Raw genomic sequence first — 114,491 nt, 5'->3', positions numbered from 1 at the left:
TCAAGATGGTAGAGAACATTGTAACCATAGTGAAAAAAGGAATGAAAGATATAAAGAAAAAAAATGAAAGCTAGTATTTCTGAGATTTAAAAAAAAAATACTGTAATACTGTATGGGATTGAAAGCAGAATAGACACTACAAAAAAAAAAAAAAAAAAAGACAATGCTCCAGGAACCCCTAAGTGGCTCAGCAGTTGAGTATCTGCTTTTGGCTCACGGCGTGATCCCAGGGTCCGGGATCGAGTCCCACAATGGGCTTCTTGTGGGGAGCCCACCTCTCCTTCTGCCTGTGTCTCTGCCTCTCGCCTCTCTCTCTCTCTCTCTGTGTCTCTCATGAATAAATAAAATCTTAAAAAAAAAAAAGGGAAATGATACCAGATGGAAAAATGTTGAGTCAATGATCTAAGCTTCCATCGTAAAAAAAAAAAAAACTAGAAAAAGAAGAGGAACTATACCACAAAAACAAATAAATAAATTAATAACAAAGCAAATAAAACCCAGAAGGATGGATTAGTAAAGATCAGGGATCAATGAAATAAAACACACTTATGCACATGCACACATGCGTACATGCACACAACGTAGAGCAAATCGATGAAATAATATGCTGGTTCTATGAGAAAAATCACTAAAACTGATCAACCATAAGCTTGACTAAGGAGAAAAAAAAGGGAAGACACAAATTACCAAGATCACGAATGAAAGTGGAGGTATCCATACAGATACTATAGATATTGAAAGGATAATGGAAGATTATGAACTAACACCAGAGCTCATTCAAGAATAATCAACAGGGGCTCCTAGATGGCTCAGTGGTTGGGCATCTGCCTTCAGCTCAGGTCCTGATCCTGCGATCCTCAGGATCAAGTCCCGCATCAGGCTTCTTGCAGGGAGCCTGATTCTCCCTCTGCTGGTGTCTCCTCTCCCTCTCTCTCTCTCTGTCTCTCAAGAATAAATAAATAAAATCTTAAAAAAAAAAAAAAAAAAAGAATCAACAAAATGAAAAGGCAACCTATTGAATGGAAAAAATATTTGCAAGTCATGTATCTGATGAAAGAATAATACCCAAAACATAGAAATCCTACAGCTTAAAAACAAAACAAAAGGGACACCTGGATGGCTCAGCGGTTTAGCGCCTGCCTTCGGCCCAGGATCAAGTCCCACATCAGGCTGCCTGCATGGAGCCGGTTTCTCCCTCTGCCTATGTCTCTGCCTCTCTCTCTCTCTCTCTCATGAATAAATAAATAAAATCTTTAAAAAACAAAACCCATAAATAATCAAATTTAAAGAGTAGACCAGAATAGTCATTTTTCCCAAAGAAGCTACAGATAACAAGTATATGAAAATGTGCTCAATATCACCAATCATCAGGGAAATGCAAATCAAAACCTCAATGAGACATCACCTTACACCTGATAAAATAGCTATTATCAACAAGACAAGAGGTAACAAGTGTTGGCAAGAATGTGAAGAAAAGGGAACCCTTTTACAGTCTGTGGGAATGTAAATTGGTGCAGCCACTGTGGAAAACAGTATGGACATTCCTCAAAAAATTAAAAACAGAACTACCATAAAATTCAGCAATTATACCTCTGGGTATTTATTTGAAGAAAATGAAAGCATTAACACAAAAAGTTATATACATCCCCAGTCATTACAGCATTTAGAACCAAGATGTGGCAACAACTTAAGTGTCCATCAATGAATGAATGGATAAATAAAATGTGTATATATAATGGAATGTTACTGTCTTAAGAAAGGAATGAAATTTTTCCAGTTGAGACATGGATGGGCCCTAAGGGCATTATGCTAAGTGAAATCAGTCAGAGAAAGACAAATACTGTGTGATTTTACTTGTATATGGAATCCAAAACACAAATAAATCAACCTCACAGATACAGAAAACACACTGGTGGTTGCCAGAGGTGGGGGATGGAAATGGGTGAGGGAGTCAAAAGGTATAAACTTCCATTTTTAAACTTATAAAAATAAGTCAGAAAAAAAAATAAGTCAGCAGGACAGAATGTACAGCTTGGCAATGACAATTAATACCACCATACTGCATATCTGAGAGTTGCTAAGAGAGTAGATCTTCAAAGTTCTCATCAGAAGAAAAAAAATTGTTACTAGATTTATTGTGACCATTTTACAATATATACAAGTACCAAATCATATTCTGTACATCTAAAATATAATGTTGTGTTAATTTTACCTCAATTAAAAAAGATTTAGTATGTTCTTTCCAGTTAATAAGGTCTTACAGTAATTTTACACTACACTAAAATAAAATTTACTGTTACCAAAAATGTTACTATTTCATATAAACTGTCTTTGATGTAATAGTTTGTTATTTTCTACTGATAGTTAGTGTATGAGGAGTATCAATCAGGGTCCCAAATGGAAACAGCACATCAAATTAAGATGAATCAAGGATATTTACAAAAGGCAGGCAGGATAGGGTAATCACAGGATTAATTTAGTCACCAAATTAGCACTCTACCCCTAAGACAGAAAAGATAAGGGATGGGAGCTGTTATCACTTCCCAAAAAGAGAGAAAATATATATTGAAAGGAACTTATGGTTGAAGGACATAGGCAACACAACCTCAAAAGGAGGAAATTAGGAAATAAATACCTTGACCTTTTAGATTTCCTCTCATCTTTTGCTAGAGCTCCTCACTGGCTTACCCCCACCAAGAATCCAAAGTGAGAGAGTCCAGTGACAAGTACAGCAGAGTGGATGTGGAGGGGCAAATAGATAATGCCAGGCATGTGTTGCTTATTTTAATAAGTATTCCTTTCTGTATTGACATTTTTGACAATTTGAACATCAATTAGGACTGCGGTTGCTGGTGACAGAAACTCAACTTGATGTCATTTACTTATTTTTATTTCTTTTCTTTTTTTTTTAAATTTATTCGTGACAGACAGAGACGGGGGGGTGGGTGGGTGGGCAGAGAGACAGGCAGAGGGAGAAGCAGACTCCACGCAGGGAGCACGATGTGGGACTTGATCCCAGGACTTCAGAATCACGCCCTGGGCCGAAGGCAGGTGCTAAACTGCTGGGCCACCTGGGGATCCCCTATTTCTCATTTTTTTAAAGATTTTATTTATTTATTCATAAGAGACAGAGAGGGGCAGAGACATAGGCAGAGGAAGAAGCAGGCTCCCTGTGGGGAGCCCTGATGCAGGACTTGAAGCCACCCCCCAACAGGGAACCACTGAGCCACTCAGGCGTCCATCAACTTGATGTCATTTAAACAAATAAAAGGAAAAATGGGAAGAAGGGCTAGAGAAGTGCTGAATGGAAACAAATGCCATTGGGGTACAATCTTCCTCAACCCCACAAGTTGGTTTCTTTTATAACAAAGTGGGGACCTGGTCTCCAGCAGCATTGGGGTGGCATCCTTAGAGAAGTATAAGGAGATGAGAGGAGACTCAGCTTCCAATTCCATAGAGAAAGGTCTTAGAGAAGGATTTTACAAAAATATGTCATAAACAGGCTAGGAAGACTGATTTGAAAGATGTTAATTCTTAGCAAATTATAAGCACAACCTAATCCTAACCAAAATGTCACTTGAATTTTTCGGGAATATGAAAAATAAACTCTAAACTTCATCAAGAATTTGCCAGAATACCAATTTAAAAAAAGAAGAAGAAGAAGAAAAGGAATAGCATAGAGAACTTGTTCAATTATTAAAATGCATTATCAAGTGATTAACAATTACAAGTGTTGAGGGAAGAATGGCAAGTTAATTGAAAACAGATGTGTGTAAATATGTGCATAGTAAGATCTCAAAGTAATGGGATAGGAATGAATTAACCAATAAATGGTGCAGGAAAAATTAACTATATAGGACAAAATCATGCTAGACCCTTAAAGGTCACATTTATACCCAGATAATTTAAGAGAAACATAAAAATTTAAAAGCATAAAATATTAATAGATAAGATGAATATTTAATCTTGGGATGCAAAAGACTTTTTAAGTAATAATAAAGGGGATTTTACAACATACAAATGTACAACTTAAATGTGAAAAAATTACATGCAAACTTAAAAGGCAAACAGCAAACTAGAAAAACATTCTTAAACCGAGGAACTATACTACACCATATAAAAACATTTAATATACGTTTACTAAATGATGTGTTTGTTCATTAAATGTACTATTCTGAAATCATTAGGGAAAAACAAAGCTAATTATTTTAGATAATTGTAAAAGACAATAATATTACCTTATTGAAAATAAATGCTTTAGATTGGCCATTCATAATTTAGTATAACTTTATTTTCATTATACCTATAATAGAAGAGTGAAACACACACAGAAGTAAGGCTCACATATTTTTCATTTTTAGAAAATTAAGTCCCTTGTGGCCAAAAGTGGTCTTTTATATTATATCCTTCACTGTGAATAGCTTCACTCAAATAACCTAGGTTTTGCTGTATGATTTATACATTAACTGTAGTTGCTGGTATAATTAAAAAAAAAAAAGAACTTGTAAAAATGTCACTCACCTGACATGGATTATTAAACACATAAAATCAGATCATTACTGAACTCATTCTAATAAAGAATTGAAAAAAAAAAAAAAGAACTGATTTAACTCTGCTCGAGTTATAACTGAACACTTTTTTCCTAATGGAAGAACAAATTCAGAATAATATGCTATAAATACCAATTTAAAAAAACTGATGAGAAAATATGAATAGTGGCTGAAAAGATAAATGGGTACATTCAATGAGAATCTTTATTTCAATTATCCACAAAACAATATTATAATACCTTATAAAAATATTAAGTTTTAGGCTACCATTATCCATTAAAAAAAAGTTTGTTTGTGCTAAAAGGTTGTTTTTGCCAACTTTCTTTTCTGGTGAGGGTTAAGTTCCACATTAAGACACTGAAGACGAAAAGCTGCTGGGAAAAAAAATCTTCAAATGTAGAAAGTTGTTTATTTTTCTTGGCAATTTAAAAATACATAACCATTTTAACTGAATACACATTAAGTTAGTGTTTTATTTCCTTACTATACAATTGATATAAGGAACTGCTCCATTTAGTTAAAACCTAATGAATACCATCAACTTTTCCTGACTTATTTTTCTGAACATAATTAGTACATAATTTTGCTATCCTTTTCAAATGCTTAAAAAATTATAGTATCATAGTTCACATAAAGCCCTTTAAAAATCAGACGGCCCAGGTTGTAGATGTCAGCATGTCATTTTTTTACATTTAAAAATGATGACGCAGTCTTCTTTGGAAGACCCTCTTGGAAGAGAGAGAGATTCAATACTAAACAGGTTACGTAAACATTAGAAATCTCCACAACTTTTAGTACCAGAACAATTACCAACTTGCATGAAGCTCATTTGTCACATTTTAAAATTGCCTGAATTTCAACACAGTTACCATGGCACAGAATTTTAAACTTAATGAGGAAAATGGATAAGTGATGGTAGTTAAAAAATTATAATTCTAGGGGTTGTTGGTTTTCAAGATCACAGTGGAACTACAGTAGGGTTAGGGGTTGTGAACAGGGCAAGTACATGATAAAGCTCACTGATCTTATAAGATTCAACCATTTTTCTTGAATAAATGTTGATGGGGTTTTTCATCATGAATCATAATTCTAAAATATGGGAACGTGACACATTGCTTTAAAAGTGTGACTATAAAGAATATTTTAAGACATAAATACTAAACTTTTGTCAGATTCACCTTTGCTACACTTAAACTAGTAATGATGCCATTCACATTCATATTTTGGAATTTCTTTTTGAGTCAGTCATAAAACTTTTGGAGTTTTACTTCTATGCTCTGAATGGGCAAAGCCTGTCCCTCCTTCCCACCACTATTGTTATTCTCAATAAGTATTCCTCCTCAAATCAACTAAATTCTGAAAAGGGAAAAAATGATCAGCATTAAGTACATTTAAAAAGTTAATGCAGATTTAAACACAGATTTGAAAACTGGAGTTCTAAAACTTTTGCATAAAAGCTGTATCACTGGAATTAGTGGGAAGCCCTAACTTAGCTATTTGAGGCAGTAACACTCATTTAGTGTTTATGTTAAGTAAGATTAGTTTTAGTCATACCTGTAACTCTTAAAATCTCACAAAACAGGAGCTTTGAGTGCCAGCAAAGCCATTTTGTCACTCCTTAACACTAACATTAAGCATAGCATTCCATTCCTCTACTTGTAGAATTTTCACATTTTCTTTCCTCATATTTCTTTTAAATATTTTCCTCTTTGCCAGTCTATATTCAGGAAGAGCAAAAGTGCATTCAAGTCCCTGATGTAGTGATACTTTATATTTGTGGCACCCATCACCATAAGTACATACTAGAAATATCTCACAGTACCAGTCTGTTTTTTAAAAAGGACTGTTTAAATGCCAGGTCTTATTTTTTCATGCTATCTATAGATAAGAAGATTTCCCCTTGGACTGGACAGTACAACTTCAATTATATACTGCCTTAAAAAAAAATCAATGCAATCTTATAAAAGATTAACTCACTTCCTAGTTACCTTCATTATTCTAAACTGAGCTAATCAGAAAATGATTAAAGTGAAAAATTTCTTCTACTTTCCAGTTCCATGAGTGTATTACCATAGTGCATTATACTTTCAAATGTCACTACTGGAGTCTAACATTTAATCAAGTTTTAGATGCTGTTTATATTCCTTTTTGCTTCTAAAAACCTGGTGCATTTCCATGCAAAAGAAGGCAAATATTAATAAGATTGCATATTAACTGTTCAACTTAGAAAAAACTTGTGAGAACAATGAATGGAAGAATCTTTCAAAACTGGAATGGACTTGTTTGGTCCCATGAAGTTCCTTAACTTTAGATTTTATTATCGTATAAGTATTTTTATTTCCCAAGTTTTGTCTATAATGATACACAATTTTCTCTTATAAACTCTGAGTTTGGGGAATAAAAGAAAGGAAGTAATTCATAAAGAAGTAGCCTTGGTGCTCTTCACTGTCATGCTATCACTCACTGTCATCAATATCATAACTATACTTTCTTTGGACCCTGAAATAAGTTGGAAAATTCATCATTGGTATTTTAGAGTTTAATACTTGGAAAAAAAAAAAGTGGTTTGTGCAACCATATCTGGAATTCCAGTTTACCATTAAAAACATGCAGAGTGAAGAAGACTTTCTTCTTTTGATTCCCGTATGTAAAGTAAGGAAGTCTACACAAGTTCTTTGCATTTTGGCAGATTTGTGCATATAAAAGGCTACTTGTATTATAAATTTTCTCCTGGCTGGTACTGTGGCTCTGTAGCAGTGAAGTAGTCTTCCAAGAAGGACTGAATATATTCAAATGTTGGTCTTTCATCAGGGTCCTTCTTCCAACAAAGATTCATCAATTCATGTAGGGATTCTGGACAGCCCTGAGGGCAAGGCATCCTGTATCCTCGTTCCACCTGTTCTAGCACTTCACGGTTTACCATACCTAACACACAAGATTCAAACATTAAGAAGAGTGATCCCAAACACCACTAGCAAAACAGAACAAATCCCCTAGCCACTAACTGATTCAAAGTATAGTAAGTTTATTTAAAGAAAGGATTCTTTCAACAAAAAAATAAATTTTAAATGTCAAGTATATCAAGAGCTTAGAAAATGCTAATCTGTTTTTCAACATGTTTATTTTTTTTCATTCCACCTACAAAAAAGCCAACCCAATTTGGTTAATGAGAATTTAGAGTACTACTTTGAAGTACTGATACTTTGATATTAACTGTTTACAAGGACCAAATTTGGGTGAGGGATAGTGGCAAGACAATGTCTGAAAGAATTCCAAACAAATTCAGAAGAAAGTTCTGGTCCTGTTTTGCTTAATGTATGAATTATGTAACTATATGGATGCACTTCCCTGAAACAGTTTCCTTATCTAATATCACCTGTTTGCCTTTCTTGAAGTTATTATACACAATTCCTTTCTTGTATTCCTTTATAATCCTGCCCCCATCAGTAGCTCACCCTGTGTTATGATAGGCTAAGTATACCCCCCAATTATTGGGGGGTGGGAGGTACTGGGGAGATGACTCAAAATATTATTTAAGACATACTCATTATCTGAGAGAAGAGTAGAGATAAAAAGTCCTTTTGGAAATGGTACTGAGAAAGCTGAGGTTAATGTGGGGCACACCTCCTGTGTTTGCCCTATTCAAGGATTGTGATTCTCAAAGGCTGCTGTCCATCCAATGCCAAAATAATGAGAGAGAGGGAGGAAAGAGAAGAAATAAAGGCCTTTCTACCCCTTACATTTTTTGCTCTTAATAAACTCCAGTTAAGGCTCTTTGGATAACCAAGAGCTAAAATGAAATGCAAGCTTACCTGGGTATGGTACTCTGCCCTTTGTTACCAGTTCTGTCTGTAGAATTCCAAATGACCATACATCAGACTTGATCGTAAATCGACCATATAGTGCAGCCTCAGGAGCTGTCCATTTGATTGGAAACTTTGCACCTAAAACAATGACCATCTTGCTTAAGTAAATTGCTTTTAGGAATCTATTTTTGTAAATATGGCATAAACGGACTAATCTTCTATTAATATCTTAATTGTATGTGTCATCAACAACAAATTCTTCAAAGGTACAAGATACACGGGAAAAATTCTTTAAAATGTGTATTAAAATAAATTATTTCTCCCTGATAAATCAAAGACATTAAAAAAAAACAAATAAATATTGTGAGGACAGGAAAATGTTCAAAAAATAGAGGAACAGAGGGGTGCCTGGGTGACTCAGGTGATTGAGCATCCAACTCTTGCTCTGCTCAGATTTTGATCTCGGGATCATGATTTCAGGCCCTGTACTGGGCTCCACGCTGGGCGTGAAGCCTCTTTAAGAAAAAGGAAAAAACAGACGTATAAACTCTAATAAGCAACTAAAAACATGATTATAGGATCTATAACTTTTAATGAAGTCTAGCATCTAGTAGCTATAGCAAACTATAGCAAACTATTGGTTGATGAGGGCAGTCTGTTGGATTCTAACTTTAAAAGCCTATTTTTACTCAAATATGTAGTGTATGCTTTTTATACAGCAGACTTTTGCCAATCATTATGGGAGACATAAAAACACAGCCTTTGTGAAGCTCAGACATTTAGAGTGAAAATAACATTATAGGCGCCTTACATTCTTATTATATATGTGTTGTGAAATAGTTCTTTAGATGTTCAGAAAAACAGATCAATTTTCACTTACAGTTACAGTTTCATTTAAAAAGCAGCAGCTAGGGGCACCTGGTAGCTTCAGTCTGTTCAGTCAGTTAAGCATCTGACTCTTGATTTCAGCTCAGATCAATTCTCAGGGTTGTGAGATTGAGCCTCAAGTCAGGCTCCATTCCTAGTAGGAGGCCTGCTTAAGATTCTCACTCTGCCTCTCCCTCTGTTCCTCCTCCTGTCTCTCTCCCTCATAAATAAACAAATAAAATCAAAAGTAGCAGTTAACTTAAACTTTAAAGAATGGTTAGAATTTTTAGTTAAGGATTACAGAAGAATAGGAAGATATTTTAACTGGAAGGAATTGTACACAGGTACAGAGGCTGAAAAGAAAGCCTTGTGTGGAAGGCAGGGCTTCTTAACCTGGCACGACTGGCATTTGGGGATGGATAATTCTTTGTTTGGTGGGGGCTGGTTTGTACACCATAGGATGTTTAGCAGTATACCTGGCTTCTACCCACTAGATTTCAGCAGCGGTCTCTCAGCTATAACAACCAAAACTGTCTCAAGACCCTGCCAAATGTCCCCTGGGGGAACAATGTCACCCCTGGTTGAGAACATAGTTTAAGGCAACAGTTCCCAGTGGCCTGTGAACTAATGTGGTCACTGAAAAAAAAAGTCACAGTCACATATCAATTCACATAGCTAAAATTTTTAATTTATAGATAGGTCCTTTATCCTGATTATGTCCTTCCTACTTGGGATAGTATTAAAATGCTCTTTCTTTTATGAAAAGGTGATAACAGTTGATAGCTGAGAAAAAATTTTTGGTGTGTCTACTAAATAAATCTTTATTAATCTTTTTTTTTTTTTTTTTTTATGATAGTCACAGAGAGAGAGAGAGAGAGGCAGAGACACAGGCGGAAGAAGAAGCAGGCTCCATGCACCGGGAGCCCGATGTGGGATTCGATCCCGGGTCTCCAGGATCGCGCCCTGGGCCAAAGGCAGGCGCCAAACCGCTGCGCCACCCAGGGATCCCTATTAATCTTTATGTTGGGCTTACTAGGATCGTATTGAAATAGTTTGTTTATAATTCAGTCTTAGACATTAGTCAGTGAGTTCGTCAATAGCAGAAACCATACTCTCCTATGGCCACGCCCTCATGCCTAGCACAAACATTTGTTAAAGGTAAGCCAGCACTGGGGCACCTGCATGGCTCAGTGGTTGAGCATCTGCCCTTGGCTCAGGTAATGATCCTGGGGTCCTGGGATGGAGTCCCGCATCGGGCTCACTGCAGGGAGCCTGCTTCTCCCTCTGCCTGTGTCTCTGCCTCTCTTTCTGTGTCTCTCATGAATAAAGACAGAAAATCTTTAAAAAAAAAAAAAAAAAAAAAAAAAAGGTAAGCCAGCATGGAGACGTGGCATGCCAAGGCATCTCTCTCTTTTTTTGTTTTGGTAAGTTCTCTTTCTTTGTAGGTGTGGAGGGTGACTGAAGGTTTTCAAGCAAGATCGACAACCTTTGTAGTGATTTGTTTTTGGACCTTACTCCATCTCTTCCTGTCAAAGTTACTCTCTTTTAGGGTTACCCGGGTGACTGTCAGTTAAGACCTGACTCTTGATTTTGGCTTGAGTCATGATCTCAGGGCCCTGAGATTAAGATCTGTATCAGGCTCTGCACTCAGCAGAGGGTCTGCCTGGGATTCTCTCTTCCCCTCTTCCCTTGTCCCTCTCCCCATGCTCTCTCTCAGATAAATCTTGAAAAAAAAGTTTATTTTGTCAAAGCCCTGCTTTCGAGCCATCACTCACATCTCTGAAGTCCTTCCTGTTCTTTCCTCTTTCCCACAGTAATTTTCATATACTCTTTTGACATCGATTACACAGTAACTTTATAGTTACACACACACACACATCACCTATTAAATAAACAAATAAATACACACACACACACACACACACACACACTTCGCCTATTAAAATATAAGCTCTAATATTTACTGAGCATCTACTGTGTTAGGTAATGTCAGGCACAATACTTTATTTCACTAAAGTTCCACAACAATCTTTTTTTTTTAAATAATAAATTTATTTTTTATTGGTGTTCAATTTGCCAGCATACAGAATAACACCCAGTGCTCATCCCATCAAGCGCCACCCCCCAGTGCCCATCACCCATTCACCCCCAGTTCGCTTCCCAGAGTTAGGAGTCTTTATGTTCTGTCTCCCCCACAACAATCTTGAAGAGTAGATATTACCATCTAGTCTTTGTAAGTATGGAGACAGAGAACAGTCAAAAAAATGAGTTGGTTTCAACCAATTCAAATTGGTTGAAATTTCTGGGGTAATAAGAAATGGAACTGGTATTCAAAAACCCATACTCTTTCCAAGGGCATATATTGTATGTATGTTCAGGAAATATGTACTGAATGAAAGTTTGGAGAAACAGACAACAAAGAGAAGAATGACCTTATATTAATTTTCACAATTCCCTTCCCTCTGTACAGAGTCAATCTTCCAAACGTCTTTATTACAATTTTATATATAATATAAAGAATAACTGTAAATTTGATGTAAAGATGGTTTCCAAGGCCTTTATAAAATTGTATGCTATTTCTCAATTTATTAACTTTAAAAATACCTTTTCTGATACTTTGTGTAGTAAAATCTAGATGGTTCTGAAGTTCGTTACAAAAGGAATTTAAAAACGTTTATTTGTTGGCATGACAAAAGTAGTGAAAAGAGGAATGTACTACTTGTTAAATTTATAATGCAAAAAACAGCAAGTCAAGTTCCTCTTTGAGGGAAATAACTATCAGAAAGTCATGGTAACATATATTATATATAATTTTATGAATTAAATCAATGTTTCTATGACTCTTCTAAATAGACCTAGAGATATTATTGTGTAAAACCTAAATATTCAAAAGAATGGTAAGAAAATTCATTGAACATCAGGTTATAAGCATTTATTAAAAAGTAATTTTACCTTGTCTTGCTGTATATTCATTGTCTTCAATTAACCTTGCTAAACCAAAATCTGCTATTTTGCAGACAAGATTTTCTCCTACAAGAATGTTAGCAGCCCGAAGATCTCGGTGAATATAATTCATTCTTTCAATATATGCCATACCATCAGCAATCTTGAAAAGGAAAAAAAGAAAAAAAGATGTATGATACAAAGGGAAGGAGGAAGAGGGGGTGTCAGAAAAGGGAGAGCAGAAGAAACAAGAAATACCTATGGCCCACAAAGCCTAAAACATTCATATGGCCCTTTACAAAAAGGCTTTGCTGAACCCTACTGTGTTTAAAAGCTCTGAACACAGGGACACCTGGATGACTCAGTGGTTGAGCGTCTGCCTCCAGCTCAGGTCATGATCCTGGGACCCCGGGATACAGTCCTGCATCAGGATTCCTGCGGGGAGCCTGCTTCTCCTTCTGCCTATGTCTCTGCCTCTCACTCTATGTCTCCCATGAATAAATAAAATCCTTAAGAAAAAAAAAAACAACAACCCTTGAACACAGGACCATGGACTAGGTTTGGCATATGCTAGAGCCTCACATGGACAGTTTCTTGGTGTAAAGTTTCTCTAAACTGTCAGATTCCATGGACATCTGGATGCTCACCAAGAAAGAGGTCTTAGGACCAATATGTTGACTAAAGCCAATCAAAGGTCCCTTGAACATCTACCATATTTTTTAATAGAAACTTTTAATAGTTTTCACTCATATTTAAAAACAAAGATTTAGGGGAATAAAAGGCACAGCAAAGGGAATGTAGTCAGTGATACTGTAATAGCATCATATGGAAACAGATGGTAGCTATACTTATAAACACAATATAGACTTATTAAATCACTATGCCATATACCTAAAACTAATATAACATTGTGGTGACTATACTTAAATTAAAAAAAAATTTTTTTAATATATAAAATTGCTAGAATATGATAATAACAATTTAAAAATAAATTTAAAAAATTCAGGAGATTAAAAATACCCCATTTTTGGGATTCTTGGGTGGCTCAGTGGTTTAGCCCCTGCCTTTGGCCCAGGGCGCAATCCTGGAGTCCCGGGATCGAGTCCCATGTCAGGCTCCCGGCATGGAGCCTGCTCCTCCCTCCTCCTGTGTCTCTGCCTCTCTCTCTCTCTCTGATAAATAAATAAATCTTTAAAAAAAAAAAAAATCCCATTTTTAAGTATAATTGCCATCTTCATTCTTGTTTTGGACTACATTAAATAAAAAGTTCAGCATACACTTTAGATTTCTAATATTTTCTTTAGCAATCCCTCATCTTAAATTTATCTGCTGATATATAAATACATATCGATTTCATATTTGTTAGTTCATAGGTTTCTGAAAGCCCATATTATACAGGACAGCACTATACTGGGAATTACATACTTCGTTCTAATATGAGTAAGTTATATGAATTAGATACCACAGGTCTTCAGATACTACATTATCTGTAACATAAGGAAATCAGACTCGATTATCTCTAACGTTCCTTCCAACTCTAAAATTCCATGATTTCACTATATAAACAACAGTCTTCCACTGATTATTTTACATTTTTATGTATACTTTCAAAGCAAATTGATGTATGTACAGATACACAAATACCTGAGCAGCCATATCAACCAGTTGTGGGAGCTTCAAATACTTTCCATCTCCTTCCTTCAGGAAATCCAATAAACTACCTGTGAGAGAGAGAAAAATGTTCATGGAACATAAGCAAATCTTAAATTAGGACTGAAATAAACATGCCAACTCCAAACAAGTCACCACATTACAATACAAAACTTAAACCTGTCATTCTTCAATATTTATTGCAGCTTTGGAATTTCTGAATAATTATCTTTAATATTCTAGAAGAGGTCCCTGAACTGAAATTTTAAGAACTTTTCTGATAACAAATGGAAAACTCAATAATCTCACTAGATTATAGACATTCTTTCCTTGCTTTGATCAAGATCAGTAATCCCAATTTTGATCTAAAAGCAGATACCTGTATATTTCTGTATATATATATTTTTATGTTTCTGTATATTTTTAAATCAATCTGAATCAAGAATGTAGACAACTGGGAATATTTTAGGGTTCTTAAAAAAAATTTGTTTTTTAAATTTTTATTTATTTATGATAGTCACACAGAGAGAGAGAAAGGCAGAGACATAGGCAGAGGGAGAAGCAGGCTCCATGCACCGGGAGCGTGACGTGGGATTCAATCCCGGGTCTCCAGGATTACGCCCTGGGCCAAAGGCAGGCGCCAAACCGCTGCGCCACCCAGGGATCCCTAGGGTTCTTAAAAATTGAGCTAGGTAGCGGAGTTGACATTGAAGTGTTAGTCTAAATGAACTTCTCTCAATTTTAGCAGAAGATACCAGGAAACAGCAAAGTACTATGAATAACAGTTGCAAAGTACTATGCATAACAGATAACAGAAAGGTTAGAAAAGTCTAGTTGCTATTCTTGTATTGTTAGTTAAAAGCTTACCATGCGGATGAAGTTTATCAAGAAAAAATAGATAAACGAAATTAAGATACATTTTTAAAAAGATTTTATTCATTTATTCATGAGAGATACACAGAGAGGCAGAGACATAGGAAGAAGGAGAAGAAGCATACTCCCTGCAGAGAGCCTGATGTAGAACTCACTCCCAGGACTCCAGCATAATGACGTGAGCCAAAGGCAGATGCTCAACCACTGAGCCACTCGGGCATCCCTAAGGTACATTTTTAAAACAACTATACAGATCTTGTCAAAAATAACAATGTCATGAAAGCCAAAAAAAGAAGCTAAGAGAGGGACTGCTCCAGATTAAAGGACATCAAAGAAAAATGGTAACTAAAAGAAATCCAGGACCATGGACTGGATTCTGGATTGGGGAGGGGGAAGGGTGCTGTTAATTAAGGACATCACCAGGACAACTGATAAATGTGAAATATAGACTGATATCAGATAATGGAATTGTATCCATGTTACAGTCCTCCAATTTGATCACTGTAGTGTAGTTAGGTAAGACAATGATTCTGTCATTAGAAGACAAAACACTGAAGTATTTAGAGATAAAAGGAACATAATATTTACAATGTGCTCCCAGTTCAGGGAAAAATCCTTTTATGTATTAAGAGATACATACATAGTTGTTGGCAAATCTGGCTGAGGTATGTATGAGGATTTCTGTGTCTTATTTTTGTAACTTTTAAAAAAATATTTTATTTATTTATTCATGAGTGACAGAGAGAGAGAGAGAAAGAGAGAGAGAGACAGGTAAAGGGAGAAGCAGGCTCCTCACAGGGAGCCTGATGCAGGACTTGATCCCCAGATCCCGGGATTACGCCTTGAGCCGAAGGCAGATGCTCAACTGCTGAGCCACCAGGTGTCCCAACTTTAGTCTTTTTATATGAAGTTTTATGCTGAGAAGCAATACAATCAGATTTATATTTAAAAAGCAATCATTCCAATAGTAATATGGAAAATGAAATGGGGGCAAAACTGCATAAAAGGATTAAGTTTAAATGTTCCTGCAAGGGACACCTGGGTGGCTTAGTGGTTGAGCGTCTGCCTTCGGCTCAGGGCGTGATCCCAGGATTGAGTCCCGCATCGGGCTCCCCATGGGGAGCCTGCTTCTCCTCTGCTTGTGTGTCTCTGCCACTCTGTCTCTCATGAATAAATAAAATCTTTAAAAAAATTTAAAAGTTCCTGCAATAGTCTAAGAAAGAGAGACTATTATGCTAAAATCTAGCAATGACAATGGGAATGGAGAGGAGATATTTTCCAGAGAGATGTGATAAATGGAATCAACCTCACTGAATGGACCATTAATACACAAGGTGGTGGGTAAGTGAAGACTGCTGGGCCCTATTGCCAGAGTTTGCATCTTGAAGTTTCAAGGTGATACTAATGTTGTTGCTATCCAGTGCACTAGAGATTCTGGTATATAGGCCAGAAGAGGGAAGCACAAGGACATTCACTGCAGCACTATCTGTTACAGTGACAAACTAGAAGCAATATAAATGCTCACTGGGAAAGAAATGAATAAACAATGGTATACTCATACAGAATCTCATTCAACAATTAACAAATATACAAATTATATCTTCCTTGTCCATATGAAAAAAATCTCAAGAACATAATGTTGCATGAAAATAAAGCTAGATTTACCTAAATTAAAAACATACACATACTGTTAATAGGTAAATATATATCAATAGAAGTATGTTAATAGGAAGACAGATGGAAAAGTAAGCACCAGCTTCAAAATTAAGGTTACCTCTGGAAGGGAAATGGGCCTGAAAGAGCCTGAAGGGAGGGCTCAAATGAGAATGGGCTCAAGGAGGGGTAAAAACAAAGATGGAATTAGATCTGTAATGTTTTGTTTTCTTAGTAGAGAGATCAGACAGAAGCAAATACGGCAAAGTGTAAACATTAGTTAAATTTGGATGGCAGGGACATGGTTGTTATGGTATTCTATGTTTGAAATATTCCACAATAAAAAAAAAATCTATGAAAAGTGTTGACATTAAATAAACTTAAATAGTTTTTAAAAAGAGTAAATGGCTGGTTAGGAAGTGAAGACAAGAGTATTTCTTAAAAAAATCTTGGGTGTGAAGGGAAACAACACAGAGCAGTAGGTGAAAAGCAGATGTTGATACCAAGGAAGGGTTTTCTTTTTAGATGTAAGGAAGGATCAAAAACACAGGTAAAGAAATTGTTCTTAAACAGGGGAAGGGACATTTTCTTTTCTTCACTTCCTTTTCTGTAAGATAAACAGACACCACATAAATACTTCTACATGATAACACAGAGTATATAGAAATAAACAGAAGATACAGTTCTTTGTTTCAGGATAACGAATCTAAATAAGGTACTATGATCTATACATTAAGTAGAACATTATTCAGTGTGACAACAGATAATTGCTAAAATAGTGCAAAACTGCAACATACAGAAATCTAATAATGGAATTGGTGTCATCTTGACAATTCCTTTTCTCTGTCTGATCTTTAATCAAAGACAACAAATCCTATTCCCACTCAAATGTGGCTTATATCCATTTATCATCGAACATTTGGAATCTTAAACAGTGGTCCTTAACCCTTTTTTGTTCATGAGTTACTTTGAAACTCTGACAAAAACTATAGAATCTCTTTGCAGGAAAACATATAAGTATGTAAAAGCTTGACACAGAACTTCAGGGGGGAGTTCATGGACCCTTTGAAGCTCATTCATAACCCTGGCAGAGGGTAGGTACTCAATAAGTAATAGTGAAATGAATTCCCAAAAGCCTTAAATTTGTCTCACATACCTTTTTTTTTTTTTTTTTTAAGATTTTATTTATTTATTCATGAAAGACAGAGAGAGAGAGAGACACAGGCAGAGGGAGAAGCAGGCTCCACACAGGGAGCCCGACGTGGGGACTCCATCCTGGGTCTCCAGGATCACGCCCTGGGCTGAAGGCAGCACCAAACCGCTGAGCCACCCAGGTTGCCCCCTCACATACCTTTCTAGCCTATTTCCAACTAGTTGCCTTCTGTACTTTCCACTTCCCATGGTTCTGTTCCTCATTTCCTCATATCCTCTTAGCTCTGCAGAAATACCCATACCTTTCTCTTTACCCATTCATAGCATTTATAACTTTAAAGGTCAGTTTAAGACTTGACTTTTCTACTAATTTTTCTCAATTTATTCTAGCCTACGTGACCTCTTCCTCATTTCTATTCTTATTGAATTGGTGAACACCTGGAAATTCATTATGCTTTGATCTGTAGCTTATTTGTTTACTCAGAGTGAGCTATTATTTACTCTTATACTGAAAATTAACTCATTAGAAGGTTGAGTCTTTTCTCCGCAAATTCAACGTAGATTATTTGGGTGGCTTTATTTCTTTGATACCTCATAATGACTAGCAGAGTCTCCTATAAATTAGAGGTATTCAATACATTTTGGTTGTTAATTTATAGGATAGTCTGATTAAAAACATTTCAAAAAATATAATGATCACGACCAATATGGATATTAATAGTAGGGCTTCAAACACTTGACTTAAGTACAATCTGAAGGAAGTATGGTTGATGGACTGGTTAAGTGATAGGGAAACCAAATTTCAGATGAAGGTTTTGAAAAGAATCATGGAAACCAGAAGTAGTAAGAAGACTTGTCTAGTCGGGAAATTGGGTTTATTTGGGAGCACACGAAGCAATGAGTTTGAATGGATTGTTGAGGGTAAACTATTGTGTACCTGAAATAAGATGGGAAATTACGGAGTTTTAAAACCAGAAGGGTCATTTGTGATCTTGCATTCTAAATCTCCCATCTAGAAATAATCCTAACCCAGCAATCTGACAACAGAGATGTCTATCATGCTCCCCCATTTAAATAATTCTTGAAATCAATATACAAAACTAAATGGACCATTAGCTTTACCTCCAATATATTCTTGTGCTATCAATACCTTGATTTAAACTTCCTCCTTGTCCCTTTTCTCTCCTCCTCACAGAGTTCATCCAATGCACTCTGAAAGGGGTTATTTGGCAGTTGTCTGCAGAAGAGATTCCTTCATGAAAGTGCCATGTGCCTTGGGGCTTTACGTATGTTTTGGCTATCAATTAGGGAGGCCACCTCAATTCTTCACTTTTGGTTTTTTTACTCCTTTGGGAGGAAGGGGGTAGATTTCCTACAGTAAATATGTAGCTTGCAGTTGGTCCTGTCACCACTAGATGGAACTACATTGTTGGCTAAAATGGACTACTGGAGGGGGATGACACAATCAGAAACTTTAATTATGAGTGATTAAGATTTAGGGGGGAGGGGAGAGTTAAAATTCAAGAGGGCAAAAACAGGACTGTCAACATACTTAGAGCTTAGGTTCCTCTTCTAAAGCATCATCTGTCCCTTCTCTTTATCCTGGTTCTTTTTTTTTTTTTTTTCTTTATCCTGGTTCTAACAACCAATTCTGTTACTAAAGATGGCACCTTGGGGTCTAGAGTTTGGAATAATGGAGAAATTTTAACAAATGATAGTGCAAAAAAAGTTTCTTGAACTCTGACTATGGAGACTATGATTACACTAAAATAAAATAAAGATTAATTTCCTTTACTTGATGTCTTTGCTTTAGGAATAAAGATACAAATATCTTTCTAATTGCATTATTTTAATTTATAGAAATACTTTTCCCATTTTCCTTAGCTATTCCATTTTCTTTAGTCAAATGGAATAAAAAACTACTTACTTTTTTTTTTAATTTAAAGATTTTATTTATTTATTCATGAGAGACACAAAGAGAGAGGCAGAGACACAGAGGGAGAAGCAGGCTCCATGCAGAGAGCCCGACGTGGGACTCGATCCCAGGTCTCCAGGATCACACCCTGGGCTGAATGCGGCGCTAAACCACTGAGCCACCCAGGCTGCCCAAAACTACTTACTTTCAACATAAATTGAACTGCCCTAATTTTCCTTTTAAACTTTGTACCATCCTCTGGAATAACTGGAACTAATTGCTATTCCATTACATGAAATGTCAGATTTTCTCTTTTCAATGTCTACATAAAAATCTTAAATTAGAGAACACTACACAATAAAAATTTGTAGGCATAAAAACAGAAATGCAGACTTATTTTTTTTTAAATTTGTCAACATGGCTCAGTGGTTTAGCGCCATCTTTGGCCCAGGGCCTGATCCTGGAGACCTGGGATCAAGTCCCACGTCAGGCTCCCTGCATGGAGCCTGCTTCTCCCTCTGCCTGTGTCTCTGCCTCTCTCTGTGTCTCTCATGAATAAATAAAATCTTAAAAAAAAAAAAAATTTGTCAACATGAATACACTAAAAGAAATATACACATACCTTTTGACATAAATTCAGTGACAATGTAAATTGGCTCTTCAGAAACAACAGCATATAGTGGAACAAGTTTATCATGTCTTAACTTTTTCATTATCTGAGCCTCTTGAAGAAAAGCTTCTGGCATCATTGTACCTGGCTTTAGTGTTTTGATTGCTACTTTTGTGGTTCCATTCCATGTTCCTAGAGAAACAACACAGACTACTATTTTAATCTAAATATTAAGAGATTTTAAGTCTAACCTTAATGACCAGCGGTCATTAAAGTGGTCAATGACCACCTTAAATACTTCAATATATCTTATCATAAATTATGCTGTTTTAATCTATAGTAAAGAAATGACAAAGAAACAAAAGCAAAAGTTCAGGCTTCTTACCCATCCATACTTCACCAAAACATCCTTGTCCTAATTTAACCTCTAGTCGCAAAGATTCTCGAGGGATTTCCCAAGCATCTTTTGCTAGACCTTGAGTCTGGGGTTTCACAGTTGGACACACGGTTGTTAACTTATGGCATAAACCATCAGCATGTTCTAGATAAATGAATAAACTATACTGTAAAATGAATTACTTATAAAAATTCAGGTACTCTATAGTACATTACTGTTTTTGAATGTTTAAATTGAAGAAAACAAAAACAATGTTTTCTCAGCTTTACTCAAAAAAAAAAAAAAAGGGAACTGTATGTATATAAGAAGCAAAACATACAAGAGGTGAAACATTAAAAAAAAAAGAGGTGAAACATTTTTTGTTAAATACATTTCTGAGGTTATAATTTATTGAATACTTACTATGTCTCAGCTATTGTGCTAATTCAGTACCTTAAAAATATCTCATATAAATAAATCTCAAAAAACTTAAGTGACTTTCTTAATGTCACCCAGTAAGGGATGGAAAAGGAATTCAAACCATAGTTCTGGTTGCCCTCAAAGTTCTATTTTTGACCACTGTGTTTTATTTCTTCCCAAAGAGATGCTACCATTAATTGCTATTTCTAATAACTAACCACTAATGTAAGAAGCACACCAAAAATTAAGGAAAAAATCTCATTTAAGATACTGATTTTCAAATAAGGGAGACACAAAAACAGGGACTCCCAAATTCACAATGGCTTGACTTGTGAATCCTGCTTATACAATCTTTCTTGTTATAAATAAGATACATCCTGTCACGTGTCCAAGTAACCACACAAATCCACATTCTAGAAAGTGCAATTATAACTGATATCACTGCTTGGCAATATGTGTGATCAATGTCAAGACTGATGGTTGCCTTGACAGACTGTAGCTAGCTGTCACTGAAGAAGAGACTGCCATGCAAACTTCCCCTCCCCTTGTATCAATAATTTTAAAACTTTCAGATGCATTCACATATCAAACTGGCAATGCAAAATTTTGAGACAAAAGAATATAATACTGAATACCTTCCAAAGGTCCTTGAAAGACTAGAAGAATGTCTACAGTTGCTATAAGTTAATTTTCCAGGAAAAAAAAAAATGCATCTTCAGATTAAATTTCATTAGATTTATACTTTAAGAAGTTTTATGTGGTCCAGCTCATGCAGAGGAAGGCAACCCAAAGGACATCTGATAGAGCTTTTTACATTAAGTATTCAGTTTTACTTACTTAACAAACGTCCTTAAAAAATATTTGCTTTTATGTTTTTTATTTATTGTCATAATCTATCTTGGCATTTAATTACCATGAAATGAAATTCCAATGTAAACACTATGCCAGTAAGATACAGGGACTCAAATAATGGTAGTAAGATTTTCGCCCATTTAAGAACCTAATTCAGGTAATAATACTACCTGTTCCTCATTTTAAAACTAGAATACAATAGACATCTATAAAGCACACTCTTGGTATAAAGCACCAAACTAAACCATTAGAGACATGAAGACAGAGATTCTATCCTCATAAAACAGAACATCAAGAAATAATTTTCACCTGTGAAATATTCACATACCTGTGTAGTGTTTTACCAACTTTTGCAGAGTATCAAATTGTGCTCTGGTTGTGATATAGTATCCACCATTGTCCAGTTTCCTAATTTTGTAGTGTTTCACATTGTCACCTCTTACCTCATCCCAATCACGAATAGAGAGAGAATAAGCACCTAGTTGGGGAAACAAATACTTTTTCTGTATCTTTCTCAAAATACTGTTCAAGAAAATTTTATACTTGGATTACATTATAATTACCTTTAGTAGTTTCACTCTCTCTTACTAAGAAAATACCTCGTTGATTCCCAGGATTCAGAAGTAATCTTTCAGCATCTTTTCTCCCCATTTTGCCAAAATACCATCTGGAAAAAATAGTGCTCTGAGTTAGAAATATGGAAGGGTCAGAAAGATTATAAATAAGGATTAGTAAGAAGGGAGCAAGAGGATGACAATAAAGAACTACACAGCTTAAAAACACAGCAAAACACAACGAAGTATCTTTATTAAATAGAATTATTACAGATACTACTGTCAGAATATACTGTCCTAGTATTTCCATGTATTAGCTACTCAACCAGTAGTTAATACACAGAAACTCCATGTATTAATTCAACTCCATCTGCAAGTCACAGGACTGGTAAATGGAGAAGGAAAGGCAATAACAGAGAACCCCTCAATCACTGATAGATGGAAATGTTAAGACTGTAGCAGGAAGAACAGACATGGTCCTCTGGTAAGAGTGTGATCATCTATTTTCATAAGGTGCAAGTGAACTATATTCAAATTATTAGCAACTCTAAATTAGCACAGCTTTGATTTAATATAGCTTTTGTGAATAAAAGGGAGTATCTCCTTTGGAGAAAATCACAGAATAAAACAGGAAGTTAACAAGTGTGAAGCAGAACAGAGTTATGGAGACAAATTACATATGGTAAAAGCAAATAAATATTGATAGAGCACCTACTATGTGCAAGGCACTGTGTTAACTATTGTGATATGAAAACAAGTATTTGTGAATCCCAGATATTCTTGATTTGAGCTAAAAAAATGTCACTGAAGATGAAATTTTTTAAAAGTTGTGAGAATAGCACATAGAACTTTCATATACCCTCCACCCAAATTTCTCAACTGTTATAATTTTACTTTGTCATATTCTTTCTTTCTCTGTGTGCATTTTTTTTTTCTGAGCTGATTGAGAGTAAGTTGCAAATATTCTGAATCATGACCCCTAAATACTTCAGTGTGCTTCCTCAAGACAAGGATACTCTCCTACATAACCACAGACCAAGCACCTAAGTCAAGAAATTAACTCTGATAAAATACTATCAACTGGGGGTAAATTTTTGAAGTGAAAGATCTGTAGAATATAAAAAGGGTTAATATAATTTTTTAAGTGAAAATATAAAGGATACAGACTAGGCATAATAGTATTATTAATGCAGATTCATTTATGATCCTACTATAAGCAAACAGTATGGCATTAATTATTAATTTTCAAGTAACATCTCTTATTAATGTGATGTATTAGCTGTATTAAGACTGGTATGTAATTGTGTGTGTGTAAAATTGTGGCTAAGTAGAATGTGCATTAAAACATTTTTAAAAATCAAAGTAATTAATAAAATATGAAGTAGTATCATACTCTTCTGCCTGAATGGAATCTGCAGGGGCTACATAATTGCTAGGGATATAGCCATTCTTTCCTGTAGCAATTGATCTTGCTTCCCACCAGTCTCCTTCCCTGTAACATATAAAACAACAATTACCACAAGGTAGATGACTGCTCAAAACACAATTTATTGCAGTGTTGCCTGGTATCTATGTAGAGAAGAGGTTTCACTTTAATTTTTTATGCACTTATTTGATAAAAAAATAAACTCAAAAGAATAATATTTAAATATGTGTTACATGAATTAAAGGAATAAGGCTAAGCAAAAGCACAAATGCATACATATTTCAGCTCCAAACAAAAAAAGTAAAAAGTTAGTTTAATTTTAGTTATTAATCCTTTTTTACGTAACTCCTTCAACCTAAAACAATAAACTATATTGAACAAAACAATTTCAGAGATAAACCTTTTAAATTACTCAGTTTCAACTGAATGTTTTCTTTTTCAAAAGCTTTACTGATAAATAATTTGCATACCACAAGTTTCCCCCTTTAAGATATATAATTTAATGGATTTTAATATATTCACACAGTTGTGCCACCATTACCACAATCAATTTTAGAACATTTCATCACTCCCCCACCCCCGGGCAAAGAAACCCTGTACCCATTAAAAGTCACTCTCTACTCCTCTACTCACTTCCCCCCATATTGCCAAACACTAAATCTGCTTTCTGTTCCTATGGATATGACTATTGTGGGTATTTCATATAAATAGAATCATATAATATGTGGTATGGTCTTTTGGACTGGTTTCTTTCACTTAGCATAATTTTTTCACAGTTCACCTATGTTGTAGCATGTTATTAGTTCATTCTTTATTGTCAAATGCTTTTAATCATACATAAAATCATAATGTTCTTTTTTAGTCATTTTAGTATCAGGATGTCCTAAAACTCCTGTAGACAAAATATTTGCAACAGGCAAGGATAATAAAAAATTTAATTCCTACAATAAAGTTTACAAAAATGTTATCATAAATATTTAAGTAAGACTAAAATCAATTCAGAACATGAGAACTATATATAGTTTGCAATATCTAAGCCTTGACTTTTCCAAAATTAATGTGAAAAAGAGCAAAAATTATCAGTCTCTAATGAGGAAGACATACAAAATGTGGGTTCTGCCACTAAAAATTAAATGCACATTATGGCCCTTTCACGAAGATGGCACCAAAGGCGAAGAAGGAAGCCCCTGCCCCTCCCAAAGCTGAAGCCAAAGCAAAGGCTTTGAAAGCTAAGAAAGCGGTGCTGAAAGATGTGCACAGTCACAAAAAAAAAGAAGATCCGTATGTCACCTACATTCCGACGACCCAAGACCCTGCGTCTCCCCGAAGGCAGTCCAAATATCCTCGAAAGAGTGCCCCCAGGAGAAACAAGCTTGATCACTATGCCATCAAGTTCCCCCTAACTACTGAGTCAGCCATGAAGAAAATAGAAGAGAACAACACACTTGTGTTCATTGTGGATGTCAAGGCCAATAAGCACCAGATCAAACAGGCTGTGAAGGAGCTCTATGACATTGATGTGGCCAAGGTCAACACCTTGATCAGGCCTGGTGGAGAGAAGAAAGCATATGTTCGACTGGCTCCTGACTATGATGCTTTGGATGTTGCCAACAAAATTGGGATCATCTAAACTGAGTCCAGCAGGCTATAAATCTAAATTTTTTCACCATAAAAAAAATGCACATTATGCTTTGCCAGAGAAAAGTACTGAAAATATTTTACCTAAATTGAAATTTTATAAATGATTGAGGGGAATCTGTTCTCCAGAAAAACGATGAAAAATCCTTTGGCAATTTAAATATTGACAAACACACACTTGGTTTGTAGGTTCCTGGTATGTATTAAGCACTTTCAGATATACAAACTGAAAACTCTGCATTTGTGCTAACTATTCGTGACTCATTCAAGCATTTATTGAATACCATTTAAGTGATAAAGAGAGGGTATGCTAGAACAGAGGTAAAAAGTCTGTACCTTCAAGAAACTCCGCCTAGAGCAGAATTTCTCAACCTTAGCACTACTGACTCTTTGAGCTGGATGATTCTTTGTTGTTGGGGGCTGTCCTGTGCACTGGAGGATGTTCAGCAATATGCCTAACCTTCACTGACTAGAAAACAGTGGAGACACCCTAACTGTAACAACCAAAAATGTCTCCAGACATTGCCAAATGTCTTCTGGGCAATTTTTCCCTGGATTCAGAGCCACTGGTCTGAAAGAATGAAAAGCACATGATCAACTATAATTCAAAGTAGTGACGGTAGCTACTACTGACGTTTGCACAGGGTGCGACAAGAACATGCAAGATAGATACCTAATCCAGTCGGAGATGAGGTGTGGCCCAGGTGGGAGAGAAAGAATGTCAAGAAAGGCTTCCTTGAGAAATCACATAGGAATATACATTTTGAAGGATAAATGGGGGTGGCCAGATAAAAGAAAAAAAAAAGGAGAGACAGGAAGTCACATTCCAGAAAAAAGAAACTGTATGTGTGAAGGCATGGGAAGGTGAGAAACCCCAGTGTATTCATGAAATTACAAGCAATTTAGTACAGCTAGGCAGTTTAATGAGGAATGGGAAGCAACTGGTGACTGATGTCCACCATTGTTATTGCTTTTCTTTTATCTCGATAGCAAGGCAAATGGTAGCTACTGAAAAACGACTTTAAAGCAGAGAGACATGACCATATTTTATGTTCTGGAATAATGGATAGCAAATGGAACAAGAATGTTAGGAAATATGACAGGAAGTAAAGAGACCATAATATATATTTTGAGAAGTTACGAAGTGGTTGCTATGCCTCCTAATGAAATTATGAGATCTATTTTTCATAACAAGCACTGAATTTTCAATTCAAACATTGATTTTTTTAGTAGGCCACTAAATAACGAAAGCCATTTAGTGGCCCACTAAAAGTCTAGAAGTCATCCCAGACTAAAAGTCTTACACAAAAAGTCTGAGTCACCTAAGGAAAAAGCAACTTAATGTGGTCAGGTTGGGACTGCAGGGATTCCCTACCTGGCCTTTTTCCTTTTTTTTTTTTTTTTTTTTTTAAGAGAAAGAAATAAGATCCTTAAATCATCTTATGCTTGAATAGGAACAAATAATTCTCTTTATAAAGATTTTTTTTTAAAGTAATGTACTTACTTGCATATATTCCCTCTAAATTCACTCTTATATGTCTACTGTTTATGGCAGAACCACACACTGCAGCACAATTTGTAGAAGTCATAATTTCTGGCTACAGAAGTAGTTATTATGCTATGTGTCTAAAGAAACCAAATACATCATCCAAACCAGTGGGCAGAGACCTATGCCTCACCACTCTCAGCAATGAATCAACCAGCTAAGTGGCTTCAGCATGAAGAGTAGGTTTCTGTCAGTACTTTTCCCTCACAAAACATTCCCAACTTACGTGTTGTTAATAATTTGAAACCGTTCACCCTTCTTGAATGAAAGGTCTTCTGTAGTTCTAGCTTCATAATCATATAAGGCCACAAATATAGTAACACCACCTATTGGAGCAAAAAAAAAAAAGACCAATGTAAATTACATAATTAATAAAAGAAAAATGTCAGCAAAAAAGCTTAAGCATAATTTTCTTCCTAGTCTCCAGAATCTATTTTTAAATGAAGACTTGGGCAGCTAGAGTTTAAGCTAATGAGATGCTCTACAGAAGGCCTTCCATGAAACTACTGGATGCTACAAATTCTAAAATTCTATATACCTACAGAAACAAATTAATTTTGATTCATAGTTAACAATATCTGTGACTTGGAAATACAGTAGAGATTCAAATCAATTCTTTGGCAGAAAAAGTATTAACAAGTACTATAAACTACTGGCACAAGAATAACTGTCATACACAGAATTGTACAGAGCTGTTTAAGAGATTACAACACTAAACTATTACCTGCAAGCTGAAGAATAGAATGGATTATTTATTTACCATTCTCCACTGAGTTCCAGTCATGTATTAACCGCCTATTTGACATCTCTACTTGAATGTCTAAGCAAATGGTACTACCATCTAATCAGGTACTCGAGTTAAGTCCCTTTATTAGCACAGGTAGTTCTACCTCTAAAATACTTTGTATCTATTTTCTTTTCCACTTCCATTGCTGCCACCCTAATCTAAATCCTTGTTATCTCTCACTGAGTCTGCTGAGACTGTTGAGGAGGACTAGTCTCCTAACCCACTTGTGTACCTGCTTTCCTCAATTCTCCACAAGGCTAGTTGCCAGAGTGAGGTTTTAAAAAAGGAAATTCAATTATGCAAATCCTTTATTTAAAACTCTTCAATTGCTTCTTCTTGGTCTTGAATAAAATCCAAACTTCTTACCAGAGTTTACAAGGTCCTGAGTAATCCTGACTCTACAGTCTCATATACAATTCTACCTCTGGTGTCCTCATAACCACCAGGTTTGTCTGTATCTCCTAAATTCTGCATTTGTTCTTCTCTCTTCCCAGAAAAGCTCTCTTCCCAGTTCTGCACATATAAATATCATTCTCATCAATCAAACCTCAGCTCAAATGATTGTTCCTCAAGATGACTTTCCCTGATCATCTAAAGGGCTTTTACCAATCACTCTGGTCAGTTCTTCATAGCATCTTATACCATTACTAATCCTGTTTAGTTGTTTATTCACTAATTATTGCCCAACTTTCATTATAATATAAACAAAAGAAACCTTGTTTCTCTTGCTTTCTTTTTTTTTTTAATTTTTATTTATTTATGATAGTCATCAGAGAGAGAGAGAGAGAGAGAGGCAGAGACAGAGGGAGAAGCAGGCTCCATGCACCGGGAGCCCGACGTGGGATTCGATCCCGGGTCTCCAGGATCGCGCCCTGGGCCAAAGGCAGGCGCTAAACTGCTGCGCCACCCAGGGATCCCTGCTTTCAATTCTCTATTGGTGGCACACAGACACTCCATATGTGCTAACAGATGTATATCCACGGATAGACTTTTCACATAAGTAAAGTATTTAGGTAAGTAAGTATATCTTTAAGTACCAACATTTACTTGAATTGTTTTGGATTACTGTCTTTCCCAAACATATAATCCTGAAAATTTGGCCGATGACTGAGAACACTATCATGGCTATTTTTACTGAGGTATTTAGAGTTAGGCAGTTAGAATTCAGACTATAATTGACCCTTTGATGTCCATAACTTCTCAAATGAGCAGTCTCATAGAATTTACTTATGGCATTTCTTTAGCACTTTTATTGTTCAGGAGGTTAAGCCAACTGAAAGGACAAATTTGTAGTCCAAGCCTGTAGAATAGATTCCTTTTTTGACCCTTCTGGTTGTTAGTAAGGATACATGTTGCTCAATTTGATGCTGGCAGCTGTTTTGCCAAGCCTAAGGTTAAAGCTGATTTACTCTAGGGGCTACCAGAAAGAGATCAAGGACTTGGGTCCTTGATGACATCAAGAAACTTCTACTGTATCAAGGAATCCTAGAGCTCACCCTACCTTTTTTTTTTTTTTTAAAGATTTATTTATTTATTCATTCAGAGAGAGAGAGAGGCAGAGACACAGGCAGAGGGAGAAGCAGGCTCCATGTAGGGAGCCCGATGTGGGATTCGATCCCGGGTTTCCAGGATCACACCCTTGGCTGCAGGCAGTGCTAAACCGCTGTACCACCGGGGCTGCCCTCACCATACCTTTTTTTTTTTTTTTTTTTTTCACCCTACCTTTTTTAAGGCAGTTATATTTTGTTACTCAAGGGACAAAGTACCCTGATTTGGAAACCCCACAAAAGACCTCTTCTTTTCAAAGTTTGACTACTTTTTAAAATGCATTTCTGACTCCATGAAAGTGTCCGTTGTCACTTCTCACTTGTTCTCAGAAAGGATATCATAATGTAAGAAAGGGATATCTGGCACAGGACATTAAATCTGGGCTCTCCTGCTTATTATCTGTGACTCTGAAAAAAAAAAAACCATTTAACTCTAAGCCTCAGGACTTTTTTTTTTTTTTTAAAGATTTTTATTTATTTATTCATGAGAGACACAGAGAAAGAGAGAGGCAGAGACACAGGCAGAGGGAGAAGCAGGCTCCATGCAGGGAGCCTGATGTGGGACTCGACCCCGGGTCTCCAGGATCACACCCCAAGCTGAAGGTGGCGTTAAACCGCTGAGCCACAAGGGCTGCCCAAGGACTTTCATTTTTTAAATCAATATCTGATAGTAAAACTGTATTATCATCGTAGTATTGCCATTTAATTAATATTATGGAACTACTAGAATACTTTAATATCGGATAGTACTTTATAAACCTGAAAAATCATAACATTCTTGAGGGAGGGGGGCATGTTTTTATTTTTATTTTTTTAAATTTTTTTTTTAAATTTTTATTTATTTATGATAGTCACAGAGAGATAGAGAGAGAGGCAGAGACACAGGCAGAGGGAGAAGCAGGCTCCATGCACCGGGAGCCCGACGTGGGATTCGATCCCGGGTCTCCAGGATCGCGCCCTGGGCCAAAGGCAGGCGCCAAACCGCTGCGCCACCCAGGGATCCCTGTTTTTAATCTTTATATCCCCAGTGCCTGCCACATAGTAGGCACTTAATAATTACTTGAAAAATGAATTAATGAAATAACGGTATAACCGGTAGATAATCATCAATTTATTCCCAAATTTTCCAGAACAATATCCATGTATAACATATAGCTTTAATTTTTAGGTTAGAAGCTTTAATTCATATAAACTTATATAAATCCCCAGTAAGTTATTTTTCTTACGTCAGGCCAAAACTTTGTGTACTGCCTGCCTAAGGTCACATTCTCAAACTGACAACAGAATTGTCCATTTAAATCTCACCTGTTAAACCAGCAGGATATGAACTTGGCACCACTGAGAATGAAGAAGATGCTCCTCCAAAAGGTGTCACTCCTGAGGATCCTCCAAATGGCGTCATGGAAAGACTGCTAAAATTAACAGATGCTCCCTTTGTCGAAGATGATGGTGCCACTGCAGTGTGTTCTGTTCCATAATGGCTGACACTTGTACTTACAGGTTCTGCAGTATTTTCAGTTCTATATTTAATGGTTGGACTTTTGTTTTCTTTACTTTTAATGCAGCCCATTATCAAATCTATAAGGTGACAGGCAAATATTTTGAGAAGTGGTTAATATAAAGTATACTTCAAAAAAATACAATTCAAAACTTCACCTTAAACAAGGAATTTTTCTCCTGCAAAAAAAGTAACATTAATAAAATAAAGCAAACAAAAGACTAGACAGCTAAAAATGAAGTTCCTTCTCCTCACTTATCTTTATTACCATTCTGCTGAAGCATCATTCCAACCATGTCATTCTCCAGCTCAACCATCTTAAATGGTCCAATGACAACATTAAATAATGTGCTAGGAAAGCCCCTGGATCTGAAGCCAAGAGGCCCAGTGGGAATCCTGGCTTCCTACTCAGTAGTGGAGTGATTTCAGGTATGTTGCTCGACCTCTCTGTACCCCAGTTACTTGAAAAAGAATAATAATAATAATAATAATAATAATAATAATAATAATAACACCTACTTCATAAGGCTTTCTATGAGGTTTAACTTAAACTTATTACAAGTTCTAGGCAATATGTAGCATGAAGTAAGCACTAGCAAATACTGGTTGTATTCCTTCTATCTGTACCAGCCCTCTGTGACAGAAATATAATCTGAGCCACATATATAATTCTCAATCTTCTAGCAGCCACATTTTTTTAAAAAAGGAATAGGTAAAATGGATTTTAACAATATATTTTATTTAATCTAGTACATCTAAAATATAATTTCAACATGTCATCAATATAAAAAAATTTTAATGAGTTTTTTTGTACTAAGTCTCAGAAATCCATTATGTATTTTAAACTTACAGTATATCTCAATTTTGGACCAAGTATACTTCAAGTGTTCAATATGTATTTGTAGCTAGCAGTAACCATTTATAGGACCAGGTAGCTCTGTAGCTTTTCCTTATCTACAGTCATACTCCCAATGCTTACCAAATTTGATCCCAATCTACCTTTCCAACTTTATCTCCTATTATTTCCTCATGCTTATCTATATACACACACTTTCCTGTTTCCCCAATACATATGCCCTACGCTTTCCCAAGTGTGTAGGGATTTTACATCTAAAACTTCTCTACCTGCTAATGTTCTATCCAATCACTGAAGATCATCACAAATGCTATTTTCCATTCAAGTTTTCCCCCTCATTATCCTTAAAACCTCCAATGTACTTTGGGGAGTTTTTTTTTTTTATGGGACTCTCTCATCTTATTCCATTTGGTATCTTGTTTTTTGCTTCCTGGACTAATTCCCACCTTATCCTCAAATTACTGGCAATACATTTCTTAAATATCAAGAGTTACTCATCTTTTACAAACTGTCTGGCTTACCAAGGTTACCAATATTGCAAAATCTGAATTATTATATTCACTTCCTGTGGGAGCACTGAATGGAACTTTCATTAATTTACTTACTTTTAAAGGTCATTCTTGTTTTACAGCTTTTCCTTTCTTATGTGGCATTCAAAAAGAAGTAGATCAGTGATAAGATGACTGACTCTTAAATTCTCAAAGAAGGAGTGAACATTTATAACCCTGGCTATAAAACATTTAAGAGGTAGCTATACTGCAGTAATCAGACAAGAATTAAGGGCATCCAAATTGGTAAGGAAGAAGCGAAAATGTCACTACTTGCAGATGACATGATACAATATATAGAAACTCTAAGGGCTCCAACAAAAAACTATTAGAACTAATAAATGAACTCGGTTAAGCTGCAGGATACAAAACTAAGTTACAGAAATCTGTTGCACTTCTACACAGTAATAATTAAATAGCAGAAAGAGAATGAAGAAAATAATCCCATTTGTAATTGTACCAAAAAGAATAAAACACCTCAGAATAAATTTAACCAGAGGTGAAAGACTGATATACTGGAAGTTATAAGTCATTAATGAAAGAAACTGAAGACAGTGCAAACAAATGTCAAGGTATACCATGTTCATGGATTGTAAGAATTAATATTGGTAAAATGTCTATAACACCCAAAGCAATCTATGGATTCAATGAAATCCCAATCAAAATACCAATAGAATTTTCCACAGAATTAGAATAATTCTAATATTTGTTGGATGGAACTACGAAAGACCTGAATAGCCAAAGCAAACTTGAGAAAGAACAACAATGCTGAGGATGTCATACTCACAGACTTCAAAGTATACTACAGAGTTATAGTAATCAAAACAGTATGGTACTGGCACAAAACCAGGTCAATAGAATGAATAGAACAGGGAGCTCAATATAATCCCATGCTTATATGGTCAATTCATCTATGACAAAAGAGGAAAGAATATACAATGGGGAAAAGACAGTCTTTTCAATAAATGGTGCTAGGAAAACTGGACAGCTACACACAAAAGAATGGAACTGGGCCACTTATACTATACACAACAATAAATTCAAAATGGATTAAAAACCTAAATGTGAGACCTGAAGCCATAAAATTCCTAATATAAAAACAACATAAGGGCAGCCTCGGTGGCACAGCGGTTTAGCGCCGCCTGCAGCCCAGGGCATGATCCTGGAGACCCTGGATCAAGTCCCACGTCAGGCTCTCTGCATGGAACCTGCTTCTCCCTCTGCCTATGTCTCTGCCTCTCTCTCTCTCTCTCTCTCTCTGTCTCTCTCTGTGTCTCTATGAATAAATAAAATCTTAAAAAAAAAACATAAGCAGTAATCTCTTTGACATCAGCCTTAGCAACATATTTTTGGATATATCCCCTCAGGTAAGGGAAACAAAAGCAAACATAAACTATATCAAAATAAAAAGCTTTTGCACAGCAAAGGAAACCATCAACAAAACAAAAAGGTAACTCAGTGAATGAAAGATATGTGCAAGTTATATTCCTGATAAGGGATTAGTATGCAAAATATATAAAGAACTCATACAACCTAACAGCAAAATAACAAATAATGTCGTTGACAAATGGGCAGAAGAACCAAACATTTTTCCAAAGAAGACACACATGTGAAAAGACATAAGACACATGAAAAGATGCTCAACATCACCAGTCATCAGGGAAAGTCAAATCAAAACCAAAATGAGAAATCACCTCCTCGCAGTCAGAATGATTAATATAAAAAAGAAATAAGAAGTGTTGATGAAGATGTAGAGGAAAGGAACCCTCCTGCGCCATTAGTGTAACGTAAATTGGTGTAGCCACTGTGGAAAACAGTATGGAGGTTTCTCTAAAACTTAAAAATAGTACTATGTGATCTACTATGTACACTAATGGGTATTTACCCAAAGAAAACAAAAACACTAATTTAGAAAGCTATATGCCATTATTTACAATAGCAAAGATCCAGAAGCAACCTAAGTGTCCATTAATAGATAAATGGATAGGGGTGCCTGTGTGGCTGTCAGTTAAGCACCCAACTCCTGATCTCAGCTCATGTCGGGATCTCAAGGTCATGAACTTCAGCCCCATGTTGGGCTCCACGCTGGATGTGAGGCCTACTTAAAGAATTTTTTAAATAGATAAATGGGGCACCTGGGTGGTTCAATCAGTTAAGTATCTACCTTTGGCTCAGGTCACGATCCCAGGGTTCTGGGACCCGGTCCTGCTCAGCAGGGAGTGTGCTTCTCCCCCACTCTACCCCTCCCCACTGCTCGTGTTCTCTCTCTCAAATAAATAACACCTTTTAAAAAAACAAAATAAAATAGATAAATGGATAAAGATATGATATGTACATACACACATACACACACGCGCACACACACACACACACACACACAGAGGAATATAACTCAGCAACAAAAAAGAATGAGATCTTGACATCTGCAACAACATGGATGGACCTAGTAGGTATTATGCTAAGTGACATAAATGACCAATTCTCGATTTTTCTTGTTACACTTCAGTAAGTTAAAGCTTTTGAGATTTGTCTAATTATCCAAATTATTAAATTTATATTAGCATAAAGTTGTTTGTAATGTTTCTTTATAATTACACAATCTTTGGGGGTTTCTATTAAGAGTTCTGAATGATCAACAAAGATTTTTTTCCTCTAGCTAGAAAAAATTCAAATGCCCGCCGCCCCTGCCCCATGACCTCAAAGGGCTATTAGCTCATATCAACCTGGTCAACTTTTTGCCTGGCTTTACTCGTTTCACTCTACATACATACATTCCAGAATTCAGAGAAAAATAAAATATTAGACTCCTATAGAAGCTTTTAGAATTATTTTTCTACACAGTGTCCTTTTGGAATTTTGCACTGCAACTTTCAGCTGCCTCAGCCTCCATGAATTCTGATCTCTGTCTTCTCAACTTGTTGAGACCACTGTCCTTTGCTCAAGAGTCCTCTTGCTGCTCTGTAATTCAGACTATGCCTATAGGCAGGAAGTTGGAGTGATTAGGTGATCATACAGCTCACTTGTTTATTACCCTCATTTCAGGGATCACAGTCCTGCACTGCTGTTGTCTTAACATCTGAAAACAGTTGTTTTATATATTTCATCCAGATTTTCAGTTTTTAGGGTTTTTTTCTGGGGGGGGGGGGGGAGCAGGGACGGTAAATCCATCATGGCTACTTAAAATGTTCTTAAAAATTAATCCCTAGAAAAAACATTTCATTCTCTGGTTTTAATGTCATTAAAGTACAAAGGGTATTAATTTCCAAATAAATTTGTACTTCAGTTTATATAACAGATTTATTCTTTAATAATGATCACTTTCAAACAAATGAACATTTTAAGTGTTTTACTATAATTGCTTAAAGTACTCTGTGGGATTTTCCTTTTAATTTAAAGAAAATAAAATAATTTTTAAAGTATCATTTCCATATGTGCCCACACAGTAAGTCTAAAATTTATACTTAGGGGGCAGCCCCGGTGGCGCAGCGGTTTAGCGCCGCCTGCAGCCCAGGGCGTGATCCTGGAGACCCTGGATCGAGTCCCACATCAGGCCCTCTGTATGATGCCTGCTTCTCCCTCTGCCTGTGTCTCTGCCTCTCTCTCTGTCACAATGAATAAATAAATAAAATCTTTTAAAAATGAAATTTAAAAAAAAAAAAATGAAATTTATACTTAGCTTAATGCACGGAAAACTGTTCTGAACTCAAGAAAGGGTTTTAATCTAAAGATAAAAATGGTAATGGGCAGAAGGTAAAAAATCTCATAAGTCAGAAACTACAGAACAATGTGATCATACAGATTAATCACCAAAGGCTGGTGTTTCAGTTTGAATGCGTATCTTGACAGTACGTTATCACTGCTTTATTGCTAGGAGCTTATTACTTCCTGGATTCAGCATCTCTATTTCAGTGCTCCTGATGCTTTAACCAGCTCTTTTGCTCTACTGGGATAGCTGTTCCCTACCTCATAACTTCTACTTACTTATAATTTTGATTCATTTGTGGTCTATCCAGGTTCCCGCAATTTCCCACAGCCACTGCTTGATTTGTCCAAGTTTGCAATGATATGAAGGAGAATAAAAGCAAAAGCCCTAACTTGCTGACCAATTATGGTTTAGCCATCAGGTGCTTACTCCATGGTTCTCCTTTAATGACTGTGAGTCTAGAAGGTACCATCATGACTATTCTGTTTAGCATAAATTCTTGCTCTTAGCTATACAGATGCACATTTTAGCAAAATGTAGAGTGAAAACCTTTCAAATTGAAATAAATTTTTGTGCTAAAATCAGGTTAATACAAGTTGACTCCAACCACACAGGTTTGATTGCACAGGTCTACTTATACACAGGTTTTTTAGAGTACTGTAAATATTTTCTCTTCCTTATGATATTAACATTTTCTCTTTATTGTAAAAATACAGCATTTAATACATGTAGCATACAAAACATGTGTTAACTATTTGTGTTATTGTTAAGGTTCCTGGTTAATTGTAGACTATCAGTCGTTAAGTTTTAGGGGATTCAAAAGTTATACATGAATTTGACTGTGTGGGGGCTCAGCACTCCAAACCCCTAAATTGTTCAAGGGTCAAATGTATATGCAAAGTTTTACCTTGATTCCTCAACACACCTGAACTACTTTCTCATTTTCCCTGGATAATGGGCAAGAAAAAGTGTGGAACTAAAAATATTAACAGTTTTGCTGAAGAGGCAAGTTTTCAGGAACAGAGAAGTAAAATGGGTCCTTACTATTTCTCATATGACTGTCCACCACTTAGCTGTGTGAGCTTTGGCAAGCTACTCAACCTTTCTGTGTCTCAGTTTCCTCAACTATAAAATGAGGATAATAAAAGTAAGCCTCCTGGAATTGAGGAGTTATCTGTAATGCACCTAAAACAGTACCTGGCATATATAACTCATTAATGTTTGCTATCATGGTGATGATTTTGATAATGAGAGAGCTCCCCTCTCCAGAATATAAGAATGGGAAAATTGAAAAAAAGTATTAAGTATAACACATACAAATGTACACCTCAATGAATTAGCAGAAACAGAATACCAATGTAACTCATCACTCAGATCAGGAAACATACTGACAGCAACCATTGTACTGGAAATATGCCTTGCAGTAGATAGATTACTGGGTCACAGGGTATACACTGCTGGACAGTTTTCCAGGGTGGCTGTACCAGCTTATACTCCCAACAGCAGAGTGTGAGAGTTACCATTTTCACATCTTCACAAGTACTTAGCATTTTCAATCTGTCTGATGGATGTATGGTGGTCTCTTGTGATTTTAACTTTACATTCACAATTACTAATGATATGAGAGCCTTTACATGTTTACTGGCCATTCTCCTTTATGAGAGGTCTGTTCAAGACTTGTTCATTTTTCTTTTTTTTTTTTTTTTTTTTTTTAAATTTATTTATGATAGTCACAGAGAGAGAGAGAGAGGCAGAGACACAGGCAGAGGGAGAAGCAGGCTCCATGCACCGGGAGCCTGATGTGGGATTCGATCCCGGGTCTCCAGGATCGCGCCCTGGGCCAAAGGCAGGCGCCAAACCGCTGCGCCACCCAGGGATCCCTTGTTCATTTTTCTATAGGGTTTTCTTTTTCTTATGATCTATCGGCATTCTTTGTATTTTCTAAATATTAGAGGAGTGGAATTTTTATCACCTTCACTCCTCTATTCCCTTAGAATAAAGCTAAGAACATAATAAGCATCAATAAATTTTTCAATAAATGCTTATTTTGTCTGTCTTCAGATCACCTCCATTTCTACAATTCTGCTTCACATTTTGGCAATTTATGGTGATACTCAACCTCTAATTCTACCAAAAGCGTTTCTAACATGTTGACTACCTAATAATCTTAAAAGTAAAGATTTATAAAGACTTTTATAAATATTTATAGAGGTATTCCAGATTAATTTCCCCAATTTACTTTCCTAACCTGCTTTCCCCAACACTGTTCAAATTCCAAAATACAGACTTAGGGCTAGGGAAGACAAAAAAGCCAATTAGAAGTTAACTACACAAATCAAAAACTGTGTTTTAGGTGGAAATAGCAGCATGTTCAAAAGCACACAGACAAGAGAAAACAAAGTGGATTTTGAAACCACAGAGTTCGGTGCTGAAGTACAATATAAAAGAAGAAGAAGAAGAAAGAAGAGGCCAGAATAAATAGCAACAGGGAACAGAGCATATGTCACAAGGTTTTCTTTTTTTAAAAAGACTTTATTGGGATCCCTGGATGGCGCAGCGGTTTAGCGCCTGCCTTTGGCCCAGAGCATGATCCTGGAATCCTGGGATCGAATGCCACATCAGGCTACCTGCATGGAGCCTGCTTCTCTCTCTGCTTGTGTCTCTGCCTCTCTGTATCTCTCATGAATAAATAAAATAAAATCTTTAAAAAAGACTTTATTTATTGAAAGTGCCCGTGAATGCAGGAGGGGTAGAGGGAGAGGGAGGAAGAGAACCTCAAATAGACTCCATACTGAGTGTGTAGCCTGACAAGGAGCTTTCTCTCACGACTCCAACAATAACCAGAGCCAAAATCAAGAGTTAAGCGCTTAACCGACTGAGCTACCAAGGAGTCTTGCAAGTATCTTATATTTCCTTCTAATTAAACTACTTTAGATATATGAACATTAATTTCATTTTTGTTGAAAGAATAAATTACTGAATTGAAATGTGGCCCTGAATAATCTATCCAACAACCCAACAAGTTGTTTCCCTCCAAAGGGCCAACCATAGCAAAAATTCTATAAATACTTGCAGGTTTTCCAACCATTTCCTTTTTTTTTTTTTTTTTTTTTTAATGATAGTCACACAGAGAGAGAGAGAGAGAGAGAGAGAGAGAGAGAGGCAGAGACACAGGCAGAGGGAGAAGCAGGCTCCATGCACTGGGAGCCCGACGTGGGACTCGATCCCGGGTCTCCAGGATCGCGCCCTGGGCCAAAGGCAGGCGCTAAACCACTGCGCCACCCAGGGATCCCTTTCCAACCATTTCCTAACATCAATTCCAAAGGTCAGAAAAAAATGTTTTTCAACTTTATACATATATGTACGTGGTCATATAGCAGAACTGCCTATATTGAACCTGCTTTGTTACAGTGTGACTAGTAGAGCTGGAGCAAATTTGATATATTTTTTAATGCATCTGGCTCAATCATTACCAGGTAACACACTGTGCAGTGTGTTGAGGTATTTCGTTTTAAAAATATTTTATATATGGGACACCTGGGTGGCTCAGCGGTTGAGTGTCTGCCTTTGACTCGGAGTGTGATCCCAGAGTCCCCAGATCAAGTCCCACATTGGGCTCCTTGCAGGGAGCCTGCTTCTCCTCCCTCTGCCTATGTCTCTGCCTCTCTAGGTCTCTCAAGAATAAATAAATAAAATCTTTTTAAAAAAATGTATACTTTGACGATGCTTTGTTTCCAAAGTACTTTATTACTTAATTTGATCCCACAATAATCCTAGTATGTTACCAGCAAAAGAATAAGGATAATCTCTACATCATATAAGGAACGTGAGGCCTGGGGAGATTGACTTACTCTAGGAGTTGAGGCTGTCTTCTGAGTTACCTTCTCTCCTCTACCCATACAGAGCCTCTAGGAAAGCTTTCTGTGTTCTTTGATTAAGTTACTAAACATTAGCCTTTAGAAAATGTTACAAACATGATACACTATTGGCAGTCAGCTTCACTGCCCCACCTACAATACAAGTCTAACTAAAAACAGTACCCCACCCCTCTGCACCATGACCATGTTGCCTTATTAACAGTGATTAATATTTCTCAGATAACTTAACATACCTTTGAACTGTTAAAAAAAAAACACATCTACATTGTATCTGTAAACTACCTCTAGCAAGCTGAGCAATTATTATATGCTGTATCCAGGGGAAGAGGGAGCCCTAGTATGTCATTTTGCCCAAATAGCTCCAGTTTACAACTAAGTTTTAAATCTGTAAGAAATCCCAAAGAAATAAATTTATAGAATTAATCATAAGATTTGAAATGATCAGTTCTCCACAGGTCATAATGCTCTACAGACCATAAACATAAAGGAGGATTTTTCTTCAACTTTCATTTTTAAATCTCTTCCCTTTAGCATAAAGCACAAAGGGCAAGCAGGACTAGGAAAGAATAGAAAACATAGATGGAAAGGAGGAAACAGCAGACTACTAAAGGGCGTGCACTTTGTCTTATAAAAGCAAACAAAGAACTTAATTTTCCAAGAGTCAAAGGAGAACAGAACAGAAAATGTGAGCAATGGAAAACTGAGCTTGCAGGGCTCACTGATAGCAATTTTCTACTTTTTTTTTTTTTTTTTCATTTTAGATATACCAACAATTCACCTTAAAGAAAAAGTAAGCCCAATCGTTCTAAATTCCTCATGGTTCCTTATGGTTTCTTTAACGAAATCTGGCATCAGATCAGCCATAAGACCTAATGTAAGATATATATAAAGAATACCTAAAATGTATTATATTAGGAATTGTAATAAAAAAAATCACTTATGAATTAATGTAAAGTCCCAAGATTTTTAAAAACCAATTATATTAAACATGGAATAGATCTGAGTTATGAAGCCTCCAGGTAAAAGTTAGCTACTTCTGGCCACTTTAGGCAATCATTAAAAACAGTTTGTTAAAAAAAAAAAAAAAAAAAAACAGTTTGTTAGTAGAACACTTGTAAATACTTACCAGGCATCATTCCCTCTACAAATTCAGTCAACTTTTGAAAAAAGCCAATTTTATACGTATCTTAAAAATTTTATCCTCTGATTTTCACACTTTATCTACTACTTCTTTACCAAGACTTTATACCTGCTATTAGAGTAAATAATTAGATACTATTTTCAAGTCGTAAAGTCAATTAAATGCTCCTCAGGCACTGTTTGGATTCTTCTTTAGTTGAGAATTTTAAAACTTAACATATCATGCAACTATTTAAAAATGTATATACCCCTCCCGTTTTATCTCCTTAAGACTAAAGAGCAAAAGAAACTGGATACACACTCATTTTTAGAAAGGTTATTAAATTGACCTGAAAGTCTTTAATTTTCCTCAAAATTGCGTATTTACTTTATTCCCATCATGCTTTTGCTGTAATAATACCTTGACTTTCAATGTATGCTTTAGCTAATAGACTTAAAACTTAAACATTTAATTGGTATATAAATGGAATATACAACTGTACACATGAAATTAACACAGAAGATTTGGGGAGAAGGAGCTTTCAGCAATAGAAGTAAAAAGCAAGGAGTAGTCAGATGTGCTTCAAAAACCAAAGTAAGTTACATCAATCAAGTGAAGGGGAGCATAGCTGGACATGAGCTGGGAAATAAGGCAAGAAGTAATCAGTTTAATCTGTTACAGTTCTCAGAAACTAGGAATCTTTCTGATCTTTGATACCTTTGATACCTTTTTGGTCTTGTACTCTGTTCAACCACTAGCCTTTTCTCAGGAATTAGCAGAAGGTATGACCTTGCCTCTCATACTCAAGCTACTATTTCTAGTAATAGGAGTAAAAAAAATTTTTTTAAGTTTTAACTGATATCCAAGAATGTAATCTGTTCATATTATCTAAAAACACTTTTTTCCAGTTATAAAAAAACTTTATTTTGAAATTTTAGATGTACAGAAGTTATAAACACATTTTGAGTATATGTGCTGCCAAAGCCAGCACAACAAATGTTTCTTTTTTTAAAGATTTTATTCATTCATTCATTCATTCATTCATTCATGAGAGAGAGAGAGGCAGAGACACAGGCAGAGGGAGAAGCAGGGTCCATGCAGGGAGCTCGATGTGGGACTCGATCCTGGAACCCCAGGATCATGCGCTGAGCCAAAGGCAGACGCTTAACCGCTGAGCCACCCAGGCGTCCCATGTTCCTTTAAAATATTGTACTTTTTAGCTTATTTTCCTACCTAATACCCTTTTCACAAGCAAGATGATATATATACTTTTTTAAGATTGTAATTATTTATTCATGAGACACACACACACATAGGCAGAGGGAGAAGCAGGCTCCATGCAGGGAGCCCGATGTGGAACTCGATCCGGAATGCCGGGATCATGCCCCAAGCCAAAGGCAGATGCTCAACCTGCTGAGCCACCCAGGCATCCCAAGATGATATATTATTATATGTAGTTTATTTTGCTAGAATTTGATACAAATTAAATATCTGCTTCAAAATTTTAATTGCCAAATGTTAAAAGGTTTTTTAATTTTTTTAACTTTAAGAAAATTCTATCCTGTCATCAATAAATAAAAAAGTATGGTTTTGGTGTACACTAGGTATTTAAATGTTTGTTGTTCAATTTTAGCCTGTTTCAGTCAAAATCAATGCCAATATAACTGTCTGGATATCTACTAGGTAAATGGGTATGTTAAATACTGATTTTGCCTTTAAATAGGCCTCTTTCTGGGCACCTGGTTAAGCGTCTGCCTTTGACTCAGGTCATGATCCCAGGGTCTTGAGATCGAGTCCCACATTGGGCTCCCTGCTCAGTGGGAAGCCTGCTTCCACTTCTCCCTTTGCCCCTCCCCTCTGCTGATGCTCTTTCTCTCACTCTCCATCTCAAATAAATAGTATCTTTAAAAAATAAATTTAAAAAAATAGGCCTCTTTTTTCCTCTACAGTCTACAGAATAGTAGTAATTGTAAAGTAGAAGGGCAAAGGCAAGCAATGACTTTCTAGCAATTTGTTGGAAGAGAACATGGTTTTACTTTTTTAAATTAACAGAAGAAGTCTCAGATCTTCTAAAATATCAAAACTTATTATATATATACCTACAGGCATTCTCTCCCAGAAACATAGAAGATGAAAAATTAGTTCTAGTTTTGCCAAAATACCCACTCACTATGAGTCTCTTTTAACTGGCTTTTAGCTGGGCAGCCACTGTTAACACCTTCCAAGAATCTCAAATTTACTGTCTCCAAAATGGGATCTGTCATCTTTCCCATCAACACCCACTCTTCTTTCTCTATTACCCATGTTTCAATTAATGGTAAGTAGACACTACCTTAGACTCCTGAGAGTCATTTTTAACTCATACTCCATATATCTAATCAGTCACCAGGAGCTGACCACACTACCCTGTAATCTCCAAAATTCTTCTACTTCTCCAATTAAATTACTACCTCACTTGGCTACTAATCATTTGTATTAATGCAAAAGCTTCCTTAACTGACCTCCATACCTCTTATGTTACAGTCTTTCCGTCTTTATTTTATTTTTTTATTTATCCATGAGAGACACAGAGAGATGCAAAGAGAGAGGCAGAGACACAGGCAGAGGGAGAAGCAGGCTTTATGCAGGGAGCCCGAAGTGGGACTCAATCCAAGGTCTCCAGGATCACACCCTGGGCTGAAGGCAACGCTAAACCGCTGAGCCACCCAGGATGCCCTCTTTCCATCTTTTCTGGTTGTAGTGTGAAGATGTGTCTTCTACAAAGAAAATCTGATTAGGAATGTGAAAATGAATAAAGGAAACCTCATTTCAAATGGAATTGGGAGGCCAGAAGGGGGAGTTCTCATGCCCTACAGCTTTTCCCCCATTGTGGGCCCCAATAGGAAAAGACAGACCTCTCACTTCCAACAGGAAGCCTACTTCTCCAACGGGAGGAAAGAAGAATTTCTCCTTGCTCAGCAACAAGCTCAGCCAATAAGAAAATACAACTCAGCCAATGAGAAATCTCACCACTCTGAAGTCTCAATTTTCCCTAAAGGACTTTTGTTCAACTTCCAACTTTCTCCTTTTCTCTACAAAGTAATACTCTTCTCTTTTGATCTCGACTTGCCCATGGTGTCTCAAATTGCAATGCTCTGCTATACCCGAATAAATCCATTTTCCTGGTCAAAATAACTGACAGTTATAAAGGTTAACAGGAGCCTTCAATGGCCCTAATTCCCTCTTGCTCCTAAAACACCTTAACATGAAATAGAAGGCTCTGCATGATTTTTTTTTAACCTCTTCTGATATCTCTTTCCATTCATCTCCTGCATTCTATGTTTCTCATATTAAACACACCATGGTTCTTTTCATACATACTTGGCAAAACCTACTTTTTCAAAAAAAAAAAAAAAAACAAAAAACTACCTTTTCTTATGCTTGACTTAAGACTACCCAACCTTCAGGTCTTAGCTTAAAGATTCAAGGAATCTTCCCTGAATTCTCAAGTACTCTTACAGCATATTTTATTCCCTCCCCCAACCATTTACTACCCTGAATTGTCATTGCTTGTTTGTCTCTATCTTCCTCTGAACTGTAAACTCTGGGACAGCAAATTTTTTGTCTCTATTGTAGCTTGGCCTACTATCTACCCCACAGCTAACATCCAGTATTTTTAGAGTGAATGAGTTAAGAACTAGCTTTGGAGTAAGACCTGAATTTCAATCCTGGTTCTGTCATTTATTAGCTAACTGTGCTCCTTTATCAAATTACTTAAATTGCTCTGAAACCCAAAGCTCCTTTTTTTCCCCCAGGATTAATAATATGTATCTTGCAAGGTTGTGACAATTAACTGACATTATATGGAGAGTAGCTAACACATACTCGAACAAAGCCATGTATCTGCATTGGTTAAGACTCTTCTAGCTACAAGGACAGAATTTTTTTTTTTTAAGATTTTATTTATTCATGAGAGACACACAGAGAGGCAGAGACATAGGCAGAGGGAGAAGCCAGCTCCCTGCAGGGAGCCTGATGTGGGACTCAATTCCAGGACTCCAGGATCACAACCTGAGCCAAAGGCAGCCCTCAACCACTGAGCCACCCAGGTGCCCCACAAGGACAGAATTTGACTAATGGTAGCTGAAGCAAAAAGAAAAATTTTTATAAAGCATACAGGAATTTCTCATTGAATTTAGTCATAGGGAAAGACTAGAACCAAGAACTTAAATAACAGAAAGCATATTTATTTGTTTTTCCTGGTCCTTCTGTCTGTCCCACTTCCAGACCTGTCTTCCCCATCTCCTCCTCCCCTTCCTACTTACTGATCTCTCTCTCCTCCTTCCCCTTTGTCTGTTTGTTTCACTCTCTCTCCAACCTTTCACCTCTGCTACCCTGTTCATCTGCGTCCTTTTTCTCTCCAATGGCAAAATGGCTTTTTCGACTCTTTACATGGCTGCCAATAGTTCCAGAGTTACAGATCTTCATTTTAGAGTGATTCTAAGTATGAACTCCACAAATTCCTACAGGACTTCTAGCCTGGACCCCTCCAGCCAGTGGCATCACCATCAAAACATGGCAGATGGGGAAGATCTTAGAAAATAAGAGAGTCTAGGCAATCAAAACACTAGGGGCTTACTACTTCACCCATTAAGTAAATGCTACTAATGTTTCACAAGAATTATTTTACTTAAGTGAATTAGCCATGGTAAGACTATATTAGTAATTCATCAAGTTTTAAGTTAAACTTCTCTGATTTTTATATATGAATGGAAAATGTGACATCAACACACATGTAAAAAGGATTATCCTCTTTAACTCCCCGAACTTGTGATCTGAACAGCTAATGATGTAAGACAGACTACAAAGTTATACTTTTTTATATACATTAATTAAAAAAAGACTTAAGGACATTCTAAGAAAGTTTCAAATTATACAGCACACCTTTAGCTAGAAACCCAAAGAGAGGTGGGAAAATATCTCAAAAACATCTTTTAAAATTTGGATTAGCACTCTCTAAATGCCTTCCTCATATCTTGTTCCAAACTGAACAGAAAACTTTATATAAAGTAGAAAAACCACGGCAGCCCTGGTGGCTCAGCGGTTTAGCGCCGCCTTCAGCCCAGGGCGTGATCCTGGGGACTGGGGATCGAGTCCCACGTCAGGCTCCCTGCATGGAGCCTGTTCCTCCCTCTGCCTGTGTCTCTGCCTCTTTCTTTCTCTCTCTCTCTCTGTCTCATGAGTAAATAAAATATTAAAAAAAAAAATAATAAAGTAGAAAAAACATCTGGGAAAAAATCATCATATAACCTTTTACAGATCTCTATACAATAAGTATAAATCCAATGTTATAATAAAACTAAATCTGAGAGCTCAACTTAGTTGAATTGGAAAAAACAGCATAAAACAGTAAGAAGTGAGTTAATTTATCTACTTCTCTGCCTCTATACAAATGTATCTAAGTTTCTACACATACCACTTACTGGTTAATTTTTCACCTGACATTAATATTTGTAATATACAATTAAAAAGTTTTTTAGCGGCATCCCTGGGTGGTTCAGCGGTTTAGCGCCTGCCTCCAGCCCGTGATCCTGAAGTCCTGGGATCAAGTCCCACATTGGGCTCCCTACATGGAGTCTGCTTCTCCCTCTGCCTGTGTCTCTGCCTCTCTCTCTCTCTCTCTCTCTCTCTCTGTCATGAACAAATAAAACCTTTAAAAAAAATGTTTTTTAGCTGTTTCCTTTAATAATAAACATAAATTATTTCATTAAAGAAAGCAGGAATGCTAAATTATTAACTGAGTCTTCCCAAATTTCTTATTGGCAAAGAATGCCAATTTTTTGACAATTTTGAGACACATTTTGTCATATATGTGTCATATATATGGCCAAAACTTTTCTTACAATTTTAAGTGTCCAGAGGACATTAAACACAATTTTCTTTTCTTTTCTTTTCTTTTATTTATGATAGTCACACACACAGAGAGAGAGAGAGAGAGAGAGAGAGAGAGAGAGGCAGAGACACAGGCATGCACCGGGAGCCCAATGTGGGATTCGATCCCAGGTCTCCAGGATTGCGCCCTGGGCCAAAGGCAGGCACTAAACCGCTGCGCCACCCAGGGATCCCCTAAACAGAATTTTCTAACTTCTTCTTGTATTAAGAGAAAGTTTTTAATTTCCTCCATGCTCACTATATTAAAATTTAAATAACAGATGTGGGGCACCTGGGTGGCTCAGTCAGTAGCATCCAACTACTGATCTCAGTTCAGGTATTGACCTCAAGCCCCATACTGGGCCCCACGTTGGGTTCCACACTGGGTGTGGAGCCTATCTTAAAAATAAATAAATAAATAAAATAAAACAAAATTTAGATAACAGATATAAAGTAAAAAGGTGTTGGATTGGGACGCCTGGGTGGCTCAGCAGTTGAGCGTCTGCCTTTGCCTCAGGACATGATCCTGGAGTCCCGGATCAAGTCCCATACTGGGCTTCCTACATAGAGCCTGCTTCTCCCTCTATGTCTCTGTCTCTTACGAATAAATAAAATCTTTAAAAAAAAAAAAAGGTGTTGGATGCACTAATTCAGACAGCAACTACTGAACATACATGCATTACTCCTGTTTTATAAATAAGGAAATTAAAACCTGAGATTAAGTAACTTGGTTCTATGTCACAAAGCTAGTAACAGACAGAGCCAGAGGTAGAATGAACTCAGATTTTTGTCTGGATTTTTTTTTTTTTTTTGTCTGTTTTCTACTTCAACTTCAGCCAAAACAAATTACCTATTTCTATTGCTACCATAACAAACTGTCACAAACTTGGTAGATTTAGGGATGCCTGGGTAGCTCAGTGGTTGATTGTCTGCCTTGGGCTCAGGTCATAATCCCGGGGTCCTGGGTTCAAGTTCCACATCAGTCTCCCTGTAGAGACCCTGCTTCTCCCTCTGCCTGTGTCTCTGCCTCTATTTCTCATGAATAAATAAAATCTTAAAAAAACAACAACAACAACAACACTTGGGCAGCCCAGGTGGCTCAGTGGTTTAGTGCCACCTTCAGCCCAGGGCATGATCTTGGAGACCTAGGATCGAGTCCTAGGTCGGGCTCCCTGCATGGAGCCTGTTTCTCCCTCTGCCTGTGATCTGCCCCTCTCTCTCTCTCTCTCTCTCTCTCTCGCTCTCTCTCTCTCTCTCTGTCTCTCATGAATAAATAAAATCTTAAAAAAAAAAAAAAACAACTTAGTAGATTTAAACAACACAAATTTATTACCTTACCATTCAGAAGCCTGACATTGGTATCACTAGGCTAAAATCAAGGTGTCAGCAGGATGGCATTCTCTCCTAGAGAATTCGTTTTCTTGCCTTTTCCAACTTCTGAGAGCTGCCTGCATTCCTTGGCTCATGGAATAGTCTTTTCATCTTCAAAGCCAGCAATGCTGCATGGCTAAGCTTCTGCCTGTTACATTTCTTTGACTCTTCTGCTTTCCTTTTCCACTCTTAAAAACCCTTGTTACTAAACTGGACCCACCTAGATAATACAGGCTAATTCTCCGTACTTTAAAATCAGTTACTTAGCCACCTTAATTCCATCAGCAACTGTAATTCCCCTCAGCTATGTAACCTAATACATTCACAGGTCCTGTGAATTAGATGTGGATTTTTTTGGGAAGCCATAATTCTGCCTATCACAGTGCCTATATTTGTAATAAATAGGCTACCAAAATTATAATGTTATGGTTTAGACAGTGAGCATGTTTTGGCTCAAAATGTATCATATGTTAGTTAATTAGGTACTAAGGAACATAATTTTTCTAAATTAGGAGAATGGTTTAATTTATTTAGCTCTCAAAGTAAAACAAAGTGGTTGAGTCAACTGAATGAACTCACTCATCTAACTAGGTCTTAGAGGGAAATAAGCCAATAAGAGATACCATCTTCCTCTTCCCTTATCAAGCCTCTGAAGCACTAGCCTTGGGGGGCAGAAAGAAAAGAGTAAAGCTGGCCTTGTTCTAAGTATCTGGAAGGAGACAAAGCTTTGTAAAAGGCCTGAATTCTGGTAACAGGACTGTGGTTGGCATAAACCTGTTTGGAAGGCACTGGACCCAACTGTTCTTCAAAGACACCCTAATGAGAATTTGACAGGTCTCAGGAGCAGTTACCAAAATTATCAGGGATTTAAAGATGGGAGACTTTGGGTGAGTACATGGGTGACTTCCTTCTTTGTTACACCACCAAACATGGAGGGATTTTCTTTTTTTCCTTCCCTGGAGAAAGGTGCTGAATTGCTATGAATACTTAATTTGAGTGAATTATTTGTGAGTTAGCCTACTCTATTAAGATTTATAAACACCCAAATCAAGGCTCATGTCGTTTTATGTGGTCATTTGCACATATGCGCAGAGCTGTGAAAATTTAAGTTGACAGATCCACATGTCCCCAGCTCATGTCAAATGAGGCTCTCATACCATAAACAGGTGTCCTTTCAGCAGTCTATCTAGTGTCACTTTGTGTTTTATTGGTGATGTTACTGTTTAAAATGGCTCCCAGGTGTCAATTCCCAAGTGCTGTCTAGGGTACCGTAAACCAAGAAGGCTATGGTGTGCCTCACAGAAAATACATTATATAAGCTTCACTTGGACATCAGTTATAGTGCTGTGAGTTCAATATTAATGAATCAACAGTATACATTAAATATTACATATGGAACAGAAGCACAAATGGGACAAGATAAATTGATCAGTTGACAAAAATGTTGTAACCAGAGGCTCACTGGAACCTAACCTTGTAACTCCTCTACGAGCAAGGAGTCAGTATTCACTAATTCAGTGTTCACAGTGACTTTCTAAAACATAACTCTTGCAAAAAATGACAACTGACTGTATATAAACACTTCGATAGGGAAGATTTCTAGGCATCAAAAGTTGATGCTTTTCTAAAGTTTTGATACAGAGGCACCTGGGTAGCTCAGTGGTTGAGCATCTGCCTTTGGCTCAGGGCGTGATCCCAGGGTCTGGTCCCGCTTTTCCCTCTGCCTGTGTCTCTGCCTCTCTCTGTGTGTCTCTCATGAATAATTAAAATCTTTTTTTTTTAAGATTTTATTTATTTATTCATGAGACACACACATAGAGAGAGAGAGAGAGGCAGAGACACAGGCAGAGGGAGAAGCAGGCTCCATGCAGGGATCCCGGGACTCCAGGATCACGCCCTGGGCTGAAGGCAGGCGCTAAACCGCTGAGCCACCCAGGGATCCCAAATAAATAAAATCTTCAAAAAAAAAAAGTTGTGATATGTACTGTCAAATTTCCCTCTAAAAAAAATTTCCCTCCAATAACAAATTTTTAAAAGAAAAATCTAAGATGCTGTACCTTTAAAAGTATATCTTATTTGTTCTATTTTTAGTTTTTTAAAGATTTTATTTATTAGAGAGCAAGCGAGAGCACAGGCAGAGTGAGGGACAGAGGGAGAAGCAAACTCCCCACTGAAAAGGAAGCCCATTGTGGGGTTTGATTCCCAAACTCCAGGATCATGACCTGAAGGCAGACACCTAACCAACTGAGCCACCCAGGGTACCTATTCTATTGTTAAATTATATCTTTAAATGACTTGAAACCCCCAACAATATTCATACCACTTTTGCATTTTTAAGTGAATTAACATTCATTCAAATGAATTGTTCTATTGCTTTGCCTCAAGCAGGAAAAGTACTGAATTTGCTAACCATGTATTTCATTACCGAATACTAAAATAAAAACCAATGTGAGCAAATTGAGAACAAGTACGACATTCATATTTTATATGTATATTTAATAATGTACGCATTCACTACATTTCAAAGCGTTTTGATGAATAAACAGGTAAAGGACGGAAGTAAACAGAAGGTAGTATACCAAGTAGTCTAATTAAGCAAGTAGGGTAGAATAAACTAATGAACTGACTTATAATCTAGTAAAAAATATATATATTTTTCTTAGATGACAATAGCTACAAAACAGATGACTTTTACTGAGCAATTTCTACATTATAGCCACTGTGCTTAATACTTAAAATGGCTTATCCCATTTAAGTCTCAAAATATCCTAAAAATAATTACTGTTACTCTTCATATTTACAGATGCAGAACCGGATACACGGAGTTACTTGTCCAAGGTCACATAGCAAATGAGGCAGTAAGATTCCAGAACTCCAGTAGTTTACTAGTGTCAAAAAGAACACGTTTAAAGCTTCAAGTTGTACAAATGTGTCCCTACAATAATCTCAGGTACTTATTTAACAAATGGATTCTTGGCTCTCAGTCTTGGTTTACTGAATTCGAATTTCTAGAGGTAGAATATAGGAGTCTACATTTCAACAGACATCCCAGGTGATGAGTAGCAACAGTGAAATTTGAAAGCCACCACTTTTAAGTATGTGACTGATCCCTAGTCCTATGCTAGACACACATATATTCCTGTGCTAGAAGCACACTATAACCAAAAAGAATCTTGCCAAAAAAAAAAAAAAAAAGAATCTTGCCTTTGCCATCTTCTTTGTGTCTTTGTTCATATTATTGTTCCTCTGCAATGTACATTTTATTTATCCTTCAAAACATACTCAAATCCCACCTCTGCCACGCTTTCCCTGAATGTTTGTTTCTCTTTTCTTGAAATGCCATTGAACTTTAAGCCTCCAATACAAAATTCCTTACAGGTCTGTAGTAGCATATTTAGCTAATAAAAAGAGTAGAGTTTCCTTTTTATCTCCTAAAAAGTTCAATTAATTAACACGGTGCCTTGTTTTTTCTTTTGAAGTTTGTTGAAATGAATTACAAATCCTTTCCTAATCAATGTTTACAACTTAACCCAAAAGATAAATATTTGCCAAAAAATTAATGTTTGAATCTGGCTCCTTTAACTGAAGGGAGTATAGATAAAAATACTGTACTTAAGATTTAAAAAATTAATTCAAAAAAAATTAATTCAACCCACAGTAAATTAACATATCAGATTAATTTAATAATTACCTACATCCCCTTTAAGCTCTAAGACTTGACAATGCTATGACTTCAAAAACTGCTCTAACCTCAAATGTCAGTATAAAATGGGTGAGAAGAAAACAGCAGCTATATTAGAAAGGCAAAATGCACAGTGACCATTTCCAGATACCTCTGACATCATCTTATCAATTCAAGGTGGCAAAAGCAATTGATAATATTAGTTTTTGCATTGCTTATTACTTAGCAACATCTATTATTTCCATGTAGAAATATTATAGATTAAAAAAAAGAAATATTATAGATACTTGAATGAATTAAATTTTATGGGGAAAAAAAGAATTTGATACATATCAAATTTTTAAATAATTGAGCTCCATGGACTGTATCTGTATCACAAAAACAAATATATCTGCTTGACATATGTTCTGAAGAACTTCATTCCATCTATAATTTGAATCTCCAAAGAATATGAAGTTGCCTACTTTTACTTTCTGAAGTAAAAAATTACTGTGGAAATAGTATGAAGTAAAAAATTACTGTGGAAATTGTGTGAATGTTCTAGTCTGATAAAGCTGTTGCATTAAAAGATCAAGTTCTCAATTAAAGAAAACCTGATGTTTTCATTCCTTCTACCTTCATATTGTATGATAAGCCTTTTACCCTGAGCTAAGAATGATCACTTATTTGAGTTCCTTAGCATAACTTTAAGAATTAAAGCCAAAATCTTGGTACAATATTTCTGAACTATTCCTTACCTCTGTACTATTGAATCCTGATAGCATTTTTTAAAGACATGTAAAACTATGTGAATATAAAACATTTTCTAAAGTCTTATTAAAAAAAACATGTTTGGGACGCCTGGGTGGCTCAACAGTTGAGCATCTGCATTTGGCTCAGGTTGTGATCCCGGGGTCCGGGGATCTAGTCCTGCATCCGGCTCTCTGCAAAGTGCCTGCTTCTCCCTCTGTCTATGTCTATGTCTCTGCCTCTCTCTGTGTGTCTCTCATGAATAAACAAAATCTTAACAAAAATAAATAAAAATAAAAAATAAAACATGTTTGATTTTCAAGGTTTCTCAGAGGAGTGGAAGTTTCCAACTAAGAATTTTTTTTTACTCTCCAATAACTACCTTATGCTATTACCAGAATCTTAACATATTAGCAGTATTTGCTTGCTCAGAGCAAGTATGTAAAAAAGTTTGCTTAACTTAATAATTATATCAACATTTGTCATATAATTATGGCCCACATTTTATAGAATTTCTGGTTTGGAGAATAGATATTGAAATCTATTTAAATCATCCATATATACATGAATACATTACTTCTGACTGGAACAATTTTTTGATGTTTTTATCATTTATTGCGTATTGACAACAGAATACATGCTATAAAACCTAAGGAAATGATAACACAAGAATGTTCTGTTTGGGGCACCTGACTGGTTCAGTTGATAGAGCATGCAATTCTTGGTCTTAGGGTCATGAGTTCCAGCTCCACATTAGGTGTAAAGATTTAAAAAAAAAAAAATGTCCCCAAGTTTTCCTAAATGAGTATATAAGCTTTTTCATGATCCAACACTTGTGTCAAAGAAGAAACAGACTAAGTTATAAAATAAAAAGAATAACAACTTTCTACCTCATAAGTGAGCTGCAGTAAAGGCTATATTCAGAGCAAAATTCATAGCCTTACACATTTACTACCAAAAAGGAATTAAAAAATAAAAGCCAGAAAAAAACCCAAAAAGGAGTATTTGTAAATCATAATGAAATTTCCTTTTCTGTTGTTTCTAATTCATTAACTTTTCTTTTTTCTGTTCTTTCACTATTATAATAAAAAATTCAAATAAATATGGTTTACAAATAAAAATCAGTGAAATACATTGCTAGATTTAATCTTATCAAAAAACAAAACAAAAAACATAGTATTAGGTCTAAGAAGAGTGCTAAAGCCTTTGAGGATTTGAAAAGACCACAAAAGGGAACTTTGTATAACACCCTAATAAAATTTTAACTAGATGAAAAGGATGAGTATCTAGACATATAGAAATTAATAAAATTAGCTCAAAGAACCTAAAGAAATCAACAAGTATGAAAATACTTCAAACCTTTTCCAAAAAACATTAAAACAGTATGTATTTCATGGGTAAATTAAATTTTCTGACACATGAATAAATTAATCCTATGCTCTTTAATCTCTTCCAAAGCATTCAAGAAAAAGCTTCCTTATCTTTTTAGTGATAGCCAAATACTGATAGAGCCAAAAAATTGGGGGAACAAGGGCAAGATCTAGTGAAGACGTTCTCAGTAAGGTAAATCTCTTTCTTCCTATGCTCAGGAATCCTTTCTTGCATAGCTAGCAAATATAAGTACTACTTAGTCACTAGCTAATTAGTCTTCCCGAGAAGTAACTGCACTGAAAATCCCTTGTATTCTATAACCACCAAGGACCAGCAGCAGCATTCTCTCCTCTCCCACCATATTTGATCACTGATGTTTTGGTCAACAATGTTTTGTTTTTCAGATTTAGAGTCTAGGACAGCCCTGAAAACGCAGCACAAAGAATAAAATAATGTAGCTTTTCTACTCTCTCATCTTAAAACATATCTAACTGGTCCTTCAATTTTTCTAACCTTTTGATATAAAGATTTAACCTAACAGATAGGTAGAGGCCATTTGTCTTTTAGTGAATGCAATTTTCTTGGTTGTAGTACTGTTTCAACAGATATTCTGGGTTATCAAAATACCTGCTTCCCAACCACTCATAACCCAGAAGAATAGGTACCAGAAGAATGCTAGAGCCAATGAGCTGACATAGAACTCCTAAAAACCCTTGGGATTCCCTAAGTGGTAAAAGGAACACCTTTTGATCCTCATAATAAGTCTCTTTCAACCACATCTGAGTTTATGTTAATATGGTGATTTCTGGAAAGCCCCTAAGGGTAGGGGGCTGGTCACCAGAGGACCAACCATGCATGATTAGGTGGTTAGGACTTTCAGCCCACTGTACACTCTCATTTCATGGAAGGGAAAAGAAGCTGGAGGTTAAGCTAATAACCAACAGTCAGTGATTTAACCAGCTATTTCTATGTAAAGAAGAGTCCATAAAAATCCTAACTGATTTTTTCACGAAGATGGCGCCGAAGGCGAAGAAGGAAGCCCCTGCCCCTCCCAAAGCTGAAGCCAAAGCAAAGGCTTTGAAAGCTAAGAAAGCGGTGCTGAAAGGCGTGCACAGTCACAAAAAAAAAAAGAAGATCCGCACGTCACCTACATTCCGAAGACCCAAGACCCTGAGTCTCCGAAGGCAGCCCAAATATCCTCGAAAGAGAGCCCCCAGGAGAAACAAGCTTGATCACTATGCCATCATCAAGTTCCCCTTAACTACTGAGTCAGCCATGAAGAAAACAGAAGACAACACACTTGTGTTCATTGTGGATGTCAAGGCCAATAAGCACCAGATCAAACAGGCTGTGAAGAAGCTCTATGACACTGATGTGGCCAAGGTCAACACCTTGATCAGGCCTGATGGAGAGAAGAAAGCATATGTTCGAGTGGCTCCTGACTATGATGCTTTGGATGTTGCCAACAAAATTGGGATCATCTAAACTGAGTCCAGCCGGCTATAAATCTAAATATAAATTTTTTCACCATAAAAAAAAAAAAAATCCTAACTGAAAGGGCTCAAAGACCTTCCAGGTTGGTGAACATTGGGAGGTGCTAGAAGGGTGGCTTTCCTGGAAATTCATGCCCTTTCCCACATGCTTTGCCTTATGCATCTCTTCCACCTGGTGGTTCCTGAGTTGTATTCTTTTGTAATAAACCATTAATCTCGTAAATCAACTGTTTTCCAGAGATCTGTTAGCCATTCTAGCAAATTATCAAACCTGAGGAGGGAGTTGCTGGAACTCCCAATTCATAACCTTGCTGGATAGAAGCTGTGGGCAATCTGAGAATCCATTATTTGCAACTGGCACTTGAGATTGAGGGTAAGGGAGCAGTCTTGAAAAACTGAGCTTTTAATCTGTAGGATCTAATGCTAACTCCAGGTAAATAGTGTCAGAATTGAACTAAAGAACACCCAGCTGGTGTTGGTTAAATTAGCTGGTATGGGAAAAAACCCGTATGTCTGTTAACCAGAGTATTCTGTGGGTACTGTACAGAGGAAACAGAGTTCTCCTTCAGCTTGTTTTTTTTTCCCCCTTCACTACTATACTGGACAGTGCTCATAACCACTGTTGTGTACTTCTCTACTAAAAAAATATGTAGTTTATTCTCAGAATCTAAGGATAGGTTTTTTTTTTTAAAAGATTTTATTTATTTATTCATGAGAGGCACACACAGAGAGAGAGAGGCAGAGACACAGGCAGAGAGAGAAGCAGGCTCCACGCACAGAACCCGAAGTGGGACTCGATCCCGGGACCCCAGGATCATGCCCTAGGCCAAAGGCAGGCACCAAACTGCTGAGCCACCCAAGGATCCCCATAAGGACAGTTTTGTATTAGGATGTCTATTCATAATTCATAGTATTAAAAAATAAGAAAAGTTATCTATTTCAAAATAAATTTAAAAATTAAGTCAGTATCCACTCCTACTTAGTAAGATGAAACATGACACAGAAATAGAAAAATCCTAGAGTGGGTGGCTCAGTCAGTTAAGCATCTGCCTTCAACTCAAGTCACAATCCCTGAAGCTCCCTGCTTCTGCCCCTCCCCCTGCTCCTTCTTTCTCTCTCTCTCTCAATGAATAAATAAAATCTTTAAAAATATATATATAAGAATCCTTCTATTATATATCTAGAGCTAAAGCTCAAATAAACTCTGGCATCATGGCTTAATGGCAAACCTTAGAAACAGTCTTACTAAATTTATAATAATACTTTGACCTGTTCTGAAAGTACTAAACAATGCAATTAGATAACATACCAAATAAGATGGATATTAGAAATGAGTTGGGTCAGAATAATTATTTATGCATGATTATTTATATGGAAAAAAAAACTAGAAAAATTAAGCGAAGTACCATCAAAAACATAGATTTTTTTTTTTTAAGATTTTATTTGACAGAGAGAGCACAAGCAGGGGGAGTAGTAAGCAGAGAAAAGGGAGAAGCAGGCCCCTTGCAGAGCAGGGAGCCGGATGCGGGGCTTGATCCCAGGATCATGATCTAAGCCGAAGGCAGATGCTTAACCAACTAAGCTATCCAGGTGCCCCATAAACAAGAGATTTATATAAACCAATTACAAAATACTTACAGCAATTACAAAATTTCTATACAAAATTCTATATACAATTACAAAATATATATAGAAATAGCTTTTACATACTAAAAACAGCCAATTATAAAAATACACCTTAAAAACAAACCATTCAAAACCATAGATACCTGCTAAAAGGAATCAATGCTTCTTGAGTAAACAATCAGAGCAAGGTAAGTACAAGATGAGCCTGAGACATCTCACACCAAAAAAATAAAGTAGTACTCAGAAAATGATGGGAATATACCAAAGTACATGGGGCCATCTTGAAGACCTTGCTGACCAAAAACAATAAATTTGAGCATCAAAATGAATAAGCACAGGGGTGCCTGGGTGGCTCAGTTGGATAATCAACCTTAAGTTGGTTAAGGTTGATTTCGGCTTAGGTCATCATCTCGGGGTCCTGGGATTGAGCCCCATGGGCTCCCCCACTCAGTGGGGAGTCTGCTTCTCTCTCTCCCTCTGCCCCTCCCCTCTCTCACATGTGGTCTCTTTCAAATAAAATCTCTTTAAAAAAATGAATAAGGACAGGGACGCCTGGGTGGCTCAGTAGTTGAGCATCTGCAGGTGTGATCCTGAGGTCCGAGATCGAGTCCCACATCAGGCTCCCTGCCTGGAGCCTACTTCTCCCTCTGCCTGTATCTCTGCTTCGTTGTGTCCCTCTGAATAAATAAAATCTTTAAAAAAAAGTTTTGTTTTCTTTTTTAAGATTTTATTTATTTATTCATGAGGGACACAAAGAGAGAGAGAGAGAGGCAAAGACACAGGCAGAGGGAGAAGCAGGCTCCAGGCAGGAAGCCCGATGTGGGACTCGATCCCGGGACTTCAAAATCACACCCTGGGCCGAAGGTAGGCATTAAACTGCTGAGCCACCCAGGGATCCCCAAAACAAAACTATTTTTGGGAGAACACAATTCAACCTACAACTGTATATTGGATAATTATAAAATAGCTTTGTTAAAATCTCTAAATTTAATCACTGTATTGCAGTTAAGAAAACATCCCTGTATTTAGGAAATAAAAGCTAAAGTATTACTTAAGGGTAATAATAAGACATGATATTTGCAACTGTTTTTCAAGTGGAGGGGGTGGGAATGTCTAGCTTGTACAGGAGTAAATGTAACTTCTTGGGTGCCTGGGGTTGTTTAGTTAAGCGATGGACTCTTCACCTCAACTCTTTTTTTTTTTTTTTAAAGATTTCATTTATTTATTCATAGAGACACACGGGGGCGGGGGAGAGGGGGAGACGCAGAGGGAGAAGCAGGCCCCATGCAGGGAGCCCAGCGTGGGACTCAACCCGGGTCTCCAGGATCACACCCCAGGCTGCAGGCGGCGCTGAACTACTGCGCCACCACCGGGGCTGCCCTTCACCTCAACTCTTGATCTCAGGCTTGTGAGTTCAAGCACCAAGTTGGACTCCATGCTGAATGAGGAGCCTACTTAAAAAAAAAAAAAGTAACTTCTCACAGCTTTATATCTTCATCTGTAAAAATACAGATATTAAGAACACTAACTCAGAGCACCTGGATGGCTCAGTCAGTATGCACCTGACTTGATTTTGACTCAGGTCGTGATCTCAGGATCCTGAGACTGAGTCTCATGACTGGCTCCATGCTCAGCAGGGAGTCTGCTCAAGATTTTCTCTCTCTGGGACGCCTGGATGGCTCAGCGGTTGAGCATCTGCCTTTGGCTCAGGGCGTGATCCCACAGTCCCAGGATGAAGTCCCACATCGGGCTCCCTGCATGGAGCCTGCTTCTCCCTTTGCCTATGTCTCTGCCTCTCTCTCTCTCTGTCTCTCATGAATAAATAGATAAAATCTTTAAAAAAAAAAAAAAACTTTTTTTCTCTCTCCCTCTGCACATGTGTGCATGCTCTTTCTCTCAAATAAGTAAATGTCTTTAAAAAAAGAAACTCAGTGCTCACTTTGAGAGCATATATACTAAAACTGGAAAGATGCAAAGAATAGCACAGCCTGTAGACAATGATGAAACACAAATTTGTGCAGGATTCTGTATTTTTTTAAATCCTTTCATTAAATAAAATTACTAAATGTCAGAATACTTAAGTCAGATTTTCAAAAGAAAAATACTTAACTCATAGAATTTTGTCAGAAGTGAACTACTTAAAATATCCAGTATTTATCACTGTGACTGGCATGCAGGCAATACTCAATGAACATTAACTGCTCTTCTTGCTGCTGTTTTCATGGTCCTCATCATTCATGTATGTAGTATTGGCACAAGAATAAACAATATTTGGGAAAGAATGAAAGCCCAGAAACAGACATGAAAGTAAACAAACCCCATTTAAGGTATTGTTTAATGTGGTTTTTTTTGTGTTTGTGTGTGTGTGTGTGTGTTTTGAAACATCTACCTGTCTCCGTGATTTCTCTATTATTTCTCTATTATATCAGAAATGTCTTTCAGGACACTCACACAGAATTCTTCTGGACCTAGAAGCTAGATGACCCCTTAGCCATTATCTACTTTCTTATTCTCTTTTCTAATTTTTTTTTTAAGATTTTATTTACTTATTCATTGGAGACACAAGAGAGAGGGGCAGAAACACAGGCAGAGGCAGAAGCAGGCTTCATGCAGGAAGCTCGATGTGGGACTTGATCCTGAGACTCCAAGATCACGCCCTGAGCCAAAGGCAGATGCTCGACCACTGAGCTACCCAGGTGTCCCTAGCTTTTCTAATTTAAAGGGCATCCTCTTGTTACAGAAGTCAGGAGATAAAAAGAAGACATGCTAGGCATTTCCTGTTATCTATTATGTCACCTTCCCTAAGTTGTGCATCTGTGGCTTCCTTCTAGCTTTGAATTTATCTCTAAGAATCATCTACATTGTCATTTTTTTTTCTAGGTATCAGTCATTCTAAAAATCCTATTCATCTTCTGACAACATCCTAAGAGGTTCTTGACCTTCTCCTCTATTTGACCTTTATCATGAGTTCCTCCTTCTGACTAAAGTTCTGGTCATTATAAAAAAAAAAAAAAAAAAAAATCAAACAATCACAGCAGAAGAAGAAGAAGAAGAAAAAAAAAATCCCAGCAGGAGAAGCTAAGGGGGTGAGGAGTAATGAGATGAGATGGGGGTAGGGCTTTAGCTCCATCATAACCTGCCACTATTCCTACCAAATTCTTTGATATTGCTAATTACTATCATTTCTCAATCACTAAAAGGACTACATAAATGCAGATACAATCCATAATTCTTCTCTGACCCGCTCCCACATACAGTGCTTCTCAAGCTCTTCATATAAAAAGTTTGGGACATTTTTAGACTTTTCATCCTTTTAGGTGGTATACCGTGTGTCAGAATCTGAAATCACAGACTCTTACTGGTTTTCATACATTTCCTAAAGCCCAGGGCATACATCTTCTTGAAGTCCAGAACTACTTTTCCTGTTACTTTTAATATAAACCCAGGACAAAATGGTCCCTACTCCAAGAGTTCTTTCTATAATTTTCATATAACTTTTTTCTACTGGCCATAATTAAGTTCAAAACAGCAAATACTTTTATAGCTTCTTTTACCACCTAAAACATGAAATTGTATTTTTACATGCTCTGCTTGCAAAAAAGCAAACTTCCAGAAGGTGCTGGGATACTTGACTTTTTCCATCATAATTAGTTTGCTTCTGTACTAACATGTTAAATAAGAAGATAGCATCTCAGGGGCACCTAGCTGGCTGGCTCAGTCAGTAAATCATGCAACTCTTGATCTCGGGGTCATGAGGGTGTTCACCACAGCGCTTACTTTAAAAACAAAAAAAGGTATCATCTTCATCCACAACTTTCAAATATTCTACAACCAAATAGCATATTTCCATATAGATGTCTAACTTTTTTAACTGATAGGTTACTTTCTCTCCCCTTCTGTGGCAAAAACAACTACTCTTCCACCAAAAATTCATTTTTCCCTTCTAAGGTTGTCACTGGAGGTTAGCCCTGCCAAAAGACTATTTTTCTTAGCTCTACTTGCAACCAGATATATGCATGTAACTCATTCACCTCAACATAATGTAAGAGGAACTGATGCGTGCCAGAGTTTTTAAGAAGTACAGCTGCTACCTGGGTGGCTCAGCGGTTTAGCGCCGCCTTCAGGCCAGGGCGTGATCCTGGGGACTAAAGATGGAGTCCCACATCAGGCTCCCTGCATGGAGCCTGTTTCTGCCTCTCTCTCTCTCTCTCTCTCTCTCTCTGTGTGTGTGTGTGTGTGTGTGTGTGTGTCTCATGAATAAATAAATAAAATCTAAAAAAAAAAAAAAAGGAAAGTACAGCTGCTAGAGATATAAGAATAAAATATAAAGAAAAGAAATCCCCTTGTTGTATATACTTTTTTTTTTTACTGCTTTTTAAGACTTACAAGTCACTGCCAAATCAAACTTCAGTTTCTCCATTAGATTTAAGTACAATGTTTAGGGGATCCCTGGGTGGCTTAGCGGTTTGGCGCCTGCCTTTGGCCCAGGGCGCGATCCTGGAGTCCCGGGGTCGAGTCCCGCGTCGGGCTCCTGGTGTGGAGCCTGCTTCTCCGTCCTCCTGTGTCTCTGCCTCTCTCCTTTTCTCTCTACATCTATCATGAATAAATAAATAAATAAATCTTAAAAAAAAAAAAAGGTACAATGTTTATTTGAATTCAACCTGAGCACTGATGCCACTAGTTTAGCTCTAGGCCTGCCACTCCATGGAGCCCTGAGTAAAAAGCAACTGTGGTTACTGCATGAGGTTCTAATGAGGAACTAGCTATTTGTTGACATTTCTTTCTCCCATGCCCATGATAAGCAAACACTGCCAGCAGACTTTTACACTGTCATACAATTTAAAGCATTTAATTAGTGCCTCTTACTCTGTGCTATTGTTCTGGATGCTTGGGATAACTTCTGTAACCAAAACAAAGATCCCTCCCTACCTTCATAGAGTTTACGTTCTGGTAGCAGCCACTCTTATCATTTAGACTTGGCACAACAATTTAAAACCTATCTGCCAATACTTATGTAGACTTAATAAACATGGGCAATGATGGAACTGTTGGGAGTGATGTGTAAAAAAGTTGTACGATAGATATTCTACGTGGAATAATAATCCTATAAAATCAACCTAGCATTTCTATTAGAAAACAATGCTCCAGGGACACCTGGGTGGCTCAGCAGTTAAGCGCCTGCCTTCAGCCCAGGGTGTGATCCTGGAGACCGGGGATCGAGTCCCGCATTGGGCTCCCTGCATGGAGCCTGCTTCTCCCTCTGTGTCTCTGCCACTCTCTCTCTCATGAATAAATAAATAAAATCTTAAAAGAAAACAATGCTTCAGCTTATTAAAGAGGACAAAGGGGGGACGCCTGGGTAGCTCAGCCGTTTGAGCCTTGGGCTCCCTACAGGGAGCCTGCTTCTCCCTCTGTCTATGTCTCTGCCTGTCTCTCAGTGTCTCTCATGAATAAATAACTACATCTTAAAAAAAAAAAAAAAAAAAGAGGACAAAGGGTACATTCTTAGATACAACTGAAGAAATAAAAGGAAGGAAAAGAAGAAAAGACTTCTAAGATCTTTAAGGAAATCTTTGTCAATGAAATTTGACACTGTAGTAAATCAGTAGCAAACAAAATTTCCATTTGGAGCTTTAGATGAGACTTTTCATCCAGAAAGTAAGGAATTTGTGTAACAATAATATTCACAGGAACAAGCCAGTATGGAAGAATCCTAGTTTCTTTCAGAAGGAAGGGAAGCTTTGAATGGCTGATGAGTCTGTACCAAGGTGTAGGAAACTGCCATTTAAACTGGGCAAATTAAAAAATAATAATAATAAAAATAAATAAATAAATAAACTGGGCAAATTTAAAAGCATGCTCTCTTTCTCTAGCATATCCAAAATGTGACGTAGCACCATTCAGACAATGCAGATCTTCCATGTATTTCTACCAACTCATCTAGGAATAAATGATTTAATTAGTAGAAATAAAGGCAATGTTGCATATTAGAAATTTGAGCCAGCTTTAGAGTCAGTCATGTTTGAGCATAAACTCAATGTAGGGGAGAGGAGTGTCAGGGAAAGACAGAAGCTGACTATATACACACAGACTCCACATATATTTTACAAATCTAAACTTACAAGTGGACAGCATTTTCTACAGTTTAGTCTAATACCCAATCTTTTGCCTGCTTTGTTTTTTTGATAAATCAAATTTAGATCTAAAAAAACAAAACAAAAAAAACTTGATTGGAAAAGACATCCAAACATTGTCTCTTTGTTAATCTGGGCTGAACATCTTATTATTAAAAGATAAAGAATGCTTTGGAATTAGTATAACAATTTTTCATGACAAAGCCAAATCTACAAAAAGAAAGCATTTACTACAGTTTAGTGTAATAATACATCTTTTTCAGTTCATATAATATCTGACCTTGATTGCCATTATGAAATATGTATTACAAAGCTACTTCAACTAAAAAGAAAACTGTAAGTGGTTGAAAATTCTCAGCCCCAACAAAAATGTACAGTTTAAGGAAGAAGGAAAAAGAAATCCTCCTTTCCATCACTCTCTTTATCCCTAAGGAAGTTGTCTTATAGGGAACAGGCTTATTGTCAAGTAAATTCAGTTCCACTAGTCATCACTAGTCATGTGACCTTAGCAAACTACATATATTTTCTTTTCTTTTTTTTAAGATTTTATTTATTTATTAGAGACACAGGGGGTGGGGGTGCAGAGATACAGGCAGAGGGAGAAGCAGGCTCCATGTGGGGAGCCTGACGTGGGATTCGATTCCGGGTCTCCAGGATCATGCCCTGGGCTGAAGGCGGCACTAAACCTCTAAGCCACCGGGGCTGCCCTACATACATTTTCTGATCCTTAGTTTCTTCACATGTAATAAATAACTATCTCATTCACAATTTTTTTTTTTTTTTTGTATTTTGAAAAGGTATTTCAAATACCTAACCATGATAATACATATGAACTACAAGTGGAGCATACCATCTGCTACAAAACAGGTTTTCTTCCTTCTTAATGTCTATGACAAGTAAACGGGTGGGAAACAGGAAAAAAAAAAAAAAGGGACAAACTTCGACATTAGATTAATTCCTCATTTTACCAAGCCTTTTTCTACTTTCCTCATTTCTATTTCTCACTTCCAATCTTTTGAAGCTTTCCCATTTTTCACATGTCCTACAGGTATAGAGTAGGAGACAGGCTTAAAGTGCCTGGAGCAAGCAGGTGAGAGAACTAAGGCAGACCTCTCCGCCCCACCCCCACCCCCCCCCATACTTAAATTCAGCTTAACAGCAAGGCCTCACTGGGAGGGTCCTGGCATCCTAATAAGAAACTCATAACAATGATTTTTAAATGGTGAAGAGCTGGGAAGGTGGCAAGGCAATGGGATCACCTCCCGTATAATCAAAACATTTAGTAGACCAAACATTTCAGATGTTAAGAGCTCTGGTTTAAAAAAAACAAAAACCTGGGATCCCTGGGTGGCGCAGCAGTTTGGCGCCTGCCTTTGGCCCAGGGCGCGATCCTGGAGACCCGGGATCGAATCCCACGTCGGGCTCCCGGTGTATGGAGCCTGCTTCTCCCTCTGCCTGTGTCTCTGCCTCTCTCTCTCTCTGTGACTATCATAAATAAATAAAAATAAATAAAAATTAAAAAACAAAAAAACAAAAAAAACCAAAAACCTGAAAATCAATCAGAACACATTTGCCAATGAAACACTATTAAATGTTTGTCAAATTCTTATAAACTCGAATGGTCTGCCTGGAAATCTAACCAAAAAAGGCTAACCTCCCCGAAAAGACCTTCTGGGAAAAGATTTTGATTTTCAAAGACCCAAATGACAAACTTTGAGAACACATCTACTTAGAATTTTAGTGGCTTTTTCTTTTTCCTTTTTTTAAAAATCTTTTTTGCAAACCTTAAACAGCTAACCATTTTCTAATGTCTATGCTTATTTTGTTCTAACTAGTAACTAAATGTGTTAAAGAAAAAATTCCAGAACAATTACTCTTTTTTATCAATTAAAAATTTTTAATGTTTTAATGATAGTGGCTATTTTCCTGATATAATGCAGCAAAGCTATCATCCAAATAATAATTATCTGTTAACTGATATTGCATCTACCTCAATGAATATAGAGCCCTTATCTTTATAATTTTGCTGCAAAATAAATCTGAAATGTTTTTTAAAGGCCTTATTTTCCAATGCACCTTACAGTAAAACTTCTATATAAGAATTGTGAACCTGCATTTATGTCATACCTATCTGTAATGAAATGTCTAGAAAATTAAATCAAGTCTTCCTGTCTAGAGAATTGAGTCCGTTTACTTGAGGCTACACGTATCTAGTGCAAAAGGATTCATTAAAGTTTCAGAGGTATCACACACTAATACCATCAAAAACCAGAGAAGTGTTGTACTGGATTACTACACTAAAAAGATCTACTAATCTATGAAATTTATAACAGTTTCATAATCTCAGCCAGTCCCACCCAATTTCTAAAAGGCCGTAGTCATGCTGCAAACATTTTTATAACATCAAAACTAGCACAGTATTTTTTACACCACTGGTTTAATAAATATCCACTTAGGGCAGCCTGGGTGGCTCAGCGGTTTAAGCACCCAGGGGGTGATCCTGGAGTCCCAGGATCGAGTCCCATGTCAGGCTCCCTGCATAGAGCCTGCTTCTCCCTCTGCCTGTGTTTCTGCCTTCCTCCCTCTCTCTCTCTCTGTGTCTATCATGAATAAATAAATAAAATCGTTAAAAATAATAATAATAATAAATATCCACTTAATGAAATAACACTACCTTTGCTAGAGAAAAGTCCCCTGCCAAGTCTATGGATCAGTTCTTTTACGACAACCCTTATTTACCTATTACTTAATTTTATTCCAAATTCTAGATTCTGAAATGTTTCCTTAAAATGTTATCAATATAAAAACTTCAACTGTGGGGATCCCTGGGTGGCTCAGCAGTTTAGCACCTGCCTTTGGCCCAGGACACGATCCTGGAGTCCCGGGATCGAGTCCCACGTTGGGCTCCCCGCATGAAGCCTGCTTCTCCCTCCTCCTGTGTCTCTGCCTCTCTCTCTCTCTCTCTATGTCTATCATAAATAAATAAATAAATAAATCTTTAAAAAAAAGAAAAAGAATTTGCTTTAAAAAAAAAAAACTTCAACTGTAATAGAATCCCACATTGATATTTATATAAGGCTGAAAGGATATTAGAAACCATCTGGCCCAACTACCTCCTGTTTCAAATAGTGAAACTGAGGTGCGGGGAACTGACTGAACTAATCAAGGCCACACAGCTTTTTATTGTCCCTAGTGGCATTAAAATCCAGATGGCCTTCTACCTTGTAGTCCTTTCCTTATATCATGTTGCCTTCTCTGCTCCTTTCAAATATCTGACGGTTAGTAGTCTAAAAATGCCCTTATCTGTAAAATACTAATTGCATAAGAACAAATGTAAGAAATAAACTTGCCAAAGAACAATTATAAGTATTAAATTATGCAGCAAAAGCTACCAACTTTAAAAAAAAAAAAAGCTACCAACTTTCTCCACTTCACTACCATTTCTACTTAATGCTAACAAACTGCTACATTATAAAAAAAAAATTAGGGGATCCCTGGGTGGCTCAGTGGTTTAGCGCCTGCCTTCAGCCCAGGGCGTGATCCTGGAGACCTGGGATCGGGTCCCACATTGGGCTTCCTGCCTGGAGCCTGCTTCTCCCTCTGCCTGTGTCTCTGCCTCTCTCTCTCTCTCTCTGTGTCTCTCATGAATAAGTAAATAAACTCTTAAAAAAAAAAAAAAAGAAAAATAAATAAATAAAATTAGAGAAATGACTAGCCTTCATAATTAGTTTAAGAAAATCTAGAGTTTATGGGCAACCCAGGTGGCTCAGCGGTTTAGTGCCACTTTCAGTCCAGGGCCTGATCCTGGAGACCTGGAATCGAGTCCACATCGGGCTCCCTGCATGGAGCCTGCTTCTCCCTCTCCCTGTGTCTCTGCCTCTCTCTCTCTCTCATGAATGAATAAATAAAATCTTTAAAAACAAAAGAAAAGAAAATCTAGAGTTTACACACTACTAAGAACATTAAGCTGAAACCAATCTTTAAGTTTCAGTGGTCAGTCCTTTCCTTCCAGTACTTCCTGATTTTACTCACATCCACAGTAACAGCAGACATATCCTATAAACTTTGCATTCTTTTACATGCCATTACGTCAAGAAAATAAGGACTTTTTTCTTTCTGTCCTTGATTATAATATTGATTGCTATTAGTAACACGATAGGATAACAAATGTATTTTAGAAAAAAAACTAGGTTTTCTTTTCCTTTCTTTCCTTTTTTTTTTTTGTGGTGGATAGCTTGGGCTTTCTATATTCATTATATTTATTTGAAATAAATCTTTAAAGACTAGTTTAACTTCAACTACAGTTTCCAGTTTATTAGGAATAGCAAAATGACGTTTAAATTCACATTTGCAAGTGTGTGCAGTTTTATAAAATCATTTTCTAAAACAAAACTTTGAGTGTAAAAATCTAAAGAATTTTTTTTCCTTTTTTTTTTTTTATTTATTTATGATAGTCACAGAGAGAGAGAGAGAGGCAGAGACACAGGCAGAGGGAGGAGAAGCAGGCTCCATGCACCGGGAACCCGACGTGGGATTCGATCCCAGGTCTCTAGGATCGCGCCCTGGGCCAAAGGCAGGCACCAAACCGCTGCGCCACCCAGGGATCCCAAAATCTAAAGAATTTAACAATAGCTTATGAAAAAGCACTAAGTTTTATAAAAGTTTAGTAGAGAGAGTTTTGGTTTTTTTGTTTGTTTGTTTTTATTCTTGAGAGACACAGAGAGAGAGGTAGAGACAGACAGAGGGAGAAGCAGGCTCCTCACAGGGAGCCCGATGCAGGACTTGCTCCCTGGACTAGGGATCACGCCCTGAGCCCAAGGCAGATGCTCAACCGCTGAGCCACCCAGGTGCCCCGAGATAGATCTTCAAAATATGTGTAGCAAAATCTGTATTTATAAAGTCATAAATACACACAGAACTACATCTCTGTATAGAACTCAAAATTTATTAAGCATTTATTCTACTAGAGACTGTTCTCAATTATTCATATAAAACAGTTCCTTGCCACGTATATCACAGTCATAGAAAGAAATCATCATAATGTAAGGAGAATGTGCTTTCATACTGGAGGAGTTTTGTAGGAGCACAAAGATAAGAGCCAATATGCCAGTTTTTTACTAAGTATGCGCCACAATGACAATGTGTACTTGTTAATATTCAGGAGTTCAGTCTTCTGTACCTCTTCCTTCCTTCTAGCCTTACAAGTTCAAGCACGGATTATCCCAATGCTCCCGATTACCCATCCCAAATTAGCCAACCCCAAAAGAAGTTCCAAAGCCTGGAATCAGCAAAAGGATTGTCTCTGTAGATTTTCTGACAGTCATGGTAAAAGAGAGGACAAGATGCTGCTGCTCTTTGTTTAGCATGTTTATAAAATGAGTAACATTTCAGGAGCAGCACAATTTGACTATGGCACCTTCCAGTCTGGGGCTTGCCATATACAGCTGATAATGTATCTGCGTTTGTTGATGTCCATCTTCTCATACTTCAGGAATACAGAACAACAGAAAAAAAGAATCTAGGGCTCCTACTTGCAAAATTCAGGCAGACACAGGGGATATACTGTGTGCCACTAGTTCTAGAAATAGTCCCCTTTGAGGGTCTTCCACTTCCTGGGAGAAAGTAGGATGTCCAAAGAACCTGCATATAAGCTCTCCTGCCATCCCACAAAAAGTAACTGCAGCAGCACTTCTATATGACACAGCTTAAAGCAGCAGGGAGTATACGGTATAAACTTCAGGGAGCCCCATATATGCACTCAAACCAAGGAAAATGAAGGGTGCTGCTATCCTGGGCTGGTAATTCAGGCCATCAGTAACATCCTGTACTTTGAAATAATAGGATTCTCTCTCTTTCCTGTAGTGAGCTTCAAGATTTTAAAGAGAAACATCAGGTAAACTCAATCCAGACCAGGATATGTTGCCATCAAGTCTGCTAGTTCCAAGACAACAGTAGTGCTGCTGCAGCCAACAATTCCTTGGCACAGAAACATGCTAAAATGATATTGGCAGCAGCACCGGCTCTTCTCTTGCACCCTGTGCTGTTACTATAGCTCCTTTTGCTAAATCTGCCTCTGAGTTTAGACAGGAGCTGGATGGTTCATAATCACCCAGCAGCTGCAGCTGAGCAATACTCAGCCTAATTGTGGCACTGGAGCAGCTGAGAGGAAGAAAAGCGATAATACATACCCTACCATAGCCGCACACAAACTGCCATACACACTACATTCAATAAGATTACCAAGATAATTTAATAGGCACAGATTATTACCCTTAAAGAAAAGCAGTTATACTTCCTGGAAGAACTCTGGATTTATATAATAGACCTGTTTAAATCTGAACTGAAGGTGACCTAAGCCATGTAGAGGTCTTAACAATGGAAGATCTTAACTAAAACTTCCTGTAAATATTCATATAACAAAGCCAGTGCCACAAACATCACCTTTATAACATGACTGAAAGTTCCTATAAGAATCTGGCAGAGATGTGATCTCTTCTTTAACTCTACATTGCAACAATGCAAAGCAATAAAATCAACATCTAAAACAGCAAGCAATCCATTACATAAAGCAAGTAGCATAATACAATGATTCCCAGAATTTTTGAAACTCCAACACCATACTGTCATTCGCTTTCTTGAAACAAAACATACTCTTCTGTTAGGTGCCATATGGCACATCTTCACAAAGCTTAAGTAAACGAAAACTTATTATGCTGAGAATTTCATGACATCCTTAAGAATATCAAAACTCAGGCCAAAATTACTCATCCAAAGAATTACTGTTACAGAAAACAGAAAATGGGGAGTGCTTGGGTGGCTCAGTTGGTTAAGTGTTTGCCTTCGGTTCAGGTCATGATCTCAGGGTTCTGGGATGGAGCTGGGACTCAACTGGATTCCGACTCCACTCCTCCACTCCGACTCCCACTCCGGACTCCCTGCTCAGTGTCTGCTTCTCCCTCTCCCTTTGCCCCTCCCCGCAGCTTGTGCTCCAGTGTGCCCATGCTCTCTCTCAAATATATAAAATCTTTTAAAAAAAGAAAACAAAATGGTTAAAAGACTTATTACCTTGATGCGATTTTGTCGCATTTACATAATTTTGTCACTTATATAATTTTATGAAAAATAAGCTGTATTTTACTGACAAAATAGTATCCATTAGTTTAATACACATTTTGACTACTTAATATTTATCATTCACAATTAAGCTAAAGAGGATTTAAAGTTAGTAATATCTGGTTTGTCTTCCCTCAAAACATTAATTAATGTATTATTTATATGTCAAAGTAGCGATAAACACTAGCTAAAATATGACAATTATGATTTAATAAGGCTAATCCTGTTTGCAAAGGATAGCCCAGGCAGTGTTCTAAAGGCAGTCACTAAATGTTAAGTTCTTTACCCAAGCACCTTATATAGTACATTACAGTCTTCTTAAAAAAAAAAACAAAAAAAAAACACCCTTGGAATCACCAGCAGGTTAAAACTTTCTCACCACTACAGAAGCTGGGTCCCAATCACAACTTCCTCCCACCTCCCATATCTTTACTTGTAAAGAAATCACTTCCTTGCAGGTTTTTTTTTTTTTAATTATACTTTTATTTCCCAAGTTTGCATTCCCAGATACCAGAGTTTAGTAGTGCTTTTTGATATTAGGTGCTTTTTAAAATTGAAGTACAAATGACATACAACATCCTACCAGCTTCAACTGTATACATGATAGTGATTTGATATTTTTTTTATTTGATATTTTTATATATTATGAAACAATTCCCTAAGTCTAATTACCACCTGTCACCGTACAAAGTTATTACAATATTATTGACTATATTCCCTATGCTGTACCTTACATTCTTCTGACCTATTTTGTAACTAAGTTTGTACCTCTTTTTAATATAATGCTAAAAGGATAAATGACATCTACACTGAACACTAGATCGAGTTAAACACGTTTATAAAGAAAAATTACTCACGTTAACGAATTTACTGCCTAAAAAGATGCAAATCTGGACTTTGTATAAATAAATCTTATACCACAGGTGGGTAATATTTCACTTAATACTGCATTGTTGCTATTAGCTTGTAACATTTATTCTTTCAACATTACATATCATGAAGGAGATCTATTTGCATGGACACTGATTTTTTTAGCTTGAGATTTTCCTGAATTAAAAAAAAGAAAACTCCACCCATATATTAATATTATACTTCAGTCATAAGACAAATTCCACCTATCACAGGAAGACGGGTCAAAGTCATAATTTCGCTTTCAGTAGACTAGAAAGGAGTCAATTTTGTGGTTTATGAAGTCAGCAAAAACATACTGCAAAATTAAAAGCTATTATAACGTTATGGTGGTTATACCAGAGTACATATTTTAAAAGCTTTTTTTTTCTTTTATTCTGGAAACATGGATACGAATGGTCTTGTATTTAGATTCGAATCAAAGGCAAGTTTCCTTTTATTTCTCAATCTTAAGACCCTATGAATTGGTCAACCAGCATTCAAAATCGCCACTGAAGTTTGGGTAATGTCCAAAATTTACAATAATTAGACTTCCTTTTCTTAAATGTCAACTAGGACAGTGGTCTCACATATCAGTAAAACAAAGCAGATGTATGACTGAAGTGAAATAAAACTTTCTTACAGAATGTACGAAATATATATATATATATGTATGTATGACGCACACAAAATCCTCGTTCTCCTGCATGACACTCCTTCCTTACCTGCCCATTCAAAATGTTTTCTGTCCACCGTGAGCCACTGCCCTAGTTATCAGATTTACCAGGTCCTATGCTTTAAGTACACAGTCACATGTACCCACTTAGTAGTGTTTTCCTTAGTCCGTAACTTTAGAAATTTACCAGGATGTTTCACAAACACTCAGAGTTATCGAGATACCGTTGGCACTGCAATCCTAGAGTTATGAGGACACACGTACACTACAATCTTACGCATGTATATGTCAAATCATGTATGTGAAAGCACACCAGGAAACACACATACATAATGGCATGAACGTCAAGCTGCGATGCCATTAGAGACTTCTCGTTCCTTTAACGATTTATAAACTGCTAGACCGTTTCACCTAATTACGCAGAAAATAATTCAACCGAATCCGAACTATGTTGTGTCCCTCCCACCCACCACAAAACAAAAATTAAAGCAGTCCCTGCCCTGGACTTATTCGCCACTCATCAGAAGGCAAAAATCAAAGCCATCCCTACACCGGACTTGGTTTTCAAAGAGCTTCCGAAAACGACGCTAACCCCATGCCCAATAAAGCAAAAGCTGGAAGCGATTACCAAGAAGGAAAACACACTTCAAACCAAAATTTTCTGCAACATGTGGACAGAGAAGCGAGCCCAATGGGAGGCGGAGCGGCAGAACACTGTAAAAGCGGACGCTGAATGGCATACTTCCCAACCCCCAACCCAAAACAAAGGAAAACTTTAAACATGTTGCGGTTTTCAATCAAACCAAGTAAAGCGAGAGGCTCCCCCCTCGCCCCCACACACGCCCACGTCCGCTCTCCCAGCACAGTTGCCACCCGGCGTCAGCTACCACGGGGACCCTCCAGCTCCGGGACAGAAGGCGGCCGCGGGAGCCACCGGCGACCTCGCCCCCGGGCACCGCCGGGAGGTAGCGCACCGCTCCCAGGACCTGCGGTCGGACCTGGGCGGGCCCGGGAACGACTGGACGGGGCGGAGACCGAGTCAGGGGGGCGAGCAGGTAGCGCCGGGAAGGAGACACGCCCGCCGGGCCGGCCGGGACGGGGGAGGGGAGAACTTTCTCCCCAACTTCCCGACTCCGAGCCTGCCGGGGCGGGGAGCGCCGGCGCCTCGGGGCGCGGGCGGGCGGGCGGGCGCCGGGGCCTAGCGCTGCCCGGGCCGGGGTCGGCCGCCTCCGCCCGCGGGGCCCCGCCGGGTCCTTACCTGCCCTCCAGCCGCGCTCTCATGAGTCGCCGCTACCGCGGCCCGGGGCGGCGAGGAGGGGGCGGTGGGCGGAGGCGAGGCCCGCGGGGCCCTCTCCCTCCTCCACCTCCTCGTCCCGAGCGCCCGGCCGCAGCGACGACGGCACAGCCGCCCCGCACTCGCCACTTCAGGAGGAGGGAATTCCCGGGCTCCCCCACCCTTCGGCCTCACTCTCCACCTCCACTCCGCGCGGCGCCCGCCCTCACTCCCGGCTCCGCCCCTCCGCGGCGGGGGCGGGGCGGGGGCGAGGGCGAGGGCGGGGGGGGCGGCTACCTGCGCGCGCGGCCGGCCCGCTCACCGGAACTCACGCCGCGCCCCCCGCCTTCCGGCGCCGGCGCGCTCGGCCGGCTGCGGGCTGCGGGCCGTTCCCCCCCCCACGCCGTCCCAGTCGGCTGCGAGTCCGGGTCACTTATCCGGACCCAACATGGCGGCGGGGTCCGGGGCGGATTCCCGAGGCGGCGCAGGCTGAGGGGGCGTGAGGAGGCGGAGCGCGGACGCACAGCGCCCCCCCACCTTCCGCGGACCCTGCGGCCGCGGACTCCCCGGCCCCGGGAGGTGGAGTGAGGGCGAGGCTCCCGCCCCTCCTTCTGGGTTCCCTTTGCCCCGCGCCGTCGTGCCGAGGGCTTTGGGGCTTTGTGTGGGGAGGACAGGGCTGAGTGCGTGCCTTCTAGGACGAGGCTTCCGCACCCTTTGTCGCTGGTAGTAAAATCTCAGCCCCGCCGCGTGAGCCCGGGGCGCGTCGCTAACGCGCCCGTCGCCGGCCTGGTCGCCGTCCAGAAACGCTCGCGTCTGGCCTCCTTCCGAGCCGGGGATCCTGTCCCAGCGCGGGAGCTTCCTGTTGACTGTTGGTCGAACCAGCCTTGCCGGGCGGGGGAACCGGAGCCGAGTTCTCCTGGCGAGCTCCCGGGAACGGTGGCCTTGGCTTGTCCCCCGGCAGCCTCCCCCTGGGGGACAGGTGCGCGTACCCGGCCTGACGGCTGCGACCCCGAAAGTGCGGCGGCCCCGGCGAGGACCCCGCTCAGGGAATCCGGGCACCGTTCCCGTGCGCTCGGCGGCGGAGGCTGGAGGAGAAGGGAGAGGGTCCGGAAGGGACAGACCGAGCCCGCAGGCTCTTCTGCCGAAGCCACTGCCGCGCTGTGCGACTCCAGACTGACTTCCCCCTGCACTTCCTCCTTGGTGGGGTTGTCAGGGCTATTAGTGTGGGTCTCTTGGTTTCCTTTGTGGTTTTCAGTGAAATTCGGAGTCCTCCTTGACAAATAAGAAATAATACAATCGTATGTGTCAGTATTCTGGCATTCTAGGAACTTAGGAAATGAACATAAAGGTTTGGATTTTTTTTTCTTCTTCAGCTTACTAAGATGAAGCAAAGGTAAGCCTAGGCGTTCCCGTTGACAAAAAGGTACCCATCGTACGGCATGGTGCTTTAATTTGATTTAGCTACTGGAATTTCATTTCCCCTTAACTGTATTGGGGATTAAACATTTTCATATAGTCCGTTTTTTGTTGTTGTTTTGTTTTGTTTTGTTTTTTTAGTAGAAAATAAGATGGGCAGCCCGGGTGGCCCAGCAGTTGAGCGCCACCTTCAGCCCGGGGTGTGATCCCAGGGACCCGGGATCGAGTCCCGCGTCGGACTCCCTGCGTGGAGCCTGCTTCTCCCTTTGTGTCTCTGCCTCTCTCTCTCTCTCTGTGTGTGTGTCTCTCATGAATAAATGAATAAAATCTTAAAAAGAAAAGAAGCTTTTGAGCTGTTACTTTTCTAGACTTCTAGATGAAATACAGGTAACATTTGTTGTCCTAAACTCACACCCTCAAAAAAGTGAACTCTAACATACTGATGTACCCCAGTTTAAGGGATGAGTTGGCTTTGAAGATGTTCTGTATAGAGGTTGTCCTTTTTTTTTTTTTTTTTTTTTTAAGATTTTGTTTTTATTTTTATTTAAGAAGCAAGCTCCATGCAGGGAGCCGGATGTGGGACTCGATCCCAGGTCCCCAGGATCGTGCCCTGGGCTGAAGGCGGCGCCAAACCGCTGGGCCATCGCGGCCGCCCACCCTCATATTCTTTTTGCTTGTTATCTCACCCCTTGTTTTATATTTTGGAATATTCATCTCACAATATCAAGTTTTACTCTCTAAATAACCTGGAGACTCCAATTTTTAGACTCAATGGCTCACTTATTTCCAAGGGTATTTAAAACAACAAAGCAAACCACCAACAACAAAACAACCCAAAACCCACACTAACACCACCAACAGCAACAAAAGAGAGGAAGAGAATCCCCTAAAGTCTTGCTGAGTTTGTTACGATAGAAATTGCCTTTAAGTGAAAATCTGTTCATTCAGGAAGACAAATGAAGTGTACCCATGTCCCTCCCACACAGTATGGAGGTCTGGTATGTATGTGTTAAGGAGTGATAAGGGATCTAAGTCTTGGAATCCCTGGGAGAGTCTGCTGGGTGAAGAAGCTAGGGGAACGCTTGAAACAAAAGTAATGAAATATGTTAAGTCCCTACAGAAGTGACGGCATCATTTAATCAAGTTTGTTAATGCTTCCTGAATGCTTTGAGTAACTGAAAGTTTAAAAGATTCAGAGCTTAGCAGGGGCATATTCAGTCTCACCCTAGAACATGTGATTTTTGCCAGGAAATGTTTGTAGGATAAATCTACCTGCTGCTGCTGCTTCCATTACTGAGGCTGTGATGGTGATTTTCTTTTCTGATAACTAGAAAGCCTGCAGTCCTACATGGGCGCATGCACTGGTCTCTGCTCTCTAATTACCATCCCACTACAACCCCCCTCAAAATGCCTTCCACTGGACTTGTGGACCTTCTCATGTCCACTCAGTGCCCGAAGTTACCTACAGCACGTTAGCTCTGCCTCCTCCACCTGGTCAAAACTGCTCGTAAGCCCAAACAGGAAGAATATAAGGACCACTCTTAACAAAGATCTGGAAAATCAGGCAAATGGAAAGTACTCAGCGTTGAATATTAGGCTCGTTGTGCCAAGCTTAGGGAGAGGTGCGATATAACCCATCAATTTCTGATGGGTTTCTCCTGATGCCTTTCTTTGTTGCCTCCAGGACTGCTGCTGGTGTATTCTACTTTTTACTTCCCCTCAACTGGGCAAGGCCTAAGAGGACCAATTCGTTGGATGTGTACAGATACATCCTGCAATCAATAGACGTTACAAATGCCAACCTTATATATATAAGCTTCAGCAAATCCAGCCCATCTTTCTGCTCTGTTTTGTTCTCTCCAGCTTCTAAACGTGGCTACCTGGTCTAAAATAGAATTCCACCCTGTGCCCTATGTGCCTCTCGGGCTCCAGGATTATTTTTTGGAAGTGTAATCTTTGGGTTAGAATCTACTTTGGGGTCATCTCTTGGTTGGTTTCTCTAACTTATGCTCTTTCTAGTTCTCCTGCAGTTTGGTCCCAGGCCTGTTATACCTAGGAAAACCCCTAGTTTCTGCTCCAGCTCCTCCTGATACCCACTCTGCCTGTTCCTAGATAGCCTTTAAACTTTTACACTTTAAACTTTTACACTCTCAACTTAGGTCTGTGTCAGCAGTTTGTTTGTTTGTTTGTTTCTTTCTTTCTTTCTTTCTTTCTTTCTTTCTTTCTTTCAAGATTTTATTTATTTATTCCTGAGAGATAGAGGGAGAGAGAGAGAGAGAGAGAGAGGCAAAGACACAGGCAGAGGGAGAAGCAGGCCCCATGCAAGGAGCCCGATGCGGGACTCGATCCCAGGACTCCAGGATCACACACTGGACTGAAGGCAGGCGCTAAACCGCTGAGCTACCCAGGGATCCCTGTGTCAGCAGTTTCTAAGCTGGATGATGCATGGCATCTTCTCATACGCCTTCCACCTAGCAGAATAGCATGAGGTAGATACCTTTTTGAGGGTACTGTTGAACTCAAGATCCTTTTCTCTGAGAATGAATCCTCTACTGATAGCAGGAATGGAGCCCTATGATCTGAATACCACTATTCCCAGGCTTCAGGTTGGAATTTTGAATTTTGAGGGAGTGACACAAAGGTGACTCTGATTATTCATGGTGGCTCTGGTATTGAGAATCCAGTGGCAGAAGACTGATGTCTAGGGGTAGGGGAGTCTAGTAGCTGTAGGCAAGTATCCAACCCTGATGATGATGCCTGCATCCTAAGCAGACCATCACTATGGCAAGACCTGGACTCTGCCCCGCCCTCCTTGGCTCCTGCCTGAGTGTGCTCCACCAATCTTCCTGTGCCTTCTCAACTTCCAAAGAAAATTATTTCTCTGATTAAGTATAGACCTCTGTTCTTTGCAAATGAAAACCACTACTCAGTCTCTGTTACTCATCTGTACCACTCACAGAAAACTCAAACGGTGTAAGGGAAGCATCTCCTGTCTCATGCACGTAGACAGGTGGGTATGGGATGGGGGAACTGGTTTTTTAGAGAGAGGATGAAGTAGATGCATAGCAAAAAAGCAGGCATAAGATATAGTAGGACCCCAATGCTGGATCTAATTGCCTTGAGCCACATGTAAGACCCCAAACCTAGAATAGAGCTGGCATATCCTGCCTGCACAGGGCAGGCATTGCTCTTAGATCACAGTATACTACACACCTTTCTCCCAGAGCACTCTAACTCCCATCCTCAAAATCCTCAATGCAACAATTTAAGCAAATTGGTTTTAGATGTTGAAACTCATTTGATATCTCTGCCCTGTAAGGCTTGTAACTTCCTCCCAAGATCTATATTTGCAATTCCTGTAGTCATTACCAAGCATTTGGCCTTTACTTTTCTCGTACATTAAGCCGGTGTGTGGTCATAATTATGTCAGTGTCTCTGACATTGAGTTTAAGAATGAGTAAAATTGCTACCAGATTGCTATTTCCTGGAAATCTTTACAAGTGGGTTATGAAAAGTAGAACATAACTTTGCTTGAAGGCAAGAAGTTAGAATGTTTACCTACACCAAAGTTTTGGAAAAGAAACTATAAATCAGGCATGCTCTTATCTTTTAAGTTAACTGACATCAGATTATGAAACACAAAGTGTTGGTATTAGGAAATTTGTTAATTGTTAGATATTTTACAAGCTAACATTGTGGTTGGCTTTTTTAAAAAAAAATGTGTTGAAAATAAATCTATGCTTTTGAAAACCTTTCATATCCTTTTTTAGCTAAATCTTTTTGTATTTTCAGTGGTAGAATTATTTTTCACATTTGTGAAAATTAAATTAAATCTGAGCAAATTAAAATCTGACCAGATCTTACTATGTGATGTAAGCCATAATGCATTTAATCCTTTAGTAAAGTGTATTTACACTCCTTTTGATTTGTATATAAATAGGGCTTTTGGGCACTTAAAATAGCTACTTAGTTTTTCTTCTTTCTAAGGGAATACATAGGCGACAAATAAGATATTTGCTTTGGTGAAATGTTTTAGGTTATGTGAATTAATTGATGAGATTGGCAACACAGATCCTTGGACTGGTAACAAGAGTAACAATGGCCATCTTTTATTAAGCCCTCACTGTACTTAACCAATGCCAAGTGCTTTACCTACATCATTCACTGAATCCGCATAATCACTCTGAGGTTGATAGTATTATCCCTGATTACAGTTTGGATTCCTCCGAGCTAGAGAGGTTAAGCAGCACACAATAAGAGGAAAGTTTCCAAAACCTATTCTACTGAAAGTCTTTGTGATTGCAAAAAGGAAATTAGTTTTTAATGTTAGTTCAATGGCCCTGAAAACAGCCTTTATTTCTCCAAGTTCTGGAATAGTTAAAACTGGTAAATTGCTTGTATAAATGGGAATCTATAAATAAGAAATGTGGAATTCTATAGATTTGTAGGAAATTCTTTATCATCTTATATCCCTAAGAAAGGCTTTGGGCAAACGGAAAAAGATATACGAGACTAAGCCTAAAAAGAATAATTCAAAAAAAAAAAAAACAACAACAACATGTATTAAGTATAACTTTCTGGAGATTAGCATTTGACATCTATTGTCAATCTTCCAATGACATCTCCCCCATAGTTATGGTCTTCAGACAGAGAACCAAATGTCTCTAAGAAATGACTACATGTACAACATAATTACCTTGCCAAATACAAAATATCTAGGGTTAAGTCAATATTAAGATTTACATTTAATCTGCCCAAGGCTAGGTAATTGTAATTAAGTTCTTCCCTAGTAACCATAATTCAGTGGTTAGAGTCAGTAAACAGTTAATAACCCAACACTAGGAGAGGTTGCTTAATACTTTTTAAATCAACTTTTTCATCCATTCATAAAGCACCCTTACAATATCTCCTGATAAATTCTGTATATTTTAGTATATATTGTATTTAAAGGGTCTTAGGACTTAACTTGGAGAACTAGAAATTAATGGTAGGATATTTTCTTTGTGTTAAAATCCAAGGAATATAAACCAAGGAATATAAATATTAATAGGCGTTCAGAGCTTTTACTGGGATTTTTTTTCCCCGGAGAAAAAGGAATTAATATCCTGTCAAATTTAATTTAAAATACATGGTTTTGACTGGGTGTGGACACTGAGGGGGGCACTTGACGGGATGAGCACTGGGTGTCATGCTATATGTTGGCAAATTGAACTCCAATAAAAAAATTAATTAAAAAATGAAAAAATACACGGTTTTCAAAAAATACATGGTTTTCTTTTGGAAATTTTCATTAGAGATGAAAAATCAGTTTTTACAGTTTATACCTAATTTGATTAATTATTTTTATTTTGCTTATGAGAACTAGCTACCATATTTTTTAAATTATTTTTTTGCTTGATTGTCATTATTATCATTTTAATTTCTTTATAGTGGACTAATCTACAACCATTTCAAATTTTTTAAGGCCTGAGATCTTTTTTTCTTTTTTGTAGCCCTGAGTTCTGAATCATTAATTTGCATGGGCTTATGTCCTTATGATACTTGAAACTGTGTTTACTAAAGAATCAACAATCCTGCACTGAAGAACCAAAAAAATATACAATGACTCACACTTTAGAGAATACTATTTAAATAATCCAAATGTGACAGAGAATTTTCTTTTAGAGGCCTGGTGATTTTGGCATAAAATAAAAAATTGACACTCATGTTCATTTTATGTGAAATTAATTCCAACATGTTAGAAGCAAAGCTAGAGACCAAGGGATATGGGATATTTTTAAAAACCAAAGTGAAAATTTTGGTTTATATTAATGAGGCACTTTAAAATTTATTTGAATTCCTATTCAAGAAAATATTTTGATTCTCCTTAGACCTCTTAAGGACCTATTGTCTAGTGAATTTTATTTGAAAACCTTGAAAGAGAAAAAAAAAAATTCCTCCTTTTGTGAAAGGCTCCAAGTCTCACATACTCTCTCTAAAAGTCACTAGTCTCATTTCCTTTGAGATGATGAGCTATACCTCCAAAAACCAAAACATTTCCTGAGTCTGTTTAGAATACATAGTGTTTGTCATATATCCTTAAGAATATGGTAGATACTAAAATATATATTTATGTATGTATACAGAAATTTATATAAAATCTTGAGATGGTTAATAGCACAGAATTATGCAAAGTCCTAGCAATTATTTGATAAATTTGGTCATTTAGACATGTCAACACTTATTAAACTTTATTTACCTTAGGATAATCAGTTTGGAAATTCATATAAAGCTTTGACAGTGGAAAGATCTTTGGTCTGCGAGTAAATATTAATTCTGGTTCCACTGCTACTGGATGTGGGGTTTCTTTTGTTGTTATGAAAATATTCTGGAATTAGATAGTGATAACGATTGCACAACTATGTGAATATACTAAAAATCACTGAATTGTACACTTAAGGCTGAATTTTATGGTATATAAATTATATCTCTAATTCTGGCCCCAGAATTTTATGCCCTTATGTAGCTATGTAATCTTCATCCTCAGCTTTATTGAGATTTAATTGACATATAACTTTATATAAGTTTAAAGTAGAGAACATGATGATTTGATACATGTGTCTATTGTGGAATGATTACCACAACAAGGTCAGTTAGCATATCAATCACCATTAATACTATATAGAATTGATCAAAGGTATAAAGTACATAAATATAGGAAATAAACCACTATTAATGTAATTTCCAATGGAAGGAATAGGACACTGGGACATCTGACTATCTGAGGAAAAATTTGCCTACAAAATTTGTGCACATTTATTGGCCTTTAATATTTCTAATTTTGTGAATTAGAAATCACTAATTCTAGTGATTAGTGATCAACTTTGCAATTAGGTGTGATTGTTCTTTCTTTATGAATCTGTAAGTGTTCTATTTTGTTTTAATATTTTGGTTTTTTTTAATTCATAGAGACACAGAGAGAGAGGCAGAGACATAGGCAGGAGGAGAAGCTGGCTCGCTACTGGGAGCCCAATGGAGAATTCACCGGGATCACGCCCTGAGCCTAAGGCAGACTCTCAACCACTGAGCCATCTAGGTGTCCCTGTTCTTTATATTTTAATGTTTGAATTCTTTAATTTTCATAAATAATGGCAATATTTCCTCCACATTTTCATGTGCCATTTAACTTTATTTGTGGATTTTCTTTTAATACGGAGAAATTGAAAAATAATTTTTTATCAATATCCTTCTTTTTGGCTTCTTTTAAATTGGCAGTCTCAAAATTTCATTTCTATCCTAAAATTATTTATACATTTTCTACCATTTTTGTGATTTCCTTTTACATTAAAATATTCAGTGCATTTGAATATGTTTGATGTTGTTGTAGAATAGGAAATAGTGCTCTAACTTTTCTCTTTTTCCAAATGGATGGCCAGTTGTCCCCATATTCTATTCTTTCCACTGGAAATTACATTTGTTTATTTTTCTTGACTAATTGTTCTGACTAGGACTTCCAGTATTATGTTGAAAAGTAGCTGTGAGAGTGGGCACTTTTGTCTTATTCCTGATTTGAGAGGAAAAGCTTTCAGCTTTTCACCATTGAGTATGATGTTAGCTGTGGGTTTGTCACATAGAGCCTTTATTATGTTGAAGTATGTTCTTTCTATACTTGATTTGTCCAGAGCTTTTATCATGAAATGGTTGGATTTTGTTAAATGCTTTTTTCTATATCTATGGAGAGGATTATATAATTTTTATCCTTTATTCCATTAATGTGGTGAATTGTGATTTCTAGCTATGTAATCTTAAATAAGTTTCCCAATTTCTTAAGACTCCAGTTTTCTCCATTGTAAAGTGAAGACATCTTATTGGATCAACTTTTTCACACTGTGGGTTGTAATTCCTCAGTAAGTAGCAAACTAATTTAGTAGATGGCAACCATCATCTTTTGGAAAATGAAACAAAGAAATATGAAAGTGAACTACGTAAATATTATTTTGCCTAACTCATTTCCTTACAAATGTGTACATACTGAGATACTGAGTCATGATGTAAGATTTTCTTTTCACTATGTGTTACAATTTAAAAGTTGGCAATCCAAATCAGTGTTAGCTGATTTTTTTTTAGCTGATTTTTTTAAAGATTTTATTTATTTATTCATGGGAGATACAGAAAGAGAGGCAGAGACATAGGCAGAGGGAGAAGCAGGCTCCTCACAAGGAGCCCTTTGCGGGACTCGATCCCTGGACTTGGATCACGCTCTGAGCCAAAGGCAAATGTTCAACGACTGAGCCACCCAAGCATCTCTGTGTTAACTGATTTGTAATGTCTCTCCTTCTATAAAATTCTTTCAACTTACACTATTTGATTTGACAGTAGCAAAATTTCTATGTGACCTTGTAAAATGTACAGGCAACATTCTTTGAACACTATGGTATAGAAGTAGCTGTTCTGAACTCTTTTATGTATTAACAAATCCTCACTGAGAAGTATAAAGCAGTACAATTATTATAACCCTTCCTATCTTAGATGCAAAGAAAATGAAGGAAAAAGAAAGTCCTAACTAAGACAAAAACATAGAGCTGGAAATTAAACTCAACTAGTTTAATTCTAGAGCCAACATGTTTAACCACTATGTCATTCTATTACAACAAATGCTAGATTCTCTGTCTTCTTTTTTTCCCTTTTTGATGATAGCTATGTTCTGTTGCACACATACATACTTACTTTTCTACTAATTCAGCAAACACAAAAATTATTTTAACATGGTCCCTACTTCTCAAGGAGCTTCCTATCTCTTGGCAATAAAAATTGAAAACTATCATTTGTTGAGTGTTTGTTCCTTATTTACCAGGTACTTGCCCTGATTTATATGCTAACTCATTAAATTCGTCTTCTCCACCATCTGTGAAGTTACTCCCTCCTTTTTTTTTTTTTTAAGATTTTATTTATTTATTCAGGAGAGAAACAGAGAGAGAGAGGCAGAGACACAGGCAGAGGGAGAAGCAGGCATCATACAGAGAGCCTGATGTGGGGACTCGATCCAGGGTCTCCAGGATCACGCCCTGGGCTGCAGGTGGCGCTAAACCGCTGCGCCACCGGGGCTGCCCACTCCCCTCCTTTTAAACTGAAACTTAATTAAAATAATTTGGTATTAAAAAATAATAATAATTTGGTATTAAAAGATTCCTCTCAGTTAAGCCCCAGATTCTCTGAGCCACACCTGATAGTTTGTCCCACTATGCACCTTTGAAGTATTGCTCTTCCCCCCTGTATATAGTATACATGCATTTAGTATGTTTTCTGTTGTTGCAATTATTTGAAACAAATATTAATACTCTCATTCTTTGGTTTCCATCTGCTTGGGATCTGTATTTTACTATAATCAGCTATTTAGAATATTTACTTTAACTACAGGGACTATTATCATTCTTTTTTACCTTTGGTTCAGCTCAAATCATGAATATTTCCTTTATATTTACAATTACATGTACATTTTTCACATTTCCTTTTTAATGCTTCACTGTGAATTATTAAATTTAAATCCTGCTGCTAATGCCTAGTAGGCCAGGAATAATGTAGCTATTTAGTTAGAATTTTGCAAATTCATCATGGAACCTAAAGAGGAAGGGAGACCCCTGGTTAAGTTTCTTTTAATAAAAACCTCTATAATCACACCCTTGGAGCAATGCTTGAGATAATGATCCACACAAAGAACACTAAATAATGTAAAGTAAAAGCATATGTATAAAGCATAACAGAGATAAACTTCTAACCTATAAAACATATTTTGGAAATATCAGATTATGAACTTCTTCAAGGTAGAGGAAGAACACATTTAACAGAGATTTCAGCATTGTAGGGAAAATGCAGAACTGGTATGAAGAATTTAGTGTGACCAGCCACATATAAGCTTTCTGGCTATTTACTTTCTAAACAAATGTTAAAAAAAATTCAACAGGGTAAACTTAAAGATCAAACAGGTTTTATTCAATGATTCCTGAATCAAGCAGTAGCCCTCTGAGCAAAGAGGAGCTCTGAAATGCTGAACAAAATAGGGGAATTTTATTTATTTTTATTTTTTAAGATTTTTTAAAAAGATTTATTTTTAAGTAATCTTTACCTCCAATGTGTGGCTTGAACTCACAACCCTGAGATCAAGAGTCATATGCTCTAACAAATGATACAGTCAGGTGCCCCATGGGGAGACTTTTATAAGCAGATGGGACAGAGACAAGGAAAGGGTGGATTACTTCTTTCTTTGGAGGATGGAAAGGATCTTTGGGATGGATTACCTCACTACTGCTGACCAGGAAATTCCAGATTGACTAGTTCAAAATGACGTTTTTAAGAGTGGTTGAAATTGCAAATAGGTTGGGTATCAAGTCTTGGTGTGCTGAGGTAGGCTTAGCACAAGGGACTCTATTTTGGGCTGTTGTCTCTTCTTAATAACAGGTACCATTTATTTCACAATCACTAAGTACCAGGTGAATTACTAGTACTTCACATCATCATAGCTCATTTAATCCCTAATAACATTTCTAACAAATTTGGATATTAATGAGATCCAACTGTCCTGAGAGTTAGAAATATTCTCCTCTGATGCATATCCTTTTCAATTTATACCAAATAAAAAGAGAATAAAATTCGAATTTATGAATTTTCATTATGAAACTTAGTAAGGCTAATTTGTCCAATGTTGTGCAGTTATATCAGGTAGTATCATTATTATAATCTGAATCTGATTCATAATCACTTTTCTCCACTGCTTCCACAAATTAAAAGGTGCTCCAAGTCCTGCCTGTTTTCTTAGCTCAGTTCCTTAATCACATATCAATAAATTGAACTGCAAATTGTATCTGGCTTAGGCATTTTTCAAACATTAGAATTTAACTACTGAATATAAATTAGAATCTTTACATAAGGGGATACTTATGGATATTTGTCATGGACAGAAAATATCTAATCTCAGTAACAGAAGTTGATTAATTTCCTTATTGTTATAATGACATTATGAACAATTATTATATATATAACCTCCTACTTAAATTTTTCCCTCTTGGTAACAAAAAATACTTTACATAGAATTCCCATTATCAGTATTTTCTTCACTATATAGATTATGAAAAATCAGGACATTGAAAGAAGGTGATTCCCCAGTTTCTCTTTGCTAATCAATAGAAATCATTTTTGTTTCTCAAGAAATGTTCACTGTACTGAATGAAACAAAGAAATAAAAATATTCTGCTTTTAGAAGTTTAACACCTAGAATATTATACATGACGATGAATAATAGCTCATATCTGATACATGCTAATGAAGAGCATAAAAAATAAAAACGTTGGGAAATTAGAGGGAGATCTGGTTAGGTAGTTGAAAGAACTTTGAAAAGGCAGTGGGACATAATGGAGAGATCTATTTCATAAAGACATTCCTCAAGTGGAAGAAGATGACTTAGGCAGAGTTTCAGAGCCCAAAATGTGTGTGGAAATAGAGTGCAAACAATGACAGAAGTAGGGAGTTTACATGAGGGATAGAGTATGATATGAGATAAAGGAGTCTGGTGATTCAACATTACAACTGTTGACTTTGGAGATGAATTTTTCTATCAAATGCCTCCAGCTCTCGGTTTACAGAATTTTTAATTTTTTTTTAATTTTTAATTTTTTAAAAGATTTTATTTATTTATTCATGAAAGACAGAGAGAGAGAGGCAGAGACACAGGCAGAGGGAGAAGCAGGCCTCATGCAGGAAGCCTGATGTGGGACTTGATCCTGGGACTCCAAGATCATGCCCTGGGCCAAAGGCAGGCGTTAAACCACTGAGTCACCCAGGGATCCCCTACTGAATTTTTTAAAGGTGGGGCTTTATCTTATCTACTCTGATATCTTTAGTGCCTAACACAGTATACTCAGTGCCTGGCACAAAAAAGGCTTTCTGAAAGTATTTGGTGAATGAATGAATGAATGAATGAATGAATGAGTCTCAGGTAGATTAAGTGAATTATTCAAGGTCAAACAACTAGAAAGTGATAGAGTTGTACTGGAATAGACCATTTGTTTTTATCCTATTCAAATATGAACTGTAAAATGTTACAGAATCATTATTTTTCCATTCTTGACTTTTTGGACATTTTCTTGGGTGGGCCTTAAGTTTTTATTAGTCAAGGTTCTCCAGAGAAACTGAGACATAGAACTAACAGGATATGTATGTGTGTATGTGTGTGTGCACATGCATATATGTATATGTATTGAGACAGAGAGAGAGAGAGAGAGAGACAGAAATTATGAGGAATTGGCTCATGCAATTATGGAGGTTGACAAGTTCCAAAATCTGCAGGATAAGTCAGTAAGCTGGAGACCTGGAAGAGCCAATGCTATAGTTTCAATATGATTCTCAAGGCCTGAGAACCATGACAAGCTGATGTTTCAGTTCCAGTTTGAAGACAGGGAAAAGTCTCAGTTTGAAGTCAATCATGCAGGAGCAATTCTCTCTTACTTGGGTCAGCCCTTTTGTTCTAGGGCCTTCAATTGATTGGATGAGGCCCACTCACACCAGGCAGGACAATCTGCTTTACTCACTCTACCAATTTAAATGTTAATCTCATTTAGAAGCACTCACACGGATATGCCCAGGATAATATTTAACCAAATATCTTGGGATCACATGGTCCAGCAAGTTGACATGTAAAATTAACCATCACAATGCTTTGCTATTCACTAGTAACATTATCAGTTGAATATCCCAAATCTATTCCATTAAAATGCCATGTTCTAGAAATTTAATTCTATCTTTATTTATTTTTTTTTAAAGATTTTATTTATTTATTCATGAAAGACCCATAGAGAGAGGCAGAGACATAGGCAGAGGGAGAAGCAGGCTCCTTTTGGAGAGCTCCATGTGGGACTCAATCCCAGGACCCCAGGATCATGACCTGAGCCAAAGGCATACGCTTAACTGCTGAACCACCCAGGTGTCTCTATAAATTTAAGTTCTTTTTGCTAAAAAAAAAAAAAAAAAAAAAAAAAAAAATTCCTTTTGCTGAAGTAGTACAATATGGTGGTGAAGGACACCTCTGCTTGGGGTCAAATTCCAGTTACTATAGATGTGTGACCTTGATAAGCTACTTCTGTTTTGTCACTTTCTTTATCTACATTAGGAATAATAATTTTCCCTTCATCATACAGTTGTTGTTTTGAGGATGAAATAAAATAAGTGCATAAAGCACTTAGTACAGGGCATGGCTCATAGTAGGCACTGAATAAGTGATGGTTACTAATTTTTAAAAAAATATTAATAAAAACTTAATGAATGGGGCATACCACTACTACACCTTTGATTCTATCACATAAATATTCTTTTAAAATGCCAAATTGTTTTTAATTTAATTTTATTATTTTTTATTTTTAAATATTTATTTATTTATTTATGAGAGAGAGAGAGAGAGAGAGAGAGAGGCACAGAGACACAGGAGGAGGGAGAAGCAGGCTTCATGCCAGGAGCCTGATGTGGGACTTGATCCAGGTTCTCCAGGATTGTGCCCTGGGCCAAAGGCAAGCACTAAACCGCTGAGCCACCCAGGGATCCCTGTTTTTAATTTTAAACACTCAAGTAAAATAATAATACTCTCCTTGGCAGGTACCAGTCATACATATTTCTGTTTTTAATTTCTAGTATCATGCCTAACACATAGTAAGTCCATGATACAAATTTTAGGGATAGTTAATACTGTTATGTTGAAAAATATGATTTGGGGTACTTGGATTCTGTAACTCCAAAAGTACACATTTTGAGAATAACTAATATTTTCTTATTAACAAATGCTAATTTGATTAGAAATGAAATATTTGAAGAAGTTGTATGAGCAGAAGGCAGGTATTTTCATTTACTTTGTATCTGTTCATTCTGTTGCCTTAGAAACCTGTATGTCTAAAACAGTTTCCATAAACAACACGAACTTTTAGTTGACTTATTCAATAAAATATATGATTTGTATTATGACACCTTTAAATTTCAGTGGCATAAATGTAATAATACTTTACACTGAATAACACTTTACAGTTTTCAAATTATTTGACTATATGATCACATTTGTTTCTTATAACAATCTCAAAGAGTGGGTAGGTGGATGTCACCATCCCTGTTTTACAGGCGAGGAAACTGAGAAATGAGAGATCCAAAAATTAAGATGCAAATTATCACATAAAATTAATGACTGAGCTTGAAAATTTAACTTGGCATGCTTTCTTTTCTTTTTTTTTAAAGATTTATATATATATATATTTATTATTTATTTATTATAGACACAGAGAGAGAGCGAGAGAGAGAGGCAGAGACACAGGAGGAGGGAGAAGCAGGGTCTATGCCGGGAGCCCAACGTGGGACTCGATCCTGAGACTCCAGGATCATGCCCTGGGCCAAAGGCAGGCACCAAACCGCTGAGCCACCCAGGAATCCCCAGCTTGGTATGCTTTCTAATAACCAAACTTCATTAGACTAAATTCCAAATTCCTAAGTATAAAATATCAGCACAGGGATGCCTGGGTGGCTCAGTGATGGAACGTCTGTGTGCCTTCAGGCTCAGGGCATGATCCCAGGATTTGGGATCCAGTCCCACATCGGGCTCCCTGTGAGGAGACTGCTTTTCCCTCTGCCTGTGTCTCTGCCTCTCTCTCTCTCTCTCTCTGTGTCTCTTATGAATAAATAAATAAATCTTAAAAAGAAAACTTTTTTAAAAATAGGAGCTTGGTATGCAGTGGAAATAAGAACAGTTTTTGTAATCTGGTATAATATGCTTAACACCAATTTAAGACTCAAATTTTTTAAAGTGAAGTTATGGTCATTTTGTGTGTGTGTGTGTGTGTGTGTGTGTGTGTGTGTGTGTGTGTGTGTTTTAAAGTAATCTCTATGTCCAACGTGGGGCTTGAACTCACAACCCCCATATCAGGAGTCACGGGCTCTATTGACTGAGCCAACCACAACCCCTGAAGTTATAGTCCTGACAAGATGATAAAGTAATTAGAATTACCCCAAATCTGCCACTCTGATGGTATAGTTATTTGGGAACCTTACATAATTTTCTTCTGCAATTCTGTCTCTAAAGGAGAGTGAATTCCAGTTGGATTCACAAAGCCCCAACTTGAATGGCTTCCTGGTAGTTTTGAGGGTAATGTTCATGTCTTTTACTATGTTTATACTCCTTCTTATGGTGCCCAGAACACTGGCTGGCAGGCAAAGGTGAGTAATCTGTTCTCAAGATATATATATATAAATGGAATTGGCTTGGAAGAGAAATGGGGAAGTCTGGGATAGAGGAACGGGAAGACTGTCCCTGTTAGAAGTAAAGTTGAGTAGGGATGGCTGGGTTGTTCAGTGGTTGGCATCTGCCTTTGGCTCAGGGTGTGATCCTGGGGTCTTGGGATCAAGTCCCACATCCGGCTCCCTGTGAGGAGCCTGCTTCTCCCTCTGTCTGTGTCTCTGCCTCTCTGTGTGTGTCTCTCAAGAATAAATACCTAAAATCTTTATTAAAAAAAAGAAGAAGAAGTTGAGTAGATACCTCAACACTGGGACATCAGAAATGACAATCCTGTGTGGTCACTGATGAAGAGAAGCTGAAAATAAGGGGGAAATGGAGTAGAGGCAGGCATGGAGGCAGTCGAGGAAGTGAAGGCGAGCTTTGACCATGAGACCTAAGACAAGGGGGTGTTTGGAAAGGGAGTGATGTCATCAGAACAACAATAGAGGAAGACAGCTTTGGCAGCAGCTTTTGAATAGACTTTGAAGAAAAAAAATTAGAGAGAGGGGAAAAAGGAAACGGGAAAGGGAAGTGTGCTCAGAACTCAGCATGACATTTAGAGTGGGTGGGGAGCTTCCTGTCACAGCTTGATGTTTGGAACATCTGGTCACCTCTTATAATAACTAACTGAGCCTTACAAACTTCGGCTTTCTCTTAGAAATGTATGGATTCCGTGGCCTAATGGTCATCACTGGTGGACAGGCCGATCTGAAGAAAAAATAAAAACAGATGGGAAACAAACTCTTCTCTTAATGCTCCCAGTAGTCTTCCAAGGCAAGTATTCATTTTTGTAAATGTATATGCTTTGCGTGTTGGGGAATTTATTGGTTTTGTATTAAAATTAAAGTGTTGCAAATTCACTTTTAATTAAATGATCTTATATGGTGCCATATAGATAACGGATTTACAAAGAAAACAACTGTTTCAAAAGCTAATGATTTTCACCACTCATTTTTCTGTTGGATTGTTTAATTTTTACAAGATCCTATACCTTGCTTCATTTACAAGAGTGGCCCAAAATTTCCACGACTCAATTGTGCCCTCTAGTGTTTCATAGTATTTAATGCAGGCTGCTTTGGAATTTTTAAAAGTGGTCCCAGATAAAAACAACTCTTGCAAAGAGAAGGGAAGCTAATAATGATTCTGGCTTTATCGGGTGTAGTCATCCTGCTGTATTAGCTGTTCAAATACAAGGTAGCTACGCTATGGTAACAAACCCCCAAATCCCAGGGGCTTTTCTCACAGAAGGTCTTGTGCAGGCTGGCCTGGCCTGTCTGCATGCAGTACTTTGGGGATGCAGAATCCTTCATCCTTTCTGTCACTTTCTTACCTGCTAACGTCACCAGGACAGAAGAAGGTGAGGCCCACTGGCTTTTAACTTCCCAGCCTGGAAGTGACACGTGTTATGCTGCTACTTTCCACTGGCCAGAACTAACCTGCTCCAGCCCAACGGGCAAGGGTGCTTGGAGGACATGGAGAAGCAGCTGAATGTTCTGGGGCCAGTCTCTAGAAGAACAGCTGGGAATGATCACACTGGATAGTCTAAGCTTTATTATTTTGGGAAATATATTTTTTTAAAGATTTTATTTATTTATTCATGAGAGACAGAGAGAGAGAGAGAGGCAGAGACACAGGCAGAGGGAGAAGCAGGCTCCATGCAGGAAGCCCGACATGGGACTAGAGCTCCCGGAGTCCCGGGATCACACCTTGAGCAGAAGGCAGATGCTCAACCACTGAGCCACCTAGGCACGCCCCGATTTAGGGAAATATTTTTGATTTGAAGTTTTCCATTGGAGAGAATTCAATCAAAAAGAGAATAATAGGGGCCCCTGAGTGGCTCAGTGGGTTAAGTGTCTGCCTTTGACTCAGGTCATGATCTCAGGGTCCTGGGATTGAGCCCCACATCAGGCTCCCTGCTCAGCAGGGAGTCTGTTTCTCCCTCTCCCTCTGCGCCTCAACCGTGCTTGGGCTCTCTCTTTCTCTCTCAAATAAGTAAATAAATTCTTTTAAAAAAGAGAGAATAATGATAGCAATTTTAATATTCAAAATTCTTCATCCTTCAATATGACACTCAAAATTAAATATTTCATTTATATAATGGTAGAAGTGTAAGGATAGATTTTTATATTACAATTTCTGTTCTAATTGACTTTTGTATAAAATAAAATGTCCCTTATTTCCTTATTCTTTGAAAGAACGATCATGTTCCTCTTGCATCTATTCCTTCCATGTAAGTTATAATTTTGTTTTTAATTATTTCTTTCCAACTTTAACTCGGATGTATTTAAAAGCTGTTCCCTCACAGCTATCCCTCCCTACTGATATTCCATCTTGGAGTAAATTATATTTATTAATGAAAATTTGCAAGTTTTACCTATTACTAGGGAAAATGTATTTAAGGAAATTTTATAATTATCTATTCAGTATAGAACTTAATGGCTGTTTTTTTTTATGGTAAAATATACATAGTATAAAATTTACCTCTCTAACTATTTAAAAATGTACTGTTCTGAAGCACAAACTATAGTCACATTGTTGTGCAACCATCACACTATCTATCTCTGGAAATTTTTTATCTTCCTGAACTAAAACTGTATCCTTTAAACATTAACCCTCATTTCCTGCTCCCTTTTATCCCTGGAAACCACCATTCTACTCTGTTTCTATGAATTTGACTACTTTAAGTACCTTAGTATGTTTTCAAGCTTCATCCACATTGATAGCATGTGTCAGAATTTCATTCCTTTTTAAGGCTGAATAATATTCCATTGGATGTTTATACCACATTTTGTTTATCCATTCATAACGACTCATCTTTGACAATGTCACATTAATTTAGTTTAGTTAGTAAATCCTTAATACGTATTTTGAGAGTCTTCTATAATCTATAGCACATCTCGATTAGAGAGACATAAAATTGCTCAACCCTTAGTTCATCCTCTTACTCTATATATTTGATATATCTTGCTATTTCTTTTTTAAAGATTTTATTTTATTTATTTGAGAGAGAAAGCATGAGGAGGGGGGAAGGGAGAAGCAGGCTCCCTGCTGAGCGGAGAGCTCAACGTGGGGCTTAGTCCCAAGACCTTGGGATCATGACCTAAGTGGAAGGTAGACACTTAACCAACTGAGCCACCCAGGTGCCCCCAGGTGCCCCATATCTTGCAATTTCTGCCTTTCATTAGTTCTGAGAAATTTCCACTTTTATTTTTCTAAGTTTTATTTATTTATGTAACCTCTATACCCCATGTGGAGCTCGAACTCACGACCCCAAGATTAAGAGTCACATGGTCTTCCAGCTGAGCCAGCCAGGCACCCCAAATCTCCACTTTTTAAAAAAAATTTTATTTATTTATGATAGTCACACACACACACACACACACACACAGAGAGAGAGAGAGAGAGAGAGAGAGAGAGAGAGAGAGAGAGAGGCAGAGACACAGGCTCCATGCACCGGGAAGCCTGAGGTAGGATTCGATCCTGGGTCTTCAGGATCGCGCCCTGGGCCAAAGGCAGGCGCCAAACCGCTGCGCCACCCAGGGATCCCAATCTCCACTTTTCTTTTCTTTTTTTTTTTAATTTTTTATTCATTTATGATAGTCACAGAGAGAGAGAGAGAGAGAGAGGCAGAGACACAGGCGGAGGGAGAAGCAGGCTCCATGCACCAGGAGCCCGACGTGGGATTCGATCCCGGGTCTCCAGGATCGCGCCCTGGGCCAAAGGCAGGCGCCAAACCGCTGCGCCACCCAGGGATCCCCCAATCTCCACTTTTCAAATGAAGTTTTACACACTGTGACTAATGGAGCTCTGGGGATCATCAAACATAATACTTGGCCTCCAGTATAAGCACATTACATCATTAAACTTTTCCTTTTCTCTCTTGATAATTAAGAAACTGATTTTTTAAAAAATTCACCATGTTTCTAAAGTCTTTGTCATAATTCTATTGCTAATAATATTAACCCTCATATAATAATACTAGCTACTAAGTACAGTTTTAAGTATTTGATATGCACAGTACATACTGATGCTAGTTTTTGAAATAGAAAACACAGGAGGAAAAGCAAGGTAGAAAGGAGGAAAATGACAACTTGAGTTTTGGACATGTAGGGTTAGAGGTGTCTGAGGAAAGCAGTATCTTGCAGAAGACAGCCCATGAGAAGTGTGAATGTGAATTTGCATCAAAACTCAGGAACACTGCCAAGGCTGGAGGTGGTGGATTTGGGAATGAATAATATGTAGGTAAGAGCTGCAGCTGTAAAACAAATGACATTTCTAAGGGAGAGAAAGAATGCAGTTTCCCCTTAGCCCAATGCCAGCCCTCAAGCTGAGCCTGAGGCATGAGTAGGAATTAGCCAGGCAGGAAAGGACATTTCAGGTGGAGAAATGGCTTATTGGGAGCAGTGTTTCTTAACCTGATTATTCAGCCCAGTCACCTGAGATGCTTTGAAAAACTGCAAATACCTGAACCTCTGAGCCAGGGATTCTGAGTTGTGTGGTCTGAGGTAGGAGTTCAATATCTACATTTTTAAAAAAAGTGAGAACATGTCATGTAGACGTTGAAGACCAAAGGACAGTGTCATGTAAACTAAAAGGCAAGGCTGCAGGTGAGGGGAATGGTGACAGTGAAAAAGTGCCTCCCCAGGAGGTTTAGCAGGGAGAGGACTCTGGAGCAGCCACTGGGTTTGTCAAACAAGGTTTTATCAGAAGCTTATGTGGAGTATTTTAAGTAGAGGGATAAGGGAAAAGCAATTGGAAGAGCAAGTCTTCTGGGACATGGAGAGAAATTGGGATCAACATTGTGGGTAGAAATAGAAGGATTTAGGGGCACCTGGGTGGCTCAGCGGTTTAGCACCTGCCTTCAGCCCAGGGTGTGACCCTGGAGACCCGGGATGGAGTCCCACATCAGGTTCCCTGCATGGAGCCTGCTTCTCCCTCTGCCTGTGTCTCTGCCTCTCTCTGTCTCTCATGAATAAATAAACAAATAAATAAAATCTTAAAAAAAAAAAGGGATGGATTCAAGGACAGGTGGAGATTCAGGTAAGTGAAGAGATGGGAGGTGGGGGGTGGCATGGAGGGATTCGTGTCCATAGTGTATGTTTTCTTTAAAAAAAAAAAGATTTATTTATTTTTATTTGTGATAGACACACACACACACAGAGAGAGACAGAAACAGAGACAGAGAGAGAGGCAGAGACACAGGAGGAGGGAGAAGCAGGCTTCATCCCGGGAGCCCGACGCAGGACTCGATCCCGGGACTCCAGGATCACACCCTGAGCCAAAGGCAGGCGCCAACCCGCTGAGCCACCCAGGGATCCCCCATAGTGTATGTTTTCTAAGTGGAGGCTACACCACTGGTAAGAACACACACTCAAGTCCTGGCCCTGCCATTTCCTGGGCCTGTGATCTCTGTGCCTCAGATTTCTCATCTGCAGAAGGCGCATTTTCAAAACTGTTTCCTGCCCGGTAGAACTGTTGTGAATGTTCTTGGGACAGAGCCTGGCACACAGTGAGGACAAAGGTTCATTAACAGTCGGGGCAGTGAAGGTCGGGCGGACGGGAAGGAAACCGACCAGAGCTGAGAGGGGTTGCGGGGCAGTGCGGTGGCCCAGGCCGAGCTGGAAGCCGCTGATCTGCAGCAGGGCTGCTCAGCTCTGGTTTGACTTCCTCCGCCCCGTCCAGCTGCTGGAAGCAGGAAGGCGGGGCATTAGCGAGGGAGGTGGGGTTGGCCCCCTGCCAGGAGGGGCTCGACCCCGTGCCCCCCTCAGGGAGGACTTCCCGCGCCAGCACCCTGCGGAGGTCCCAAGGAGGCTTCGTGCCTGGGAAGCAGGTGGAGATGCGGCCTGGGAGAAAGTTAGGGTTTGAGGGAGAAATTCTACATGGGAAGCACGTTTTAGGACTTCTAGGTTCGTTCCACCCCATCAATCGTCGTCAAACTCCTCTGGAGATAAGGAAACTCGAGGGACCTCATAGACGACTACTTTCTTCGGCTCCTTTTCCTGCTTCTGTTCTTGCTAGGACCTGCACCCATGCGGTACGCATGCCTCAGACACAAATAATGTGTGTCCTCCTTGTAAGAGATAAGGACTTAAGGATTTCTTTGGAGTGTTCTAGCATGATAGATAACATCTAAGAAGCCACTGGCGGGGTTGTTTTGTACGTTTTCCAAGACCCCTGACTCCAGGCACCTTGGCGCCAAGCCCCTGGCTCTAGGGCATCAGTGAGTTATGGAGGACACCTGAGCACTTGACCTTGTTTCCACCAGTTCCTGGATGCATGAGAGGATACACACACCGGACCACAAGCAAAGATGAGACTCTCTCCTCTTCCTTTCGGAGTCTCCCAGATTCTCTGTGGGTATCTGCTCTCTCTCCATCTTCAATAAACTCTGCTCTCACTTCCTCTCTGCTTGTGTTTGATTTCCATCCTGCACAAAGCCAAGGACCATTTGGCTGGTCCTGAGGGACCCCTCGGGGTCGTCAGAACCCCACTAGTCTACATTAGGCTAACGAGGCTGGTAATTCTTCAAAGATGTCTCAGGGAACAATTCTTTCAGTCAGAGAGACTCCATTTTCATTTGTTTAGACAAGTAAGCTGGAAGGGTGTGGAGGGCTCTTTGGGGTGCCTGAGTGGCTTAGTCTGTTAAGTGTCTGCCTTGGGCTCGGGTCATCATCCCAAGGTCATGGGATCAAGCTCAGGCAGGGTTCCCTGCTCAGTAGGGAGCCTGCTTCTCCCTCTACCTCTGCTGTGCTTGCTTTCTCTCTGCCAAATAAATAAAATATCTTTAAAAAAGAATTTTGTTCGTAAAATTTCCTTAGGAAAAAAAGTGTTTTTGTTGTTTGCTTGCTTGTTTGTTTTGATACGAAAATCATGGGCCCTTTGGTGGAATGAATTTGGGATTGACAGCGTAGAGACATGGACCTTGATCATGTCCTCGCTAAAGTAGTCGTGTGGTTTGGCCTGGGTCATTTACCTTCTTTGGGTCTCAGTTTTGTCATTTGCAAAATGAGAGGGCAGCACTAGGTGATCCTTTTTGTTCCAACCTCTCATTCCGGCTGGTAAGGGCTGGGATTCAGCCGCACGGCGCCTGCGGAGGTTGTGGGCACCACCTGGTGGTAGAAAGGGATAGTGCTGTCCACTGGCTTTGGTCAGACTCAAGACCCGGGGACCATGCTACTTACTCCGAGGGCTTTTATTTAAGCTTTTTTTTTTTTTTTTTTTTTTAATTTTTATTTATTTATGATAGTCACAGAGAGAGAGAGAGAGAGAGGCAGAGACATAGGCAGAGGGAGAAGCAGGCTCCATGCACCGGGAGCCTGACGTGGGATTCGATCCCGGGTCTCCAGGATCGCGCCCTGGGCCAAAGGCAGGCGCCAAACCGCTGCGCCACCCAGGGATCCCCGAGGGCTTTTATTATACACAGAAAAATCTCTCCAGGAACAGGGGGCCCTATCCAGGGTAGGAGTACGCTCTTGTTGGGATAAATTGAGGATGAGCTGGACACGGCACAGTGGTCAGAATCTCATCACAGCGACCAGAATAACTCATCAACACATGTGAATAATTTATGGCATGCTCAGTCTGTTGGAGAGGGAACGCCAATAACGTTAGCCAAAACTTGCTCAGAATCTGCTTACTTCGATTAAATTTTTTTTTTAGTGAAACAGTGACCTTGAAAATAACTCCATCATCAAATTCAGGCCTGTCTCACAAGTTTCCCCATAGAGTTGCAAAACTGCCCTGTGTGTTTGCTGTTTATGTCACCACACTTGTTGAGCTGAGATCAAATCAGGGTCACTCTGCAATGAGCCACAATAGCCTCTTTTGTCTCTGAAGGATTTTTAAAATGACTGATGAGTAATATCGGAAAGCCAGGTATTGATTCAGAAGGGTTGTTGGGACAAAAGCTTCTGGGAATGGACTTGGATTATGAATTTCCTACCCATGGACAGAAAGGGTATCTGCCATGAAGGTTGTCAGGAAACAAATACAATAAAATGGTAATAGAGCAGAAGTTGGAGGAAATTTTTCTGTCATTGTGCTCATCCTTGAACCCTCAAGGAGTGAGATCCGTGCCTCTGGTTTTGGATTGCATGTATGCTAGGTTTAAACTCACTTTTTTTTTTTTTTAAAAAAAAAAAAACAGCAAAGCTAAAATTCTCCCCTCCAGAGAGCTGGTTTCAAAAATATATTGGAAGAGTTTGTGTTCTTTTATATTTAGGATTATTTTATTTCCTCTATGAAGAAATTTGTGGATTAAAAATTATAGTATCCAAAATTTATTTTAGGCTGATATCAAACCAGTCACCTAATTCTATAATTCTACCAGTCAATCCTATAATCCTACCCTTCAAATCCTTGCCTCTCAGTCTCAGATATAACTTCCAGCACACCGTGAGAAATCTAAACTCTCGACTCCCATCTCCAACAGTCTAGAACATCATACTCATTCATATCTGCTTCTCATTTCACAACAAAAGTGAATGCCCTCCACTCGTGTTCTGGATCCTAGGACCTCTTGCCTCCTCCCTCTACATCAACTATCATTGTCTTCTGTAGATCCAGCTTCTTCTCCTGAGCATATCATCATGTGTATGTAAGTGATTTGCACCTTTAGATAAAGAATCAAACTTTATCTTATTCTGCGCTTTGGTGACTGCCTTGAGTCTCCTCTTCTGGTCTGAGCAGAGCATGTTCTCTCTCTCCAGTCGCACATCTCATGGTAATTCCTCAACCAACCTATTGAAACTACCCTGCCAGAGTTACCACATCCACATTTCATGGACACTTTCCCTCTTGACCTCTCTGTGGCATTTAACTCCTCTGACACCTTCATTTTTTAGCTCTTTCCTCAACCACCTTAAGTGACACCACTCTCCCAGATGCTCCTCCTCTTTAGAAACTCCTCAGTTTCCTTTTCAGGCTTATGCTCTGTGTGTGTGTGTCTCTGTGTGTGTGGGTGAGAGAGAGACAGAGACAGAGACAGAGATACTTGGCATTTATTGAGCCCTATAATAATTTGCATACATTATCTCATTGAATATTCAAAACAATCTTATAAGGCAAGGGTTTTTAATCCCCATTTTATGTAAAGATCACAGACTCATAAAGAGGGTGTCTGGATGGCTCAGTGGTTGAGCATCTGCCTTTGGCTTAGGTCATGATCCCAGGGTCCTGGGATCCAGTCCCACATCAGGCTCCCCGCCAGAAGCCTGCTTCTCCCTCTGCCTGTGTCTCTGCTTCTTTTTCTGTGTCTCTCATGAATAAATAAATGAAATCTTGAAAAAAAAAAAAGACTCATAGAAAGTTAAATAACTCCCTGAGTAACAGACAGAAAGCCAGTGTCCTCTGCCTTCCGGGGCTAAGCTCTTCCCCCCTGATGTTAGAGCCTTCTTTTTCATCTGGCCTCTTAAAGTTTGACCTACTTGAAGGCTCTGTTCACAGTTCCCTTGGCTTCCTCAGGGAGTATCATTCCCACACTGGGGTTCAATGACTGTTTCTATACTGATATATGTGAAGTCACTATGTGCACTGTCTCTCCCTGTAAATAAAAAATCTGTGTCCCACAGGCCCCTCAATTTTAATTTTTCAGTCTTTGTTTTTTAATCGTGGAAAGAACCCTTAGTAAGAGATTTAGCCTCTTAACAAAAGTTTGAATGTACAGTATGTTATTGGCTGCAGTCAAATCTTCTCAAAGCCCAGAGTCCCATAGGCAGGGACCTTACCCCTTGCAACCTCATTACTTCCTGCTCTGCTACTCGCCTGTGGTACTCCAGCCACACCAACCTACTTACTATTCTTCTGGTATGTCTAACCCAGTTCTGCCTCAAGGCCGTTGTCTATGCTGTTCTCTTTTATTGCAATGTTCTTACCATGGCTTAATTCACAGTTGGCTCCTTCTTATACTTGATGTCTCAGCTTAATTACTATCTCCTTCGAGAAACTCTTCTGATTGTCCTATCTATAGAAGTCTTTCTTCAGTTTTTCTTGATCATATCATCCTCTATAACTATCTTGTGTTTACTTGGTCATTGTCTGTTTGCTCTCACTATGACAGAAGCCCTCTGAAGTCAAGTGACTTGTCCAGGACCACCGTGAACATTTACACAGGTTGTGCACTCTATGAGGGTGCCTAGCTGAGGTGAGTGAGTGTGCTAAAATCTAGTCTGTCTCTACTTATGTTCCAGAAGAGCTCCCTTTAAAAAAATTGTCTAAAGATACCATCCAGGCTGGCAGTAGACATGGTTTTGTTGGTCTTTTTTTTTTGTTTTGTTTTGTTGGTCTTGTTCAAGTTTATTTCTAGTGCCTAGAACAGTGACCTGTACATATTGGACTTTCATAAAATATTCATTGAATGAATGGAAAGGAGTAATATAGCTGCAGAACAGGTTTATACTAGAAAATAACCTAATCTTTAACATTTAAAAATCTTCCGAGGGGTTCCACGACACATAGATTAAGATTAAAAATTCTTTACGGTATCCCATTGGGTTGGGCATGCTCTGCCTCCAGCCTATGTCTACAGCTTCATTGCATGCATCTTCCTTGTGAATTGGTATGATAGATGGCTATCATTCTGACCTACCTCACAACCAACAAACCCCAAGAAATCTTTTGCTAATCAAAATCTGATTACAAGTCCAGAGTCCACAAAACATAGGGAATGCTGTTTCTTGCTACATTTCAACGTGTATGAAGGCATAGACTGTATTCCAGTACTCAGCTGGAGATGTCATGAACGCTTGCATTTTTGCCCCATCATAGGAACGCTTTTGATGAGATCCCTCATCAAAAAATTGCCTGGTAACATCACCTCAGGTGATGGGAGTGCAAACAAATTTACCCATGAATGCTTCCTTGTTAACTTTTACTTGAATACCCTCACAAGCACAAATTCTGTACCAATTCTGGAAGTTCTTTGACACTCTCTTTATTTTTTTTATTTTATTTTAAAGATTTATTTATTTATTTATTCATGAGAGACACAGAGAGAGAGGCAGAGACACAAGCAGAGGGAGAAGCAGGCTCCATGCAGGGAGCCCAACGCGGGACCGGATCCCGGGACTCCAGGATCACACCCTGAGCCAAAGGCAGAGGCTCAACCGCTAAGCCACCCAGGCACCCCTGACACTCTCTTTGTAACCACTTGGTTCCTTAAAGTAATTCTTGCCTTGACTTCTTCTATTCCACTAAATTCTTGTCTTTACTGAATTCCATTCCACACATCATCTGCTCCTGGCTAATTTCTTATTGTGTCCTTTTTCTTCTCCATTTTCACAAGTGTTGTACACCTGTCCAGGGGAGACCTCCGATCCTGGCAGTAATAGTGACGAAGCAACTGTGGAATCATTCTCTTCAAGCTTTCCAGGCAAGTGATGAGTTTGTTTGTCGCTTGTTTGTTTTTCCTAGTCCTGAAGATGACTGGAAATTCATTTCCTAATGACTAACTTCCTTTTTTTTGTAACATGATAGGAAGGAAAGCAAGGCAAAGACCCCAACCTCTAAACTCCCTCTTGGGCTTTAGGGAAATGTATTTACAAAGGAACAATTTTAGAACACCAAATCAAGCCAAACAAAATCCCAGGGCCAACGTTTTAGATATTTCCTTACTCACTATGTGGGAAAGTAAGTGGTGGTAGTGGTGGTGGTGGAGATGGCCAGGATGTCCTTAGTTAACATCAAAAACATATGATTTCTCTTAGTCCGTATTTCTGCTTAGGCTTGCTTTAATATGCTATGCATTTAGAACTTTTGTGTCTCTAGAACAAATGTGACAGCCTCCTAAGCCCTCATTAAAAGCTTAATAATTTTAGGAAATTGTGGCACTGGAGTGCTTCATGCTCTAACCACGAGAAGCTTGGTGTGGAGAGACTGCTTTTCCAGGGGCCGTTTCTCTGGGAATGTTTGCCGGAACCAAATGGAAACCATCTGGCCAAGTGAATTTATTATCATGAGCTAATAATACTGTATATTTTCATTTCGATTTAAAGGGCTAGGTTTTTTTGGGAAAAAATTGGCACTTTAATAGTCAGCCATTCCTATTCCTAGCCATTCCTAGTTGAGGTAAATATTTGACAATTTAATTCTTTTAAAAATATTTTATTTTATTTATTTATCATGAGAGACACACACACACACACACAGAGGCAGAGACATAGGCAGAGGGAGAAGCAGGCTCCATGCAGGAAGCCCGATGTGGGACTCGATCCTGGGACTCCAGGATCACGCCCTGAGCCAAAGGCAGACACCCAGCCGCTGAGCCACCCAGGTGTCCCTGAAAATTTAATTTTTAAAAAAGATTTTATTTATTTATTTTAAATATATATATATATATATATATATATATATATATATAGAGAGAGAGAGAGAGAGAGAGAGAGAGAGAGAGATCAAGCACGAGCAGAGGTTAGGGGCAGAGGGAGAAGGAGAAGCAGACTCCTTGCTGAATGCAGGCTGGATCCCAGGACCCTGAGATCATGGCCTGAGCCAACACTTACCTGACTGAACCACCCAGGCACCTGAAAATTAAACATTAAATTTAATCAGTGATCGGGGTACCTGTCTGGCTCAGCCAGTAGACTGTGGGACTCTTGATCTGTGGGTTGTGGGTTCAAGCCTCATGTTGAATGTAGAGATTACTTAAAAATAAAATCTTTTAAAAAATTAATTAGCGATCAATTAAAAAGTAAAAATAAATTAAAAATGATCATGTTCCTTTTAAAATATATTCTGCCCCATCTATGGTTGCTTTTCAAAAGTGCATCCAATCATCCTTAACTCACATGGTAAGATAACTATGACAAAATGTTAAGAAACAGTAGGCTTCTTTCTAATCCCATGAGAAACTCCATCAAGTGGGTTTTTGACAGAGGATTCCATTGTATACTGTAACACATTTTAGATAGTCTGGAAGCATCCTAGACGATTTGATGTAATAATAATAATAACTATCAGTTATAAAGCATAAAATATAGGCCATACTAAATATACGTACTAAGTATTTTATATGTATAGTGTAGTTACCCATTTTATTTTATTTATTTATTTATTTCCCCATTTTATTTTATAAAGAAAGTAAAGCTCAGAGGAACAAGAAACTTGCCCCAGGCATGACAAGTGCACATAACAAAGTGGGATCTTTTTTTTTTAATTTTTATTTATTATTTATGTATTATAGTCACAGAGAGAGAGAGAGAGAGAGGCAGAGACAGAAGCAGGCTCCATGCACCGGGAGCCCGATGTGGGATTCGATCCCGGGTCTCCAGGATCGCGCCCTGGGCCAAAGGCAGGCGCCAAACCGCTGCACCACCCAGGGATCCCCCAAAGTGGGATCTTAACTAAGGTCTGTCTGACGCCAAATACACGTTCATGCTATGTGTGGAAGTATAGGTAACTGCTCATTTTCTCTTGACTTAAAACTGTCATGGTGTTAAAATAAATCCTAAATTTATGAAATCATTACTCAAGTGGAACTTAAGGTTAAAACCAATTTTGTTAAGTTCTAGTCCTTTTATTTTTTTAAAGATTTATTTATTCATTCATGATACACACACACACACACACACACACACACACACACGCAGATTGGCAGAGACACAGGCAGAGGCAGAAGCAGGCTCCGACTCGATCCCGGGACTCCAGGATAGCGCCCTGGGCCAAAGGCAGGCACTAAACCGCTGAGCCACCCAGGGATCCCCAAGTTCTAGTCCTTTTAAAAACAACTTATTATTCTGGAAAATTTGGCTCATAGTGTAGACAATTAGGGCTTACTTGTCAGGGCTAACACTATCTACATATTGAGATGACTATAAGTCATGCCAGGCCAACCCAGGAGGAATTGTAGAAATACAAATCTTTCTGTTCACTTTGCAATCCTTCTATTTCTTTGGCTATCTCTCTGTCTTTTGTAGATTCCAGGGTTCCTTTCAACTAGAATTCAGAATTCATCAAGTTAAAAATACCAGTCAGTTGAAATAAAATTTAAAAGTCCACCATCAGAGTTCTTTTATAGCCAGAATTGTTTCAGTTATAGTTTCTATTCATCTGGATTCTTTCAGTTATGATGACAGATACCCAACTCAAATCACCTTAAGGGGATGATTTTAAGGCTTATGCAGCTGAGAAGGATTCTGTGCTGGCTCCTGGAATGGAAGGCAGAGCTGCAGGAACCAGGGCTTAGAGCCTGGAACTGGGGCACTGTACCACAAGATCTCTCCTAGTGGAAGTCTGTCTTCCATCTCTGTTGCCCCTGCTCAGTTTCGGTCTGCAGACAGGCTCTCTCCACAGGGTGAGAAAGGGGCTCACCATAAGCTTCAGTGACACTCCCATCTTAGCTACCCCAGGGAAAGATCCTGATCTGTGCCCTGTGATGTCTTCCAATCACTCTGTGCCGGCATGAAGATTAGCCAGGCTGGTGGAACTTGCCCATGCCTGGGTCTAGGGTTGGGGCCAGGCACAGTTAACTGACAAAGGGGAATGGGGAAAATGTGCTGGGCCCCCAAAACCAAGAGGCACCACAGCACATTGTACTCTTTATGTAGTATGCTACATCCCTCACCAGACTAACCAATTTAGTTAATGAGATGTAATTCCTTCAGAATGGCATCTAAGTACTGTCTACATTTGTACCAGTTAGATTAGATTACATAGTGTTCCAAAATAAACAACTCCAAGATCTCAGTGGCTCACAAAATTGAAGTTTTATTCTTCCCTTATGGTATATGTTGGTGAGATTCAGCAACTTCTAGTTTGCCCTCATCTGGGTGCACTGCCATATGTGTCTGATGTGTACCACCTGGAGATAGGGCCCTCCCTTAGTTCTCTACAAATTAAGGCTCAGTTCTCTACAAGACTCTCCTTATTTGACACTTTCAGGGTTCCTAAGGCCACCCTCACTTCTGACTGACTGGGTATAGATTAGGGGTTTCTACAACTCTCTCCAGTTTGGTAATTTGTTGAAATGACTCACAGAACTCAAGAAAATGCTATGCTTATTTTATATTTCTTTTAGTAATCTCTACACCCACCATGGGGCTCAAGTTCACAACTCTGAGATCAAGAGTCGTATGCTCTTCCAGCTGAACCAGCCAGGTGCCCTGAAAGTACAATACTTGTCATTACAGTTATATTATAAATGGTCCTCCATAGGGCGAGGTCTGGAAGGGGATGCAGAGCTCCAAACTCTCTCCTTGGAGAGCCAGAGTGAATCATACTCCCAGGAGTTCACCCTTTCACTAACCAGGAAGCTCCACTGGGCTTCAGTGTCCAGAGTCTCGTATGATTCAACTCAGTCTCCAGATCTCTCTGCTTCCCAGACGTCAGGCTAACCCAGAGTTCCAACCCTGTAGTGGTCCCATGGTGGATCTTTCTGTATCCTGAAAGCTATCTGGGTGCCCACCACGTCGTGAGGTAACAAAGACACTCTTGTCACTCAGGAAATTCCAAGTGTTTTAGAAGCTCTGTGCCAGGAACCCAGGGGAAAACACACGCACGCACGCACACACACACACACACAATTTCTTATTATCCCGCATTTTCACTCTAGGATCGAGGCTGAAGGAGCAGCTCCTTTCTGGGACAGTGAAAGAAGGAAAGAATGACATCTTCTCACCCTTACCTACTAAGGTTGGCTCTTGAAGCTTCCACTTGCAGATGGAGCAATTTACTTCTATTCCTGTCACCTTGGCTTAAGTCAGGTGACTGGGTCAGACATCACTGTGATGAGAAGATACAATCTTCCCCCAGTGAGGGACAGCAAATATTTTGAACAGACTACATGTAAGTGTACCACAACCTCCTTTATAGAAAGGTAAAGTTGTATCACTGAAATGTTTTGTTAGTTTGATAAATCTTTTCAAAACTCTCTACAAGTTTTCTTCTGAGTAGGAAAGCAGAATTTATACTAAATGCCTACAATATGGCAATTTGCATTATATATGCTGTATTATATATAAATAGCATACTGATTATATAATGTGCATATAATTATTTTATTAAATTATTATATGATTATGTTATTATTATAAGGTGTGTATACCCATTTTATAGATACGGAAACTGAATCTCAAAGATAACACAGAATTATTAGTTGAGTCAGATGCAAATCCAGGTCTGTCTATAAAACTTTTTCCTGGGAGGGAGACAGAACATAAAGACTCCTAACTCGGGGAAACGAACTAGGGGTGGTGGAAGGGGAGGAGGATGGGTGTTGGAGGGGAATGGGTGACGGGCACTGAGGTGGACACTTGACGGGATGAGCACTGGGTGTTTTTCTGTATGTTGGTAAATTGAACACCAATAAAAGTTAATTAAAAAAATAAATTAATTAAAAAATAAAAAAACTTCTTCCTGGGAGCTTATTAGATGCAGAATCTTAGGGCCCCTCTTCTCACCCTTACTTACTAAGTTAGAATCTGCATTTTTTTAAAAAAATATTTTATTTATTTATTCATGAGAGACACACACACAGAGGCAGAGACATAGGCAGAGGGAGAAGCAGGCTTCCTGCAGGAGCCTGACACAGGACTCCATCCCAGGACCCTGGGATCATGCCCTGAGCTGAAGGCAGATGCTCAATCACTGAGCCACCCAGGTGCCCAGACTCTGCATTTTAACAAGGTTCCCAGGTGATTAACATGCACATTGATGTTTGGAATTAGATAACAGAGATTTCAGAAGCTGAGGTTTCTTTTATTGCCTCTTCCCTGTTTTCTGCCCCTGGTCTGTTAAAATAACCCAAGAAAAACTTCTGTTTAGTTGCTATCACTCACCAATACTTCACAGACACAGTCTCATTTAAGCCTCATAAAAACCCCATACTATCAATACCATCACCCTCACTTTAGAGGTAAGGAAACTGGGATTTGGGGAGACCAGAGTGCTAATGTAGGAACTGGAAAACAAAAATAAGTCCTTTCCGGTGAAATTTAAGTTCCGGTGGTATAAAATATTGCTGCTTTGACTTTCCTTTTTTACAAATATTTAATAATCAAGTAAAGCTGACAAAATTGTAGCCATTCGTTGAGTGCTCAAATTTACTAAGCACTGTACGAAGTGCTTTACTTTAAATGCGTAAAATTATTATGTAAGTGGAATTTGTTCTTTCTGACCATAACAAGCAGAAAGACAAATATCATGAAAGCACTTGTCTTGTTTCACAGGAACCAATGGCTTAAAAGAAGGAATGAAAACTGTTGATCAACTTATTGTCAGCAAGACCATCTGATGATTAGCTAGCGATTCTCAGTCAGGTGTGGGGCACCTTCCAAGGGACATTTGGAGCCACGTAGGTGCCCTTTTGGTTGTCACAGTGAATGGGAGGTACAACTGAGGATGCTAAATGTTCTGCAGAGTATGGGACCCCAGCACAACCAAATACTGTCTGTTCTCAAAGGCCACTGGCATTCTCCTTGAGGAATGAAGAAGTTTGTCACAATTTTTGTACTTATAAAACAGACTTCGACTTTGAGGAGAACAATACTAGTTATTCCCCCCTCCAAGAGTTAACACATTCAGCTACTAACTCATTGTGACAAACCCACTAGGATATAGCTGTACTGAAAACCCTGGGGCTTTGAGACAGTGAGAGATCCTTCAAGGTCAAAGGGACAAGGCCCTTCTCCCATACCTGGAATTCCACCCAGCTCGTGGGTAGGGAAGCTCCTGGGAGGCCAGTGTTCCTTGGGAAGAGGAGTGGCTAGTTTGATTGTGAGGCAGATTTTACCAGTCCTGGGCGGGGTGGGGGTGTTACTGCCCGTAAACTCACTCCTCCTTCTTCACTTCCTGCTGAAGAGGTTCCTGCCCAAGCCACAGGCAAAAGGTCCAGAGTCCGCCAAGGAGGGGGGCCCACCCAGCTGCAAGCCACAGACTCTTGCTTACTGTTTTGTCATTTGCTCTGGCACTGGGAATACACTTTGGTCTGGCCATTCTCTGTGTAGCAGCATTTCCACCTGCCCTTGGTTCGCAGGTGCAACTAGCTGGATTAAGGAAGGGAAGCAGTCGGAAGCTCCCCTCCACCCTCAGGCTCGAGCTCTTCTCCAGTCCTGGGCAGAATGCCTGTGAGGGCTTGCTCCACTATTCAGTCATGTCTTTACCTTCTGCGTTCCTTGCACGGTGCAGGCTCAATCAGCCGGCAGGACAGCGGGAGGGAGGCTTCGGGGCGAGGGTGGAAGGGTGGGGAGGTCTAAAGCGGGGAAGGGATCTGGAGGCGGGGCGTCTGGAGGGACAGGGGGCTGGTGGAGGAGGCTGGAGGGAGGGAATTGGACCCAGAGCACATTAAGCAGCGGTAGTAGCTGCCATCTATGAAGCATTTACACAGTGCTGAGCACTTTATTTGCAGTATTTTCTTTTCTCAGAACAGCTCTGAGGGGCGCCCAGGTGGCTCAGTCAGTGAAGCATCTATCTACCTTAGGCTCAGGTCAAGATCCCTGCTCAGCGAGGAGCCTGCTTCTCCCTCTCCCTCTGCCTGCCCCTCACCCTGCTTGTGACCTCATGTTGAATGTAGAGATTACTTAAAAATAAAATCTTTTAAAAAATTAATTAGCGATCAATTAAAAAGTAAAAATAAATTAAAAATGATCATGTTCCTTTTAAAATATATTCTGCCCCATCTATGGTTGCTTTTCAAAAGTGCATCCAATCATCCTTAACTCACATGGTAAGATAACTATGACAAAATGTTAAGAAACAGTAGGCTTCTTCTATCCCATGAGAAACTCCATCAAGTGGGTTTTTGACAGAGGATTCCATTGTATACTGTAACACATTTTAGATAGTCTGGAAGCATCCTAGACGATTTGATGTAATAATAATAATAACTATCAGTTATAAAGCATAAAATATAGGCCATACTAAATATACGTACTAAGTATTTTATATGTATAGTGTAGTTACCCATTTTATTTTATTTATTTATTTATTTCCCCATTTTATTTTATAAAGAAAGTAAAGCTCAGAGGAACAAGAAACTTGCCCCAGGCATGACAAGTGCACATAACAAAGTGGGATCTTTTTTTTTTAATTTTTATTTATTATTTATGTATTATAGTCACAGAGAGAGAGAGAGAGAGAGGCAGAGACAGAAGCAGGCTCCATGCACCGGGAGCCCGATGTGGGATTCGATCCCGGGTCTCCAGGATCGCGCCCTGGGCCAAAGGCAGGCGCCAAACCGCTGCACCACCCAGGGATCCCCCAAAGTGGGATCTTAACTAAGGTCTGTCTGACGCCAAATACACGTTCATGCTATGTGTGGAAGTATAGGTAACTGCTCATTTTCTCTTGACTTAAAACTGTCATGGTGTTAAAATAAATCCTAAATTTATGAAATCATTACTCAAGTGGAACTTAAGGTTAAAACCAATTTTGTTAAGTTCTAGTCCTTTTATTTTTTTAAAGATTTATTTATTCATTCATGATACACACACACACACACACACACACACACACACACGCAGATTGGCAGAGACACAGGCAGAGGCAGAAGCAGGCTCCGACTCGATCCCGGGACTCCAGGATAGCGCCCTGGGCCAAAGGCAGGCACTAAACCGCTGAGCCACCCAGGGATCCCCAAGTTCTAGTCCTTTTAAAAACAACTTATTATTCTGGAAAATTTGGCTCATAGTGTAGACAATTAGGGCTTACTTGTCAGGGCTAACACTATCTACATATTGAGATGACTATAAGTCATGCCAGGCCAACCCAGGAGGAATTGTAGAAATACAAATCTTTCTGTTCACTTTGCAATCCTTCTATTTCTTTGGCTATCTCTCTGTCTTTTGTAGATTCCAGGGTTCCTTTCAACTAGAATTCAGAATTCATCAAGTTAAAAATACCAGTCAGTTGAAATAAAATTTAAAAGTCCACCATCAGAGTTCTTTTATAGCCAGAATTGTTTCAGTTATAGTTTCTATTCATCTGGATTCTTTCAGTTATGATGACAGATACCCAACTCAAATCACCTTAAGGGGATGATTTTAAGGCTTATGCAGCTGAGAAGGATTCTGTGCTGGCTCCTGGAATGGAAGGCAGAGCTGCAGGAACCAGGGCTTAGAGCCTGGAACTGGGGCACTGTACCACAAGATCTCTCCTAGTGGAAGTCTGTCTTCCATCTCTGTTGCCCCTGCTCAGTTTCGGTCTGCAGACAGGCTCTCTCCACAGGGTGAGAAAGGGGCTCACCATAAGCTTCAGTGACACTCCCATCTTAGCTACCCCAGGGAAAGATCCTGATCTGTGCCCTGTGATGTCTTCCAATCACTCTGTGCCGGCATGAAGATTAGCCAGGCTGGTGGAACTTGCCCATGCCTGGGTCTAGGGTTGGGGCCAGGCACAGTTAACTGACAAAGGGGAATGGGGAAAATGTGCTGGGCCCCCAAAACCAAGAGGCACCACAGCACATTGTACTCTTTATGTAGTATGCTACATCCCTCACCAGACTAACCAATTTAGTTAATGAGATGTAATTCCTTCAGAATGGCATCTAAGTACTGTCTACATTTGTACCAGTTAGATTAGATTACATAGTGTTCCAAAATAAACAACTCCAAGATCTCAGTGGCTCACAAAATTGAAGTTTTATTCTTCCCTTATGGTATATGTTGGTGAGATTCAGCAACTTCTAGTTTGCCCTCATCTGGGTGCACTGCCATATGTGTCTGATGTGTACCACCTGGAGATAGGGCCCTCCCTTAGTTCTCTACAAATTAAGGCTCAGTTCTCTACAAGACTCTCCTTATTTGACACTTTCAGGGTTCCTAAGGCCACCCTCACTTCTGACTGACTGGGTATAGATTAGGGGTTTCTACAACTCTCTCCAGTTTGGTAATTTGTTGAAATGACTCACAGAACTCAAGAAAATGCTATGCTTATTTTATATTTCTTTTAGTAATCTCTACACCCACCATGGGGCTCAAGTTCACAACTCTGAGATCAAGAGTCGTATGCTCTTCCAGCTGAACCAGCCAGGTGCCCTGAAAGTACAATACTTGTCATTACAGTTATATTATAAATGGTCCTCCATAGGGCGAGGTCTGGAAGGGGATGCAGAGCTCCAAACTCTCTCCTTGGAGAGCCAGAGTGAATCATACTCCCAGGAGTTCACCCTTTCACTAACCAGGAAGCTCCACTGGGCTTCAGTGTCCAGAGTCTCGTATGATTCAACTCAGTCTCCAGATCTCTCTGCTTCCCAGACGTCAGGCTAACCCAGAGTTCCAACCCTGTAGTGGTCCCATGGTGGATCTTTCTGTATCCTGAAAGCTATCTGGGTGCCCACCACGTCGTGAGGTAACAAAGACACTCTTGTCACTCAGGAAATTCCAAGTGTTTTAGAAGCTCTGTGCCAGGAACCCAGGGGAAAACACACGCACGCACGCACACACACACACACACAATTTCTTATTATCCCGCATTTTCACTCTAGGATCGAGGCTGAAGGAGCAGCTCCTTTCTGGGACAGTGAAAGAAGGAAAGAATGACATCTTCTCACCCTTACCTACTAAGGTTGGCTCTTGAAGCTTCCACTTGCAGATGGAGCAATTTACTTCTATTCCTGTCACCTTGGCTTAAGTCAGGTGACTGGGTCAGACATCACTGTGATGAGAAGATACAATCTTCCCCCAGTGAGGGACAGCAAATATTTTGAACAGACTACATGTAAGTGTACCACAACCTCCTTTATAGAAAGGTAAAGTTGTATCACTGAAATGTTTTGTTAGTTTGATAAATCTTTTCAAAACTCTCTACAAGTTTTCTTCTGAGTAGGAAAGCAGAATTTATACTAAATGCCTACAATATGGCAATTTGCATTATATATGCTGTATTATATATAAATAGCATACTGATTATATAATGTGCATATAATTATTTTATTAAATTATTATATGATTATGTTATTATTATAAGGTGTGTATACCCATTTTATAGATACGGAAACTGAATCTCAAAGATAACACAGAATTATTAGTTGAGTCAGATGCAAATCCAGGTCTGTCTATAAAACTTTTTCCTGGGAGGGAGACAGAACATAAAGACTCCTAACTCGGGGAAACGAACTAGGGGTGGTGGAAGGGGAGGAGGATGGGTGTTGGAGGGGAATGGGTGACGGGCACTGAGGTGGACACTTGACGGGATGAGCACTGGGTGTTTTTCTGTATGTTGGTAAATTGAACACCAATAAAAGTTAATTAAAAAAATAAATTAATTAAAAAATAAAAAAACTTCTTCCTGGGAGCTTATTAGATGCAGAATCTTAGGGCCCCTCTTCTCACCCTTACTTACTAAGTTAGAATCTGCATTTTTTTAAAAAAATATTTTATTTATTTATTCATGAGAGACACACACACAGAGGCAGAGACATAGGCAGAGGGAGAAGCAGGCTTCCTGCAGGAGCCTGACACAGGACTCCATCCCAGGACCCTGGGATCATGCCCTGAGCTGAAGGCAGATGCTCAATCACTGAGCCACCCAGGTGCCCAGACTCTGCATTTTAACAAGGTTCCCAGGTGATTAACATGCACATTGATGTTTGGAATTAGATAACAGAGATTTCAGAAGCTGAGGTTTCTTTTATTGCCTCTTCCCTGTTTTCTGCCCCTGGTCTGTTAAAATAACCCAAGAAAAACTTCTGTTTAGTTGCTATCACTCACCAATACTTCACAGACACAGTCTCATTTAAGCCTCATAAAAACCCCATACTATCAATACCATCACCCTCACTTTAGAGGTAAGGAAACTGGGATTTGGGGAGACCAGAGTGCTAATGTAGGAACTGGAAAACAAAAATAAGTCCTTTCCGGTGAAATTTAAGTTCCGGTGGTATAAAATATTGCTGCTTTGACTTTCCTTTTTTACAAATATTTAATAATCAAGTAAAGCTGACAAAATTGTAGCCATTCGTTGAGTGCTCAAATTTACTAAGCACTGTACGAAGTGCTTTACTTTAAATGCGTAAAATTATTATGTAAGTGGAATTTGTTCTTTCTGACCATAACAAGCAGAAAGACAAATATCATGAAAGCACTTGTCTTGTTTCACAGGAACCAATGGCTTAAAAGAAGGAATGAAAACTGTTGATCAACTTATTGTCAGCAAGACCATCTGATGATTAGCTAGCGATTCTCAGTCAGGTGTGGGGCACCTTCCAAGGGACATTTGGAGCCACGTAGGTGCCCTTTTGGTTGTCACAGTGAATGGGAGGTACAACTGAGGATGCTAAATGTTCTGCAGAGTATGGGACCCCAGCACAACCAAATACTGTCTGTTCTCAAAGGCCACTGGCATTCTCCTTGAGGAATGAAGAAGTTTGTCACAATTTTTGTACTTATAAAACAGACTTCGACTTTGAGGAGAACAATACTAGTTATTCCCCCCTCCAAGAGTTAACACATTCAGCTACTAACTCATTGTGACAAACCCACTAGGATATAGCTGTACTGAAAACCCTGGGGCTTTGAGACAGTGAGAGATCCTTCAAGGTCAAAGGGACAAGGCCCTTCTCCCATACCTGGAATTCCACCCAGCTCGTGGGTAGGGAAGCTCCTGGGAGGCCAGTGTTCCTTGGGAAGAGGAGTGGCTAGTTTGATTGTGAGGCAGATTTTACCAGTCCTGGGCGGGGTGGGGGTGTTACTGCCCGTAAACTCACTCCTCCTTCTTCACTTCCTGCTGAAGAGGTTCCTGCCCAAGCCACAGGCAAAAGGTCCAGAGTCCGCCAAGGAGGGGGGCCCACCCAGCTGCAAGCCACAGACTCTTGCTTACTGTTTTGTCATTTGCTCTGGCACTGGGAATACACTTTGGTCTGGCCATTCTCTGTGTAGCAGCATTTCCACCTGCCCTTGGTTCGCAGGTGCAACTAGCTGGATTAAGGAAGGGAAGCAGTCGGAAGCTCCCCTCCACCCTCAGGCTCGAGCTCTTCTCCAGTCCTGGGCAGAATGCCTGTGAGGGCTTGCTCCACTATTCAGTCATGTCTTTACCTTCTGCGTTCCTTGCACGGTGCAGGCTCAATCAGCCGGCAGGACAGCGGGAGGGAGGCTTCGGGGCGAGGGTGGAAGGGTGGGGAGGTCTAAAGCGGGGAAGGGATCTGGAGGCGGGGCGTCTGGAGGGACAGGGGGCTGGTGGAGGAGGCTGGAGGGAGGGAATTGGACCCAGAGCACATTAAGCAGCGGTAGTAGCTGCCATCTATGAAGCATTTACACAGTGCTGAGCACTTTATTTGCAGTATTTTCTTTTCTCAGAACAGCTCTGAGGGGCGCCCAGGTGGCTCAGTCAGTGAAGCATCTATCTACCTTAGGCTCAGGTCAAGATCCCTGCTCAGCGAGGAGCCTGCTTCTCCCTCTCCCTCTGCCTGCCCCTCACCCTGCTTGTGACCTCTCTCTCTCTGTGTGTATCAAAAAAATAAATAAAATCTTTAAAAACAGACAAACAAAAACGACTCTGAGAAATAGGCATTATCCCTGGCATGGAAACAGAAGCTTGGAGACCTTAGTAACTTGCTCAGGGCTACTTAATGTGCAGGTACTAGAGCTGTAATTAAAACATTCTCTGGACTCTAAAGACCATATTTAAAGCATTTTAAAAGACAAAGTAATTTCTTCCATATCTTATGATATAGATGTATCAACAAAGCATTTCTTTTTGAGTTTGTAAGTAGATCTGAAGCTGTTTTCTTTCTTTCTTTCTTTTTTTTTTTTTTTTGAGAGAAAATATTGTGGATCTAGTAGCTTCTCTGGGAAAGTAGGATGCTCTGTCTCTGGAAGGAATATAAATCAGGTTCCTAAATT

General features: G+C 38.7%; 2 protein-coding genes, 1 non-coding gene and 1 pseudogene across 3 annotated transcripts; 3 read left to right on the top strand and 1 right to left on the bottom strand.

Moving 5' to 3' along the window:
• Positions 1 to 4,736: 4,736 nt before the first annotated feature.
• On the bottom strand, positions 4,737 to 73,221 carry YES1 (YES proto-oncogene 1, Src family tyrosine kinase). The gene is made up of 12 exons (XM_041752708.1): positions 73,020 to 73,221; positions 30,471 to 30,743; positions 27,058 to 27,157; positions 23,615 to 23,713; positions 22,231 to 22,334; positions 21,996 to 22,145; positions 20,405 to 20,560; positions 20,032 to 20,211; positions 13,811 to 13,887; positions 12,176 to 12,329; positions 8,363 to 8,494; positions 4,737 to 7,475 (listed from the first exon to the last, which is right to left on the bottom strand). Exons 2-12 carry the CDS (start codon positions 30,733 to 30,735, stop codon positions 7,267 to 7,269), a joined length of 1,626 nt encoding a protein of 541 aa, XP_041608642.1. The 5' UTR covers positions 30,736 to 30,743; positions 73,020 to 73,221; the 3' UTR covers positions 4,737 to 7,266.
• Positions 23,733 to 25,277, top strand: LOC121489559 (annotated as a pseudogene).
• Positions 54,823 to 55,316, top strand: LOC121489555 (60S ribosomal protein L23a-like). Its single transcript, XM_041752718.1, has one exon. It carries the CDS (start codon positions 54,846 to 54,848, stop codon positions 55,314 to 55,316), a length of 471 nt encoding a protein of 156 aa, XP_041608652.1. The 5' UTR covers positions 54,823 to 54,845.
• LOC121475194 lies at positions 58,882 to 58,985 on the top strand. Its single transcript, XR_005983662.1, has one exon. It is a non-coding gene; the product is annotated as a U6 spliceosomal RNA (small nuclear RNA).
• Positions 73,222 to 114,491: the final 41,270 nt, after the last annotated feature.

This window comes from Vulpes lagopus, chromosome 1 (assembly GCF_018345385.1).
Source record: "Vulpes lagopus strain Blue_001 chromosome 1, ASM1834538v1, whole genome shotgun sequence".
In the NCBI taxonomy this organism is placed as follows: Eukaryota; Metazoa; Chordata; class Mammalia; order Carnivora; family Canidae; genus Vulpes; species Vulpes lagopus.
Note: the sequence above shows the minus strand (reverse complement) of the source record. Positions and strands in the feature narration are given on the sequence as shown.

What these genes read in the sequence shown, in the direction of transcription:
- YES1 (XM_041752708.1), bottom strand. Translation starts at nt 30,735, where the DNA reads ATGGGCTGCATTAAAAGTAAAGAAAACAAAAGTCCAACCATTAAATAT. An exon ending in TTTCAAATTATTAACAACAC is followed by an intron (nt 23,714 to 27,057) that starts GTAAGTTGGGAA and finishes TATATGTTACAG; the next exon opens with GGAAGGAGACTGGTGGGAAG. An exon ending in TGGTTGATATGGCTGCTCAG is followed by an intron (nt 12,330 to 13,810) that starts GTATTTGTGTAT and finishes TTCCTTTTCAAG; the next exon opens with ATTGCTGATGGTATGGCATA.
- LOC121489555 (XM_041752718.1), top strand. Translation starts at nt 54,846, where the DNA reads ATGGCGCCGAAGGCGAAGAAGGAAGCCCCTGCCCCTCCCAAAGCTGAA.